Consider the following 144,179-nt stretch of genomic DNA (forward strand, 5'->3'; position numbering starts at 1 on the left):
AGAAGAATCGCTGAGACCTCGGCTGCTTATCAGCAGAGTGGCGCAGCCGGGAGGTCACAAGGAATATCTGCCGGTGCCTGGAAGACTGGCACATCCCTCTGACCGGGCAGAATTCTAACATTGGCAACCATCATCACATCTTGCAACAGCAAATCTCCTAGTTTAACTATGTGCTGGGTGAACAAGTCCTTCTTCATTTTCAGCTTCATTTGACAATGTCAGGTTCTAATAAGGGCTGTGCACTGCTCTTCCTATGAGCTGGAACACACAAACACCCAATCCAGCCCTGAATCGATATGAGGGTCAATTAAATTAAACATATTGGATGTGTAAAAATATGGCCCCAAGGGGATGGGGGAAGGTGCTTGGGACGTGGTGCCCTGCAGGAATCCTCCGCTTGCTAGCTGGGGAAGGCAACTGCAAAGTAGATTCTCGTGTGCACTCCGTGCCCCAAAGCATTAATTTGACGCTTTGGGGCACGGAGTGCACATGAGAATCTACTTTGCAGTTGCCTTCCCGTGTGCACTCCGTGCCCCAAAGCATTAATTTGACGGGGACTTCTCCAATGTGCTGGAAAGGCTAGAATGAAATGAGCCTCCTGGAGCTGTCCGTGGTGCTGCAATACATCTGTGCCAAGCTTTCAGCCACAATGGCTTTTATTACATTGTTTTGGTAAAGCAGGGAACAAGCTCTTGAGTTCACAGAGGTACATCATATGCCCATTGAGTGACTTACCTGGGTTAAAGTTCACCCTGCTTCAGCCTTCAGAACTGGTTTACAGTAAGTGTTCTGTTTTTAAGTGTTCTCACCATCCATCCTACTCTTAAAAAAGCTCAAACGTGGAGAAAACCTTCTTGGGATCTAAAATGAGGAAAATGCAAGAGACGGGATAGTGAATTAAAAATAACTGATGTGCACAGTTCATGCATTATTTGAAACATTTATATCCCGCCTTTCCATCCTGCAGGGATCTGCAAAGCAGCTAATGAAAGCATATGGCGAGTAATCAAAACAGAATAAAACAACAGCAAAACATTCATTAAGACAATAAGCAATAAACAATAAAAGCCACAAATAACATAACAAAACCACAAGAGGCAGCAAAACAGGCGGCAGAAGCATCCAAATTGGGATTAGAGGATTCCACCCCTTCCAATCATTTCTTCCTCTCATTCCCTCTGCATCTGTGTTCACTCCTCCTGATTTCAGGTTTAAGTAGAATAATTTCTAACATTCATTGCAGAATTGGAGCATACACAACCAGAGCTCAGAGTCAAGCTGTGGAGTTTGCTGTGGCATTCAGTTCTGTCAATACAGTTGAATTTCCCACAAATCCTGACATTATTTATGAAGCACTGTGAAAAAAGCAATGCTAATAGAATGCTACATGTGATTGATTTTACACAATTGATTTTAATATGTGAACCGCCCTGAGGACACAGCCGATTGGGTGGTATAAAAATGTTTAAATAAATAAATGCATACATATATAAATAAATAACTGCTCTTGATTGTATTGGGATTCTTTTTTATGGAATGTTTTAACTGCACAAAACCCTAACCACAACTTTGCGCACAAGTGTGGCCATATATCAGCAAGACATTTGAAGATTCCTTTTCTGCAGTGTTTTATCAATCAGCATATCTGCATAGCTAGTGTGTTCATGCTGCATGTGGAGGGTGGTGGTGACACAAATGAACGGAAGGAGTCACAATGTGTACATTGATCCATATGAAATATGTTCTATATAAAAGTAATGGAACAACTGAGGAATTCGAATGTTTCTGTTCCACATTGAAAGTGCTACTGAGTTATTTGGAACTCCAAATTTCAGTGAGAAGTTCAGATGAATAAAATTTTGGAAACAATATTTAGAGAAACTTCCTAATGGTAAAAACTGTTTGGATGTGGAACAGTCTGCCTCAAGACATAACATATGCTCCTTTACTGGAAGTGTTTAAGCAGAGGCTAGATAGCTATATGTCATTCTGAACTGCATATCTAGCACTTAAGAAGGAGGCTGGGCTAGGTGACCTCTTTTGTGCAAAAACTATTTGAGTTATGTCTCACTTCCTGGAAACATGGGGTTACTTTCTGAAACAAAAAGAGCTTACATGTATAATGCACCATTGTTCCATCATGGAACCCAAGGCAATGATCATCCAGTTCCCAGAAGTCACCTATCCAACCAATGATCAGACCCAGATCTTCTTAGCTTCAACAAGTTGATTACACACTCATGATATCAATCTTGCAAAATCGTGGGCAGAATGCTTCTGAATACTAGTTGATGAGGAACAACAGTGGGAGAATACTGTTGTGCTCATGTTCTGTTTGTGGTCTTCTAAGAGGCATCTTGCTAGTCACTGTAGGAAACAGAATGGTGAGTAGGCCTTTGGTTCAATCCAGCAGGGCCTGTTTTATATTCTTAATCACAACTCCTACATGGCCCTTTCAGGGGTCGTTTATATAAATAAACCCCACCACACCTCCACCCTACCCTTCCCTGGCATTTTGTCTGCTTCCAGAAATGGAACATCCTGATTCCAGAAGGAGCAGAAGGAGGACGTATTCTGGGTAATGACATTGCTTCATGTTCATTTGTCTAGTTGTAATGAACAAATCTCTAAGGCAAGTCAGTATTATTAGCCCTCCATATTGCAGATGGGAAAACTGAGATTGAAAAAGAGTGGTTGGCTTAAAGCCACCTAGTGAGCCTGTGGCAGAAATCCTACTAATGAACTTAAATTGTAACTAGGTAGATTTGGTTGTGTTTCTGTTACTTTGATACCTTTTACTGCTGTACTATAATTACTTGTGCTTGTCTTGTCTAGTTTTATGTTTTCCAACCCCCACTTTTGTTTCAACCAGATAACCCTATTTATAGGGTTACTTGGCAGTAAAATAAATAAATGCTTTTTGGTGGTTAAGGCATTTCAACACGGGAACCAAGCACCTAGAGAAATTGTGGGCTCACTGTCACTGGAGCTAGGCAGCCACTTGTATCGTGAGGCTCTTGCCCTGGGTTTCCCTCATTGTGCAGAAGGTTGATAGCCTTACAGGGCCAGCTCCAGCTCAATTATTTTTATTCTCAATCAGTCACTCACATTTCCTTTTCTGCCATTGTATATGCCTTTAACTAACCTCCCCCATCATAGCTGGGGAAGATCATGCAGAAAACATAACACTTCACATCGCCCTTCCTGAGTCAAACAGAGCCTCAGTGAGGAAAGTGTCATCCCTGAAGGAACAAAGGAACACAGAAAGCTGACTTATACCTAGTTGTCTAATTGAACCACCCAGCCGACAATGACTGCCAGCAGCTTTCAATGGCTACTAAACCTGATGGCTATGAAACCACAGGAGGAAAGAGTGCTGTTGTGCTCAGCTTCTGCTCATGGGCTTCTCATGGTCATTTGGTTGGTCATGATGAGAACAGGGTGCTGGACTAGATGGGCCATTGGCTCAATCCTGCGGGCTTTTCTTATGTTCTCTCTGGGGGTTTCAGGCACAGTCTTTCCCAGCCCTAACTGCAGATGCCAGGGAGTGAACTTGGGACCTTCTGCATGCAAAGCAGATGCCACCCCACTGAGATATGGCCCTTCTCCTTAAAGAAGGCTGCAACAAGGGAGGTAAAAGAATCCTCACAGAGGCTGATAGGAAGAGAACCCAGTGGATGGTCAGGCTGCTTGGAGATAGCTAGGACGCGCGCGCGCGCGCGTGTGTGTGTGTGTGTGTGAGAGAGAGAGAGAGAGAGAGAGAGAGAGAGAGAGAGAGAGATCTGGATGGATGGCTTGTTGGAGGAAATTTATGAGCAGAGAACAGGGTGGTTGGACTTTAGGGGAGGGAGACAAAGACTGTACACAAAGGGAGGGAGAAAGAGGAACTAGTAAGACAAAGATAGGGAATGGAACGGGGGCAAGAGGCAGACAAGCTGAGAGGAGCGAGAGAGAGGGAATAGAACAGAAAGCCAAACTGCATAGAAATGGGAAATATAGAAACACAATGGAAAACGAAGAGAGAGAAACAGATGACGCCCCCCCCAACTCAATTTCCTGTGGTGCTTACTATATCCAGCAGGTTTCTCTAATTAGTCGCTTCGCCTTCGCCCGCCCAAATCTAATCCAACGATTCGTGTCCACGGACACACCAGCGACTCTTGGAGCCCACTCCTCAATAGGCTCTAAACCTCCCCTTCCTCCTCAAAAGCGCACACCTCTCTCCTCCCCCCCCCCACCCCATGCCACATCTCAAGGGGTGGGTCCCCCTAAATCTCACAGGCCAGCACCCCTGTCTTCTTTTTATGCCCTCCCCGACATCCCTGTTTCAAAACGCAGCCCCCGCTCCCACGTCCCAATGATAGAGGGAGTGAGAGACTTCTTAGGACCAGCCCCCTTCCAGGCTCTCGGCCCCGCCCTCCTCCCTCCCTCTACCCATTCATTTTCTTCAGCCGGGCCGAGAGCTCCGCCCCTGACGGCACCGAGGCCCCGCCTTTTCCTCCAGCCTTTGCTCATTTCGGTCGCCTCCCTCCCTCTCTCCCTCCCTCCCACCTTCTCTCTCTGTGCTGCTTTTTGCGCCTTCGTTTCGCCCCCGGTGGCTGCAAACTGATCCATCAGAGGAAGGCAGGGAGGGGATTAAGGATAATAATAATCATACAGAAAGAACACAAGGAAAGAGGACTGGAGAAGGATAGGTAAAAGAAGGTGGGGGAGAGAGGGAAGGAATAACATCCGGATTTTCTTTTTCATCTATTCCCCACACCTCTTCCTTTTTGCATCTCTGCCTTTTAATGCCTGGGATCCGGGGCGAGGAGAGGGATTCTCTGTCTGAGCATGAAAAGGACTGCTAAAGCCCCAGTCTTCCTACGCCTGCAGCATCAGCGGAGAATCGCCCACTATGCGCTCTGGATCCAGAAGGGCTCGCACCACAAGTTCCTGCCGAGCCGAATGAGAAACCAGATCTCCGCTAGAGAGGGGCACTAACATCCGGTAAGGGGAAAAGGCATTTTACTATTATTATTTTGACTCTGCTCAGCCAGACAGCCACACAGACAGCCGCAACATCGGCCAGCTCGTTCTCGTGGGGCCGCCCTCTAGAACTCCCGTAGGCATTCCTCGTTATCTAGCCTCTCTATCTTGGTAGTCACTGTGGGAAACCGGACTAAAATGGTCTGATCCAGCAGCAGCGCTGTTCTTCTATGGCTGGCAGACTTCTCTTCCGAATTCTCTCTCACACTCCTTAACAGCGCTGCCTTTCCCCCCCACCCCGCCAAAAATTAATAATCCTTCCATCGCTCCAATCTTTCTCCGGATTTCATCCTTCCTCATTCACTCAGCCAAAATCTGAGGGATTCAGTTCCCATACACGTCGCTTTGCAGTTTCGTATCCCCCTACTTAGTAAGCAAAGGGTTAAATGGTGGATGTACAAAATCGCGCAGAAACTCTGGGCTTGCGTGTGCCGGACCGCAACACAACACAACGCAGACAAGACCTGTACGTGTGTGTTCAGGTGCCTGATCGCTCACAGGCTGTATGTAGTTCAATTCCCAGACGAGATCTGTCGTGTGTCCGTGTGTATAAGTGTAAAACTCTTTCAGCCTCTACACACACCCTTGTAGAATTATTTCTGCTGGACTGTCATGATTTGTCATGATCTCGGGTCATAATTTTTGAAGGAAACTTCCCGGCAAGGAGGGAAAGGCTAGTGTGCGTGTTTGGTGGACGTGTGTGTGTGTGTGTACACGTACAGCTGTTTCATGCAGTGCAATCACACGTTATGCTCAGGCTGAAGTAGCATCTCACCAAACTGCATGGAAAGAGAGGGCTTGCAAAATCTCGGCGCCCCCACCGCAGCCCAGCCGCCATCCCCCGTGATGTCTATGCCAAGATATATTGATCAGGACAGAGTCTAATAGAGTCCTGGAGGGGGGGGGGAGTCCCCAAGGAGACAATGTCCTCTTTGCTTAATAGACTGCTGTGTTTGGTTTGCAGAGTGACAATCCAAGCTTTGAATTCCAGGCTTGGGGGGGGGGTTACTTCCTCACCCTGCCCCACTGGTATGTGGGGAGACTAGGTAGGAATTGTGTTAAAATTAGATGTAGGGAGAATGGTCTGTCTGTCTAGCTGTTCACGGCGGGAAGCAGGATGGTGGACTAGCTGGATGTTGGGGTCTGATTCAGTGGGTCTCTTCTTACCTATTTATCTATCCATTGGAACAGCAGGGTGCCATGCATGCATGGGAAAGGAGTCTCTAAGGGGAGTGCTCCAGGATGGGAGGGGGCACCTTAGGAAGTGGAAGCAAGCTGAAAGCTAAACTTCAGCTTTGCCAGCCTTTTAAATAATTTATGCAGCATGGATGGAGACTGTGCCATTCCTCCATTCTCTGGAGGGTCATAGAATATATATTCAGGGGTTTAATGGGAAGGTGGTCCGTCGTGGTAGTGGTGGTGCGGTGAAGTATGTACACACACACACACACACACACACACCTCTCTCTCTCTCTCTCTCTCTCTCTCTCTCTCTCTCTCTCTCGGGAGAGAGGCTCAGTGCTACTTCTGATGCATAAGCCATAGTATAATGAGAAGGCTATTGACAAACCACTCCAGTATAAAGATTCGCTACCCCCAAATCACAGCTGTAGGGGAAAGGATGGGGGATGGAGCGTGTCCCACCCAAAGGAGAGAAATCTTTTCTTAATAGGAGTTAAGCTGGTCTGAGAAGAGTTACAGAGAGGTAGGCTGATGGTGCAAAGGAAGAAGAGATTAGCAAGAACTCTGGAGGGAGTGAGAGCTATTTCTGGGTAGATTCAAGCATCTTTCCCACTGTTGATGGTCCTATACATCAATTTACCATGCCTGCTTCCCTCTCTCTCACAGGACTATCTTTTATACACATGAACACATGCATGGACATGAGAGTGTGTGTGTGTGTGTGTGTGTGCGCACACACACACACACGAGGCAGTACATTTATTCACAGAGGTCGTCTTCTTTTGGTCTCACACAACGCATGAATTGGTGCTTGTCTCCCTTTCATAACGCATAGCTGGTGTCTCTCTCTGAGTTGCACAGGCACACACCACTGGTGGCCTACTCTGGCATGCATGGGCACACACACACACACACACACACGTTTGTATTACGTACACACACTTTGCCATCAACACCTTTTCTTTTATATGCACACAAATACACATACCACTTGGTCACGTAGATTTTGCCTGCTATTCACAAGCATGCTAGGGTATTGCAGACAGCTTCTCTCTGTATTTCAAATGTGCATGTGTGCACACACACACATACACAGAGAGACAGCTACACAGAGTTTATTACTTTGCATTATGGTTGCTTGCACACAAAGTTTCACCATGTCCCCCTTCCATTTCCATAAACTGTCCAAAGAAAGCTCTCTTCTTCTCTCCTCTCTCATAAAATACATTTTTTTTTAATTGATGCGCATGTATCCAGTGCTTCTTTCCTGTGGGGATGCAGGGGTACACATACCCCTAAACATTTTTTGAATCTTTGTACTTTTGTCCATTTACTGTATTTATTTTCACCAATTTGAACTATAAAATGGTGATTTTCTTGAGTGAAAATGAGAGTATCCCTAAACGTGTGTTTTTTTTAAAGAAAAAAAAAGCAAGGCATGTATCCCCACCCAGTTTCCTTCCTTGCACAGACAGCCCCAGTTGCACACAACTTGCATGCACACTTAGGCTTCATTCTGCACTCAGTCGCACGCAGGTTCCTCTTCTCATCTCTTGCACACCCAAAACTTCCACACTGTGTGGTTGCACATACAAACAGCAATGGCCAAACAAGAGAGATCTGTCTTCGCTTCCCCCCACACCACGCATGCAAACAAGAACACATGCAGCAGACACATACACCCAATTCTTTGGGAGGGTGTGACATTCTCCCTCTCCTGATTGGGTATCCCTTACTCTCAGCCCTGAACTGATATGCACAGTCATTCATCCACATACACAGACATCATTGCCAGGGACTTTGTGGCAAGCTCTGCCCCTCTTGTCTGTACAGATCAAATCTTAAGAAGTGAATAGATATGCTTTCACCTCTCGCATCCCTCACTACTAGCAGGACGCACTGTCCGTGTTTTCCTCCAGCCATTGATGGGGGTGGGGTGGGGGGTTATCCTTCACTAGAGCTCCTTAATCACTCAGCAGAAAATGCTTTGCACACATTTTCCCTCATCTTCCTTTTACTGCACTTTTCATGTCCTCAGGACTCTGCAGTTCCTTCATTTTGAAAAAAAAGGCAAGCAAACAGGATCCTGCAAAAGAGGGAAGTGTGCTTATCTCTCGGGTAAGCTGGGATACACAGGATTGGGATATGTAACCTTGGAAAATCACTGAGGGAGTGTTGTAAGGGTGGTGGACGAGAAAGGATCTTGTGTATGGTCCTGTGAGCCTAGCAAGTGAGTGTTGGAGTGTGTGAGGAAGCCTGTGAGACAGCGGTGTTTGCACTTTTGAAAATGTGTGCAACAGAGCATGGCTGTCTGCCAGTGTGCTCCATGCTCACGAGACACATGGGATTGTACCTTCATTTTAACTGGTTCCAGAAATAGGGTAGGATGCATGTCCAGAGGTATTGAGGCATCTGCATGAAGTGGGGGGGGGGTTGAAGGAGGGCTATTGCTGTGAGAACATGTGTGTGAGTAAGAGGCTGCAATGTGAGTGCATCTGTGAGGTTGTGCGAGAAGATCAGTTCTAATGCATTCATGTTCATGTGTTTGGGGTATGAAAAAAAGGCAATGCTTTTTTCCCCCTAGGGCAGCATCTGGGAGTAAAGGCAACAATGGTGGGTGAACATTGAGCATGTGCATTTGTGGGTGTTGATACCACTGCTTATAGAAGGGAACCAGTGGGGGATATAAGGGTATGGTGCGTACGAGTGGAACCATGGATGGGTTTGCAATATGGATGATGCACATTCATCGGAAAATGCCCAAGTCTCCCTAGTGAGATCAGAACCAACACTTCCTTGCTTGCATAGCTCAACTCTCACTGGCAGCAAGACAATTGTACTAAATTAAAATGCTCCCAAGTTTATCCCACTTCTCTTTCCAGGGCCTAGTTAAGAGACTGTAAAATCCCCTTAAGGCAGCATTTAATAGGGCCAGACAACTGCCCTGATGAAATGTCTTATTTTGTAGTGATTGCTGCAGGGAGAAAAAGCTGGTCCCCCAAGAGAGGACTGCTGAGAATGGCCTTTGCTTTGACTCCCCTGCCCCTGGGGTCCCACTGTATACCCTACCCCCTTTCTTCCCCAACAATTCCATATTTAAGAACTTGGAAATATTTGTGGCATCAGCTATACAAAGTCAGGTTCTCTCTCTTTTTTTGATAAGCAAATTTGCAGGTGTTTAGGATTAACATTAGGGGGTGAGCTGGGAAGGTGGGAAAACTGTCATAATAATTAAGCTGAATTAGGGAACCATCTCTGCCTGTGAAATAGTGTGTTATGTGTGTGTGTGAGAGTGTGTGTGTGTGTGTGTGTGTGTGGGAGACTCACGTCTGAATGTCGCTTTTTAACATGTATCTCAAAATCTGTTCTGCTGTCAGACTCAGTGTGGGTTGGTTAGGTATGTCACGATGCAAAGCAAGAGGGGTTGTTTGTGTAGTGGGAGGGAAATATCAGGGGATGACAGAATAATCTTAAAATGTCTTGGTAAAGCGGGGACAAGGATGGAGAAAGGGGGTAAATTGGAAGAAGAGAGAGGATGCAGAAACAACAAATAAAAGAACATTTGAATCTTGATATGTTAAGGTTGTCAGGGGAAGGGCATGAACATGTTTCAAACATGTGGTTTTATACATGGGAACCTTTGATGAAATGCAGGTATATTTAAGCACCTTTCAGGCAACACAACCAAATCACCCTTGTCTGTTCTCCTTGTCTCTAGAAAAACTCATCCCATGAAGACACTGTGTCTCCCAGAAGGGGGAGCTCTGACACCATTTCTGGGGCCCGCCTATAGATTTGCGGATGCCAGCTGTATACCAGAGCAATTTAAATTCCTATTTGGTTTAGATCTGCGAACACACAGAGAGAGGGAGGGAGGGAGGGATGGAGGGAGACAGACAGACAGAGAGAGAGAGAGACTGGTAATAGCTAAAGCACCCTTGCATAAACTAGGGTTGCCATATATTTTATTTAGGATTCCCAAAGAAAAGCCCAACAATTTTGTCCCCTCTCCCCCCAAAAGCTCAATAACTTTTATGCCCAAATTTTCACTTTGGCAACCTTACCTAACCACTTTTACTAACCATAACCCTGTTGCATCGAATTGATGGTCCAACTAGTCCAGCACCAGCCAATTAGATGTCTTCAGGAAGAATTAAAAACTAACAGGCAGGGCATGTGGGGGAAACCACTTCTTCCAACTGTTTTTCCTGCAGTAGCAAATGTTTTGAGGTAAACTGCCTCTGAAGCTGAAGGTTCCACTTAGCCTTCAGGGGGATAGCCTTCAGCAGACCTTATCCTCCATGGATTTGCCCAAGACTCCCCCTTTTAATGAAGTCTAAGTTTGCAGCTGAAAGCATATCTTGTAGCCATGAATTCCATAAGCAAACTAGACATTGTGTGAACAAGGACTTAAAAAAAAAAAGAACAGAAGAGGAAGCTTCATTTGTGTGGTAGTATAGACTTAGTGATGGTCTGTGTGAAACTTGTTCCTCCCCAAAGCTGCCTAACTGAGGTGCCAGGCTTTGGGAAGGTATGGAGGTTCCCAGAGCCCTCTTGCCTTCTTCCCATATGCTGGGCTCTCCTTCCCAAAGGCTTTGGGAAGGCAGTGAGAGAGCTCTTGTGCCTTGTTCACAATGCCTGTCACATTTACCTGGCCCTTGTGCCCACCCTCCACCATAAATACAGTGCTGTCTATAGTGTTCCACAGCCAAGATGGCCCTGAAAGTGTCCTAAAGCTCTCTCAATTACTCCCCAAAGCCTAGCACCTCAGGCATCAAGTTATGGGAAGGCAGTAATAGAGCTCTGGCAACATTCCAGAATCCTCCCGCCTCCTTCCCCAAACCCTCCCCCTTCCTTCCCAAAGTGTGGCATGTCCTAGAGCCCTTGTGTCTCCTTCCCAAAGGACAGTGCCTCAGTTACTAGGCTTTAGGAAGCCAGTGAGATGGCTCCAGCAGCAGATACAGACTTTGTCAATATGGTACCCTGAGCGAGGACAAAAATAATCTCCTAAAGATTAGGCTTTTGGCAATGATGTCCAGCACCTCAAAGCTGCTGCGTCTCATTTCTGAAGCCTAGCACCTCAGTTATCCAGCTCTTGTGCCTCCCTCCCAGTATTTCTTATTTTCACAATAATTCCTTGCTCTGCCCTAAAGACACTGTCAGCTGCAAAGCCTGGGACTCCTAAGCCTCACCGCCTCCTTCCCAAAACTCAGAGCCTCATTTCCATCCCAGAACCCCAGAACCTCCTTCCCAAAGCCGCGTGTCTCTATTACCCTGTTCTGGGAAGAGAGTGAAATGGCTCTGGCAGTGTCCCAGAGCCCTCTTGGCTCCTCCCCCAAGCCTGGTGCCCCAGAGCCCTCCTTCCCGAAGCAGGGTTCTGAGCCCTTGCAGCTCCTGCCGGAAGCCCAGCACCTCAAGATAATATCTGGTGCCCTCCCTAAATGTTTCTTATTTTCACAATAATTCCTTGCATCATCCCAAAGTCCACAGCGCGCCTGGCACCTCAAAGCTCACACACCTCCTTGCCAAAATGTGGTGCCTCATTTACCCAGCCCTTGCACCTCTTTCACGAAGCCTGGCACCTACTTCAAAATCCCAGCACCTCAGTTACTGGGCTGAGGAAGGCAATGAGATGGCTCTGGCAGCAGGGGTGAACTTCGGTAATACACCACCCTAATCAAGGACAAAAAAATTCACCCTATAGACTGCACTGTGCAATGAAACCTGGCACCTCAAAACCCTGGAGCCTCCTTCCCAAAGCCCACTGCCTCAGCCTGGCACCTCCTTACCCCCCAAATATTTCTTATTTTCACAATCATTCCTTGCACCACCCTAAAGATGGCACTGCTGGCAGCGAAGCACTCCTCCTTCCCAAAGCCCACTGTCTCAGAGCCCTGTGCCTTCTTCCCAAAGCCTGGCACTTCAGTTGCATCCCAGAGCTCTTACACATCCTTCTCCAAGCCTATCACCTCAATTATCCAGCTTTGGGAAGGCACTGATATGGCTCTGGCCAAGAGCCCTTGTGCTTCCTTCTCAAAGCCTGGCAGCTTGCTTACTGGGCTTTGGGAAGATGGCTCCTGAAAGTGGTGTGAAGGTTTTGGGGTACTATCAGAGCCCTTCCATTCCCTCCCCAAAGCCTGGTAAGTGAGGCAAACCCTCTGGGTGCACAAGTGGAGGAAAGTCTGTTTATTTATTTATTTCCCCTCTCAAATAAGGTCACAATTGCCTGCCTCTAATCTCTCTCTCTCTTTTTAATTGAAAAAAGCAAATCCTCTTTGTCACTATTAAATACAATGTTCAAATCAGGATGAGGAAGAGTTAGGGTTGAGGGTGCTTATGAAACCCCCACACACCTGTTATTTCCACTAAATTGAGTTAAATTATCTCTTCCCTGTACTCTTCTAAAAATAGCAGCTGGGGGGCCCATGCTAAAAGAGGGGTGAGAAAATTCTGGTCCTGGAAGGGGATGCAATATGGCCCTCCAGGCCTGCCTTTCTGGCCCTCAGAACTCTCCCAGGCCACACCCATCACTGGACCTTGTTGAAATGTGGCTTTGAACTCTGATAATATCTTTTACATGTTTGGATGGAGGTTATGAGCATATTCTCACTTGGTTTCCATAATGCAATGTGCTCAGCATGCATCATGTATCTTAGGTGGGTATACCAGACTGGAGAGAAGTGTCCTATTTTACCTCACCTTTGGCATACCATAAGTGGTGACATAGAGGAGCACTCTGTGATCACAGTGACAAGCAGGATGTTCATGGGAAGCCCACAAACACGACTTGAGCACAACAGCAGTTTCTTCACCTGCAATTCCTAGCAACTAATGTTGCTGCAGACAGTGAAAGTGTAGCATAGCTGCCATGGGCAGTAGTCATCAATACCCTTGTTCTTCTGGAATGTTTCTAACCATCTTTTAAAATCATGTGAGCTGGTGGCTACTCCACATTAGGCAGAATGAAGCAATGCCTCAAGCAGCTGAATTCAGGCATTGCCTGAAAACAGGAATTGCGCCAGACATTTTGTTGCCTGAGGAAAAAGACAAGATGGTGCCACTCTCACAATCCTATGTACAGAAGCTGGGCAATTGAATCTTCCTTCAACACTGGTGATGGGGCAGTGTCCTGAGGGTGGAAGGCACAGTGTGCACCACTAAACATCTGTATTCATTTGCTTTTACATCTTTGTTTTTATATTCCACCTTTGCTCCCAGGTGCTCAAGGGAGCATACATGGCTCTCTCCCTCTCCATGCCATGAAGTAATTCAGGGTGAGAGATGGTGTCTAGGCCCCCAAGGTCACCAAGAGAGCTTCATGGCTGACTTGAGATTTGAACCCCTGTTCCCCAGGCCCCAATGACATAACCACTTCTCCATGCTGGCAGTCATCTTACTCTAACAATAGGGCCAGCCCTGTGTGCAACAACAGCAAACTGTCAGTTGTTTAATTGATTATTGTTGTGGTTTACTCCCAGGGAAGGCACTTGTCTCAGATACTGTGCGCTAGGGATGGGAAATTCGATTCAGTTTGTGTTTCAAGCAACCCCCTGGAATCTGCACTTTCCAAAGCAATATGCAGACTGAAATGCAGCACTTTCCCAAATTGTGCTCCAGCCAATTAATGTGTAATGTAAAGGTACCCCTGCCTGTACGGGCCAGTCGTGTCCGACTCTGAGGTTGCGTGCTCATCTCGCTCTAGAGGCCGTGAGCCGGTGCCGTCTGAAGACACTTCTGGGTCACGTGGCCAGCATGACGGAAGCTGCAGCTGGCGAGCCAGCACCAGCGCAGCACACAGAAACACCGTTTACCTTCCCGCTATAAAGCGGTCCCTATTTATCTACTTGCACTTAAGAGTGCTTTCAAACTGCTAGGTGGGCAGGAGCTGGGACCGAACGACGGGAGCTCATCTCGTCACAGGGATTCGAACCGCTGACCATACGATCGGCAAGTCCTAGGCACTGAGGTTTTACCCACAGCGCCACCCGCGTCTCCCAATTAATGTGTACAAGGATGCATATATGAGGGTAAAAGTGTGAATGCAAAAAGATGCCTATATTTGTGAAAATAATATGCAAAAATGCATCATATTAGGAAAAGCTGCTTCGTTGAGCAGTGTACTATTAGGAGAAATTCACTAAAATGCTCATCAGCTTTTATGAGGCTTTTTATTATTATTCATTTACTGCAAACCAATGTGGGAAAGGGGGCAACAGAATTTAAGATTGGAAAAATGAGAGATTTAAAGTTTTGCCCATCCCTACCATGAACCTTTGGGTGGGGACTGTGAAGATTGAGTGGGGAGGGAAATATAATTTCCTGTTTCGTCTCAGGCAGCGAAATATCTTAGACCAGCCCTCAGCACCCTCCCCCACAAATGTCGGTTTGGCACAGCTTCATGTGCCTTTTCAGTGCCAGCTTAAAACTGTTTTAATGGATGTTTTCCTGCCCCTGTTGTGCATTTAATGGATGTTTTCTTGCTCCTGTTGGTTGCCTGTCGCTGCCTGTCTTAATTGTGAGAGTCAGCTTTTGTATTGCCTTTTCAGAAAATTGTTTTGGATTTCTGCATTCATGTTGTATTCCATATTGCAAGCCGTGCAAATTGAACTACAAAATGTGGCTGGCTGGGGAAACCATTTACTTGCCTGCTAAGAGGATAGTATTTCATGGCAAGCTATTCATGGCTTCCCATGCACTTGATCTGGAAGCTGCAATTTGTGCAGAATGCTGCAGCGTGAATGCTGATGGGAGTGAGGTCTTGTCTGCACCTGTGCTCTGAGGTCTGCAGTGTTTGCCAATTTGCTACCAGGCCAAGTTCAAGGTGTTAGTACTAGAATATGTTTTTACTTGTTGAGCACAAGAGTAGAGGAGATGGCTGAAGCACCTGGCACCCCATTTCCCCCCTAAAAGCTTAGCTCCTTTCCTTTGATCACCATACGGCTTGGACCATTGAATTGTATTTATTTTTGCCATTATGCCTTCTGAAGACATCTGAAGGCAGCCTTGTATAGGGAAGCTTTTTAATGTTTAATGTTATGTTTTTATATGTGTTGGAAGCTGCCCGGAGTGGCTGGGGCAACCCAGTGGGATGGGTGGGGTATAAATAATAAAATAATAATTGTTGCTGTTTGAGGGTATGGGGTGTGTCCTCTTTTTTGCTCTTCAAAATATGGCAACCCTACTTTTAAGCACCATGGTACTTGACTGCCCCCCACAAAGAGTGTGGCCTCAGCACTATCTTGCTGCATTTGCGAGGGAAACACAAGCTAACCTCCTCTTAGCAGGCTAGGAAGTCAAAGGATCAAGAAGTCCAATGTAATCCAGTGCAGCCATGGAGGAAGCAAAGTAGCCAACATGAAAGTGAAATAGGCTGTGAGGGAAGGGGGTGAACAATCTATCCTTCTTCCAAACCTCACCTGCCTGTATTGAATTCCTTCCCACCCGTGGCCAACTGGCAAGCTGTTAAATGCAATGATGGGGGCAGAAAGTCGAAATAATTTTAATCTGTTTTAGTATTTTAATTTTTGTATGTTTTAAAGTAGGATTGTAAATTCTTATTGATTTTACTGTTTTATTTTTTTCTAAACTGCTTTGAGGTTTGTTTGTTTGTTTTTAAACTATCCAGTGATACAATGTAGTGCAATAATTAATATAATATAATAATATTATATCCCACTATTTCTGTAATGAACTCAACTACCTTTATAATAAATAATAAATAAAATCTTTATTGCAATCCCAAGACCCATCCAACAATTTCAGAACAAAATACAGTTAAGACAGCTAACCACAGAAGAGGGAGGAACCAAGGGGGTTGTTTTTTCTTGTCTCAAGCGTGATGATCCTTGTTTCTTTTAACTTCCGAGAGAAACTTTGCCACGGCCAGTGTAATATCATTAGACCTGTCATCCAAAAGATATTTAATATGGGAGGCTTCAAATTTTCCCGGCAGATTTGCCAGTAAGGATTTGATCAGTTGGTCCCTTGTTTGCTCGTACTGCCCACAATGCAGTAAAATATGCTTCATGCAATCGACGTCCTGAGAACATAAACAAACCCTATTCTGATAAGGGACGCCTCTCAGTCTACCATTTAGCACTTCCGATGGAAATACACGTGGTCTGGCCTTGGTAAATAAACGCCGATAGGTTGGTACAGACAGGTTCCTAAGATATGAGGGTATCTGAAAATCGTACCCATATTGGATTTCTGCTGCTACCGGGCCACAATTTACATGGGATTGAGATCGCAGGTCGCTATGTGAAATGTCCCAAAGCCTTTGCCTCAGGGAACTTACTTTATAAGGTTCACGGACTACCATTTCTTTCTGGGCTGTTTTTGACTTTTAAAGCCTTATACATATAGGGACTATTTCCTCCAGGAACCCTGCATGAACCCTGAAACCCTTCCCCACGTACTACCACACTAGTGGAGGTCTGGAGGGGGATGAGGAGAGAATGGGTCTTCTCTATATCATTTCTCCATTTATCAAATCAGGGCAAAGTTTGGTAATCCTTCATAGCATGGCTCCCTGAGTGAGCCCAAAATTTGGTTCCCTCCAAATGAACCTTCTCAGTTTTGTACTTCCTCGTCTTGGTGCCTTGTGTGAGAGAGAGGTCCATTTGGCAGCAACCTTGCCATCATTTTGGCACCAGGCTAAGAGTTTCTTTTTACTCCCCCAGGTATTTAAGTAGCACCAATTATCTTTTGGGACATGGGTGGTGCTGTGGGTTAAACCACAGAGCCTAGGACTTGCCAATCAGAAGGTCGGCAGTTTGAATCCCCGCAACGGGGTGAGCTCCCGTTGCTCAGTCCCAAATCCTGCCAACCTAGCAGTTCAAAAGCACGTCAAAGTGCAAGTAGATAAATAGGTACCACTCCAGCGGGAAGGTAAACGGCATTTCCGTGCGCTGCTCTGGTTTGCCAGAAGCGGCTTAGTCATGCTGGCCACATGACCCGGAAGCTGTATGCCGGCTCCCTCGGCCAATAAAGCGAGATGGGTGCCGCAACCCCAGAGTCGGTCACGACTGGACCTAATGGTCAGGGGTCCCTTTACTTTAATTATCTTTTAGAGGGCTGTTAAATTTATTTTGAATTATGCCATTTTATCGTATTTTTCTTTACTTTTTATGTTGCCCTGGAACTTTTATTCTTTCTTTTGTCAAATAATATTTATTCGTTTTGCAAATTTTTAACAAATCAATACCAAATCACATTATATTTTATACAGTTTTTCCAAAAATTGACTTCCTGCTCTTCGTTCTAGATGCTTCCCAACTTTCCCCCATAGCTGCTTGATTTTACATATTTATTTCTAATTCACATTTTATTCCTTATATTTGATTTACAATTTTTACAATTTTTATTTTTTTCCTTCCCCATTATCAATTTATCAATTCCTGCTTGTATATTTACATAACAATAACATATTCCCTTAAAGAACAAAAGAGATTATACATCCCGTTGCCTATCCACTTTAAATCATTACTTATAATTTTATATTAATTTTTCTTTCTTTTCTTCATGGGTGTGCTGCCTTCTCCTCTATCCTTCACCTTTCAGTAGTTACCCATCTTCCCTTTTCCAATCTACACTCCTCACAGCCAGTGTCCAATTCCTATCCAGTTCCATATTTTGCAATTCATGTTGTCTCCACAGTGTTTGCACTCTATTATCTGTTGTAAGATTATTTCTCAAGGACAGCCATCTGGTATTAACTCTAAGCAAGAAGGGCTCTCGTTATACAGCCCTACACACATCATCGTAGAAACTGGCCCACAAAGACCATTGGGGAGGAAGATAATTATTCCTTGAAAACTTTAAAATACTAGCAAGATCCCCTCCCCTCCACCATTGCTTTGACAGTTTAGCAATCAGCTATATTTCCAAACATAGTTCAAATCTCTCTTCTTTTTGAAAAAGCAATCATCTCCAGCAACTCAAACTTGTGGTCTTTATTTCCAATTTCTCATTTTCCTTTTTTTCTCCTCAGTCTGGGTGAGGGTGGGTAATATCTCTTTTTAGTGTGTGCCCACCCTCCCACCAGCACAACACAACACAACACAACACATAAACACACACACAGTGTCCTTTTCACATACCCCTTTCCAACACAATTCCAAATTTATTGCAGTCAGTTCCAATATTCCAAACTAAATTATATCTTCCTTCTGGAGGGGTGTGTGTAATCATCCCTTGACACAAAGAAGAAAAAAATATAAATCTCTTCCCCTCCTCCTTCACTTCACAAGCTCTGCACATGCAATTTCCTCATAACTCATTCTGTATTTATTCTCTTTTACTTAAATACAGCCAGGTATATCAAGCTAAAGTTAGTTTAAACTCTAGGGTCCTCTTTTGTAAGCATTTATTCCATTAAGGGTAACCACAAAAACAAGGAACCTTAAAACCATAGAGCTACCCTTCTCCTCTTCCAATTCTCTACGGCAGGAATCAACTTCATCACCAACCTTGGTTCCAGCAGCCAAATTTGTCAGCAGCTTGTTCCCCACATATTCTCCACATCTTTAACTTAGTTCCAGTTAGCCAAATTGAGAAGGGAATCTGCACCTGCCATGGCAGATATGGAAGCTGGCTCACTGGCAGAGAGCTTGAAGACCCAGCGTCATTCTCTTCCAGCCCGTTTCGGAGCCTTCTTGCTTCAGCAGCGGCAGGATTGGGATCCACAGTAACCAAGGGGGTTTCAAGTCTCCCTGAATTGTCTCAGGGAGTTTCAGGGGACATCTGAGCCACAGCTGCACCCCTCCCATCAAAACCTTTTTCGATTATGGGAAAGCAACCTCCATGGCTGAAAACAGAAACAAAATTCAGACTTTTCTTCTTCTTTAAGAGGGAACGGCTTATTTCCATCCCACAAATAAGTCAATCAATCTCCAAATGGCACATAGAAGTCTTAACATTAGAACAAAGAAGCAATTCAGTTGGAAATGATGGGATCTTTTCTTTGTTTTGTAGTTTTCATCTTCCAGCCAATTAAGTTCTCTGGGTGGCTTTTAACAATAAGCCGGGGCAGGGAACTTTTTCTCTTTTTTCAGCTCAAGGGCTGTGTTTATGGGGGTGGGGGGGGGGAAGGCTTTTGGGTGACACATACCAGCGGAAATCAGGATCAAGTGTGAAAGCAGTTGGAATAATGGGACCGGCTTTTATTTTCGTAACATACTGTATACGGCTGTTGTAAAGGCAACATGGATCAAGTTTATGGGAAGTAACTTGAACAATCAGGAATAATTTCAATTGTTTATAATGATTTTTTAAGGCAAGTTATATCTTTTCTCCATTCCTTATTAAATTTTTGGTCCTCCTGGTTTCTAATTCTTCCGGTCATTTTTGCCATCTCAGGATAATTCATCAGTTTAATCTGCTGTTCTTCTCTGGCAGGTATTATATCTTCTTTCCATCGCTGGGCAATAATAATAATAATAATAATAATAATAATAATAATAATAATAATAATAATTTATTATTTATACCCCGCCCATCTGGCTGGGCCTCGCCAGCCACTTTGGGCGGCTTCCATAAAAACCAAAAATACAAGTAACATCCGGGCAGCAGCTGTCCCATACATAAATAGTCTCATCTGGTCCATTGGTATTTCGGCACCTAAAATCCCTAAAAGGAAAGCTTCAGGGTTTTTTTTTAAAAAAGAAAAGGTTATTTTAAACATTTTCCCCAGTTCATTATATATCATTTCCCAGAATTCTTTTATTACTTTACAAGTCCACCACATGTGATAAAAGGTGCCTTCCTTTTCCTTACATTTCCAGCATGTATTTGACTTTGTTTTGTACATTTTAGCTAATTTACTAGGAGCTAAATACCACTAATACATCATTTTCATATAGTTTTCTTTCAAAGTATAACATGCTGTGAACTTTAAATCCCAGTTCCATAGCCTCTCCCATGCTGCAAGTTGTATATTATACCCAAAGTCCCTGGTCCAGTGTATCGTAACTGATTTGACATCTTCATCTCTTGTATGCCATTCTAATATTAATTTATACATTTTAGAAAGCAATTAAGTCTTATTTTCTAATAACACTTTTTCAAAATTAGAGGTTTAATTAGAAAAGCCTTTCCTTTTGTCCATCTTAAATATGTCATTAAGCTGATGATATTGTAACCAATCAGTTAATAGTCCTCTTATATCTTCATACCTCTTTAATTTTAACTTGTGTTCTACTTCCATTAATAATTATTTATAAGTTGCCCAATCATTTCTCATGTTTATTTTTTTTAAAGATACCTGGGAAAGCCATCATGGTGTTTTTTGTTCTAATATTTTTTTATATTTTTCCCATACTTCATAAAACACTTTCCTTACTACATGGTTTAGGAAAGGTCTATGTACTTTAACTTTATCGTACCACAAATATGCATGCCAGCCATTATTATCATGGCCTTCAGGATCTAAAACATCAGTATTTTTTAAAATGATATTCATTCCTTTAGCCAGCATAGGCAGGACACCTCATAATATATACTTAAATCCGGCAGGGAGAACTCACCTCTTTCTTTAGAGTATCAACAATTTATATTTTATTCTTGGTTTCTTCCCCTGCCAGACAAATCTGGTACAGTGGTACCTCAGATTACAGACGCTTCAGGTTACATACGCTTCAGGTTACAAACTCCGCTAACCCAGAAATAGTACCTTGGGTTAAGAACTTTGCTTCAGGATGAGAACAGAAATCATGCTCTGGCGGCGCGGTGGCAGCTGGAGGCCCCATTAGCTAACCTGGTACCTCAGGTTAAGAACAGTTTCAGGTTAAGAACGGACCTCCGGAACGAATTAAGTACTTAACCCAAGGTACCACTGTAATGTCTTTTTGCCATTCTCCGAAGTGTCCTACCTTGCTGACCAAAGGTATTGCTTGAAATAAAAATAACATTATTGGCAGCACATTCATTTTAATTACCGACATCCTTCCCAATAACGATAAGTTCATCCTTCCCCACACCTCCAGATTTTTCTTTATTTCTCTTCAAGCCGTCATATAGTTATCTTTTAAAATATTTATATTCTTAGATGTTATCCACACTCCTAAATATTTATTTTTTTCTCTCTCAATCATTAATCCTGTTAATAATTGTAATTATTTTTTATATTGGTCAGTCACATTATTCACCAGCACTTTTGTTTTGCTTTTGTTTATTTTAAAGCCTTCAACGTATCCAAATTTAGAAATCAGTTCCAGGACCATAGGGTCTTCCACAGTTACCACAAATGCCTGCAAATGCCTTACGTGTATATGCTTTGTACCCTAATGTTATTCCCTTTATTTCTTCATCAGATTTTAAACTTCTAGCCAGGGTCTCTCATACTAAAATAAACAATAATGGTCACAGGGGACATCCCTGTCAAAATGACTAACCTTTTTCTCCTTTTCTCACAGGTGCAAATTTGCTGGCAAACCAGTATAAAACCATTAAACTCTGCCTTCTCTTCCAACAGGTTACACACCATGCATTTTGTGGCCTGAGGTCATACTCACACCATAAGTTTAAAGCACTCATACTATTTTAACAACATGCCCCCCACAATCTTGATAAATGCTTGTTAAGGATGCTGGGACTGTGGCTCCCAGGATTCTTAGTGGGAATGAATGAATGTTAAAGTGGTATAAATGTGCTTTTAGCATATAGTTTGGAAGGTGACCTGCTTCTCATAAGAACTGAATCCTACTTGTGAGGTTCTTTAAACAAAAATCCCAGAGAAAAATAGTAACTTTAGGGAAAGAAGCATTGAATAATTTCTATGGTGTATTATTATCTCATTGTTATAACATGGAAGACGAATGTACAAATGTACAAATCAATAGGTCAAAATCTTAACATATCTCTACCTCCAACCCCCCCCCCCGGCTTTTCTTTGCAAATGTCTCTCTCTTCCTTCTCATTCAGAATAGCAGACAACCTTACAAGATTAATGCAAACATCATTAAGCACTTCTACAGGGAGGGATCTTATTCTGGAGACAGGTGTGGCTTCAATATTATTCATGAATGAATGTTGGGGCAAAAGATGGGGAATGATGTCTACCTCTAAATATCCAGAGTTAATATTACTTTTGCCTGTTTTGTTCCTTTTCAAGTGATCCCAGACAATCAGGGATCACATACAGGATGGGATGCTATGACAGGGCTATGTAGCCAATCAGGTTTTATTCTTGTTTTTGATGTTGGCAAATGAAGTCCATTTAGAATGCTGATAGCGCTTCCTGTATTGGTCACATGGTTGGTCCTGCCCAGTCCAGGATCACTAGGGAGGGAGTACACCTCAGTGGCAAGGTATTTTCTTTGCATGCAAATCTCTGGCATCTGCTGCCAAAATTATCTGGTAACAGGTGCTGCTGGATAAAGTGAGCTAGATGGTCAAATAGTCTGACATCATGCAAGACAGCTTCCTATGTAGAGAGTAAGCAAATCTTTACCTGTGATATTTTCTTTAGACAAGGAGAGAGAGAAATGTCAAGGTAAAATGGCACCACTTAACATATCTCTACCTCCAACCCCCCCCCCCCGGCTTTTCTTTGCAAATGTCTCTCTCTTCCTTCTCATTCAGAATAGCAGACAACCTTACAAGATTAATGCAAACATCATTAAGCACTTCTACAGGGAGGGATCTTATTCTGGAGACAGGTGTGGCTTCAATATTATTCATGAATGAATGTTGGGGCAAAAGATGGGGAATGATGTCTACCTCTAAATATCCAGAGTTAATATTACTTTTGCCTGTTTTGTTCCTTTTCAAGTGATCCCAGACAATCAGGGATCACATACAGGATGGGATGCTATGACAGGGCTATGTAGCCAATCAGGTTTTATTCTTGTTTTTGATGTTGGCAAATGAAGTCCATTTAGAATGCTGATAGCGCTTCCTGTATTGGTCACATGGTTGGTCCTGCCCAGTCCAGGATCACTAGGGAGGGAGTACACCTCAGTGGCAAGGTATTTTCTTTGCATGCAAATCTCTGGCATCTGCTGCCAAAATTATCTGGTAACAGGTGCTGCTGGATAAAGTGAGCTAGATGGTCAAATAGTCTGACATCATGCAAGACAGCTTCCTATGTAGAGAGTAAGCAAATCTTTACCTGTGATATTTTCTTTAGACAAGGAGAGAGAGAAATGTCAAGGTAAAATGGCACCACTATCTTCCACACAATAATTGCATCTCCATGTCATGTGATAAACTTTCCACTTTCTTCTTCAGCCCCCTTGAGATGATCCCTTTGATTGTTCTTTCCCCACTTGCCTTGATTGGTTTCTTACTTGTCTTGATTGCCTTGCTGGGCATTCCATGATCTCAACAATTCTCTTCCTACATTTCTGTGTTTTGTTCATTCAGTCTCTGTGTGTGCGTGTAGCTTGTTTAGCCATTTATAAAAGCCCATTCAAAGTTCAAGAGAAGAAAGTTTAGAAGCCAGCTTGGTTGTGGCTTCCGTATCATTTCCCAGTTCACATGTTATGCTAATCCCATCCAATGTTTGTCCTCTGGTTTACAGCTCATGTGTGGTTTACAGCAAGGTAGAATCCCACCCAAATTGGCTTGCAAGTAGTAAGAGAAATGACCATCTTGGATCCAGTTCCCTACCCTGAAAGAGATGGCTATGTTTGGCAAAGGAAGACCCTTGGCCAGCCTGTCCCTCCTCTAATACTGTCACTGTTTAGGATGACTGAGCAGCAAGAAATGTGGCACTTATTGGTTACTGAAAGCATTAAAAAGAAAAAAGAATAGAGAGAGAAGTTGTAATTACATTATACTAATATACCATTGAGTCGCTCTACAAACACAAATTAAATAAGTAAAAAAAAAAAAAAGATAGGAGGAAAAATATGTGTTGTTTAGCCTGGAGGGAGGAATATAGATAGGGGTGGGGGATTGCGATGAGAGAGGCAGAATTCTTTGAGGGCAGGATGGAAGGGAGCCAAGCACTTTGCAAATGAGAACACAAAAAAGCCTTTTCAAAAAGAAGCCACTAGGAAGGAGCTGTCCCGCAGGATTCTGAGCTGTGGGAGGTCATAAAAGCACCACGAAAGTAAAGACCATAAAGGCTTCAGTGATTCCATGTCAGTTAATTCCACTTTGCATTCTCTAATTAAGGGGAATGGTTCCTATGTGTTGCACTGCAGAATGTAAGAGGATCCCCTTCTGTGAGCTCCTGGGACCCAGTGGCTGATGGAAGTCCCCCCCCCTCTCTCTCCTAATGTACTGAATAGCATCTTAGACATGGGTTGGCAAACTAAGGCCCATGGGTTGGATCAGGCCCAATTGCCTTCTAAATCCAGCCCAGGGATCATCCGAGAATCCAGGCAGCAGGCATAGCGCATGAGAGTGATGGTTTTTGCGACAGACAGGCTTGGGGGTCAAAAGTGAGGCAGGCAGCTGCTCGAGACAAGCCCCTTCTCCGTCCATTGCGCGTGCAGCAATATTTTCTTCCGGTGTGGGGAAGAGTGAAAAGGAGCAACAGTTCGAATTTCCACCATGGAGCTGCTGGCGACTGACCTCAGGAAGGGCAGTTGCGGCGGCAGGAACTCGGAGACGCCTCAGGAGTGACACCTGCCGGTGTCTGTGGCAGCAATGCCCCCCGCCAGAGGAAGTGGGGAGCACCTGGGCGGCTGCAATGTGAAGCAGTTCTGCACCCTGCTGGGGAAGCTGCTTGTTAGCTACATGGTGCGAGCCACCGCCTTGCCTTCCCTCATGCGGGGAAAATAATGTTTTTGCTTGAGCGGCGCCAGCATGACTTAGCGTGGCCAGCATAACTAAACTGCTTCTGGTGCAATGGGACACTGTGACAAGTGCCGGAGCACATGGAAAGGCTGTTTACCTTCCCACAGCAGCGGTACCTATTTATATACTTGCACTAGTGTGCTTTCAAACTGGCAGAAGCTGGGACAGAGCAACAGGAGCTCACTATTGTCAAGCAGATTCAAACTACCGACCTTCCGATCGGCAAGCCCAAGGGGTTCAGTGGTTTAGCCCACAGCGCCACCTGTGTCCCATGCCACCCATGCCAGCCCAGCATGACCACACCCCACTACCACATCAGAGGGAAGTAGGGTGCTAGCTCTGCCCTCTGTAGATTATTTGGACAATGGCACAATTTAGCCCAACTCCCAACTTGCCTCCCCATGTTCAATTTTGCCCAACCCAGCTCACTTCCAGGATATTGGAAATGTGGTCAAATTCAGCCCAACTACAGACAGTCATTGTCCTTGCACAATCCTTTGTTGTTCCAGATTGTTTTCTTCACATTCCTTTGAAGCTCCTCTGAATGTGAAGAAAGGTATTTTATCTGGCTGGCACATTCTTTTTACATTTCCGACCACCATCTGCACTATATTCTTACCATTGTTCTCAAATCAAGTTCTTATTGCTGTGGCTCCAGCAAGTAATGCACAGCAAGAAAGGACATTCTCCTTTCAAGTATCAATGCATCTGCCTTTCACAAGGTTATCAAGTATGGGCTTTTTCTCAATACCTAGACACATGCTTGAGTCTTTTTAGAATCATAGTACTGTAGAGGTGGGAGGCAGCCCAGAGGTCATCTTATCCAACCCCCCACAGAGCAGAAATCACAGATAAAAATCTAATCCAACCTCTGTTTAAAAACCTATAATGTCTATCACTTGTTCAGTGTTCTTCCACAGAATTTCATTCGCATCTCTTAAACCAAGCAGTGTGGGGTTTTGGAGTTTCTTTTGCTATTTCTTTGTACATAGGAAGCTGCCTTCTCCTGAGAGATTCCAACACCTCAAAATAAATATATTAGCTAATGTCTCATATTTGCTATGGATGACTTTTTGGTGGCTGCTGCTGTTCTTCCCTCTACTGCACGTACAGTACTCTATATACAGACATCTTACCTGCATTGTGTATCTGCTTGGTCTCAGTTCACTTGTATATCTTCTCTGGAGCTATTCATGCTGAAGGCACTCCAGCTACCCACATGCAGGAACAGTGAAGTAAAGATTGCATGGGCTGATGGATGCTGATGAATGAATTGTCTTAATTTACATCAAAACTGCAGTGCCTTTGGTGCCTTCCAACTCTAGGAATCTGTTGGAAAACCCTGATGCTAAAAGTACAATCAGAAGGGTCTCCCAAAAGTATAATACAGTGTGGGGAAACCTGGTAGTAGCACTAAAGTGTGGGTGGAACACAGAATTGCTCTGGACAAGGCAAAGTGACTAACAATTTTAATAAATAAATAAAAACAATGAAAGATCATCTAGTTCAGTATTGTCTACATACTGATTGTCAGTGGCTCTCCTGGGTTTCAGGCAGGGGATACTTCTAGCCTTACCTGGAGATGCTGAGATTCTTTGTGTGAGGCAGGTGCATTGACCCCTGAGCTATGACCCTTCCCCTTACTGTAGCCTTTCAGTAAACGAGATCAGGTTGTTTCGGGGCATTTTCTGGGATTTCCCATCACTGGCTCTTCATTAGTTAACCATTGCAAGACCTCTGCTTCACAGGGTTTGTTTGTTTGTATAAAGCTGTTATTTTTTATATATAAAAAACCTGCCCTTCTAGTGCTTATCAACACTTGGAAGAATTGATGCCAACTGTAGCACTAGGCGTACCAGCATACAAAGCCTAAAATGACTTGGAACCTATGTACATAAAAGAACACTTTCTATAGTATCAACCATCTCAGGCCTAAAAATTGACAAGTTTCATCGGGTCTCTAAATGTCAGGTTTATAAAAAGCAGATTTCCGGTGGGAAACTACCAATCATATCAGGCCCTATGATCAGCGGGTTTCTAAACTAGTTGAGCATCAGGTTTCTAAACTAGTTAGGTTCTCTGTTGGTGATGTTGCCACTGGGTGCTACCTGGTTTGCACTGGCCTTCTTGGTGGTGGCATCCTGTTTATGGAATCCTCTCCTTGGTGAGGTGTGTCTGACCCTCTCTTTATTAACTTGCTGGATTAATTTTAAAACATTCCTGGTTCCCCCAGGCACTTGATAGCTAATTTTTTCTGTTCCCGGCAACTTTGGAATTATTTGCTGTGAGGATAAGTGACTTTTCAAATATTATTGGGTGATTTAGTTCAGTACAGTCTATGCTGAATGACAGCAGCTCTCCGGGTTTTGAGGCAGAGGGCAGCCCTTGCCCTGTGACCTTTTGCATTCAAAGTAGATCATTGCCACAAAAGGCTCATCCACACTTCTGCTTGTCTCAGGCCTAGAAAGCACTAGCCCAACCAGTTTTCCCCTTGCCCTGTTTCCCCGCCCCCAGGGAAAAACCTGCTCTTTAGCTCTAAGTTAGGGCAAATGTCAATCTGGGGAAAACCTGAATTGCTGTTTGATCAGACTGACTTCCAAGAACAGTTTCCCCGGGGGGGGGGGGGGAAGCAGTAGGAGAAGAGGAACTGTGGATAAGCCCTAAGTTACACCCCTTCTGAACCATAAAGTACAGTTACAGATAGGTAGCCGTGTTGGTCTGCCATAGTCAAAACAAAAAAAATTCCTTCCAGTAGCACCTTAAAGACCAACTAAGTTAGTTTTTGGTATGAGCTTTCATGTGCATGCACACGAAAGCTCATACCAAGAACTAACTTAGTTGGTCTTTAAGGTGCTACTGGAAGGAATAAAGTACAGTAACACCCCAAATATATATAATATAATAAAAAACAGAGATAGGCATAGCAGATAAAGTAGGAGCATCAAATGAAACAAAAAAATCTGCCTAAACAAAAAGGTTTTCCGTCTGTTCTTCATCAGTAACTTGTATTCAGAATCAGAAAGGTCCATTTCATCTCCGTGAGTAGCATCAGCAGATAGATCCTATCCCATCCCTCATAACCTTGACATAAACTAAAGCCATCTTACTCAGTGGCCAACACAACATCTTCTGACAATGCATTCCATATTCTGCTTGCCTATGGTGTGCAGAAATGAGATGGGAGGGCAACTTGGCATCATGGGCAAATGGCTCCAGTGTGGCCACAGAGACACCCTACCCCCACCCCCGTTCTAACTCTCAAATGCAAATTGTAAGTGTAGTGTCTCTAATTGCAAAGGTCTTCCCAAAGATTGCCCACAAGCAGGCAATAACCTTCCCTTCCTTCTGTGCTTTACCAGTAGCATGCATTCAGGGGTACACTGTCCCTGAATATGGAGACTCCATTTAGACATGAATTTGTATTTGAAAGCCACCTTACTTAGTGCCCATTGCCATGGGCAGTGCATTCCACAAGTCAGGGTTCACCAATCTTTTTAAGGGCTCACATTTGGATTTTTCGGCTGAGCCCACCCCATCTGGCCACCTCTCTGCCTCCACCACCAGAGTCATGGAAGGAGAAGGTGTGCACTCACATGCTTCACTCTTCCAAGCCATCTGAATAAAGCTCAGATCCAGCAGAGTTAATACAAGCCTTGAAAAACACGTAGAGATGAAGAGGGAAAGTGTCATTCTTCCAACTTTCTCCTCCAGCCCTGTGTACTACTCAAGGGAGGGGGAAAATGTAACAGTCCTCACCGCTTTATGACCCGGGAGGGCAGTGAGTGGAGGTGTCTCAGAGGACGGGCAGGCATTGCGGAAAAGAACTGAAGTGCCCTGTAGGCGCCACTTTGCAACCACTTCTGTACATTAGTTCTGAGTTGTTTGAAGAAGTCCTCTCTTTTCTTTTCTCTTGCTCTGTCCTGAATCTGCTGCCAACTCCCTCAGTTTTACCTGCCTTTCCCTCCAGATGGCAAAACACCAGTAAGATTCCCCCCCACTTTCTAATGAAGCCAAAGGATTAACAAAAACAAGGCGGCACCACTGAGGTTTGCGGGAGGGGTCGGAAGAGAGGGGAGTGCAAATGAGTTCCTAGTCATTTTGCATCATTTTGGCACAGCCATGCTTTTAGATCCAAATAAAGACAGTGTCTGCAATGGTTAGCAAAAAACAAAACAAAACCCAACAAACAAAAACCAGTCAAACAGATAGTTAAGGGTAGAGAACTATAAAGGCTAAGCGAACATGGAGTTTCAGCTCTGAACAGATGGAAGAGGATAAAAGGGGAAACAGCTGTAGAGAAGGTGGGAGCTTCAGAGATGGAATAATCAGACACTTAGAGAAGCAAGAAAGGGGAGGGAAGGAAGAGAGGATGTGTCCCTGGGTCTGGGGTGGGGGAAGAGGCACTGTCAAGTATGAACACCACCTCCGTTGACAAGACAGACATAAATACAGAGATAAGAATGAGTGACACCAATGCTTATAGGGTATGGGACCAGGGATGGAAATGTGGTAGGCATGTGGGAATCTGCGATAAGGGGCAGTACATGTGTGAATTGCTAGAATTATACAGAGGAGGGCCGTGCTGGAGGGCAAGTGTGAAAGAAGGATCCTTTTCCACATCTCTCATTCATTTGTAGAGAGAAACAGATAAGGAAAGGACACACACACACAGAGAGAGAGAGAGAGAGAGAGAGAGAGAGAGAGAGAGAGAGAGAGCGAGAGAGCGCATTATGCAGTGTACCCTTTGGTGTGATTTTCTTCTGATGGTGGAGAGAAGAGGAAGGGAAACTGAGGAGCAGTCACATAGTTTACTTTGGTTTCACACACCAGTTTACATCTTACTAAGAGCTGGTTCAGGGGCCCTTAGTATAACTCTTATTTTGGCCACTGAAAGTGGGGAAGAGCAATCAACAGTCTGATGTATGTCCACCTCAGTGTAATATTTCACAAACGGAAGTAGAGTGTGTTTGGAACATCCCAATTCTACTACCAAGGGTCACTACTATAGTAAACCCACACCTACAATTTCCCACAGAACACAACAACCTGCCCTCCACTGATTAAAAAACCAAGATGGTAACTATCTTTTTTCTTAGATATATGTGTGACGTGGGGGGGGGCGGTTTATTGGGGATGGAGAGAGAGAACTATCCTGCAAGACCAACCAATCAAGCCCTGTATATTGCTGAATTATTCCTCTCCCCCATGTTCATTGCAACATGGGAAACACATGAGCTTTAAGTTGTTGGTGGGAGTTTGAAAAGGAATATACTTCCCATGGCACTGTGGGAGTTGTCCCAGAGCTTTGAGGGAATTGCACCTCATTTTCAGTTAAATGTAAGACAAAAGAATGGGTATTTCTTGACAGCCCCTTGTCAGATGTCTCGAATGTGGACATGCCCGATTCTCCAGAGAGTTTAATTCATCTGGATGGGTCTTCTGTGTTAGGGCATCTCCAGCAAAATCAGAGGCAACTGTGCATATTCAATGAGACGGGTTGCAGATGCCCACGGCAGAGCAGGCCTTGCATGCTGGCAGGGAATACTCTGCCATCTGGCTTGTTGTGCAGTGCTTGCTGATGAATTAACACCTAGGTCCAAGATGCGGCTGGAGTTACCTGCTCACTTTCGACAGGAAAAATTGTTGCTTGGGCAGAGAATTGATAAGCAGGAAAAAGATGCAGGAAAAGATAAATGAGGAGTGAGGAGGGTACATTCAGCTCCCCCTCGGGCATTTCTGTCTGTCCCTTGTGACCCTCCCCTAAGGTCATGCCCCCTACCCAAGCCACACCCACTCTGGCCCTGCTCCACACCTTCCTTGAGTACTTCAGCCAGGTAGGATGTATTACTGAACTGCGATAATGTCTTTTATTTGCCTGGATGGAAGCTTGCGTGTGTGTAAAGCTATGATTTTCTGTAATGTAGCTTGTTGTGTGAAGGGGAGAACCCTACCCGCTTTCTACCTTCTGCCACATCCACCATATGCCACCCCCTGAAGTTTGCCAATGAGGAAATGTGTCCCCTTGGGCTGAGGAAGGTTTCCCATCCCTAAGATAATGGGGTTGTAATGAAGACCTCGGAGTCTCATCTTGATGCTACGCCCTTCCTTCCACTTTTGATGGTGATGAATGATCTTCCTTATCAAGAATGGATGGTGCTGAAATATGCATTCTTTGATTTCATGCCAGCATTATGAATCACCTGTATAAAAGCAATGTTTCTCCCAGGTGTATTCCCAAGCTGGATAACTTTATGGCTGTTCAGCGTTGCCTCAATCCAACATTTAGACAAAGACCTGTGTTCACTAGGAGTTCCTAGGAGTGAACTTCAGGGCGAATGTTTTCTGCAAGAAAGTAGGAAGGGGTGTGTGATCAAACTCTCTCCAGTGCAACCTTTAACACCAGTGCACTGGTGTTTTCAGCCATTATCAGCTACATGGAAGGGCCATAGCTCAGTGGTATAGCATTTGCTTAGTATGCAGAAGATCTCATGTTCAATCCCTAGCATCTCCAGGTAGGGGTGAGAATATGTCCTCTGAAACCCTAGATTTTAACATACATTCTGTCACGACCTTACAAGGAGCCTCTCGGGACTTCGTGGAAAGCATGGCCTCCATGGGGCTGTCCCTGAATAAGTTTGGCCCAACACATAGCCACAGACATGCCTTCGATCTGGTGTTCACCTTTATGGATGTGGGTGATCTGACACTAAGTAAAAATGAAACAAAAGAAGTGCCATGGTCGGATCACTTCCTGGTGCAACTGGACTTTTCTGTGACCCTTCCCCTCCACTGGGAGGTGGGACCAATTTGGTTGGTCCGCCCTGCTACAATGGATCCAAATGGTTTCCAGAGAGTGGTAGGAGATGTTTTATCCCATGTTGATGGCCTTTCAGCTAATTCCCTGGTGGCCCACTGGAATGCAGAGTTAACCAGGGCTATTGACTATCTGACTTCGAAGTGCCCTCTCCAGTTGCATGGAGCCCAGACAGCCCCATGGTTTTCCTGGGAGCTGAGAGTGATGAAACAATTGCTGAGATGGCTAGAGCATCAGTGGAGGAAAACTCATTCTGAATCAGATTGGACACAGGTTAGAGCTCAACGTTGAGCCTACCAAGTGGTGATAGGGATGACGAAGAGGACCTTCTTTGCTGCCTAATTGCATCTGCAGAAAACAGCAACAGGAGACTCTTTCAGTGGTTTGCAATCTAACGGAAGCAGCTTCGTCAACCGGGCCTGATGAGCACCCCAAGATCTCCTGCAATGAATTCTTGCAGATAGTCACTCAGATTTGGAAAGAGGTAGATTTCACCATGGTAGTGAGGCCGGGCTGGGAGAGTGCTGGAGTCCTGTCCGGTCAAGTTGCATGGAATCAATTCCAATCTGTTAACTCCAAGGATGTGGACAAGCTGCTTGGACGAATGAAACTAGTCACCTGTCTCCTTGAAGGGCTGGGCAATGGGCTCCGTGGGGTGGTGAATGCCTTCCTCTGTGAGGGAGGTTCCCAGACCTATTTAAAGAAGTGGTTATTAAACTGTTTCTTAAAATACCATCTTTGGACCCAGCCAATATGGCAACAATCGCCCAGTTTCAAATCTTCCATTCTTGGGCAAAATGATTGAGCAGGTGGTCGCTGAACAACTCCAGGCATGCCTGGAGGATGCGGACCACTTGGATCCATTCCAGTCAGGATTCAGGCCTCATCATGGGACTGAAACTGCCTTGGTCGCACTGGTTGATGATCTCTGGCAGGCTAGGGACAAAGGTGAGATCTGTTTCCTAGTTCTGCTGGATCTCTCAGCAGCTTTTCATACCATCAACCGTAACATCCTTCTGGACCATCTAGAGGAGCAGGGAGCTGGGGGCAGTGTTATACAGTAGTTCGCTCCTTCCTCCTGGACCGTGTTCAGAAATTGGTGGTGGGGGATGAGTGTTCAGACCCCTGGGCTCTCACTTGTGGGGTGCCTCAGGGTTCTGTCCTCTCCCCCATGCTTTTCAACATCTACATGAAGCTGCTGGAAGAGATCATCAGGGGGTTGGGCTGGATGTTCACCAGTATGCAGATGATACCTAGCTCTACCTCTCCTTCAAATCAGAACCAGTGAAGGCAGTGAAGGTCCTGTGTGAGTGTCTGGAGGCAGTTGGAGGATGGATCACTTGGGCTACTGCAGTGGCTTTGAAGGTGACCCAGAAACTACAACTAATCCAGAATGCAGCAGCTTGACTGGTGACTGGGAGTGGCTGCCGAGACCATATAACACCAGTCCTAAAAAAATCTTAATTTGTTCCCAGTGTGTTTACGAGCACAATTCAAAGTGTTGGTTTTGATCTTGAAAGCCCTAAACAGCCTCAGTCCTGTATACCTGAAGGAGCATCTCCACCCCCATCATTCAACCCAGACACTGAGTTCCAGTGCCGATGGCCTTCTGGTGGTTCCCTCACTGGAGGCAAAGTTACAAGGAACCAGGCAGAGGGTCTTCTCGGTAATGGCGTCATCCCTTCTTCAGATGTCAAGGGGATAAAGAACTACACAACTTTTAGAAGACATCTGAAGGCAGCCCTGTATTGGGAGGTTTTTAATGTTTGATGTTTTAGTATGTTTCAATATATGCTGTGAGCTGCCCGGAGTGGCTGGGCAAACCCAGCCAGATGGATGGGGTATAAATAAAATAACTATAACTATAACAATGTTATTATTGCTATTATTCCAGACCTATGGAGCAAAGTATTAAGAGCCCCCTGCTTCACACCATGGTTTCAATCCATCTCCCCCCTCCCCCCGCATACCCTATTTATTTGTTACGCAAAAACCAGCAATATAACAAAACTACATAATAAAAGTCATGTTTACTATGGGTGTTCAAAGCAATCATTTTTGGTCACCAGTTGCCTTTGAAAAATTGGACTCATTCCCTCCTGCTGACACAATGCCACTATTATTTAGCCCCCTGTGCTTCATTAACTCCTGTGTGCACACACACACATGCACGCATTAAATGGCACACTTTAATTTAAAGTGGCAATGGCTCTCCTGTCTTCTGTTATTTTCAAACTTGCTTGCAGACTCCAGCATTTGGGGGACATTGATTGCAGCTGAATTGCCCCTAACACCTTCAGTGTTTCACAGAAGTACAATACACCTGTCCTGGCTCTTGGAGGGCATATTTCTCTGCATGCGCCAAGAATCAATACAAACTCCATCTTTTCCACTTCTGCCTTGCACCTTGCCCCTCCTCAACCCTTTATCCTGTTACACATTTTGCAAAGGCAACTGGTAGAGATTGCAATTTCTTCTTGTCACAGAGAGAGAAAGAACATTCTGATATCTGGATTAACACAGAAAAAAAAAACAACAGAAAGCAAGCTTGATTGATGAGAGAAACTCCAAAACACATTCCACACTTAATATTTGTGTCTGATATATGTCAGAGCAGAATTCAAGGTTAGGATACCCCTCTGACGTTTGAAAGTACCTGAGAAGGAACACATCTGTTCTCCAGGCCAGATAGCTTTCCCTCATGTTAAAAGTGATTTTTGATGTAATAGGTTCTTGCTGGTTGAATAATTTACACTGCTTGTAGCACACAAAGAGCTTTGGTGGTGGTAGTGTGTGTGTGTGTGTATGTATATGTATATGTAACCAGCTGATGCAATTGTTTGGAAGTGTTAAAATTTGTTGAGGAAGTGCAGGCTCAAATCTCTGTTTGGCTGCGAAGCTTTCTGTTAAGCCATAAAGCTCATTGGGTGAATTCAGCCAATCCCTATCCTTCAGCTTCTGTTGGGGAAGCTGTGGCCCTCTGGATGCTGTGGCAGTTCTATTCCCATAATCTTTGACCATTGACTATGTTGGCTAGGGCCGATGCGACTTGGAATCTAGCAACATCTGGAGTGCCACAGGTTCTCCATACCCACCCTGAAACGTGGTCAATGGCACCTTTGTGTTTAAACAAGCCAGCTTCACAGCCAGCTTCGAAGTTTGCTTGTTTCGAATAAAACTATATTTACATTAACCACAGTTTGCTGAGTTCAGATGGTTGAAGAAACTGTGATTATTCAAAAATGGGAGCAAAAAATTCCAATTTCCTCCTCACAATTATATTGGAGGGGGGAAATGTGCGACCCTGATGCTTGCTGTGGTTCATTCTCATCATTTTTAACAATGGTTTAGCATGTTGGTCAATGTGGTGCTCTTTAGATATTGTCAAACTCCAATTCCGATCATTGCTGACCATTGGCCATGCTAAGTGAGGCTGAAGGGAGTTGGAGTTCAACAGCCTCTGGCAGGCACCACACTGGTTTAAGCATAACATCCAGGCTGGGTCAGCCCATAGGACGTGATGAACTGGATGTAAGTCTCAGAGTGAGAGGTTCAGCTGATGTTAGAGCCTCCTTTCAGACCACCTTATATTCTTCCCTCAGTGCCAGCTCTTCAGCTGACTCATTGTTCAATTCTTTACCTTTCAGAATGTTATGTAGCCCTGAAGGCAGGTAGTAGAGCTGCAGCAAAGTGGTCTACCAAGAGCAATTCGTTAGCTGTTTTTCTCCAGTGAAAGCCACAGGAAGCTGTGACCTTCTTCTTCTTTTGTGCATTGCGGGGGTGGGGGTGTCTTATGAAATGTGGGACATGAAAATAAGAACAACCGTACATAGACTAATTGTGTGTGAACGTGAAGTGAGAGGCAGCTTGTTTCATTATCGAGTTTTATAATCTCTGATTCCCCCAAATCTAGCAAGAACAGGTTATGTGAGGCTGGGAAAGTGAGAGAACATCTTGTTTGAAGGGGAACAGACATCTAAGTCTGATGTTAGAAGCCAAGGGCAAGCCTGGAATATGAAGCTTTGTAATGACCCTCTAAAAGGGGGCATTTTATGTGGAGGACCACTGACCTGGTGTTTTAAAACTTAATGCAAAGGTGGGAATCTCAGGCCTGGATCAGTAATTCAATAGTTATTTCAGTAACCCACTATGGAAGGGCTTGGATATAATGCTAAACCATAGTTTAGTATTACATGCACAAGTCTCGAGCTTGTGCACCCCCTCCCTCAAGGCTTCTCTTCTGGTATAGTTGCAAGGAAATCAGAAGCATTCACTTCCATTTGAAATGAAACACACTGCATTGCTCATCTGAACAGGGTTAATTTAAACTTTGGTTCACCCGAAGAACTGAAGATCAATCCATGGTTTCTGATCCTACCTTGTTTGGATAAACCAACAGGTGGGGTGGGGGAAGGCCATGGGAAGAGAGTGGCATGGCCTATGGAGAGTTCCAATGCCCTTATATACATTTGTCCCCCAGGCCTGAGTTCCCATGAGTTCTCTTTACTATCAACTTATCTCCCTCTTTGATTGTAGAACATGAGTGGACTACACTGACTGACAGTCATTCACCTACTCAGGGCTAAACCAGATGCAATGACAACAATTTGATTACAGTGGTATCTCAGGTTACATACACTTCAGGTTACATACACTTCAGGTTACAGACTCCGCTAACCCAGAAATACTACCTTGGGTTAAGAACTTTGCTTCAGGATAAGAACAGAAATCGTGCTCTGGCGGGGCAGTGGCAGCGGGAGGCCCCATTAGCTAAAGTGGTGCTTCAGGTTAAGAACAGACCTCCAGAATGAATTAAGTTCTTAACCCGAGGTACCACTGTATGCCTCTCCAGCACATGAAGTTTAGCCCGTAATGAGGCCGGTCTTCTGAGGAGTAAGCTGCCCCCGTCAGTATGTAGATAGGTAGAAAGCCATGTGATGGCATTTTGTGTCCTTGTGTATGCAGATGACCTCAAGCCATGATCAGGAGTCCAGCAATACTGACTTGACTTGCAAACCAGCCATTAATTGTGGTCATCTTCACACACCCCCAAGTCCTCCATTCTTTGGCATGCATGCACGGAGAGCTGGGGGCAGGGTGCTCACTCGTTTGCACAAGGGAATAGAGAAGATAAGAAACAACAGCTTGGAAATAACAGCTGCTGTTTCTTACCTGTTTTCAAAAACTGCAATAGAATTGAGACCTCTGAGATAGGGACCTTTTTGGTTCTGGGTATCCTGCGAAGCTAAAGCATCTATGACAGCCAGCCGTCCAACCTCTGCTTAAACATCTCCAAAGAAGAAGAGTCCACAACCTCCTGGTGGAGACCGTTCCACTGCCAAACAGCTCTTACTGTCAGAAAGGTTTTCCGTACGTTTAATCAGAATCTCCTTTCTTGTAACTTGAAGCCACTGGTTCAAGTCCTACCCTCCAGAGCAGGATAAAACAAGCAAGTTCCCTCTTCCACGTGACAGCCCTTCAGGTATTTGAAGATGGCTATCATATCTCATCTCAGTCTCCTCTTTTCCAGGCTACACACCCAACTCCTTCAAGCACTTCATATAAGTCTTGGTTTCAAAACCCTTGATCATCTTGGTTGCCCTCCTCCTGCACATATTCCAGCTTGTCAACATGCTTCTTAGATTGTGGTGCCCAGAATTGGACACAGTATTCCAGCTGTGGTCTGTTCAAGGCAGAATAGAGTGGTACTATTACTTCCCTTGATCTAGACACTATACTTCTGATGATACAGCCTAGGATAGCATTAGCTTTTTTTGCTGCTAGATCACACTGTTGACTAATGTTAATGACTAATGTTAATGTTAATGTTGACTAATGCTAATGTTAAGCCTGTGGTCCACCAAGACCCCTAGATCTTTTTCACATGTCCTACTAGTAAGCCAGGTGTCCCCTATCTTCTATTTGTGCATCTGGTTCTTCCTACCTAAGTGCAGACCTTAAATTTCTCCCTACTGAAATTAATAATGTTAGCTTGGGCCCAGTTCTCCAATCTGTTAAGGTCATTTTGAATTCTGATTCTGTCTTCTGTAGCATTAGCTATCCCTCCCAGTTTGGTGTCATCTGCAAATTTGATGAGCATCCCCTAGATTCTTTCATCCAAGTCATTTCTAAAGGTGTTGAACAACAGGCTCTGGACAGAACCCTGCAGAACCCCACATGTCACTTTTTTCCAGGATGACGAGGAACTGTTAATGAGTACTCTTTGGGTTCAGTCAGTCAACCAGCTACAATCCACCTAACAGTTACCTCGTCCAACCCACATTTTACCAGCTTCCTTACAAGAATATCATGGGGGACTTTGTCAAAAGACTTACTGATCAAGATACACAGCATTCCTCTGATCCACCAAGCTTGAAACTTCATCAAAAAAAGAAATGAGATTCTTCTGGCATGACTTATTTTTGAGAAACCCATTCTGGCTCTTAGTAATCACAGAATCCTTTTCTAAATTCTCATAGACCAACTGTTGAATTATCTGTTCTAGGTATTATCTGTTTCCTGGTAACGATTTCAAGCTTACCAGTTGGTAGTTACCTGGGTCTTCTCTCCCCCCCCTTTTTGGAAGATGAGGAGTAACCTCATCTTCATCTTCTCCCTCCCTCCAAGTCCCATTCTCTATTATAGTCATTTTATGACAAAAATCCATTTGTGCAGGTGAAATAGCCCACAAATCACAAGCTTAATTACTCAACTTATTTACTTAATTACTTCTGACGATGCTTAATTGCATTTTGTTTCTTAATTGCTCAGTGCAGGGCTAGCTTACAGTTAGCATGCCCACTCCCTTCAGAATGATTCTGAGTTCTATGCTCATTCCAATCATAAAACCTTGGACATTTCATTAGATTCATGTGCCTCTGACAGTTTCTATATACTTTCTGATAGCATTTCTTGTCAACTTTGGAAGTCACCACTTTGATTCTTCACGTAGTGGTCTCTTAAAGTGATCACATAAAATTCATAACAGAATCCTATAAAGAGCACATATGGTCCCACGGAGATCCCCCATGACACATGCGCAGATGCAATTCTCGGCACCGCAGAAGCAAGTCCCTGCATTGCGCTGTGCCGGTTTAGTGCAGCGTGAGAGCAGGTGGCTTGGTTCAGGGGTGACGTGGGCTGGTCAAACGACCTCTGTGGGCCGCTTCTAGCCCATGGGCCTTAGGTTGGTGACTCCTAGATTAGATGATCCTCAGTGTCCCTTCCAACTCTACAATTCTATGATTAAAACATTAAAATGCAAACCACCAGTGTTGAAATGAGCAACAAAACGATCCCATTAAAGCTGCTGTGCAATTAAAACAAAATTCTTGTGTTAAGAGGTCAAGAAACTGCTTGTGTGTAAACAGGGCAAGACGAATGGCAGTGAGGATGGGGGCCTCTCACATTTCAGCAAGGAGCACATTCTGCAACACCCGCATTACCAGTGAAGAAGCTGATAAGCATCATGCCTCTGTAAGGCTAACTAGGGCCTATTTGTTGATCTTAGTGCCCTTACTGGACAACAGAGAGAACACCTGGCATTTAGGTAGCCTGGCCACTGCATATTTTGTTGTACCACCACTCCCATCATCCCTGACCATTGGCTAAGCTGCCTGGGGTGATGGGACGTGCAGTCCAACTACATCCTGGGACCCAGAGTTTGTTTATTTATTTCATAAAAATGATATACTGCTTGATTATAAAAAAGAAAAGAAAAAAAGTAAAACAAAAAAATTCACAACCCTACTTTAAAACATACGGAAGTTAAATTACTGAAAAGGATTAAAATCACCTCAACTTTCTAAGCATCTGGGTAGGCTTGTTTAAAGAAGAATGCTTTTAGCAGGCACCAAAAAGTGAACACTGAAGGTAGCTTCTTGATCTCAATAGGCAAGGAGTTCCAAAGTTGTAGTCACTGCCACACTAAACAATCAGGTTCTTACCAATGTGGAACTGGCATTATGTGGCACCTGTAGTAGTAGCAATTTCACTGGTTGATCCAGTCATGTGGGGTAAGGCAGTCTTGTAGAGAACACTTTGGAGAACACTTTGCTGGGGAGTAACTCCTTGAATGGGATGCAGGTGGCGCTGTGGGTTAAACCACAGAGCCTAGGACTTGCCGATCAGAAGGTTGGCAGTTCGAATCCCCGCAACGGGGTGAGCTCCCATTGCTTGGTCCCTGCTCCTGCCCACCTAGCAGTTCGAAAGCATGTCAAAGTGCAAGTAGATAAATAGGCACCGTTCCGGTGGGAAGGTAAACAGCGTTTCTGTGCGCTGCTCTGGTTCGCCAGAAGTGGCTTAGTTATGCTGGCTACATGACCCGGAAGCTGTACGCCGGCTCCCTCAGCCAGTAAAGTGAGATGAGCGCCGCAACCCCAGAGTCGGTCACGACTGGACCTAACAGTCAGGGGTCCCTTTACCTTTTAACCCCTTGAACATACTGAGTTATTATGCACAAGAATGCAGTCTCCAAGGAAGAGACAGAGACATTGTGCCTTGAAGATCAGATGTACATCAGTGCACATGCATGAACATCAAGGCCTCATGTCACACACAGTCTGCCATTCCATTTGCTGTAGCTTTTGAGGTTCGTTCCCCCACTACTGATGTGCTGTTATAAGGACAATTATGCATTTTTATGAAACTCTCAATCTGTCTACGAAACACCTTTAGCTGAAAGCACAAACTTTCTCTTTGTTTTCCAATGAGCACAGTCAGGCTAGCATATACAGAAGGCAAAATGAAATGGAATCAGCAATGGAAAGTGTTTGGGTGTGAGTTCCTGAATACTTTTGGATGAACACAAGTGGAAACTGTAGGCAAATATCCTATTGGTAATTTAAAAACAAGTACTGAAACTGCTCTTCTTTGCCCCTGTTTTTCTCTTTCCTTTCTTCCCTACCCACCTTTCCTCTACTCCCTCTTTCCCCTCCCTACACAGGACTCCACAGAATGGAGCAAGAATGAGAGGAAAAAGGCAGACAGAAAAGCATGAACTGGAGGCTTGCTGAGTTCCTCTACTTCCTCTTTATATGGGACCATATAACAGTACAGCCCTCCCACCAGCAACCCGCTGTGACCAACCAACATGTCTCCAAGGAATTTGATTGGCTTATTTCAGACAGAGGGCCCTTCCACCACTCACGGAGCTACTTATCCTTTGTGGAAAGACATCGTCAGGGATTTACAACCCGGTATAAAATATACAGGTAAGGAGGAATTTTTTGTTTGGGGGTGCTTTCCATTAAACCAACAGCTTCCCTTTGATGTCTTTTGAGTGTTACATGGATGATAGGCAGCTGCAAACTAGAGGACGGGTGATGCCTGGCTTGTGAATTGCAAGATATGACTGGCAGCATGGCCGCTGCAAAAATGGCTAATGCAGTCTTTAGCTGCATTGATAGGACTGTAGCTTCCCAGTTGTGAGAAGTGAGAGTTCCATCCCCCGCCACGCTCACTATTCTTGAAGGACTGTCACATGAGGCTTGTTTGTGTGTTGCACTGAACACAGGAACAAGCTGTCTCTACACCATAGCTGTCAATTTTTCCCTTTTCTTGCGAGGAATCCTATTTGGAATAAGGGAAAGGGGAAACGTTTACAGCTATTCTCTACACTTGTTGATTTGCACAGCTCAGCTATTGTGTACAGATTCATAAACTGTATATTCATTGAAGGATACATGTGGATTAGAAGCGTGTATCTCGGCTATCTGTGTACATGGATACATGGACTGTACACTTGTAGCATCTGAACACCTCTATGGAAGAGGGCAAAGACATCTGCACCGCTGCGGGTTGGAATAGATGAACCATGGGGTTCATTCTAACCCCACAATTCTGTGGTTCTATGTGCTCTGCTGCCCTAAAGGAGAGAATTAGATCAAATTCAGGATGGCAGATTTCTCTTGGATCAGCTGCTTGGCCATAGAAGTGGTTGGCAAGGACAGGAGAGAGGTCTTTTGTGCAAAGATAGACCCCCCCAAAAAAAATCTTGCTTTAATAAAGGCTCCCAGGGTGGGTGGGTGTGAGTTAAACCAGAGCCTCTGGTGATGTGGTTTTTGTCTGCTATTGCTGTTTTGGTTTTTTATTAAACTCTTTTATGATTTTGCTTTATGATACTCTTCTCACCCCATTTACTGCTGATTGTTTACTTTTATTGTTAGGGTTGGCTTTAATTTTGTTGAGATATAAATTGGAAGCCACCTCAAACTTTGCTAGGTGTAAGTGGTCAAATAAGTAAATAAGTAAGCTATCAAAGCAAGTAAATAAATAAATAGCCAAGCAACCCGAGGTCAAAATATATCAATGGACAAGGCAAATAAGGCTATAGAATCACTTTCTATTCATTGGTTTATAATGTGATATTTTATGGAGAACTTGGGGTCTTGAACCTTGTGTCAGACACGGAGAATGGAAGAGGATTGCTTTCAGAAGGCATGTTACATTCACGGGAGTTGGTGTTAATTCCATGCTGTTTTGGGTGGTATGAAATATTTTTTATCCCCCTCCCTTCAATTCTTTCTCTGTGTATTGGATTCCTTCATAATGGAAAGAATTTGAAGCTTTTTAGTTTAGAGAAAAGGCAGGTAAGAGGGGCATGAAAGAAGTGTTTAAAATTATTCATTGTGTGGAGACAGTGTATGGGAAAAAGTCCCCCCCCCTCATAATACAAGAGATTCTTACAATGCAAATACCTATTTCAGCAGTTTTTAAAATCACCATCTGTGCATAGCTTACCTTTAGAAGCTTTTAGAGACAAGGTTGTATAACCTCGAACAACTATGATATTCAAAGATGCTTAGGTAGACGTGGATCATCTCCCTTCTCTCTTTCCCTTTTAACCAAGAAATCACTTGTAAACAAGAAAAAAGTAAAGTTTACTCACATACAAGTCCTGCCAGGATTAAGGAGCTACACTGATGCGAATCAGTGAGGCAATAGTTCTTAAAGTTACAAAAGACCATTGTCCAGTTCAAAATGGTGTGTAACTCTGTGGAGAAGACCCTACAGGCAACCTAACCCATTAAAGGTAAGGAGCATGCTCTGTGATGAGAGCTGGATGATTTGGGGTTTGCAACATCGTGATTTATCACCAACCAAACATTGCAGTTTTGCGATAAACCACGATGTTGAAAGAAACTGCATCAGCCCCTGCCAGCAAGGCACTGGGGTGAAAGCACTGGGGTGAGGCACTTTCACCCAGCGCCTTGTGGGCTGGGGTTTGTCTGTGTGTGTGTGTAAAAGCTCCTGTCCCCAGCTGAGTGAGCCCTGGTGTCCTTGCCACTCGCACACGAGTGCCAAAAACAAACCCCTGTGTTGCAATGAGAACCAATCACAGAAATATAGACACAACACATAGGCTAATAACTGTTAAAGCATATGTAATAAAATAATGATATCATTCAAAAGGTAGAAATAAATCTATTAGAATTCATAAATACAATGTAACAGACTAGTGGCACAGAACGTTAAGCCATGTGTTCAAGATAGGCGTCAAAGGTCAGTAGCACAATGGTTATGCAAAGGTTTCAACAGAAAGTCTCAAAAGTAAAGTTTTCTCAATAGTTTTACATGAGTGGCAGGGGATGCAGGTGGCGCTGTGGGTTAAAGCCTCAGTGCCTAGGACTTGCCGATCGAAAGGTCGGCAGTTCAAATCCCTGCGGCGGGGTGCGCTCCCGCTGCTCGGTCCCAGCGCCTGCCAACCTAGCAGTTCGAAAGCACCTCCGGGTGCAAGTAGATAAATAGGGACCGCTTACCAGCGGGAAGGTAAATGGCGTTTCCATGTGCGGCTCTGGCTCACCAGAGCAGCGATGTCACACTGGCCACGTGACCCGGAAGTGTCTCCGGACAGCGCTGGCCCCTGGCCTCTTGAGTGAGATGGGCGCACAACCCCAGAGTCTGGCAAGACTGGCCCGTACGGGCAGGGGTACCTTTACCTTTGACATGAGTAGCAGGGATGGCGGGGCTCCTTCCTGAGGCTCCCTCTGCTTTTGCTGGCTCGGGGGTGGTGGTGTGAGCAACCTCGCTCGCTCACCCCACCCCACTCCCTGAAGACAGACCAAGCATTTCCTTTGTCCATGCAGGTGCGCTGGCTCTTTCCTCCTGGGATGGTCATTCACCCTGGGTAGAAAGACGCAGCCCATCCTCCCAGGGTGAAGTCCACAAGGCAGGGTGGCCTGACACTGTTGGTGCACCGCCTGGCTAAGCCCGACCCCCCTGGCAAGGCTGAAGCAAGGCTCAAGGGAGAAGTGTGACAGAGCCCACACCTCCCCAGCTGAGCAGCCAGGGCTCTCTCAACCGGGGAGGAGGAGCACCTCAACGGAGCCCCCACCCCAGCGCTGGTTCGTGCGAGCTGGTGGCAGGTTGAGGGCTCTGTAAAACTGCTTGGCTGAGGTGAGGGCAATGGTGCGCTCCTCAGCCAAGCAGTCTAAAGAGGCAGAGGGAGGAACAAACTATATTAGCACCTCACTGATGTAGCTTGTTTCTCCTTCTGCCAATATGTGGACAGATGATGGTGGCTTCACTCAGCGGTATATTGCTGGTGGAACCGCTGCCTTCTGAGTCCCCTTGCCTCCAGCACCCAGCTACATCTTGTTGGTAGAAGAGGGACTCAGAGGAAGTTTCACCCATGATATACCACTGAGTGAAACTGTCATCACAGTGTGCCCCTCGTACTGGTCCTGGGTGATATGTTGATATATTGCCCAGGCCTAGCTGTGACAGGAAGATGATTAAGTTTTCTATTTTTCCTCCTTCTGCTATAAAGGTTTAGAGGATATAACATCAGACAGTCCCCTGTCTGTAATTCTTTAGCAACCGTGCATTTGTGATTTTGGCTTCAGATTCTCCCACAATTTTGACAAAGCATATAAGTGAATTGTAGAATTTGCTCCCAGAATGTAGTAACAACCCTCAAATTGAAGGGATTTAAAAGAGGATTCAACAAATTCATAGAATATAAAGTTATCAGTATTGCTGGAGGCAGAATGGTGCTGCTTGTTTATTTTATTTATTTCATAAAATTTATACACTGCTTGATCATTTTTTTAAAAAAAGGTTTACAAAAGATAAAACGGTAAAATAAAGGGAAAAATTGCAAATGTACTTTCAAACATGCGAAAGTTAAGAATAGTAAAACTGATCAAAATCACCTCAGTTTCTTAGCGTCTGGGTAAAAGGTGAAGGTAAAGGGTAAAGGGACCCCTGACCATTAGGTCCAGTTGTGGATGACTCTCGGGTTGCGGCGCTTATCTCGCTTTATTGGCTGAGGGAGCCGGCGTACAGCTTCTGGGTCATGTGGCCAGCATGACTAAGCTGCTTCTGGCGAACCAGAGCAGCACACAGAAACGCCGTTTACCTTCCCATTGGAGCGGTACCTATTTATCTACTTGCACTGTGACGTGCTTTCGAACTGCTAGGTTGGCAGGAGCAGGGACCGAGCAACGGGAGCTCACCCTGTCGCGAGGATTTGAACCGCCGACCTTTTGATCGGCAAGCCCAAGAGGCTCAGTGGTTTAACCCACAGCACCACCTGCATCTGAGTAGGCTTGTCTAAACAAGAAGGTTTTTAGCAAGTGCCAAAAAGAGTACATTGAAGGCACCTGCTTGATCTCAGTAGGCAGGGAGTTGTTGGGAATTGCTGGTGAGGAGAGTGCTGTTGCACTCAGGTCCTGCTTGTGAACTTCCCATAGGCATCTAGTTGGCCACTGAGAACCAAGTCCTGGACAAGATGGGCCTTTGACCTGATCTAGCAAGCACTTATTAGGCTCTTCTACATGGGGATAACCCTGCCCTCCAGAAAATCACACTGAAATGGCAGGATTGCTATGTCTCCTCTTAATCTTTCCTCTTGTTTTAACACATCCAGTTTTTTTAAGCCAAACCTCCTAGGACTTGGTTTCTAGGCTCTCCTCGTCCTGGCTGTCCACCTCCGAACATGCCCTAGTTTGTCCATGTATTTTTCTTAAAAGGAGGCACCCAGAACTGGACCCAACATTCTAGAAGGTGGAAGTTGTGGAATCTTAGTGATAGCAAGCTCTGCAGTTGACTGCATTGTGGAAGTGAACGTGAATATTCCCCTTGCCGGTCACGTACAAAGATGGTAATGGACATCTTCATTTCGAGAGGAAATTGCAGAGTAGGGATTTTTATTATAAATAAATGAAAAAAAATAAAAATCAACAACATGCACAGAGGCTACATAACTCTAAATATAGGTGAAGCAAACATTTGTGGGCTCCATCTGGAAAGATTATTTCCTCTTATAATTGGCTGACTAAATAACTGTTAGGGTTGGTTTAGTTATAATTATTTCTTTAAAGGTTCCCCCCTCCATGGTTAAAAATTGCCTATTTCACAGTAAAAATGTGCCATTTCATGGTACATTGATCAAAAAAGGGGGGGGGGGAAGGGAAAACAAGAAAGACATTTTTGTGGTTAAATGGAATACATTTATTAATATCAGAAAACAGTTATGTCATACTTTCCCATATTTATGACGGATGTTCATGCACTAAATTGACATGTTTTGCGAGTTACAAATATGACTGGAAAGAGGTGTAAATGATTTTTATGGGTGGAAAATGAATGCTTGCCACACGACGTTAGAAACAGCCCAGCTGGATCAGAACAAAGGCATATTATTACCACCACAACATTTGCTGGATGCTGCATAAGATAGGTTCTCTGGGCATTTTGCCAAATCAGTCACAGTGTACCTGCCACTTATGTGAGGTCCACATGCAAAGGCAAAACCTTGCAAAGTCAGGAGCCCCTGAGACCACCACTTCTGGTTGCAAGGGGGACCCTGAGACCCTGGGGCCTTCCCAGACCTTCCCAGACCCTGGTAAGCAAGAAGGTGCCTTCCTTACTGGCCTCTAGGAGGATTCTAGTGCTGTCACGCCTCCTTCCAAAAGTCTGTTAAAGAAGGTGCTGCCATGCTTACCTGGCCTTGGGAAGCTGACACAATGGCTCTGGGACACTGTCAGAACTCTGGCTCTCTTCCCAAAGTCTGGTAAGTGAGGAAAACCTGTGCAGGTGGGGTATAAAGTAATAAATGGAGAGCAGGGAGTGGTGGGTTTCCTGGCTTTCCATCAGAAATTCAGCAGGCACTTCACTTTAAATAATTTTATTAATTGTTATTCTATGTTATATATATTGAATACAGGAAAAAGCATACATTCAATTAAAGTTCCCCCCTGTCCGCACTGTAACAACCCCAACTACATCCAGTTGTATTAGTATTAAATAAAATATAACCTTACTTCAATAGCTGATGACTTTAAAAAGTGTTGTTTCACAGGTTTCCTTGTGTTTTGTGTAGTTTGTAGATGAAGTGAAAGTAGAACACGTCTTTGCAGATGATTGTGTTGTCTTCTTTTCTTGTACTTTTCTGTCAACTTTTCCATCAAAATTAAATCCCAAACATAAGCGTATCAGACTTCATATATGTTCAGTGTCCTCCAGCACCTAGCAAGAGCAAAACGTGCTGCAGTTACAAGATGCAGAATTAAGTCTCTGTTCCTAAGTTCTTGTGCTTCATCTGCAAATATTGAAAGTACAGTGGTACCTCGGGTTAAGTACTTAATTTGTTCTGGAGGTCCGTCCGTACTTAACCCGAAACTGTTCTTAACCTGGAGCACCACTTTAGCTAATGGGGCCTCCTGCTGCTGCCGCGCCGCCGGAGCACGATTTCTGTTCTCATCCTGAAGCAAAGTTCTTAACCTGAAGCACTATTTCTGGGTTAGCGGAGTCTGTAACCTGAAGTGTATGTAACCTGAGGTACCACTGTAGTGCCATTTTGGGATTTTTTTTTAAAATTGTTTTACAGGTGATTTTTTAAATGTGTTTTTTGTGTGTGTGTTTGTGTGTGTCTTGTACACCAATGTGATATGTGTTTTAATATTGTAACATGCCCGGGGTTCTTAGGATGAAGGGCAGATTATTAATACAGCAATGATAGTATTGTGGCTACCCAGCCATGTAGCATTAGCTACCCAGCCCTGCTGCCGTCGTGACCCTACTCCATCCCGCTTCCTCTGAGGCTGGGAGAGGAACACCAGGCCAAGCACTGTGGGAGCCCCTGCCAGGGTGCCTGCTTCACGTCCCCTCAAAAATCCATGCCCGGGCTCACGGTCCCGCTAGCAGAACCCATGCTATCCCCCTGGGTCTCCCCATAGGCTTCTGGTTGGCCACTGTGAGAACGTGAGAACATGGAAACTGTTTTCATGGACACCCCACTTCCATCTTGATTCCCTAGAGCCTAGACCAAACCACAAAGCTCTGTCAGTTGCTCCATGACACTGCTTAGACATTGATTTGATCCCTGCATTGCAGGGTGTTGGGCTAGATTACCTTTCAGGTCCTGTGCTATGACTCCATGCCCATTTTAAATTATTGTGTCAACTGTATGGCTTCTGACAGCCCTTGCAAGGCTGCCTCAGAACTTGTACAAGGTCCTAAAATCTCCTTGCGTTTTATCCCCTCTTTTCCGTAATCCAGGGCCTGCTATTTTCATCCTGCTTGGGCCTTCACCTTTCTTTGGCGGTGGACATCACCATGACTCTAAACAGAAGCCTCTAGTTAACCGCAGTTTCCAAACAGGGAAACTATAGCTACCATATTTGGAACAAGGCAGGATCTTCAAACATCTTCAAGCCATGGTTCTGCCTTGCTTCAGCCATCACCAAGTCATAGTGCCTTATTCTGAAGTTGCTGGCTATAGTTTCCTTTTTCTGAAAAATGGGGAACAAAGATGAATCAGAGGTTTGTGGTCTGCATGTTCATGCTGCAAAAGAGAGAAGAAAGGGGGCTGTATGCATGGACAAAAAAAGCTATTGTCCTATCTCAGCTTGAGAAGCCAGCATATAATTGCCCAAATGCATTTATTGTCTCACACATATGATGCATTTTCTCATAAATCACACCTAATTTCTAATCAGTTTAAGCTTATTGGTTGTGTTTCTTTTTTAAAAAATTTACTTTCCATTTTGTGAGTCACTCTTTCCTTTAAGCTGTTCTCAGTAGGTTTGAAATGAAGAAGCTGTTTCACCCCCTCCCAACTGCCACATCCAGTCACTAATTGCCACAGTGTACCTTGTTTAGTTGTGATTTCCCTGGAGTGCCTTGTTGTGAGGGAACATGGACACAGTGTGTTAAAATCATGTCATTTACACTGGAAGCCCTCAGAGATAAAATGGTGTTGTTGGCATTACGTGACGTACATAAAGTACAAGCCACCAGCTTTGCAAGAGTGAGAAGGCTCAAAGCAAGAGGGGGGGAAATGCATTCTAATTGGCATTTCTGCCCAAACTGGATTTGCAGGTAAGTTTATCAGACCAGGGATACTTCTGAATCCCTTCACACTTGGATTACTTGTTCTAAAGGTGTAACTGATCCATGGGGATAGATGGCTCAGTCTTGATGTACTTTATGCCCCTTTGCCTATGCCTGCATGTCCGTTGATTCCCATTTCCACGTGGACTACCTGTCTTGAAAAAACCCCACACCATTTAACCTCCCCACCCCAAGATATGGATAAAGCATGTACCTCATTAAAACTCACTGCTTATCATTCAGAACCTTTCGATTTCGAATCCAAAGAATGTGGTCATAGTCATGAGCACTGTCTTGGATGACTTTAAAACAGGATATAACCATCTTTAAATACATGGCTTTAAGAAGTGGGTCTAGTGCTCTGCCCCATTTGTCTCACATGTGGGCTGAATGACAAGTTGATGGGGTGATTCAGAGTCTCCCACAATCCTGCACTGAAGCACAGTGTCAATACCCACCCATCGCAAATTGGATCGAGGCCCCACAAAGTTTTGTGTCAGCTCTTACTGTTTTCCAATACAGTAAACCCATAATTTATGTGGGGATTATGTTTCTGGGATCAGGCCTAAAGCCAGTATCACATATGGTCAAAACACATTGGGTTCAATAGTGGGTGGGATTGCCAAAGTCTTTTTTTCCAGATGCCCGCCCCCTTCCATCCCCCAATTTAAATGCACATAAGTTGTGGGCTTACCATTTATCTCTATTTCTCTCTATGAGCTTTGCAAGGAGTGAAGCTGTGCAAAAAGTTGCTTGCAGAGCACTGAAGAGCTCTATAATAATAAAAAACCCAAACATGCCATGTTGGTTTGCCAAAACAAAGCCAATAAAACTATTCAGAATTCTGCAGGCAGCATTCTAGACGGCCTCATACTACAAAGCTATCAGAGGCCTATATATATATATAAATAAAAATATGCAAGTAATAATAAACTTCATTCAACCATTTAATTATTTTAAGGTAATAAAGACACACCTATTCTCTCCTTTATTATGGAAGAAAGTATATCCCTTTTATTTTTACCACAAAAAGCCCCTGAAGCTATTTGTCTGCAATTTGGCAGGGCTCAATTCACTCTGCAAGGGCTCATATACCCATAGATTTCATCCTCTTTGGTGAAAAAGGCAGGAAAGTCATAGCCATTTTTATATTCTCCATTACAGTAACTGGGAAAACTCAGGTATTCACTGTACAAAGAGCTCAGAAGCTGAAACACAGCACAGAGAGACCCAAACAGATAAAATTGTGTGTGTTTTCAACCCCACACAGATATGAGTCAAGTCATGGGGGCTGTGAACACCCCTACTATCTAATGAGAGGCAGAATATATCTAAATCCCAGGCACTATGGAATCCCAGAGGGCTATTGCACTCATGTCCTGCTTATGGGCTTCCGATAAGCTTATGGTTGAATATTATGGGGGAAAGGATTCTACACTAGGTTGGCATTTGATGGGATCCAACAGGGCTCTTCATATGACCTTATGAATATGCATGCATTTTGCAGGACATCCATTTGAGAACCTGCATGCTCTGGTGCCATTTCTGTGACCCTTGGAAGAACTTTATCAGCTTTACAAAGTAGTGAGGGCCATGCAGCCTACCAGCACTTTAGATTGCACCCCTGCAGGGGAATTAATCCAGGGCCCCAGAAGCATCAATGCTGCAAAGCTATTTTGGAACACATGCTACTTTCGTTCACTTATACAGGCTATTTTGAACCAGAGTAAAGGAGGACAGGTCAGGAGACCAGTAGCTATTGCTTTTTGTATCTTGCCCCTTTGAGCTACCACTGCTGTAGTTTCTTTGGATCTTTTGTCAGCCTTGTCATGACCCCACTCAGCTAGCCAGACACGGACTACAGGGAGGAGAAGAGGCACTGAGCCTGCTCTCTGGTACAGAGTGGTGAGACCCGGGATGAGCTAATCAATGCAGATTCATAAACAGCTTGCCCATTTGAACCTGCAGCCTTATCCCAATATGAATTGTCTAGATCAGCGGTAGCCAATATGATCTCATACCACCTGTCCTGGCCACCACAGACAATGGCAAAATTTAAGATTGCAAAGAGAAAAATAACTAATTGGCCACTTGCTAATTGTAGCTACGTTGACCTTCACGTGTTTTTGGAAATGCATGAATAAAGCCATGTGGAAATTTGCCACGAGAAAGTCTTAGTTTCTGGCCATGTCAGAAAAGCTAAATCAAAAACTGTTTAACACAGGAGGATATCAATAAAAGAACCTTTTATGCAGTCTGGTTTGACTTTATTAAATAAACAAACGAGGGAACAGCATCTGCAAAGACACAAACAAGGTATGCGAGTTTATGGAGCTCTTAATAGCTAAAAGACTTGACATCAGAGCTCAGTCACCAATATCTTGCGAACTCTGCTACACACTGTGGACTTTGTGAAAAGAGAAAGAACAGAATCATAGACTTGTAGAATTGGAAAGTGTCTAGACCACCTAGTTCAACCCCCTGAAACCATATTGGACCCTGCTTAGCTTTGTAAATGTGTTTGCAGTTTCATTGCTGCACCAATAATCAGACTGATCAGTGGCTTTTCTTTTATGTTTTTACTTACCTCTGAAATCCGGGGGGGGGGGGGTATCTCACGTGTTTGTTATATTTTATTTGTAGTCTTGTCTTCTACAAAATTATATATTTATAAATTATGCACATCATCGCACCCGCCTGCCCGCACACACATATATATTAAATTAAAGGGACAGTAATCAGGGATAATGGGAGTTATAGTTCAGCTACATCTGGAATGTGCCACATGGGCTGCCCACCTAGGTTAGCATGAAAGAGGTTTCACCAGACAGAAACCTCAGAACTACCAATCTGCCGTAGCAGGTACTGGAGGCCTCTGAAGGACTGCCCCACCTAGTCCAAATTGTTAGAGTCACAGAGTCCAGTTGCTAGTGATGTCAGAGGGCCTTTCAAGATGTATTTCAAGATGTATTCAGCAACATGGGTTTTATAGTACTTAGGCTGCAGAAACAATTATTGCAGATTGCACACCTAAAATACAGAAAAGTCTGGAGAACCATCTGGTGAGAACCAACATTCAATTTTAGGAGCTGTTTGGCCACAGTGCCACTACCCTTGATGTTGACTGACTTTTTTTCTTTTCATGACTGGTGGAAACTAACAACTTTTCAGTGCATTGTTTCATTTACACCAGACATAGGCAAACTCAGCCCTCCAGATGTTCTGGGACTACAATTCCCATCATCCCTGACCACTGGTCCTTTTAGCTGGGGATCATGGGAGTTGTAGTCCCAAAACATCTGGAGAGCCGAGTTTGCCTATGCCTGATTTACACGTTCAATGGATCAACACAAGGTGTGACTCTCTCTCTCTCTCTCTCTCTCTCTCTCTCTCTCTCTCTCTCTGTGTGTGTGTTTGCGCACACACTTTCAAAAAGATGAGTTTTTGCTAACATTGATCGGGCAGATGAAAGAGTGGAAGATGAAAGGAGGTGCTTATTGGCAAAATGATGGCAAATCAGCTCAGCAGGGCATGGAAATAACAACATTTCCATAGTCTGTATTATACATGCCAACCAAGCGTGTACAGTGGTACCTCGGTTTACAAACTTAATCCGTTCTGGATGTCCGTTCTTAAACCAAAGCTGCTCTTAAACTGAGGCGAGCTTTCCTTAATGAGGCCTCCCTCTCCCGGTGCCCTTCCACCATTTGGCTCCCATTTGTAGAATGAGGTAAAGTTTGCAAACCGGGACACTACAGTCATACCCTGGGTTACACACACTTCAGGTTACGTTTTTTCAGGTTACGGACCTCCAAAACCTGGAAGTACAGGAACGGGTTACTTCCAGGTTTCGGTGGTTGCGCATGCGCAGAAGTGCCGAATCGCAACCTGTGTGTGTGCACGGATCATGTTCACAACCCCAGCGTCCACTGTACTTCCAGTTTTGTGGAGTTCATAAACTGAATAGTTCATAAACAGGGCTGTTCCTAAACCGAGGTACCACTGTACTGGGAGGCAGCCTGAGTGTAGGATTCTGAAATCAATTTATGTACAGTATGTAAGGAAGGAGACCTTGCAGAAGCTTGCTGCATGGATTCCTTAAAGTCTATTGTTCACAGACTTTTATGAAACATTTTAAGAGATTGTTCCCTTACTCTTTTTTGCCTTGTGCTTTTCGCCTTGTACTTTGGCAGAGAACTCACATCCTAGTACTGAATGCAAGCCAGTGAGTTGCATCATGTAGCTGCAACTGCTATTCCTTCTGATGTTGAGGGAACATCCTTGCTGGATGCCTTGCATAATACATCAGTGGGCATAGGGGATGTCCTTTCATGTATCTGCATCTTGAGAACAAAGGGGGGGCAACAGGTGGGAAAGGATGATCCGAGTAAGACTCTTTAAAGTGGAGACTGGGGGTGTGGGCTGCCTACCAGAATTAAAGGGATCAATGGAAGCTTTCTGATGCTGACCATTGATTGACCCAGTATTGTCCACCCTGACTGGCAGTGGCTCTCCAGGGTTTCAGGCAAGGGACATTCCCAGCCCAGACTAGAAATGCTGGAGATTGAAACTGGAAACTTCTTCATGCAAAGCATATGCTCTGTGAATTCTTCTTCTTCTTCAAAACACAGAGAAATGCCTCTTACAAGTCAGCATAGTTCAAGCCATTACTGGTAATAGATAAAGGTCAACGCCAAAATTTAAAAAGGTTCAAAACGATATAGCAAATCACATTTGCAAACACACATAATGAAATGCATGCTGGAGATCAAAGAATTAAATAAGAAATAAGAACAGGAAGCAATGAAAGAAACAAAGAAAGTATATCTGAATTTATTATTAAATCAGGGCATCAGCACAACAATTTATAGCTGTCAACAAAAGCACTTTTCTACACAACCTCACAGCAGTCACTTCAAAAAGACATCCCATAAGTCACTCAAATATGTTAGTGTGTTTCAAGAGATTACAGTCATACCTCAAGATAAATACGCTTCAGGTTGAGCGCTTTCGGGTTGCACTCCATGGTGACCCAGAAGTAACGGAGTGTGTTACTTCTGGGTTTTGCCGTTTGTGCATGCGCAGATGGTCAAAATGATGTCACGCGCATGCGCAGAAGCAGCGAAACACGACCCGTGCACATGCAGACACACTGTCACATCTTACATTCTGTTCAGGATGCGAACAGGGCTCCGGAACAGATCCCGTTCGCATCCCAAGGTACCACTGTACACATATTTTCTATTGTGGTTTTTGAGAGAGGGAGAGAGAGAATCTGAAAACGCTAGAACTTGTGGACACCCAATGAATTTGAATGTACAAAGTGTCAGGACAGACAAAATGAAGTACTTCTTCATACTTCATTTCATAGTTACACTATTGAAATCACAAACCCCAAAACTTGGATGCCTTTAAAAGAGGGTTAGGGAAATTCAGAGGGGCCAAGGTGAGCAAGGGTTATTTGCCTTGGTGCCTGTTTCCTGTATCCACTATGAGAAGCAATATGCTCCTGAATACCAGTTGTTGTGAATCACGACTGGTTCGAGCGTTGCTGTGCTCTGGCCATGATTTGTGGGCTTCCCACCAGGGCAGCTGGTTGGTGACTCTGAGAACAGGATGATGGACTTGATGAGCCATTGCCAGATTTGGGAGGTTCTCCTTACATTGTTGGTCTCACCCCTACCCTAAGAAAATAGAAGTCCACTTGGAGATGACTGCCGTTTTCCACCTAACAGTGTTATGGTAGGTCGGAGGCATTGAGAAAGATGCAAAATGGTGGTAACATTGCAAAAAACAAAACAAAACAAAAAACAAAAACAAAAAACCACTTCACAGAAAGAAATTGCACACTCATGCGCGCGCACACACACAGCCAAGCAGGCTCCCAGAGTGGCTTACATAAAATCAAGACAAGACACTCCCTCCCCACAACTTTACAGTCTGAAATCAACCTCAACACACAAGGGGCAAGGAGGGAAGGGGGAAATCAAAATCAAATCTCAGACAACTATTTCTGGACCTGAGTCTGTATTTAAGAGCTGTCTCAGTGAGCATAAAAGGCATACATTCTGCAAGTTTTCATATACAGGAACTAATTATGTTGATACATGAGTACTAATGGTTCCATATATCTGCATGTTATCAGACCAAGCTAGGGCAATGGCGTGAATGCAACCCTCCAGGGCTTCTGAACTCTTCCCCAGCCACGTTCCTTCTCCTCAAGCCACACTCCTCACTGGCCCTGTTACACACACACAGAATGCTTCTGTCTGTCTGGGGCATGTCCATGAAATCCAATCAATGCTTCTTGTATGTCAGGATGGAGGATAGAGAAGGGTGTGTGAGTGTGTGTAGAAACCAGCTTCCTGTACAAAAGTAACATTTGCATTTGCTACCCCACACGTTTTGCCTGTGGTCCTGCCTTCCTCTGGCATGTGGCCTTGGAAGGTCGCCCAGAAGAGAACGTGGCCCTTTGCTTTTGCCATGGCTGAAGAAGGTTCCCCAATCCTGCCCTTCAGGAAATCTTAGTCTTGTTTGGTACTGTAAGCACGGTTTGGGCATGCAGGGGAATCCCAGATTACGCAGGGGTTCCATTCCCTGCAGCCACACGCATACATGGGACACACAAATCTGTTCTGCCCTGTTCTGCTCCTACCCTGCCCCCTTTCTATGCCAAAAATGGCACTCATTTCAGTGGTCGTACACATGCTGATCATGCGCTTGTTGGGTGGGTAATTCCAAACTTCTAAGAACAGAAACTTTTTGTATCACTGCAGGGAAATTCTACCTACTGCGTTCTCCCTCAATACAGCAGTTACTGGAAGGGGGAAAGGCAGAAATTGTACATGTCTTGTTTCCATTCTGATATTTTCTAATCTTTTTCACCCTGTCAGGCCTCTCCAGGGTGTCTCAGGTGGGTCTCTTCAGTGCTCGATGCTGGAACAGCTTTGTCCCTGGGAAACATTTTTTAAAGATCTCCATGTTGTAAATCTGCTAGCTCACTCCTGGAAGCCGGGAGGCTCCATAGGGCATAATTTAAGGTTCTAACAAGCCAAGCAGAAGCCATTACTCAATTTTAATTTTAATTCGGCTTTTTCTTTCTCCAAATGGGCGGCTTGCAGCCTCCTGCTGAAGCAGTTATGTAAAGAATAGGAGTCATTGTGTTTGAAGCTAGGAATTAACTTTTTTTCTCAAGCACAAGGAGTTCTGGCTCTACCTATTAAAGTGTTTGCTATTTCTGGAAGCTCTGTTATCCTCCCCTTCTTCACTCACTGTTTCTGAAGACAGGAAGCCACCCACGTGCCTCTATAGAGAACCACCCACATGCCTCTCTAAGAAGAGCTCACCCTCAAGAGACTGGCATGGGTCAGACCTTGATGTGACGTGAGAACGATGCTATAAGAACCATGTTGCCACACATTTAGGGATGGAGGAGAATCTTGCCCTGTCCACATTTTAAAGAAAGCTTCCCTAATTCACAGTTAGGGTAAGGGGCCATCGCTCAGTGGTAGAGCAACTGTCTTGCATGCAGAAGGTCCTGGGGTTTCTGTAATTGTTACAAGCTGCCCAGGGACCTTACAGAGACCATAAGAAATCAAATGAATAAACAAATCCCTGGCAGCTCCAGGAAGAGCTGGGAGTGAACCTTTTCTGAGCCACTACCAGTCAATGTAGTCTGTGCTATGCCGGATGGACACATTGGTCTGAATTGGTATAATACAGCTTCCTAGGTTGCCAGCCATGTAAATGGATTGAAGTGTAGTTAACAACTGGATTTCAGGTAGCATAGACTTTGAACGAGGGATCAGGTAACCAGTAAATCATTTGCTTCCCTTCTGTAATTGCTCTTACGTTGCCCCAGCCACTCTGGGCGACTTCCAGGAAAATAGAAAAACACAATAAAAGATCAAACATAAAAGAAATTCCTATACAGATGTCTTCTAAAAGTCATATAGTTGTTTATCTATTTGACGTCTGATGGGAGGGCATTCCACAGGGTGAGTACCACTACCAAGCCTCTCCCCAGTTCTCTGTAACTTCACTTCTTCCAGCGAGGGAACCACCAGAAGGCCATCAGAGCTGGACCTCAGTGTCTGGGCTTGATGATGGAGGTAGAGACGCTCCTTCAGGTATACAGGGCAAGGGCTGTTTAGGGCTTTAGGGCAACTCCCATCACCACTGACCACTCTCCATGCTGGCTGTGGCTGATAGGAGCTGGTCCAAAAACATACGATTCTCCACATCTGTTATGTGGTAAACATTTGTGTGGATCTTTATACAACTAACATTTTCAGTGGATCTCCTTCCTTCCTTCCTTCCTTCCTTCCTTCCTTCCTTCCTTCCTTCCTTCCTTCCTTCCTTCCTTCCTTCCCTCCCTCCCTCCCTCCCTCCCTCCTGGTGGAAGGGCTTTGTGTCTGGGATCTACCACTGCAATGCCTTGCAAAACCTAATAGTTGCTCTGGTGTTGGGAATCTATTTGCACCTTCAGAATGGTGATTTCAATGGTCCATCTTGCAAATGACTTGGAGTGATCTTGCCAGTAACGCATCCATGAATTCTTGATGGTGTCTCTTGCTTGGATGGAGGATAGAGAGGAAATAGAGAAAGAAAGAGAGAGTAGAAACCTCTGACTTTTGCACAGCTGGAGTACCTAGTGTACAAAGGTAACAGTCACATCCATTCTGCCTACTTTTGTTCTTGGTCCACTCACATTTTGCCTCTGCCCCCTGAATGTTTGCCTGTGATGGATGCAGGCTTTAGACCAAAAAATCTGTTTTTATTTGAGTTTGGTGCATGCTAGCTGTAACTAGGTCCTTTATCTCCTAGTTTGGTGCATGCTAGCTGTAACTAGGTCCTTTATCTTAATCCTATTGATGGACATTTTGAGCATCTTTGTGTTCAAGAGGTGGGAGAGTTGCTAATTATTTTAAATATAACACTAATGTTTCCACAACTTCCACAGCAGGCAGTATTTGGTGCTCCTTTTTAGTTTACTCAGAAGCATGTTTCGACTTCTAAGCCATGAGTCAGTTTCTGTGGTGCTCGGAGACTATTTCACATACATCTCGCTTCACAGAACTTTGCGCTGACATAGTCATTTGCAATAAAATATTGACAGAAAGCTGCAGCAAGGCCAACTCCACAAAGGAGTCATTCTTGCTGCTTGGATAAATCCCTTCAGGATCAGAAATGGAGTAGTGGGGAGAGTCTCTGAAAACCAAGAAATCAAAACATATTTACATTACTGGAGTCTGCCCTGTTATTGTATGCTTCTTATAGTGGTGGGGTTGCCTCCGATACCAACTGAATACACTGGTGTGAAGGCATGGTATATCCACAAACATTTCAGCTGCTCGGGGAAAGAAGCAGATGAGATGCTTGGAGTTCCGAGTATGTGAGGGAAGGGAACCTTGTCAGTTGTCAGGGATTAAAACCTCTCTCACGCAGAGAGTAAGGGCAGGGGTGACTTTGTGGGGCAGACTGAGAAGACCAGGGAGAGAAAGGAAACTAAAAACATTGGGAAGAGAGAAGGCAGGTGAAGGTGAAGACAATGCTCCGAGAAAAGCTAACTTCAGTGATGAGAGAGAAGGCAGTTTGCAAAAATAGACACTGAAAACAAGCACTAAACTAGAAATGTGCAAAGAGGGAGTATATATTGTGGATGAGAGTGGAGTGGCTAAGGGACAGGGTGGATGAAGGAAGTGTCACAGGACAGGTAATTGACTGAAGAGCACCAAACTGGTCACACATAAAACAATAGGAGTAAACAAGATTTGTTTCTACATCTACCACCTCCTCCTTTTCCTTTGGCTTTAGGACTTCATATGCCTTAGATGTTTCTCAAGAGACAGAGAAGTATGGAGGGATAAAGGATTACACAGCACGTCTGTCATTCCACTACTGCTGGCCCCCCAGGTGCCCACGTGGATATTCTTCTCTGTGCATGACATCTTTTATTTGATTTTAAAAGAGCTCTACATTTTTCAGCTAGGAAGGAATGTTGGAGCCACTTCTGAGCTGCAATCCGTCAGTCTGCATTTGCCATTTTAAAAAAGGAAAGAAAGAAAAGGGTGATTTATTTTTTAAATGCGTGCGCTCACAGACATACACACATGGAGAGGGAGAGGGAGAGAGAGAGAATATCTCTGGCTTTCATGAACTGTTTTCTTCGTCAAATATTTGCAGATGCGTGTTCATTTATGAATGGGACAGAGATATATTTAAAACATAATAGTAGGCTTGCATCAAGTTATATCTAATGCTAGGCCTACTGAGGCCCAGTGAAGTTAATGAACGTGCCTAACACAGCATTATTAATCCTATTGGATCTACTCTCAGTAAAACTTGGTTGAATACAACCCCGTTATCTGTGATGTGAACATTATGCTGTTCATCAGAATACAGCAATATCTACATACCTACCTACCAGGTAGTTGGGGCCCATTGGGACTTGTAGGACAGAAAGCAGGGAGGTCATGGATGGGCAGAACCAGAGACAAAGGCAGCACCAACTCATTCCAGTTTTGCCCTATCCTCCTCTCTGCAGAGTTCTACAAAGGGAACACTGAGGCTAAGGAGAAGGAAGCTGGCTGCCAGGAACAGCTCCTGAACTGGTTGTGCTAAGTATGCAGGCATTGTAGGCCAAAGCCAGGTTGTAAGTTAAGAAGGCAGGCAAGTGAGGGCAGCTACAATCTGTGGGCACTTCCCTGTTGTCTCTACTGGTCCACCCTCCATTTCTCACCAGCATCTGTCCTCAGCTATAATCTGAAACCATAATCTGCTTGGGATGCGGGTGGCGCTGTGGGTTAAACCACAGAGCCTAGGACTTGCCGATCAGAAGGTCGGTGGTTCAAATCCCCGCGACGGGGTGAGCTCCCGTTGCTCAGTCCCAGCTCCTGCCCACCTAGCAGTTCAAAAGCACATAAAAGTGCAAGTAGATAAATAGGTACCGCTAAGGCGGGAAGGTAAACAGCGTTTCCGTGCGCTGCTCTGCTTCACCAGAAGCGGCTTAGTCATGCTGGCCACATGACCTGGAAGCTGTACGCTGGCTCCCTTGGCCAATAAAGCGAGATGAGCGCCGCAATCCCAGAGTTGGCCACGACTGGACCTAATGGTCAGGAATCCTTTATCATCTGCCTATGAACATGTTGGCTTCTTCTAGTTCTTTATTGGTGTCAAACATCATCTCATCCCCCACCCCAAAGTTTTTTATTATTATTAGAAGATGCACTGCCAAATTACTCGGCTTCTTCCCCACTCAATAAAAGATGTTTATGACCCTGTAAATTCCAGCATATCAGAAGCTTATTATGTAGAGAGGAAAAGGTCATTGGGGGGGGGGGGTGGAGCGGCAAAGGGGAGGGAGGGAGGAGGTGTAATTCTGTTGGAAGTTTCTGGCTCTGATACTTACAGGTCAAGTTGGCTCAAGGGGGAATATCTTTTGGAAGTATCTTGATAAAGGCTCGTAATGGGAAAATGTGCCAGCAATACTGAGTTTGTTTCATCAGATAAATATTTAATATAGATGACTGGAGATGAATGAAACGAGCACAGAAAAAGAGGTGTGTCCCATGGGTGATATATACAGTAGAACATCTACTTACAACTGCCTCCACTCGCGGACGTTCCAAGTTGTGACCATGGCAAACCTAGAAGTAACCAGTGGGTTTGCCACCATTCACTCATGCGCAGGAGTGGCGATTGTCGTTTGCGCAAGCGCAGGAGCGGGCAATCACTGTCCGCACCTGCGCAAAACGGCGCCTCTCCCAGCGACCTTGTTTGCCATAAGGACGGGCCTCCGGAACGGATTGTGGTCGCGAGTAGAGGTTTCACTCTAATAACTTATAGAGTCACAGACCCTTCTAGTCCAGCATCCTGTCATCACAGTGGCCAACCAGATGCCCAAATGAGAAGCCTACAAGCAGAAGCTGAGCACGAAAGCACTCCTGCAATTCCCACAACTGCTATTCAGAGCCATGCTGCCTCTGCAGTGTCATTGTGCCATGCCAATAGTGTGTGTATAGACAATCTACAGCTATCACTCTGAGCTTTATTCCGGAGGCTTAAATGAGAGAAAGGGAAGCAGGTCACTCCAAGTAGAAGGGATTTCTGAGTTTGTGCCCCTGCATTTATTTATTTATAAAAGTATTTCTATATGGCCATATCATTAAAAAATCAGGGTGGTATACAACGTTAAAACATAAAAAATCATTAAAATAACATGCAGACAATCATAATTGTGAGTGATTAATTTAAAAAGTTAAACAACTGCAAAGGCTTGTCAGCATAAAAGAGCCTTCAAGAGACTCTGGAACGCAAAAGCAAAGGTGTCTGCTGAATCTCTCTCCTAGGAGAGTTTTCCCAAAGCATGCAACTGGTGACTCAAAATGCTCAACTACTAGCTGAGGCCAGCCAGGCTTCTGTAACATGGGAGACAACTAACAGCACTCTTCTGGATGATCTCTGACATTGTGCTGGGATGAAGGGCTCAGGTGCTCTTCAATGTACCTGGTTCAGGGCTTTGTTTTTCAACACAAAAACCCTGAGCCTGGCTGATGGCATATGGGTAACCAGTTGAAGGCTCTGAGATTACATCCGTAAGCTCCTTTAGAACCATTGGATGTAACCCCATTCAGAGTAGACCACACCCCATCCATCTGGCCTCAGCCTTGTCTGGATCAAGCAGCAGTTTATTGGCTCTTGTCCAGTACAAATGTGCCAACGATCCCCAAAATGTTGACAACCCTGATCCAGGGGATACTTGGTGCTGCTTCTTTTAATCTTACAGCAGGTAGAAAGTGAAAAGAGGGGTTCTAATAAGTTCAAGGTGCAGGTGGGGATGAAACACTAAATGGCATAAGAAGATAAGTTAGTCAGAGGGCTTTGGCATAGTAGATGAGTGAGCAACTGCACATGTCTCGTTGTTCAGCAAACCCGTAGGCTTTAAATACAGGAAGCAGCTGCCCTTCCATGGTGGGAGGAGAATGATGGCACTGAGACATGAAACCAGTGTAGAACAAAACAGCAGAATCCTGTGATCTGCTGTGTGGGTTTATGAGGCCTTGGATCTGGTGAAAGCATTATGGCACCACTGCAGTATCACCACTTCAAGGAGGGTCATGCGAAACCCACAGGAGGAATCATTCTTTCTATTTTGCACTCTTCAGGCTGTGAGTGATGTTATTTATGTAACCAAAATGTCACCACCAATGTCATCAGTGGTGGTGGTATCTGCAAGTTAAACAAGGATCCACTCTTGAAGTCCACATGATTGACGTTCCTTAACACGCACACAGCCTTGCACACAGAAACCTAGCATATTGGGGAGGAGGGTGTTAGCTTTCCATGTGACCGAGTAGGCGTGTCTGTAGTTTTGTGAAGGAGCATGTTGTTCAGGGCATCATTCTTCATATCATCAATGAGCTGGAGGGGCAGGCAGCCTCAGATGAGGTGAGGAGGTTGTGTGATTGGGCACTGAGCAATGAAGTAAGAGGTTCCCAGGCTCTTCAATGGCAAGGCTTTATGTTCTAAATTACTGTTTTAAAGTACCAGCCATGGAGGGTAGTAGATTATAAAAACGGTGTTTGCCAGTACAGTCAGTTAAAATATATAGCTGATTGAAAGTCTTTTGTTTATAATAAACTGGGTTCCTCGTTATAGCTTTGCAGGGTTAGGCTAACGAGGGGACCTTATTTAGATTTCCTGTATTTTATTTTTATTTTACGTTTTAATTCTCTGCTGTGGCTTCTCCCTGTCTTCCTCCAAAGGGAAATATGCACAAGCAAATAAGCAAAGCAAAACATTATGTCAATTCAGAACTCTCAGTTGGCCACCCTGGAGGTCGTTGACAACTCTGGATGATGAGGATTAAAATTCTTATTTACACTGTCATACTTCTTTGTTCAAAATCAGATGTCCCCACTAAAGTATCAAGGATTGGATCCCAACTTAAGGCTGCATTCCAACAGTGCATTATTCTGTTTTCCTGACATTTCCACGTTTTATGTGATCTTTCACACAACGTAAAAGCCACTGTCTAGTGGAAGTGCTCTTTTCCATGTTGTTTCCAGAGGGGAAAAAATGCATTTGCAACGCAGAAAATAATGGGAGTTTTGTATTGTAACTTCATGTGATGAAATATGGACTGGTATCCTGGCATACAGTTCTTTCCCACCATTCAAAATTTAGTGTGGCATGGTAGTATATTGATTTAAAAAGCCAGTTTCATAATGCAACAGGTACTGCAGCATTAAAAGCAACAACATTAGAAACTGGGGCAGAAGTGTTAGCTTTATTAGTAAAACTAATAACCAGGGGAATGAAGATATTCCTGAGCTTGGCTTAGTGTTGCATGCAAATGAGGCAAGTGGGAGCCAGAGAGCATTGAAGCATTTCCACTACCTCCCTTGCAAGGAACAAATCCTACATTCTGAAACAGTCAGGTGGGGTAGGTCACTTGACATAGCACAATCCTTCATAACAGCCATGAGATTGTGAAACTCACTGCTATGGAGATGTGACCTAGACTCCCACATAATTAGAATTTGGGTGAGGAAGTAAATAAAAAGGTAAAGGTACCCCTGACCGTTAGGTCCGATCGTGGATGACTCTGGGGTTGTGGCACTCGTTTCACTTTACTGGCCGAGGGAGCTGGCGTTTGTCCTCAGACAGTTTTTTCTGGGTCATGTGGCTAGCATGACTAAGCTGCTCCTGGCAAAACCAGAGCAGCGCATGGAAACACCGTTTACCTTCCTGCTGGAGTGCTACCTATTTATCTACTTGCACTTTGACGTGCTTTCAATCTGCTAGGTGGGCAGGAGCTGGGACCAAACAACGGGAGCTCACACCGTCATGGGGATTTGAACCGCAACCTTCTGATTGGCAAGCCCTAGACTCTGTGGTTTAGACCACAGTGCCACCCACGTCCCTTGAGGAAGTAAATACCAGTACACAAATGATGAAGGGAAAGGACCCACAAAATCCACCCATTGACCCCTATTTTAGCCAAATCATGATCTTCATAGTCGGGGTGGGGGGTGGGGGGGAGAATGTGTGGTAAGAATGTACTTCTGACTTGGACATTGTCGCCAGCTTTGATCTGAGTGAACAGGGTTGTTCTTTATCAAATACAAGGCAGTCAGAGCAACTGCTGACATCAGCTGCAGTGCTAGAAATCGTAACTTTAAGAACTTGTGCTGAGCTTGCTTTTCCCTCTTCTGTCCTCCTCTTTCTTCCTTGTGTGTCATGTCTTTTTTGATTGTGAGCCTGAAGGCAGAGATCATCTCCAGCACTAGATTTTGTAAGCTGCATTGAGACCCTTTTTACTAAAGAGAGGGGTGTAAATATGGTAAAATAATAATAAATGAAACTGTAGCTAAATGCAGCCAGTATTGCTCTGCTCCCTTTTAATTAGGGCAAATATGCTGCTATGTCAAAGCACCCTCTGATTACCATGGAATTAAGCCCCACTGAGTTCAGTGAGACTTACTCCCCAGTAAATGTGCCTAGGCTTTCAGCCTTAGTGATTTATTTCTGTTTTAGAGGTCTCTGCTGCTGTTTCTGTTGCTGCCACTGCGGCAGTTTTCTCATTATTTGTGGCCTTATTGGTTTCTGTTTATTTATTTTTTATACGAGTTGTCATATTGCCAATTGATTGTGCTTTAAAATTGTTTTATATCAATGATAGCCACCTTGTAGACCCCTTGTGGGTACTGGCACGGGGGGGGGGGGATATAAATGATTTAAAAGAATAAGTAAGTTGAATGCAGAGACCACACATAAGCTTTGCTTTAAGGCACAAAACCAAGTGCAGTGTCAGAATGTATCTGGCGTATTAGGGATCACCAACATGGTTCCCACAAGCACCAGTACACCTACTAGTACCTGCTACGGTACTCCTGAAAGGACTCACTTTGTCATACCTATCTCAGATTCACTTAAGAATGTTGTGGAAAAATTTTACATCTGATGCCAAAAATGCAGCAGGAGGAGGTGGAGGTGATGGTTGTTATTTTGTGGAGAGAAGGAGGAGAGAACAAGGGGATGAGATGAAAGTTTTGGAAATGCTGATCAGGTAGTAAATGGCTTCTAAGAGGAGATAGGTTTGGCGTGACCTTCAGCCAGCTCTTAGTAAGTGGATTATTCCAGCTCTGTATTAAAAAAAGGAAAGAAAGAAATGGGGGGGGGGAGGAGGAGGACGAAAAAACAACCAAACAAGCGTGACATTGACTCTAGTGTTGTCTGCTCAGACAGCCTGGCCTCCTTTTATGAGTCAGACCTAATTATTTGCTGCTGAGATGATTTTATTGTGCAAGTAAAGTAAGGCAAGAGAAATCACCTGTCAGGAAGATGGCCCAGAGCCAGAATGGGATCAGACCACTAGAAGTTAGGAGCTGCTCCATCTTCTTCCCTGCTCCAGCTGCTGCTCAGTGATGCTGTTAGGGCAGGACTCTGTGGCAGAAGACCAGGGCCCCACTCAGCAGCATGAGCAGAAGATGCCCCAAGCAGAGAAGGCTTGCTACATTTTGCAGGGCAGGACTGTCCCCTTGATGTTCATAGGCATGCCAGAAGCATCTGGATTGGCAATGCGGGAGGCAGAGTGCTGGGCTAGATTAACATTTGGGTCTTATTCAGGAGAGGTCTTTTTATGTCCCTGAGTGATAAGCCTGCCTGGAATGGGATGCCGTGTAGCAAATTTCCTACAGGATTTCCTGCATAAGCAGAAGGTTAGGCTAGGTGGCCTTTGAGTTAATTTCCAACTCAGTGATTCTACTGATAGCTAAATTGTTTAAATTCAAGCCACACTTCATGTCTAACAGACACACATCCAGGAAACCTGGCCAGCAAGTCCCTGACCTTTCTAAGTCTTTGGTCCCATTTAGATTTTTGAATAAGTCTCTTAGGTCACTTCTCCATTTGAGTTCCCATTCTCTACGCCAGATCAGCAGCACAAACAGAAAGAGAGAAAGCGCACACCCACACACCCACCACCCTTCACCTCATTTTCCCATGGGATCTGGGTAAACGTTGGATCCAGCCAAATTAATCTGAGCCTTGAAAAGCACATAAGGCTGAAAGAGGAAGTAGGGAAGGGTGTTGCTCTTCCATCTTCCTCCTCCAGCTCTATGTACTTCTTAAGGGAGAAAAAGGAAACAATGACAAGTGGGGCAGTGAGTGAGTTGAGTGCATTGTGTTCGTAGGCAGGCTCAGATACTTCATATATGCTTGGAGAAGTTCTCAAGGACACCGTTCTGTCCAAAGGCACCACACTGGCATTCCTTTGTATGGGCTACATGCCCAATTTTCACAATGTTCTACATGGAAGTGGCTTTTCAAGTAGGGCATTTTGTTCTGTGCAAAGGACTCCCTCCAACCCTTCAGGCTTCCTCATTGTCAGCCTGATTTCTCCTGGTTGCTTCAGAAGCTGGAAGAAAGAAATCCAGCCACTGCAGTGTTAAATGCAGTAAATCACGCAAGTAGGAGGCTGACCCAGCAGCAAAGGAGGCAATGCTAGGAATAGAAAAACATTGACGTGAGCATGTGTCGAAAAAGCCACCGGCTGACAGATCAGGCTGTGGGTGGCACAGAGCAGATGGTACCTCTTGGGTGATGCTGGGGAAGCTGAATAATAAGCAGGGAGGGGTAGCAATGGGGGCCACGATGCCATTCTTCTTAACCCACCTAACTCAACTCAGTAGCAAAAGACAGCCCCCCAGCCCCCCCCCCCGAAGAGCTTGTAGTCAAAGATTTGGCTTCAGCCTAGTTTTCCTGGGGTTTGCATACTCCAGTTCTGAATTTTTCTTTCAACACACTTCAGATTTTTCTTCAATTGTTGTGTTTAATTCCTTTATTTTTTGTGGTATCAAGCAGCAACCCCCAAGGTTTCATGCTGATCTAATTTCTTTCCCCCTTCATGCCCTCTGGCCTGTGCGGTGGTTGGAAGATTGAGTATTTAATTTTCTCTGACGGCCTCTCCTTCGTGGACTCGTCACTTATGTTAGATGCTCCCGTGCCCTTGGAGTCTCCTGTTCCCCAGAGGGCAAACTCCATGCCCCCCAGGCTTTGAACTTTATCCTTCCTCTGCAGCATTTCCCTCCAGTTCTCTGTCCCCTTGAGGGAGCATATTGCTAATGAGCATCCCAACGGTCCCTGGTGGCACCCACCATTCCCCCCTGTTCTTCTTAAAAACCTGTGCAGGCTTTATTGTGTGCTCATTAGTGTGGCAGTGCCTTGGGGCAAAGTATACATTGCCTTTTGCTGTGACAAGAAACAAGGTCAAATTCTTGCAACTTCTCTTCTCCTCAGGCAGGCAAGCAGTCCCAGGTGGCTCCAGAAACCAATGTGTAGATGCTTCCCCCACCCCAGATATTAAAGCTGAGAGGCCCATAACTCTACTCCCTCCAATCCAACACTGATAAGGATTGTCAGTGCAGAGGAGCCATAGCTTAGTGCTTAGAAAATATGTTTTGCATGAAGAAGACCCCAGTTAAATTCCTGACATTTCTAGCTAGGGCTGCCATAGAATTGTTGAGTTGAAAGGAACCCCAAGAGTCATCTAGCCAAACCTCTCTCAGTCTTCTGTTCTCTAGGCTAGGTAAGGTAAAGGTAAAGGTACCCCTGCCCGTACGGGCCAGTCATGACTGACTCTGGGGTTGTGCGCCCATCTCACTTAAGAGGCCGGGGGCCAGCGCTGTCCGGAGACACTTCCGGGTCATGTGGCCAGCGTGACAAAGCTGCTCTGGTGAGCCAGCACCAGTGCAGCACCAGGAAACGCTGTTTACCTTCCCGCTATAAAGCAGTACCTATTTATCTACTTGCACTTAAGGGTGCTTTCAAACTGCTAGGTGGGCAGGAGCTGGGCTCCTCTCCAGGCTAAGCACACCCAACTCCCTCAACTGTTCCCCATAAGGCTTGGCTGCCAGACTCTTAATCATTTTGTCAATACCCTTCTTAAACCATGGTGCCCTGAACTGAACACAGTATCCCTGGTGGGGTTTGACTAAGGCAGAATAGAGTGGCAGTATTACTTAACAGAGGAGTAGTATTACCCTGATTATTCATATTGCCCAGTACTCCAGTAATGGGAAGCCTGTGGCCCGCCAGAAATTATTCAGCTCCAACTCCCATCATCCATGCACATTTGGGGCTGATGGGAGTTGGAGTTGAGCAACGTTTGGAGGGTTGCAGGTTTCATGCCTCTGATTCAAAGGGTGAGCATGAACAACAAGGACCTGTCTATTAGCATGGTTGGGACCAATGGCCAATTTAACCCTCCACTCCCAGAACCATCTTCCTAGATACTACTGAGTATCTACTGAGTAGAATCATGCCTAACTAAGCCTGTTGCTGGCACTGCTGTCTGGGAAAGTCCTTTCACTTAAGGGTTACCAGGATGTACCTCGTGAGTGCAGCAGGGTGGGCCTGAGCAGCATGGCAGTTATCAAATTCTTAGCTTTTCTGGATGTTGTCGGTGAAACCCCTTCTTGGACCACCCCTTGTCTATCTTTTGTAACCTGTCTGGATTACCATTTTCTTGACTCAGCAACCTTTCCCTAGAGCAAGGAAGGGAAATCTCATACCTGATGGAGTGGAACAGATCCACCCTCTGGGACTCACTGTCCGGCCCCTGGGGCTTCCTCCATGCGACGCGCCTCACCAACCCTGCTTCATACGGACAGATATGGATGTGTGAGTGTAGAAGGTAGCTTACTGTGAAAAAGGTAAAAGTTGCATTATTTGGCTTCCCATTCTTTTGCCTCTGCCTCTGCCCCCACCCATCCCTGGCATGTCTCCGCTGGAAGCTTGCCAAGTAGGGAATGTGGCCCTCAGGCTGGAAAATCTTCCCTACCCTGAACCTAGAACTAAATCCAAACCACACAGTTCCAGTATCAGTGGAAATGGGCAACCCAGCCATGATGCATTATAAACATTCATAGAACTACAGCACTGTAGAGTTGGAAGGCGCCAGAGGGTCATCTAGTCCAGCACCCTGCAATGCGGCAATATGCAGCTGTCCCATATGGGGATCAAACCTGTGACCTTGGTTTTATCAGCACCTTACTCATCTAACTGAGCTGTAGTGGGGAGGACGTAGTGGGGAGATCATACATGACAGATGGCCATCCAACCTCTGCTTAAAAACCTCCAAGGAAGGAGAGTCCATCAACTCTCATGGGAGACCCGTTACACTTTCAAAGAGCTATTACCATCAGAATGTTCTTCCTGAAGTTTGTTCAGAATCTGCTATCTTGTAACTTGAATTCTTTGGTTTGAGTCCCACCCTTCAAAGCAAGAGAAAACGAGCTTGCTCCATATTCCATGGGAGAGCCCTTAAGATATTTGAAGATGACTATCATATCTCCTCTCAGTCTCCTCTTTTCCAGGTTAAATATACACAATTCCCTCAACCATTCCTCATAAGGCTTTGTTTCCATTCATTACCCTTTCCCACCTCCCATGTAATAATATAAGGAATCAGCAGCTATCCAGTTTTAACTTGGATCCTTGTGGCTGTTTTGTTCCTTTTTTGAGTTCCAGGTGTTCCTGACCATCTTGCTGGAGTACGAATCAATGCTAAGGTGGGATAGTTTCTGGAAACTCCCCATGAAACCTAATTGCTTCCCCAAACTCCTGCTTCCTTGTTGTTGCACTTATTTCTGGGCATGCTGACAAAGCAAAACAGTGAAATATTTGCCATGTCACAATCAATTTGCATTTACTTGCTGTGGCAGCATATTTTTTATTTGTAGTCAGGTTTCCCTTGCCATCCACAGCAAATGCCCAACCTTAGGGAAAGGGTTGTAGCTCATGTGTTGGGCAACCTGCTTTGCATGCAGAAGGTCCCAGGTTCAGCATCACTGAGCAAGATTCAACCAGTGTGCCGTGGCACCATGGGGTACCTTGAAAGATGGTCATGGGTGCTGTGGGAAACACTGGCCTGTCCCTCTTTCCTTCCCTCCTTCTTCTGATGCCCTCTCATGTCTCTGCCTCCAAAAGGCTCGCACAGCTGTTTTTTGCAGCAGCCCTGGCTACAAGCTCCACAGGCAAACGGTACCTCTGCAGCTGGCCAGGGGGTGCTGGTTGCCAGGAGCTGAGGCGGCCTCAGAGTAAGCAAGCAAGCAAGCGGGTGAGGGAGCCCAGCCTGCCAATCCCCTAGCCCTTGCTGCTGGGAATGGACAGACAAGTCCAGGGGTAGCAGCAGCAGCTACCCGGAGGACTCCCAAGGAGAGGAAGCTGAGTGGGTGTTCAAAAAAGGGTGAGGGGCTGCCAGCTCTGCAGGCAAGGGATGACATAACTGGGCTCCTGAGCCCCACAGGGGAGCTGCAGAAAAAATGTAGTTGGTCAAGGGAGCTGTGGACTCAAAAAGGTCTAAAGCTTCTGCTCTAGATGGACAGAAGGTATGGCTCGGTAAAATGTATTTCCCTATGTTTATATGTAACAGAAAGAAAAAGTGTCCTATTTTATGCCTCTAGGGTGAATTGAAGTGGCTACTTTTTCCCCAGCACCCAAAGGAAGAACCACATGAATTTAGGCGGGTTATTTTTTTCCTTTTTGAGGGAGTGGAGGGGGAACAGAGGAGGAGGGGTGGTACTGGGAAATGAAAACAACTGGGGAAGGGCAGAGAAGGGCCAGTGTGCATTTTTGGGAAGTGGGAAGCTTTATCTCAGATGCTGAAGTTTTGAAAGAGAAAATTAAAATATTTTCTGTGAAGTCAAACAGATTGACTTTCATGGAATCATCATTCAAATTAACATGCATAGTCAGAAATGTGCAGCCTTGTTTAGATTTCCTGTGTTCGTTTTGTTTAAAAAAATTATGTGGAATTGACTTTACTTCACTGGAGTGGTCTAATCAGAGGAAAGAGGGACTCAACTGGCTTTTGGGGTGCTGGGTAGGGGCTCGCTCACTTCCTTTTAGGAAAATATATAAGTTTGTGTTCATTGTTAGTGCTTCTGAAAGTGGACCCAATGAAATTAATAGAAGTAAATTGATCATGTATATTGATTTCAAAGGGTGTTTTCCTAGTAGGACTAACAAATACAATCCACAGCACTTAACACACCTGTCTGCGGCACATGTATGAATGGATGCTATTATTCCTTTGTTAGGGCAGAACACACACATATATAAAATGTAGCCTTGTATCTTTTTGAATTATTATTGACACCAAAGCACATAGCTGAAGTACTGGGAGCAGGGAGATGGCAGTGAACTGTGATTTGAATAGGCATTTCAAGCGACACTGATTATTTTTATATACAGTTTGTAATGGTTGATTCAGCATTAATCTTCCCAAATATTTTAACTTCTCTATAAATAAATCTGTCAGTTTAGATAATAGGCAGAGAGGATAGAATATGGAACTCAGTCTAGATGGGCAACAAGCCATTGTGTCACTGAAGGGCTTTGGGCAAATGGCTACTCTAAAAATGAGGATAACTAAGACCTACTTGACAGGGTTGTCATTAGGAGAAAGACAAATGAAAAAGTGATGTTGCCCACTCTGTGCCTTGGGATACCATCTATAGATTAGTTCACTTGTCTGACTTCATTCAGAGGACTCAGGAAGGTGTGACCTTCTTGCAAAACTTGGGATTCGCTGCTGCAGAATGAGGGCACTGGGATTCATATCACTATCATGGACTTTATGTGAATTCCCTTGTGACACCTGCCTATTTCCAGTGGTTAAGTTATCAAAATCTGTATGGGTCTGGTTCAGGATACAATTTGCCCAGCTTGCAAATGTTTTGGGGTATCACAAATCTAATGTTGTTTCCTTGGAAAGTTTTTGTCCAACCTATAGTCTGGAATGAGATTTTGTTCATCTGTGACCAGTCAGTTCACCCATGAAACACTAATCAATGCTCAGACAGAGCTATACAAACAAACTTGAAAGCTGTTTCTCAAAGATTGTGAAATGGTATAGTCCATGGATAGGGAACCTGTGGTCCTCCAGATATATATATATACATATATGTATTATTCTACTCCAAGTAGACCCATTGAAACTATAGGGCCTAAGTTAATCATGTCCATAATTTTCAGTGTGTCCCGACTCCAACCCCCATCATCCATAACCATTGGCTATGCTGGCTAGTGGCTGCTGGGTGTTGGAGTCCAACAACGTTTGGAGAACTGCAGGTTCAAGTGTAGTCCCTGAAATACAGGCACAGAGCACTGCTCAGAAAACTCACATTCCTTGGTTGAAAAATCCTAGATTCATCCTCTCACCCCTTGAGCAATGTTCAGTTTCATTCTGTCAAGTGAATGGTTTCCTCCACATCTAGGGAATGTCTGGTTCTTACTATGGGATGAATCAATACATATCAAAATAATATCTTTCCTTCTCCTCTCCTCCTCTCCTTCTTTTGCCTCCCCTTTCTCCAGCCCTCAAACCTTTTAGCTCTAGCCCTGGAAATGTGCCTGTGTATCTCTCCAGTGGCGTAAGATGCGGTGAAGTTGCACAATATTTCCCCTTTGTGTTCCTCCACAAGCCATTTCCCCAGTGGTCTGCCTTTCCTGCCTGGACTTGGAACCTCACCTTTGTTGTGTTCCTGTGTTGTCGCTTAGGGAATTTGCCCGTTGGAAGGTGAGGAACACAGCCATCGAGCGGAGAGACCTGCTCCGCAATCCCGTCCCCCTGATGCCTGAGTTCCAGAGGAGCATCCGCCTGCTGGGCAGGAGGCCCACGACACAGCAGTTCATTGATACCATCATCAAAAAGTACGGCACACACATACTCATCTCTGCTACTTTGGGAGGTAAGTGGCAGTGAGGTTTGTACCTTTCCCACAAGGGTTTGGGGTAGGAGGTTGGTGAGTAAGGATGGGGGAGGATATTGGTTGTGTTTGCATTCCAAAGTGAAGTTAGCTGATTTTGCATTTCCTCAACATATGCACAATACAAAACACAGGTATCCTATGAAATTCACACTGCTCCAGGCTTTGCAGCTCAGTTTTCCAACCAAATGATGTGTCTATTAAAGGAAAGTATGTATTATTAGTGAAAATAACAAACAGAAAGGAATGTTACTAGAAAAAAAATGTACCGGTATGTAGTAGTTAAAACTTTAAACACAAATGTGTCTATAAGCAGGGAAAACTCCACTCATGATTAATTTTTATGAGAATACTGTTGTTTGTTTGTTTGTTTTTAAAAAAACACATATTCAAGGGTGGGGGACCCACTGAGTTGGTCTGCCCTAGAAGACTGGTGGAATCCTGAATGCTCTTGGGGATTTTTCAGCTGACATGGCTGACACTCTTGTTGAGTCTCTTGTCTCACTGTGGAATGGTGAAATGTGTGGAGTCATTGACACAATTGCTCCTGAGTGCACTCATCATTGCTGTGGAGCACATAGGTCTCCTTGATATTCCTGTGACCTGCATGCCATGAAGCAGGAGGGTTGGTAGTAGAGTGCAGGTGGTATAGGACCCTGTCTAAACCTGACAAACATGAGTGAGGCTGCTTCACCGTGTCTACCACGTGGCAGTGTTGGCAGCAAAGCAAGCCTACTTCTCTGTCACCATTGCATCCCCAATTAGCTGTCTTTGTCACCCTTGTAAGTGGCATTTATTGAGAGAGAGAGAGAGAGAGAGAGAGAGAGAGAGAGAGAGAGAATAACTCTGCTCGTTCTCAATTTCTCAATGGCTTTTGATGTTGTTGACCACAGTATCCTTCTGGAGCATCTCAGGGAGGTGGTGTTGGGGTTAATGTACTTCTTCTTCTACTCCCAGGGCTACTGCTTCTTCTTCTACTGGAGGCTACTGCTCAGCACCATGGGAATTCTGCAGTGTCCTACAAGGCTTTTCATTTAAAGAAAATGTGGGTTAGAAGTGACATGCTAGAAGTTTTTTAAAATTATGCATGGCATGAAGAAAGTAGGCAGAGAAAAGTTTTTCAGCTTCTCTTATAACACTGGATTCTGAAAGATTCAGGACAAGCAGAAAGAAAGTACTTCATCACTCAGAGCATAGTTAAACTATGGAACTCACTCCTGCAGGAGATAGTGGTAGCCACCAACTCAAATGGCTTTAAAAGAGATTAGATGGATTCATGGAAGAGAAGGCTATTGATTGATGTGCCGCTTTGCTGAGAGATATTGATACTTCTGAATACCAGTTGCTGCAAACCACAGAAGAGGAAAGGGCCCTTGTGCCCAAGTCTTGCTTGTTGATTTCACACAGGCATCTGTGTGGTCATTGTGGGAACAATATGCTTCACTAGGTGACCTGATCAAGCAGGTTGTTCTTATGTTCTTAAGTGGTTTGTCTCGCTCCAGCCTGTGCATATCTACGCAGAAGTAAACTCTGTTGAGTTCAATGGGACTTACTTCCAGGTAAACATGCATAACAAGGCTGGGGAACCTTGCTTAGACTGAGGGCCATATTCACATATGTGCAGCCTTTTGAGGAGCCCTCATGCTGCTGTTGGCAAGGGCCAGATGCAGAAACAAGCAGAACAATGAATCTGACTCTTAACTTTGAACATTAAGTTATATTCCAGCCATGCAAAACCCAGAGGTTTCTTCTCACACAGAAACACCCCTCTCCATTCATGCAAGAAGAGGCACTATTGCAGCACAAGGGCACATTCCAGCCATGCAAAAGCACTCAAGGGTGTGGCCTTTGGGAATCAGGTTTGGCCTGTGGAGAGTCCTGAGGGGTAAACAGAGAAGCCTGAGGTTCCCTATCCCTGTTGTTTAGATTGCTGCTTCAAGCTTCAATTCAGTTCACACTTGCCTGAGATTAAACTGCATTGAACACAGTGGCACTTTTCTGAACAAACAAGCAGATGATCTGACTGCGTGCCTTGAATTTACATGAGGGAGGGACTAGGGTTTGCTTCTTCATTTCACCTCCTACAACCAGCCAATTTTCTTTCCTTTTCCTTTTTTTTCTTTATTTTTATCTCCCTGGAAATTCCAAATAACACAGACCTTTTGACGGTGAAATATATTTTTAATTTTGTTCAGGCGCGATGGTGAATTATTCACCTTGGCTTGTTCGTGCTCCTGATTTTATGACACAACACTTTAAAATATGCACAGGCTTGTAACGAGAGCTGGCGATGGACAGCGGAGCTAAGCGTTCCATCAGCCCCCAGCACAGAGCGCATGGGGAGGGAGAGCCGCCAGGGAAAGGCGCAAGAGGAATGAAAGATTCGTCTTGATGGCAGTAAAGAGGAGGATGAGGCAAAGGGACCCTCTGGGGAGCATGCATTGTTTATGAGCAGAAGTATTTTCCTATTTGGAGACTTCAGGTTCACACACACACACACACAAACTTCCCCAATTCAGCCAGAATATTCATACAACCTATCATCGCTTGACATTTGATAGTTCCTCTTTCTCATTGGGATAATGCAGACAACGTACTTACCCCCAAAGAGCTTGAAAACCACAACACTAGAAGGCATTTCAGTGCCAGCTTCTTAGTGCTGATGGGTACTAATGAAGCCCTAAGTGTGCACATTATTCTTTCTTTCTCAAGTCATGTCTTGTGCCATCCTTTGTTAGGGTGTAACACGGGGAGTTGGGTGGTTGAGTGCTCCTCTGTGTCTCATTGCCCTCATTGGTGTACGGACCATTGTGCTATGCTGGTGCTGTGCTCAGACCAGGGAGATCCAGGTTCAAGTCCCTGCTTGGCTGGGGAGCTCACTGGTTGACCTTGAACCACTCAGCCTAACCTACTTCATAGGGTCGTTCTGAGGATAAAATGGGGGTTGAGCCATGTATGCCATCTTGGATGAAAGGTTGGATATAATGTGATGAATAAAGAAACTCTTGGAAATTGAAAACCATTTACCCATGATAAAGGCTCACACCTAGCATGTTCCCTGACCTATTGGCTTTCTATGTACAGAGTGGGGGGGGGGTTGGTGGCGGGGGAGGGTGTTGTTTGGGATGTTGGAATATACTCAGTGAGTAATTATTTTTTGTAAACACTATATAGGCCCAGTGTATTATTACTGTTCATCATGTCAAAGAGAAGTGCAGACTTTGAACACTTTTACCCAACATGAAACTTTTCTGTGTGGATTCTTTGTGTGTGTGTGTGGAGGGGTGAGGGGGTGGATCTGGAAGAGCATAGCATCATAGAAATCCTCACCTGCATGCAACCACATGTTGCATGATGCAACCACACTTGGAAAACCGAATACACTTTTGTTCACCACTGGAGTACAATAGTACAACTGATCAACTCTCTTATGAATAAACGTTATGACATTTGGGGCATTTTAGCTCAGAAGAAAGGCGATTAAGGTGGGGAGACGTGTATAAAGATGAAGGGAGGGGAACTGGTGTATAAAGTTTGCATGGGGTGGAGAAAGTGGATAGGCGTAGAGGATTTTCTCCCTTTCACATAATGCTAGAAACAAAGTCATCCAATGAAGTGGAATAGTAAGAGAACAAGACAGGTAAAAGGAAGTACTTATTCACACACCTTAAAGCAAATCCCATAGTACAGTTTTAAAAGGGGATTAAGCAAATTCACAAATTCAGTGGCTACTAGCAATGATGACTATACAGTGTCTCCATGTTTCTGAGTACTGGCTGCTGAGAATTATAAGAGAGAGGCAACCATTGTGCTTGTGTCCTGCTTGGGGGACTTCCCAAAGGCTGTCCGCTGTGGGAACAGAGTGCTGGGCTAGATAGGATGTGGTGGGGAACAGGAGCCAAATACAGTCCTCTAAGCCTTTCTGTCTGTCCTTTGGGACTTCCCCAGTCCACAACCCCTTTTTCTAGGCCACACAGGCCACCAGCCCTACTTTGTAGCCTTCTTGAACATTTCCCCCTGCCTGGGATGTGTTCTTGCTTGTCAGGGTGGGGTGGGGGGCGGAGAGAGAGAACTAGCCAAATGTAGGTGCATTATTTGTTCCACCTACTTTTTGTCTGTGGTCCCACCTACCACTGTCAGTAAGCTTGCCCTGGAGGAAATGTGGGCCTTGGGCTGAAAAAGGCCACCACACCTGAGGCAGTCCTTAGGTCTGATCCAACAGAGATCTTCTAGTGTTCTTAAGTGCTACCGAAAAGACAGTCCCCTCAGAGATAAGAACTAAGCCTCTAAGCTCTACAGTGAGTAATCTCTCAATGTTTTGCTGCCTTTGCATCAAAATGGTGTCCACAGCTGCAACCAAAACAGTAACATTCAGGTGGAAGAGGGTGGTATCTTCCAACTAGTGGAAATACCAAGATTTGCAAAAGTACAAAAGTAGGAACATAAGAAGCGGCCTTATGAGTCATACCATTGGTCCATCTAGCTATTGTCTACACTGACTGACAGAGGGTCTCTAAGATTTCAGGCCAGTCCTTCCTAGAGATGCTGAGGCTCTACCACTGAGCTCAACCTGGGGGTGAGTTCTAGCTCTGATCTAATTTTTCACACTGAGGATCACTGAGGACCTGCAGATCAACACACCATTACCTATGAATGACATCTCATCTCTCTGAAACTCATCAGTGAAATAGCTTGCCCTAAACTGGTTTCTGAAGCAGGGAGTCATCTGTCTATCTTGATAACCAGATAAAATTGGGGTGGGAAGGCAGAATGCAAAAGTGATACACTTTCAAGAGCACTTTTGCCCATTCTAATATGCTTCAGATATTGTTGGACTCTAACTCTAAGCAGCCACAGGAAGCATGGTCAACTGTCAGGGATCATAGAATCTTAGAGTTGGAAGGGACCCCAAGGGACATCTAGTCCAACCCCCTGCAATGCAGGAATTTCAGCTAAAGAGTCCATGGCAGATGACCATCCATCCTCTCTTTAAAAACCTCCAAGGAAAGAGAATCCACCACCTGTCATAGGAGTCTGCGCCACTGCTGAACAGCTCTTATTGTCAGAAAGTTTTCCCGAATGTTTAGACGGAATCCCATTTCTTGAAACTTGAAGCCATTGGTTCGATTCCTACCCTCCAGAGAAAACAAGCTCCCTCCTCCATGTGACAGCCCTTAATATAGTTGAAGGTGGCTATCATATCTCCTCTCAGTCTCCTCTTTTCCAGGTAACATACTCAGCTCCTTCAAGCACTCCTCATAAGGCTTAGTGTCCAAAACCTTGATCATCTTGGTTGCCCTCATCTGCACCCATTCCAACTTGTCAACATCCTTCTTAAATTGTGGTGCCCAGAATTGGACAAAGTATTCCAGGTGTGGTCTGACTAAGGCAGAATAGGATGACAGGAGTTGTAGTTAATGAATAACACAGCTTCCCCTTCTCACATTCTCCATATCAGGACTCCAGCACCTCATTCTGTTACATGAGTAGACCAGATGCCTATGCAAGTCTAACAGCTCTAGGTTAGATTACTGCAACATGTTGCATGTAGGACTGTCCAGAAACTTGAGATGATGCAGAATTCAGCAACCTGGTTGCTCACCAGGACAATAAAGAGCATATAAAATCCAGTCCTGGCCTGACAGCACTGTCTGCTAATTAGGTTCCAGGCCCAATTCAAAGTGCTGGTTTTGACCTATAAAACCTTAAACAGCTCAGAACCACAATACCTCAAGGACTCTCCTTCTCCCCAACTTGGACCCTCCAATCATCATCAGAGGCCCTTCTTAGTGTGCTTCCTCTGCATGAGGTCTGGAGAGCACACAACAGGCCTTTTATGCGGTGGCTTCCTGTTTGTGGAATGTTCTCCCCAGAGAGGTGCACCTGGCACCTAAAGTTATGTAATATTCTTCTTCCCCCAGACCTTTGGCTAACTAAATAATTTAGGACCTTTAAACTATGGGCAGAGGCAGGGGGGTGTATTGTTATTGTTCGTTACTATGGTATGGTATTTTCAGGGGGGGGATATGAGCTGAGATAACCCTCCAGTGTTTGATTTGTGACAGCATCTTTGTGCATGTATGTCATAACTTGATGGTAAGCCTTCTGGTGGGGCTCAAACCTAATCAGAAAATCAAGGAATGTAGAAATGTGCACAGCCATAGTCTTAGCCTCTGTTGCCACCTGCTTAACACCTGAGTTCTGGAAACACCCAGTCCAGTCCCTGATGTAGACCAATGGACTAAATTAGAGCTTGTGTTAATTGTGTGGATGCAATTAATGTGCTTTTTTCTTTCCTTGTGCAGATAGTGGCTGAGGGGAAGCCTGAGCAACCACGGGACCATGGATGTGTGTGTGTAGAGGGTCATTTTCCAGCCAAAATAAGACTCCCTTAGTAGCTTAGAAGAATCAGTAATAATATGGTCACAGCATTTAGGCTCATGCTCTAAAAGACATGACAGAAAAGGAAGGGGAGATTGGGAGGGAGAAGGAAAAACAACCACACTTGTGTCTCTTCCAGCCTGTTGCTATTTTCAAGTGGGATTTAATCACAAAATGGGATTTAATCACAAATCCAAGTTGCACAATTATAGGTGATTGAGAGGTCTTGTGCAACAACCATACTTTCCCGAAAGATTAGACTTCTGGGGATAAGGAGAGCAGCCGGAAAATGCACTGAGAAGTGTGGGACAACACTTGCTTTGATGCTACATCATCCAGCCTCATTGTATACAGATAGGAAAGAAAAGTAATTAAATAGCCAACACCATCTAATCTCCTTGAGTGGATGAAAGTTCAATAAACAGGACACCTGGAAGCATCTTAAAACACTAGCTCTTAATTGCAGAAGTCTTCAAATTGTTCTTTAAGTTCCATGGTCATGGCAAATATCACCTCTCTGAGGCTGCTACTTGCATATCAAGGAAACCTCTTCATTGGCAGCAAAAAAGGCTTCCCAGAAGCGGAAAGTGTGCAACAAGATTAGGGAGGTCTCATTTGTTGCAGCATGTCTGGCCCTCCCAGCCTAATTCTGATCTGTCCCAGTGCCAATCCCTTTGTCCCAGTGCCAGTAAAAGGCCCTGTCCTCTTTTTGTTTCTGTACAAAAGAAGAAGTAGAAGTAAAGAGAGAATGTGCTAGGCAGTTCCTTGGACTGCATCTGCTTGAGGATGGAGTGGGCAGAGCTGAAAGCTAATTTTCAGGGAATGCCCTGAAGGGAAGATGACTTTGAACACTGCGTCTGCTTAATAAATGAGAAATTAGGACTTAATAATGCAGAAAAAAATCTATTAACCCTTCTTGATTACTGTTGCTGGCTCTTTCCAGGGAGGTGATGTGTTGCTCTTTTCCTCCCTTCCTCGAACATATCCACCCATGCTTTTTGCAGGTGAAAATGGGCATGCTCACAATTGTGACACCACTTCTTTCATCCCAGTGACTGCTACTCCATAGTAGCTCTGTGTATGTCGCCCCCCCATTTGATTTAGGACCTGATTTGGTGCTTCAGAGCAGCCCTGATCTGACCTGGGATGGTTTGGGGTACACTTGGCATCAGAACTATATGAGGAAATAGGAGTGCATATGTATAACTTAAGTTTGGAAAAAATCTCTCTCTGTGCGTGTTTGTGTGTGTGCGCGTATTGCCGAGACAACACTCCTAGCCCTAATTGTGCTATTGTTCTGCAGACACTGTGTCAATGTTGTCAAGCACATATAAGTACTAGAAGCCTTTACTTTTTAAATAGAAGCACAGATCCTCCATGTGTCCTTTGTCAGGTTTCACAAAATCCCATGCACTTTCCACATCACCCTAGATTCTTCCTAGTGTTCGAAATGATGAGTTTGTTGCTTATGGTTTAAAACAACATCAATGAAGAGAATGTAAAATGGCAGGCTTGCACTGAGATGTGAAGCTTTCCTGATGGTTCTTTTTCATACTTTGGGTGTCAGTGATGTAGCAACACTTTTACACCTACTCCTTATCATCACCGTGATTCTTCTCCTTCTCACCAATCTCTTCCTTCTCCTTCCTCCTCCTTTCTTATTCCTCCTCCTCCTCCTCCCCCTCTTCTTCCTCTTCCTCGCATTCATGCTTTCTTCTTTTCCCTGCTAGGAGAGGAGGCTTTGACCATGTACATGGATAAAAGCCGACTCGATCGAAAGTCAGGCAATGCCTCCCAAAGTGTCGAGTCCCTTCACCAGCTCGCCTCCTCCTATTTCTTGGACCGGGATGGAACTATGAGGCGCCTTCATGAGATCCAGATCTCTACCGGAGCAATCAAGGTATGGCTTTGGTTGCATGTGTTCACTGACCCTGAGGAAACTGGATTTAAAGAGAGTGAGGGTACTGATGTTGTGATGGAAAGGAAGAACATCACAGCATTTAGGAGGCATTTTGTTGCAGGTAAGGATTGGGGAGAATTTTGATTCAGTTTGCCTTTAAAAGCTGAAACTACTTGATTTTCTCTTCCTCAAACGATAAATGATTTTAAACACATACATCCTTTGAAATTCTTTCTTCTCTTAAATTTGTGGTGCACTTCCCTAACTAAATAGTGTGTGCAAAAAATGTATTAACTATTAGAAAGTGTGCATATACATTATAATTTGAATACAAGGAGAAATGTGCATGATTTTTATTAATTAAATTTATATACCACCCTTTATCCAAAGATCACAGGGCAGTTCACTGTACAGAAACACAAAATATATAAAACAACCACTGCAGCAGCAACAAAACAACCCCCCCTTTTTTTAAAGCCATAGATTATTTAATTAGCCAAATGCTAACTTTAGATGCCAAGTGAGCCCCCCTAGGGACAGCATTCCACAAAGAGGAAGCCACCACAGAAAAGGCTTGTTCTCATGTTGTCACCCTCTCGTGGAGGAGGCATTAAGAAGGGCTTTAGATAAGGGTCAGGGTCCAGGTCAGTACATGTTATGTTGCTGATGAAATGTCATGAGGACTTTTCATATATAAAGAATTGGGAACTGGTGCAGAAATGTAAATAGCTGAACTTGAGATCGGAAAAATGAGAAATTGAGGGAAAGGGTTTATTGTGCATAATAAACAAAAAGGCAGTGTTGACCAATGAAAGTGTTAGGATGAGGAGGGTGGAAGATGCCTACTCCTTTGGACAATAAGGTCTTGCTGCTGCTGGTGGTGATGATGATGTGTTTGTTCCAAATGCTGTTCTTCCAAAGTGTTGCTGTGCCGCATCAGTCCAAAACATTTGGAAGGAATAGGTAGCAGTCTCGAGAAGCTCCACCACCACCACCACAGGCAAGGCAAAAATAAGAATAAGAATAAAAGGAACTGTTGCCACTATCACCACCAATTAGAACACAACACCCATTTTCTTTTCTTTCTGCTTCTAAAGCACTTTGCTTCCTCCCCAAAATCAGCCCCTGCAGACACAGGTGCCCAAACCCACAAAAGTTAAGCCAACAGTTTCCTTCTCAGAAGGAAACAAAGCCTTATGAAGAATGGTTGAGGAGTTGGGTATGTATAGCCTGGAGGAGAGGAGATTGAGAGGGGGATATGATAGTCATCTTCAAATATCTGAAGGGCTGTCACACTGAAGATGGAGTAGGCTTGTTTTCTCTTGCTCCAGAAGGCACGACTCAGACCAATGGATTCAAATGATAAGAAAGGAAATTCTAACTATACATTAGGAAGAACTTGCCGACGGTTAGAGCTGCTCGGCAGTGGAATGGAAAATGATGGGCTCTTATTTATTGGACGTTTTAAAACAGGTTGGATGGCCATATGCCAGGAATTCAGCTGTGATTACTGCATTTCAGAGGGTTGTACTAGATATCACTTGGGGATCCCTGCCACACTTTTAGCCTTAAAAAAAAATGTGCTGGTAATGCATACCCTTGAGTACCCCCAGAAAAAAACCCCACTGGCTGCTGCCCATAGGGTATGGAAGAGCTGAAGACAGGAAGGCCAACAGTTGGTGGAACCAGAGTCACTGATAGACAGTCAAACTAATTCAACTTTTGTTCCCATCCTATTTCTTGCTGAGTTCCACAAGGGATTTAGGAAGACAAGGAGGTGCCACCCTACCCCCCTGGTTTGGTTGTAAGCAGGCAGGCAGGCGTGGACTAGTTGGCAGTGCCCTATCTGCCCTAATGAACCAGCCCCTGCAGCTTCTGTGTATGTCAAGTTCAGCTCTAGTCAACACCTCACAAAACCCAACCAGGGAGGTGGAGAGGAGCGTCTTTGCACACACACAGAGAGAAAGGAGCTCACACAATGGTAACTGTTGTTTCTGTCCAGTCTTTTATGCTGCACAATTTAGCTTGGAAGTCTTTTCACAGGCTCTCAGGTGTATCAGCAACAAGAGCTGACAATAGGACTGGACAATACTTTTCCAGATACAGGTGGTCAGGGATGCAGAACAAGGCACGGGAGAGTAGCAGCGGAGGGGCACTGACAAAAGAAGCAGAAATGGGCATTCAGACAAAGACCTTTTCAATCTGTGAAAGCAATCTACTGATACTGGATGAATGGAGCAGGGGGGCGGGGAGAAAAGAAGTCACATTCCCCAAGCAAAGGTCTAATTAAGCTATTACAGGCTGCAATCCCCTCCCCCCCCCAAAAAAAACCCCACCACTGGAAGTTGCTTTGCAATTTTTTTGCATTTATATCCTACCTTTTCTCCGAGAAGTTCAAGGTGGTGCACATGGTTCTCTGCCTTCTCATTCATTCCCCACAACAACCCTGTGAGCATCCCAACCCACACCTGGACCAACAAGGACAAATGACTGGGTTTTAATTCTTTGTTGGCAAGGCACTCAGTTACATTGGCTCCCAACATGCAAGTGCTATACAACACTCTCCGCTAGCTAGCTGCCTAGGCAAACTTTGAGGGTTCCTCCTCAACAGCTGTTCTGACTACTCTTGTCACTTTAAGCTCCTCCTCAAGTGTGGAAGCAATGGGGAAGAGGAATTCTCCAGGGGATTCTGGAAACATGACCCCCTCATAGAGGAATTGATGGTGTGTAGAAAGTGAACAGAATTCCCCCCTCCCTCCCATATAACACAAGCTGAATGAATTTTGTGAAATTTAGAAAGGACTATTAAATGAAAGAACTTTACAGAGGGCAGAGTTAAATTGTGGTTCTCTCTCCTACACATGGCAGTGATGGCCACCAACTTGGAAGGCTTTAAAAGAAGATAAGGCAAATTCTTTGAGTAAAAAATAAATATTGATGGGTACAAGCCACCATGGCAAGGCTCTCCCTTCACAACTGGAGGCACTAAATGCCTCTGAATACCAGTTTCTTGGAATCACAAATGCAGAGACAACTCTTACCCTCAAGTAATGCATGAGGACTTCCATTAGATATGCTATCGGCCATCATGAAAACAGAGTGGTAGACCATATGGGCCTTTTGTTCTGATCCAACAGGCTCTACTTACATACCATTCCCTAGTCTTTACATACTGTTGGCAAAGGAAATGATTTTGCTTGCTTTCTTTTTAAAATCTCTGCTGCATTAGGTAACCGAAACACGGACAGGCCCATTGGGCTGTAACAGTTACGACAATCTGGACTCTGTGAGTTCTGTCCTTCTGCAAAGCGCTGAGAGCAAACTCCACTTACAAGGTAAGGGGAGAAAGGAGTTGGACTTACTGGCATCAGTTCCTCTGATCTCCATTCCATTCCCTCTCTAGGATGTTCCATGACTTTCCCTGAAGTTTTGTAGCATTGAATGAAAATTCCCCACCCTGAATTCACTGCCCTGTTCACATGTGTGTATTTCAAATGTATGGTGCTTATGCAACCTTTGTTTTGCTTCTGCCCCTCCCCCCCCGACACTGGCCCTCAGAACAATACTACTTCATCATACACCCTACTCATACATTCTGTAAACCCAAATAATCTGAACTAGGAACCTTTAAGACCAGCCATATTCTGTTTTTCCTTCTCTTTCGTTGCTGATGCATGTTTCTCGTCCTTTTACTTGTGATAATATAAGGAAAGCTGTGGATGGAATCACTCTTCTCAGCGGTCAAGGAATGCAAATGCAGTGGGGCAACTGACACCTAACATGATCTTACTTCGTTTGGTTTAGGGTGCAGTCAAAACTATCTTTGTGCTGGCCTTGGGTGGTGGTGGTGGATTGAGCCAAGGTGCCCTTCCATCCAGTTCTGCTGGCCTCTGTCTTTGAAATGATGCCACCAGCACTTCACTAATGTGGAGCTCCTCCTTCCACCTGCCTAACATGTAGGCTGATGGAAGTGCCACTGGCTGGTTCCCCAGCAGCAAGAGTCCATGGAAACTCTTGAAACAGAACATTTTGGCAAGGGTTGACATAAGATGGTGGCATAGGACCTTGATGTGCAATGATCTGCCTGCCCTGCTTTGCCCTGGAGTCCCAGCCAGTATTGCCAATGGTCAGGGATGATGGGATTTTGCATCCAACAACCTGGAGGGTACAGGTTCTCTGTCCTGAACTATAATAATGATAACATTCCCAGCCAAAAGTTCTAGCCAGAAGCATTCCAAAGCCAGAAGCATCCAGTGTGGGGTTTTATATCTGAGGGTACTCTCTGCAAAATAATTTAACTGAGCCTGGTTGACTCAGTCAATGAGATTAAGGGGAGGGTGTGTGAAAAAGCAACACTGAAGCATACAATATGGATGGTGGTGATTTAAAGTCATGAGTGGGGCTCCTGTGGCCTTCCAGCTGTTCTTGGGTTCCATCTCCTTTCAACCCCAGCAAGCATAGCTAATAGCTCAGGATTATGGGAACTGTAGCCCAACTCTGATGCCATCTTCCAATTGTGACCACAGATACGCTGAAGCACAGATTGGCTAAACCCTTAATGAATCTACCATAAAAGATCCCTTGCCAATGGTTGCCATCCCTGCCACATATGTTAGAGCTGAGAAGGAATTCTATTTGAGATCCTGGGAGAATATTGCTCCTCAGAGTAGCAGGAGAAAGGGATGAAGCTCAGTGGTTTACATACAGAATGTTTCAGGTGAAAGAACAGGTAGGGCTTGAAGAGATCCCTGCCTGCAGTCCTGAAGAGCTACTGTCAGTCAGTCTAAACAAGACTGACTCCCCGTAGTACTACTGCATGGCAACTTCCATCATCTCTGGCCATTAAACTCCCAGTATACCTGAAGGAGCGTCTCCACCCCCATCATTCTCCCCAGACACTGAGGACCAGCGCCAAGGGCCTTCTGGTGGTTTCCTCACTGCAAGAAGCAAAGCTACAGGGAACAAGGCAGAGGGCCTTCTCAGTAGTGGCGCCTGCCCTGTGGAACACCCTCCCATCAGATGTCAAAGAGATAAACAACTACCTGACATTTAGAATACATCTGAAGGCAGCCCTGTTTAGGGAAGTTTCTAATGTGTGACATTTTAATGTATTTTTAATCTCTGTTGGAAGCCTCCCAGAGTGGCTGGGGAGACCCAGCCAGATGGGTGAGATACAAATAATAAATTATTGTTATTATTGTTATTATGTTGACTGGGGATGATGGGAGCTGGAGCCCAACAAGATATAGAGGATACTATGTGGGCTACCCTAAGTGTGGACTGGTCTAGATAGATCCTACCCTTGCTAGCAGCTTCCTATGTCCCTACAGCTGTGCTAGATTGACCAACGTGATGTCATTCTGGTTGTGATGGTCCTTCCTCCTCCTTTCCTCTTCCTTACAGACTCTAGCAACTCAGGACAGTAAGTGGTATCTTGGAGATGTTGCTCTTTCCCCTAAACTGTCCTTCAAGCCACAACAGATTACTGATTCGTGACAGTGGTTTGTGCTTGGCTGCTAATCAGATCAGAGGAGACACATTACCTGTGGCCCTGTAAATAATGCTTAATGAGCTCTTGCAAAGCAGCTGGAGAAGAAAGTCAAAGATCTTAGCTAATTATTCTGAGAGCCACCTTCTCAATTATAGTGGGGGGGAGAGAGAGAGAGAAGAGGAGGGTAAGGCTAAAGCGTAGTTTTAAAGGTCACAGATATATTGTAAGGCACCCATCCTATTCTCCCTGTTATGTAACCACTTCTAGTCTTGCTCATACAAAGCTATCTGATAACTGAGTTACACCACTGGCCCATCTTGACTAGTGCTGCTAACAATGACATTCTGAAACCTTTTTCAGTCCTGATGCCTTAACCAGGAGTTTGACATGGGATCTTTGTCATGTTAAGCACACTCTTCCCCCCTCACTCCCAACAGCCTGCTATTGTCTTTGCACAGCACTGAATTAAACTATGCAATTCACTTCTTCAGGATGTAGTGCTGGCTACCAAAGTTGTTGTTGATGATGATGATGATTTCAACAATTTGTATACTGCTTAATCATAGTCATCTCCAATAGGATTCAACAAATTCATGGAGGATAAGGCTATCAGTTGCTGCTAGCCATTGTGGTTTATGTTCTCCCTCCACTTTTGAAGGCAGCATGAGAAACACAAATGAGGGAGGGGGGTTGTTGCACTTGGCTTCTGGGAAGAATCTGTTTGGCCGTTATCATAAAAGAATGTTGGAGTAGATGGGCCTTTGTTCTGACCCAGTAGAGGTCTTCTTATGCTCCCTTTCTGTTCTGTGTTGCAGTGGCTCCTTGGTGATCTCTGGCAATGGCCTTTCCCAACCCATCTCTGCTCCTGAGATCCTTAGCTGGAGATGCTAGCCCTCCCACTTTTGAATGTAGAGAGGGAGATTAGACTCTTGGACAATTCTCTTAACTCAAAAACTTCCCATCTTGCTCATCAAGGGAAAGGATTGTAGCTTAGTCATCTTTGTGATATCTTAGTTTTCTATGTGCCAGGTAGGTTATAAACTGAGGGGGAAATTAAATGAAGACGAAAAAGCTAAAAAGAGTCTTGTGGAATCAGACCAAAGGCTAATTTCAAGTAGGAAGAAACTGTGTATCCCCAGATGTTGTTAGACTACACTTTCACTCATCCCAGCCATTAGCTTGGTCTGGCTGGAGCTGCTGTCCACTAGCATCTGAAATCATAACTGTAGTGGTTGCAATCATGGCAGTTAGCCATAGCAAGCATGTTAAGAATAAAGAGACGATGAATGATAGTATGAATGACTACAGCAGCAAACCACTCAGCCCTTGTTTGGATTACACTGTGAATCAAGACTGCCAGTTTGGATTCCTTTTGTTATTACTAAAGAGCAATGTGGTCGTATGATACCATCAATTGGGTTGTCAGGTTTCAGGGTTAGATCTGAAGGCTTGACCTTCTCTGGGTCTCAGTGGGGAGCAGTTACCCTATTTTTTGCTCTATAAGACGCACCAGACCACAAGACGCACCTAGTTTTTGGAGGAGGAAAACAAGAAAAAAAAAATCTGAATCTCAGAAGCCAGAACAGCAAGAGGGATCGCTGCGCAGTGAAAACATCAATTCCTCTTGCTGTTCTGGCTTCTGTGATAGCTGCGCAGCCTGCATTCACTCCAAAAGACGCATACACATTTCCCCTTACTTTTTAGGAGGGAAAAAGTGAGTCTTATAGAGCAAAAAATACGGTAGATTTCATGGTGATGTGTTTGAGTCAAATGGGGCAGTTTTTGTTGGGCTTTGGAGTATTTGCCATTCTTCACACCCTCCAGTCCATCCAGAGACACCAAATTCACAGCTTAAATTCTAGCAAAATTGGGTTGAAGCAATGGCACTTGCTAGAAGGGCAATCTTCTGTCCCGAGGAGCAGAGTCACCTCTTTTAGGGTAAAGTCAAGATAGATTAGGCAGGATCACAAAAGGCCCGAAACCCTGGCCTTTCAGGACCCTGAAAAAATCACTGGCACATGCTGGCTAGGAACTCGCCGAAGGACAGTTATCTCAGCGCCACTCTTAGGCCTTATAAAGGTTAGTTGGTCTGGACCTGATGTTAACCCTGCCCTTGTTGTTTCTCAAAGGGTCATTGCCTGATTCTGTAGCAGCTGGCTCTGATATTGTTAAAATGGATTGTTAAAATGCTTTCTGGATTGTGGGATTTTGACAAAGCTTTGCCCTCTAGCCTGGAAGCTCCTGGAGTGCGGGGGGTGGGGCAGACAATGGCTCCCCACATGATTCGTCCTTTCCTTCTGAGTCTTCTTTGAGCCTGGGGGGGTTTGAAACCAGAGTGCATGGTCGGCCAGAACGTGTTAAAGAAGGATAGAACATTTTTTATGTACGCTACAACGGCGGCAAGGATACTTATTGCTAAGAGCTGGAAAACCCAAGATCTACCCACACTGGAAGAATGGCAGATGCAGCTGATGGACTATATGCAACTGGCTGAGATGACTGGCAGAATCCGCGACCTGGGAGAGGAGAGGGTTGAAGAAGACTGGAAGAAATTTAAGATTTATTTACAAAAGTACTGTAATTTGGTTGAATCCTAACAAGGAAGCCAGAGCAGAAATAACTGTCTACCATTAAATTATAATTTTTTATTTGAGTTTAATCTAAATATTGCACTTAAGAGCATAAATAAGATGATAATTTGCTTGGAAAAATTCGTTTTTAATGATGAAAGTGGAAGCGGGAGACGTGAGGGAGTCCACAATAGAATGAAAGGATGTTATGAAACCTATTCTGTTTGTTAAATATGTATCTGTAAAAGATCTTAATAAAAATTTTTATAAAAAAAAAATGAAACCAGAGTGCATGGCACCCAGGTGCCACTATTGTTGTTGCTGATTCATTTAATCGTGTCTGACTCTTCATTACCCCATGGACCAGAGCACGTCAGGCACTCCTGTCTTCCACTGCCTCCCGCAGCTTGTCAAACTCATGTTCATAGCTTCGAGAACACTGTCCAACCATCTCGTCCTCTGTCGTCCCCTTCTCTTTCCCAACATCAGGGTCTTTTCCAGGGAGTCTTCTCTTCTCATGAGGTGGCCAAAGTATTGGAGCCTCAGCTTCAGGATCTGTCCTTCCAGTGAGCCCTCAAGGCTGATTTCCTTCAGAATGGATCGGTTTGATCTTCTTGCAGTCCATGGGACTCCCAAGAGTCTCTTCCCACACCATAATTCAAAAGCATCAATCCTTCGGTGATCAGCCTTCTTTATGGTCCAGCTCTCACTTCCATACATCACTACTGGGAAAACCATAGCTTTAACTATACGGACCTTTGTCAGCAAGGTGATGTCTCTGCTTTTTAAGACGCTGTCTAGGTTTGTCATTGCTTTTCTCCCAAGAAGCAGGTGTCTTTTAATTTTGTGACTGCTGTCACCATCTGCAGTGATCATGGAGCCCAAGAAAGTAAAATCTCTTACTGCCTCCATTTCTTTCCCTTCTGTTTGCCAAGAGGTGATGGGACCAGTGACCATGATCTTAGGGGTTTTTTTGATGTTGAGCTTCAGACCATATTTTTCGCTCTCCTCTTTCACCCTCATTAAAAGGTTCTTTAATTCCCCCTAGTACGCGCTGCTGAAATCCTTCCTGACACAACCAAGATCCTAATGTACTCTAATCTACTAGGTCCCAGACCTTGCCCCCATGACTCAAAGTCTCAGCTGAATCTGTGGGGAATATTTGGAATAATAGAAACTCTTTGGGCATTCTATAGTATATTACAGGTTTCATTAACCAACCTGAGGACTGCCTCTTCCTTTATGCTCCTGTTGCATAATGCCAAATGCTACAAAGAAGATTTTGTCCATGTTTTAAAGGCAATGGTATTGTTCTTGTACTATAAGCATTAGTATTATTACATTTATATCCCACCATTCCTCCAAGGAAATCAGGGTTGTACACATGGTTCTCCCACTCCCTATTTTATTCTTTGTGACAATCCTGTGAGGCAGGTTAGGCTGAGAGGTGGTGACTGGTTTGAGGTTACCCAGGGAGCTTCATGGCTAAGTGCAGATTTGAACCCTGCTCTTCCAGGTCTTAGTCCAGCACTCTAACCATTGTACCTCAGTGTCTTCCATCAGCCCTAACTCCCATCAGCCCCACCCAGCATGGCAAATGGCCAGTGATGATGTGAGTTAGAGTCCAGTGACATTGGGTGGATAGCATGCTGGCTCACCCTGTTAGGCTGCTTCCTTGAGGTGCCTTTCTAAGCTAACTTGCCTAGTGCTGTTTTGCTGATGCTGAATCTATAGGTTCTCAAAATGTGGAGGGGGGGTAGGGAAGGAGGGAGATGGGGAGAGAGAGAAGAGATGGAAGCTACTTAAGGATTATAACTCCCAGCTCAATTCAGTAGGATCTGCAGGTGCTAGACATGTCCTTTTCTTATGAGGAAAAAAGGGAAAAGATCGTGACCTGAATCTGCTGCCACAGCCCACCCCTTCCCTGCTGTGTCCCATATATCATTCCTATTGACTGCAGTGCTATGTTTATCCTCTCTGACAGCTGCCACTGCTCCCCTCTTGCTTGAAAATTGGGTCAGACAAAACTGGGTGATTCACTGCCATTGGGCAAGGAGTTCTAATCTGGACAGGCAGCCCAGAAGAGAGTGGCCTGTTTTCTATGAATCATTATGACCAATATGAACAAGCGGGTCCTGCAACAAAATGTTGCAGCATTTTCTCACCTCCTTATCAGAGAGCTTCTGTTCAGGGTTCCAGCCAGCTAGCCACAGATTCTCCAGTCTGAAGAGCTTGTTGTTTTCTATAACTTCTTCAAACACTACAGTTAAACCAACTGTGCTGATGCCTCCCTCCTGTTCTTTGGTGCCCACATTCCTGGTGGCACTCATCACCAGAACTTGCTATTGGAGAGATCATAATTATCTGCATCTGGCTCTCCATCTGAAGAGCTCATAGAGCCATCCCATTTTTATCCTCATAACAACCCTGTAAGGTAGGTATGTGTGAGAAAGTATCACCCCTGGTGCAGTGGTGGCTGGTGTTGGTTGGAAATGCTAGGGTTAGAATTCCTACCTGCTGAATTCGGGGGGGGGGGGGCAACACTGAGACTAAGGAAGAGGAGGCTGTCAGTTAGAGCGACCCTCCTACACAGGTTGTTAGGTAGGAAGGCAGGCAGGCGAGAGGGAAGTGCTGGCTGAGGGCAGACTGCGATTGATAGGGCAGTGACCCATTTGCCATATGGCCCAGTCTCTACTGCCTTGCAGTCAGGATTTGAACCTCAGCCTTTCTTACCCTCACTACATAGCATCTCTGTTCTATTCTACCTACCTCTGCCTCATGCACTGCTGAGCATCTGTCAGATTCTGTAGCAGCTACTATATAAGTACTATATATGAGCACTATATAAGGCATTTTATTTACGTATTTATTTTAAAATTGCGCTCCTTTCATTCTTTTTAACCCCCTTCTTCACTGGCTATTTGTGTCCTGGCTGCACTTACAGTAGCCATGGTCCCTATTCTTGTTGGGTACCCTTTCTGCTCAGTTTTTACCTACTTTTGTCTTCTTCTTTTCATCTCTCCCACCCAAGATGCTAGATTGAGGGGGCGAACTATTGCCCTCACTCTGATTTGGCTTCAGGCAGCATGGAGGCCAAGTTATTGCTGGCATGCAGAGGAGCGAGTTGCGCCACTTCGTCCTCGCAGCAACTCTGCAAGACTGAGAAATAATGACTAGCAGCTACACAGAATCATAATGGAGCCAAATCAGACTGAAGGCAAACAAGCCTGCTCTTCTTCTGGGTAAGATAATGGGGTACCCAGCAAGAGCTGGACATTTATTTACTAAGTTAAAATCCCACCTTTCCTCTAGAAAACTCAAGCTACCCGGTTCTCCCTCTCTCTAGTTTATCATTCCAATGACCCTGTGAAAGCAGGTGAGATGGTGAGATGGTGACAGGCCCAAGGCCACTCAGTTCGTTTTCTGGCCAAGTGGGGATTTGATACTGGTTTCCCAGTCCAGCACATTAATCAGTAAGTGGGATGAACACATAAGTCCCATTCACAGCCTGCCTGCCCTCATGAAAATGAAAAAAATGAAAAAAATGGGACGTGGACTGTTCACAGACAGCAAACATGGTTGTGAATTTTGCCTGGCCCGGGGTGGGGTGGATTTCGGCTGAGCCTTTTCCGGTTAAGGTTTTTGCATCCTCTCTAGGTCACTAAAGTAACCCCTCCCAGGGACAGGACTCAAACTCTAGGATGCACCCACAACTGTCCTCTCCTTTTTGCCCAGCTCCACCTTGTGAATCCTCACTTCTTTCCCCCTCTCCTCTGGTGGGCTGGCAGCTTTAGAAAAGTGCCATGCAGAACCACAATGGCACAAACAGGATGGGTGCCTGACCAGCCCACCTTCTGTATGCCTGTAGTTCACTGGGGCTTGTTGGTGTCTCAGACTCCTTTTAAATCTGCCAGCCTGAAAAGCCCAGACTTTGACGATGAGGCCAGACAAATCTGGGCAAGGAAATTATCATAAAGGATTCACTTTCTGTACTGCTTCCCATGCTGCCAGAAACTGACGTGAGTCTGACAAGCAGAACTGATCAGGTGTGAGGAAACAGCTGGGAATCCTCCTGGGAGCCTCTGGCTCACAAATAGAAAGCTGCAGAATTTGATCTAAAGAAAGCTAATGGAAATATATGTATTGTGTGTGTCGGCCTGTACAAGCCTTGGGCCAGACAGGGGGATTTAGGCTCCACACAGAGACCTTGGAAGCACCACCTTGTATTCTTATTCCTTGACCCACATGTCCCGTGGAAGATGGAGAATGCCTGTTTTTTCCTGCCCTGGAGGGTAGTATTTTAACCCATGGATTTAAGTTACAAGAAAGGAGATGCCGGCGAAACATCAGGAAGAACAGCAAGAGCTGTTAGGGAGTGGAACAGACACCCACAAGAGGTGGCGAACTCTCCTTCCTTCAAAGTTTTAAAGCAGAGGTTGGATGGCCATTTGTCATGGATGCTTTGGTTGAGGTTCCTGCATTTCAGGAGGTTGGACTAGATGACTCTTGGGGTCCCTTCCAATTCTACAAATATATCCAGTGGCATTGCAGCATTTCCCGGCACCCGAGGTGTGTGCTGGGCAGGGCACGAAGGGCAAACGGAACCCACCATGCCAATCCAACCCTTAATGCTGACACTACCAAGCAGGTGTGCACTGGGTGGAGTGTGTAGGGTTCACAGAGCCTGCCACGCCAGCCTAGTTCTCACCACTGGAGCTAAGCAGAGCCATGGTGCACCACCTGCCTGCCCATGTAGGAGGGAGCCCAGCCAGCCAACGTTGGGGCTAGGGACATGCCGGCCAGGTGGGGAGGAAGAGGGATCCCTGTGTGGGAGCGCCTTGTTTGCGTCCTTTCAATGTGCACCTGGGGCTAGTCCCCTCCTAGCCCCAGCCCCATGCCCATGATTCTGTGAGTCTATGAAAACAATGCTGACAAAACCAGGGCATTTTCTTTCACTTCTCCATTCATTCATATGCCAGTGAATATTGAAAGCAAAGTCTATGAATACAGGTGGCATTTCCCCTTCATAGTCGCAGGCTAGTATTTCATCGTCTGCATCAGCAGTGGGGAACCATTTTCAGCCTGAGGGCCACATTCCCTTTTGTGGAGCATGCTAGGGGGCCACATCCCAGGGCATCAGAGGGAAAAGTGGCTGGAGCAAGAAATGTAAGTGTTGCCTTTGTACAGTAAGCTAGTTCCTACACACACTCACACTCTATGTCCTCCATCCAGACTCTATGTCCTCCATCCAGACAAGCAAGAGGCATGTTCTGAGCTGGTCTGAGGGCATATTCCAGCCAGGAAAACAAAATACTTGAGGAAGTGTGAAGAAGGGCCGGTGAGGGTTGTGGCCTAGGGAGAAAATATGTGGCCTGGGGAGACTCCTGAGGGCCAGAGGGAGAGGGCAGGCATACCACATTCACCCCCCAAGCAAGAGGTGTTTCTACCCCTGCTTAACATTTTTCATCCTGCCCCTCTGCCAAGGAACTCAAGGCATTTTTGCAAAGGTTCTGTTCTAGGGCTCCACACACACAAGGAAAGTTGCAGAAAGTCAGGAGCCCCTGAAACAGGCATGTGCCTGCAAGGCAGAGGGCTGCTTACTGGGGTCTGGGGAGGTCGTGTGGGGGCTCTTGGATGCTGTGTGACCCCTTTTCTCTCTTCCCAAAGCCTGGTAAGGGAGGAAAACCTGCTGGGTGTACAGGTGAGAAATAAATGAAGATCATTTACTTTTTTTTACCCCAACCACATAAGGCCGCAAACGCGTAAGTAAAGCAAGTGCCAATTGGGGGCTTACTGTAGTCTGATCCATTCAGAAGTGAACCTTCTAATTCACACTTTCCAAAACAATATGTGGTGAATGTATAGCAGCCTTAGGAAATGCCTTGATTTTTGACCTTGAGCCTGAGTAGATGCCTTGCAGCCTGACGCCTTCTGTTGCTAGCATTACTATACAGAGTGGACAGCAAGGCGTTTGAACTGGACACTCTTTTTTTATATCAATTTGTGTTTGATGTTCTAAATGGTGCCTTCCAGAGCTTCATACGTCACAGCATAACCTTATAGTAGCTGGCTGATGTGATAAGATTTTCAACTCAAGCAGAATCCAAGCTGAACTTACACTCAGTTTTCCATGCCCTCAATCCCTTGCTTATACTGTAATTTCACAGCAAGGATTTGCTGCCACTAGCCACAATCCCTGAACTGCTAATAAATTAAAATAAATAAATAGAAATAGAAATAGAACCTATACGCCATTCCTTCTAATAGCAAACTCAGGTGACTTGAGTGCCTATCATTTTGGAAGCAGAATGTGGGAGCACCTAAAAATTAGGTAGCAGTTTCTACATATGCAGGAGTCTCTATAGGTACAATGAAGTGTGCATGTTTGCAATTAAAAAGGAAACAAATGAATAAAACAAGACAAAGACCTGTCAGCTTCCAGGATATTCAGAATGTTGACTTGGACCTTGAATTTTTACTGTCTCTTTTCTTACGCTCAATTATTTTCAATAGGCCTCCAGCTAATCTTTCCTCAGTATTTACAAGAGAAATTTGTGCAGTCAGCATTGAGCTACATAATGTGCAACGGAGAGGGAGAATATATATGCCGAGACAGCCAGTGTGGATGTCAGTGTGCAGAGGAATTCCCACAGTGCAACTGTCCCATCACCGACATTCAGATCATGGAATACACCTTGGCCAACATGGCAAAATCTTGGACAGAAGCCTACAAAGACCTGGAGAATTCAGGTAATGAAGAGGAAAGGAGAAGGTGGTTTTCAAAGGAATTACATACTAAAACTACCCTATACCAGGCCCAGATATTTGCCCAGCTGGCTGTGTATCATCTGCTCCAACTGACAGCAGTTTATATAGGGCAGATATAGTCAACAAGACCATGAATACCCAACGTGGTGCCCTCCAAATGCTGTTGAACTACAACTCCTATCTTCCCTGACCTGCAATGCTGTAAGGGGTTGATAGGAGTTGAAATCAAACAACTTCTGGATAGCCACAGTGTCCCCAATCCTGGTCTAGAAAATGTATTCTGCGCATACTAAAGGAAAGATGAGGAACCTATGGCCTTCCAGATACTGTTAGATGACAAATCCCATCAGCCATGGCCATTGGCAATGCTGGATGTAGGTAATGGGACTTGTAGTCCAATGGCATCTGGAGGGTGTCATGTTGGCTTCCCATTCTCTATGGTTTCAGGCAGAGATATCTTCCCTCACCTGGTTCCTGGTCATTTTAACTCATGGATCGGGGACCTTGTTTTCAACTTGAGGGCCACATTCTGTTCTGGGCAAACCTACTACTAGTGATAAGTAGCACCACTGGCAAAACCAGGCTTGGGGGAAAATGTGAGATTTACCTTCGTATACCACACACACACACACACACACACACACACACACACACACACATCATCCATCCATCTATCCAGACAAGCAAGAAGCATTATCAGAGTTCTTGGGCAGTTAGCAGGTCAAAATACTAAAGGAGGATACGAGGTGAGGATAGTAGGGGATGTAGCCTGGGGAAAGTCCCAAGCGGTAGATTTCCCAACCCTGTTTTAACTGGAAATGCCAGGAACTGAGCCTGGGACCTCATGCATGCAATATATGGGCTCTACCAATAATTTCATATTCTCCCCAAAGTTTGCCAAACTATAAAAAAATAGAAAATTAAAGAGGGCATAATGCTACCACCCCAAAAAAACAAGAACAACAACTCCACCTTTTCTCTGTTCTTGGCTTTATATGTGTCTTTGTGTATTTCACAGACGAATTTAAATCTTTCATGAAGAGGCTACCTAACAACCATTTCCTGACCATTGGAAGTATACACCAGCATTGGGGGAATGACTGGGACCTTCAGAACCAGTACAAGCTCCTGCAGAGTTCCATGGAGACCCAACGCCAGAAGATACAGCGCACTGCCCGCAAGCTTTTCGGCCTCAGTATCCGTTGCCGGCACAACCCTAACCACCAGCTGCCGCGAGAAAGGTACTGGTCATCCTTATTTATGTAAGGGGTGATATAATGTATTTAGAGAGTGCTAAGAGTTCAACATGCTTATTGTATATCACTTTCTGTGTAAGAAGGCTGCACATTTTTTTTTTTATTTGCTCAGAGAATTCAGTAAACAAAAGTAGCAGGAGAGACAACTGCTCTTTCTTTCCTCATCTGAGCACTGGTGCAAATTAGGCAAGACTCCAGCTCTCTCTATAGCACTATATGCTTACTTGAGCATAAGGGAAACAAATTCAATTCACTTCCCATTTAAGCATGAACCTACGTAATACTCACTTTGCAAAAGAGTACATGAACTGAAACAATGCCATGCTTTTAAATTCACAGTTCTCAAAATTTTGCAGTGTTGTTCTCCAGCCAAATAATGAACAGGTAACTCTCATTTTCACTTACTTTACTTACATTATCACAGCTTTGTGCAGGTGTGTGGAGGGAGGGAGGGTGGGAAAGTAAGTAAGTAAGAAGTAAGCAAGCAAGTAAGTAAATGGGTGGGTGGGTGGGTAGGTGGAGAACTGTGGAAACCCACTCTCCATTTATATTCCCCATACACCTGCACAAAGCTGGGACTCTGGCAGCACCTCAGAGCCCTCTTGCCACATTCCCAAAACTTGATAAGCAACGCCCACTGCTTTGGAAATGAGGCTCAAGTGTTCTGTCAGGGTCCTAGAGCTCTCCTGTCCCCTTCCCCAAGTTGGGCAAGTGCTTACTGGGGTTTGGGATGATGGTGGAAGGGCCCTGAGAAACTGCCAGAGCTCTTGATCTGCCTTCCCTGACTTCCTGGCTTTATGTGTTTTTTCCTTGTATGTTTGGACTCCCCAGAACAAAATGCTTGAGTAAGATGAGAGTTACCTGTACACAGAAATGCATACACTGGGTTCAAGTGTGCATCTATTAGTGAAACTAACCAAAGAAAGAAAGTAAGAAAGAAGGTTTATGTAAGGAAAATGCTTTGCAAAAATGCATAGATTATGCAAAATTGTATAAAAATGTATGTATTAGGAGAAATTCACACCAAAATTATACATTTTCATGAGGACTTTTTAAAAAAACAACCCTCAGAAAGTGATGCAGATTTGTGGTAAAATGAACTTAAAAATGAGAAATGGAGAGAAACTGAAATTGTAAGATTTGCCTAATCTTCCTTTGAAGAGAAAATTGTGGTTTGCCTAGTAACCCAAAATGATATTTGTGAATCCTTGTTCACTGGGCAAGAAATCAGTCTGTACAAAACTGCACAGATTAGAGATAATTGCACACAGTATGTATACATTACTGGAAATAATACTGCAAAAATGCATTATGTTAGGGGGAATTGTTTGCAACAATGTGTGGAATAGTAGCAATGTGTATGCAAGTGCCTATGAATTTTCATGCATTTTTAAAGAAAAATTGCAATATGATTCATAAATGGGGCAAATGGTACAAAAGATTTGAAAAATTAAAAATGGATAGGGGATAAATGACAGGTTTGTCCATCCTCTACTTGTGTACATGAATACAGGAGACTCCTGGATATTTGGTCAGTATTATAGACGAGTGGCTTCTCCTTGTCCCATTTTGTTGGTAGGAGGACTGTAGTGCAAAATTGGAGATGTGCAAATTTTGACACATGCGAAGGTCATCAATCCTGGATTGCCCTTGGTGCCCATGTGGCTTCTAGCTCCTTTCTCTTTCTCTCTGGAGAAGTAAATAAAGTTGGGAAAGGAAGACAGAAAAGTGCCCCCTTTCCCACTTCCTCTTTTAGCTCTGTATGCTCAGTAGTATTCTACTTGCTCTCAATTTTATCCACACCATTTGATAAAGCAAAGTGTGTGGTGCATGTGCGTGTCCTTTATCTTTCTGTGCCAGGGGTAGGGAGGCATCTGGTCCAGGAAGCAGAAACATAAGAAGAGCCTGCTGGATCAGGCCAATGAACCATCCAGTCCAGTGTTCTAGTCTCACAGTGGCCTGTAAGCTGGGCATGAACCCACCAGAAATCCCCAGTAACTGGTATTTAAAAAAACTGAATGGCATAGTTGAAGAATCTCTGTTCTCCAGAAATAGCTGTATTCAAAGCCCACAATATCTGGGGCACTTACAACAGCAATCATCTCCACTTGATGTGCTAAGAACCTAAGAAGGAGCCCTGCTGGATCAGACCAAAGATCCATTTAGCCCAGCATTTCCATGTTTCACAGTGCCCAACCAGAGGCCTCTGGGAATCTCACTGTCCTGGTTCCCACCTGGCTGTTGCTCGTAAAATTGTAGAATCATAGAATTGTACCCAAAGGGTCATCTAGTCCAACTCCCTGCAATAAAGGAAACACAGCTAAATAGTGTGATTATCAAACTCTCAGTGCTTCCTCGCTGTTTCTAATAGGATTTTCATTATTATTCATTTTGGGAGTTGTTCAAAGTTAACTAAGTTGAAAGTGAGTGGAAGTGCCATGACCCTCTTTCTCTCTCTCTGTTTTCCTTCAAGTGACCAGAGTATGGTGGTTCCATTGCACTCAGTCAAAAATCCAAATATGCCCACAAGCCTAGAAAGTTGACAACACTTGACACATTGATTTCAGGGAGTGATGATTAGTTTGGTTCACATTAAAATGTGAACCAATTTTCTCCCCTATCTTTAGGAAGCAGGCAAGCTGAGTCCAGTTAGAACAGGAGGCAGTTTTTCAAGTGGCGTAGGTTTCAGATTATGACAGCAACTTAGGGGAGAAAGTTGGTGTGTTTTCTTCAACAGATATCCAAACTCAGCTTCACAGTCCACTGTTCAGCCTCTGTCTTTGCCACACGTCTGACATGAGTTTACTAGAATATACCTTGCACAAAATTAGACCCAATATGGCCCCATACTGGGGCAATTTTGACTGTGTGAATGCCCCGACCGAGACAGCAGCATTTAATATGTGCCGCTGACTTTGAAAAGATGGAGTGGTTATATTAACAGCGTGACACTCTCTGTCCCATTCACAAAGGTCTAATAGAAATAGCATGTTCTATATTCAATTATAGCCTAAAGGAACGTGCTGACACTCAACTGCCCTTCCGGAAATGAAGCAGAATAGAGCTGAATGCTGAAAGGGAAAGTTGTGTTCAGCCAATTTTAATGGTGCAGGAAGGTGTGAATCCAGATTTTTTAAAATCTATACTCCCTCCCAGTTTCACTTTTTGTTTTTTTATCTATAGATTTTGTTTGCCAAACAAGCAGAGCAAATGAAGTTAATTAAAAAAATAAAATTAAAAGTGACTCAAATGGAAATTGAATCAAATGCTGGATTCATTTTCTTCTCTCTTTTTTTTCTTTTTTGCTGACCTGTTTGTGTGATTTCTGAATGGGCAGGCTGATGCATAGTTTGCCTCAGGGAAGGCTGCTAACTTTGCAGGGTGAAGGGGAGTAATAGATTTAAGAGCTCTGAGCTTGACTGAAGATTTATGGGCCTGTTGTGCTTTGGGTTTTGTTTTGCTTTGCTTTTTTCGTTTTGTGAGAATGCAAGAGTAGCTGATGCAGGCAGATGAAATACGGCAAACAGCAATATGATGATGAAGAGGAGCTTCTGCAAAGTCAGATCAGATGTTCAAAACGATATATTGAAATATTTGTGGGATTCAGCTAGGATCACGTGTAGAATGGCCGTTTACCATCTTGCTAGTTGCGGCTCAGTGCGATGCCTCCTCTCTCGCATGACACACAGTGCGATTTTTGAATGTTTCCCCATCCCCTCTGGCCACCACAGAGGCTCATGGGTTCCCGTCAAACCCATCCTTCAAATGAGCCAATACATGGCAGGTTGGGGATGTGGCATGGCCATTTACTTAGCCCGGTCGACCAATCAGCACAGCATTCAGTTGGCCGGGAGAGTCACCCACCTTTCCCCTCCCTTCATTAATAGTTGATTACTGCTCTAACTATTTCTTTTCGGCTAGCCAGGCTTTGCTGTGGTCTTTTGATGGGTGCTGTATTCAGAGCCAGGAAGGAATTTTCCCTGCTCTTCAGGTTTTGCCTTCCCCATAGTATTAGTCACACCTTTGGCGATTTAGGTCTTGGGCAGAATCCTATAGTCTTTCATCCAATTGGGGTGTGGTGAAGTGGTGACTCACCCACCCCCTGTTAATGGTGACGTTAACAGGGTACCCCATTAGAAGGGTCTGGAGGGAAGTCTCTGTCCAAAAAGCCAGTTGTTAGGGCTAGCGGGCCATAGAGCTTACCTGAGCGTTTGGGGCCCATCCACATAAACTTGCATTTCGTGATGGATCCACCCCCACATAGACCCTGTTGTGTGTCAGTCCTCCAGCAGGGGAGGGGCTGAGGGGAATACACACCCAATGCATATGCCAAGGCTTTGTATATCTGAAATCAGTAAAGTTGTGGCCATTTCAAATACCAGACAGTTGTGTCCATTCATTTTACCCCTCAGCAGCTAGGCGCTGGGCAGGGGGACTCTGCGTCTGGGCACCCCACCAAAGCACCACTTTCCTACATCTTTTTCTTCCTCTACCACCTACTAAGTGAAGCCTACTAAGTGAGGAAAAGTGCTGGGTGCATGGGTGAGGAAAAAATAAATAAATTGAGAGAAGTGGGTGGTGGGTTTCCCCAGATCTCCATTTTTTATTTTATCCCCCCCCCCCAAAAAAAATGAAAGGTTGTAACTGCATAAGTAAAGTGAGTGCAATATGGAAGCTCACTGCATGCAAAAATGTGTAAATCCATCAAAATTTACATACAGAAAAATTTGCACTACAGGAGAAATTTGCACTAAAATTCTGATGAATTTTCATTTTTTTAAAAAAAGCAAAGTGCTGTGAAAATGTGGCTTAGATGCATCCTTGTGGCTTAGAACCAGGCAACACCTTCACAGATGGGAGCGGACCTTCTGCTCCAGCGGAGTGTGCACTTGCAATCTCAGCATTCCTTCAAGCACAAGAGTCTTGCAAGTGTGCAATCATTGAAAGCTTGATGAGTACAGAAGGGAATATGGTGGGGGTACCTTTGGCATTTCCATCTGTTTCTGAACTTCTTGCATTGCTCCTGAATCATGACTCATGGGTGCTGTGTCTGCTGCCAAGTCTGTACTGTTACTTGGCTGAATAAATACAAGTAAGAGCTTCTGTCTGCACATTTTGGGTGGGAGCCAGGGCAGTGAGATTCCCAGAGGCATCTGGTTTGCCACTGTGAGAAGCAAAGATGCTGGTCTAGATGGACCTTTGGTCAGATCCAGCAGGACTCTTCTTAGTTTTTTTTTTCAAACCAAGTGGAGAAGATCACTATTGTAAGTGTTCCAGATATTGGAACACTTGGAATTTTAACACAGCTATTTCTGGAGAATGCTGCCTGTAGCACAGGGGTGGTGAATCAGTGGCCTGAGGTCCAGATCTAGCCCCAGGGGTACAAAAATTGTTTTATTGGCCGAGTACACTGTATGTGCATTGAGCCCTCCAACCCACTTGCAAAGTATGAAAGTCCATGTGCTACTTTTTGGGGGGCGGGGTGTTCTTTAACATCCACCCATACTTATGCAGTAGTATTTGCAGAAAATAATTTCTAGGGAGTACCTGATCTCAGGGAAACCCACTACAGGAAGGATGTGTCCTGGTTGCTAGATGGGAAAAAGAACACAATTTCCAAGGAGTAGAAAATGAGACAGAAGCACCTAAAAGGGGAGGGGGAAACAGCAGCTGTTTAGGACCCCAGGGATTCCCTTTGCCCAGTGTCAAAACAACTCATTCATCAATCACAGTTCTGGCTTCACTTAATGGCTAAAAACGCTAAAAGACTGGAACAGCCAGGCTGGCTCATCTCACAGAAATTGCTTAGCTGAGTACATTTTGCTTCATAACCTTGAGAGAAGTAGGTCCCTGCTGGTTCTGAACCTGGTTCATCAATACCCACTGTATCGGCCTCTTGGGTTATCTATCCAGCCCATGAAACCCCTTCTAGTGACCTGCCAACCCTCTGTTAACTCACACATTTATTACATTGGAAAAGTACTTCTCACCCTGGCACACAACCATTTGTAGAAAACCATAGAGGCTCAGAAAACAAAGCACAGGGCTTTCTTTCACTCCAACACTGTGGTGGCCTATGCTGTGATGTAGGGAGGGGAGGGGAGGACTGAAGGGAGCATCCTCTCCTCCTAGCCCATTGCTGTGATGGGGAAGACTTCCCTCCCCCCTCCCTTGCACCAAACGCACACACCTCTGGTGATTTGTAGGTGATAAATGGGATGCCTGAATATGTGTACATCTGTTTGTATCTGTCTGAATGTGTGTGTGCCTGTGTATTTTCACTCTGTGTGTGGTGAGTGTGTGTGTATCTTCTAACACACATGAGTGAGTGTGTGTTGGACACCTTGGCCCAACCCATTGCTAGTCATTAGAGAGCTGTTCACCCTTACATTTGGCCCTCATGCTGAAAATGGTTAGTCACGTTTGCAGTGAAAGAGCCTCATGTTCTTTTAAATACAATCTAAATCTGTCCCATTCTCTATTGAAGTTTTGATCCTCCTGATTTCTAGTTTTCCCAGTCAATCCAGCCATCTTTGCATAGTCCAGTAGTTTTATCTGCCAGTCTGCCTGCGTAGAATATATTCAGAAAGCACCTCTATGAATGTGCACCTAACTGGCAAAAGAAAGAGTTTAAGAGAGTTTTTGTTTTGAGGGGGACAGCTGTGAGTCTCCCTCCCCTTTTTGTCAGTGTTGCTACATAACTCTCAATTATATTTGCTTTGGCCGCTCCAGTGGTATATGGCCTTTCTTCTTCAGATTGGGGTGTAGTTATGCTGATTTTGACATGGAAATGTAAAGCAATCAAAATCTCTGAGAGAATCGCCTCCTCCTCCATGAAGTATCCTCAGAGGGTAATTCTGTTGGTCTATTGCAATGGTTTTCAACCAGTGTGTCGTGGGATACCTTGAATGATGGTCATGGGTGCTGTGGGCAGCACTGGCATCTGTTCCTCTTTCCTTCCCTCTTTCCTTCCCTCTTTCCTTCCTCTGATGTCTTCACGCATCTCTGCCTCACAAAGGCTTCTACAGCTGAATGGTGCCTCTGTGGCTGGCCAGGGGGTGCTGGTTGCCAGGAGCTGAGGCAGCCTCAGAGTAAGCAAGCAAGTAAGTGGGCGAGGGAGCCCAGCCAGCCAGTCCACCAGCTCTTGCTGTTGGGAATGGACAGACAAGTCCCAGGCCCTTGTGGGGCAGTGTGAGGGGGCACCTCTCTTTGGGGCAGGGCGGGGGAGGGCAGCTCAGATACCAGCTCAGAGAGGGAAGAGGAGAGGAGGCTGAGGGAGCACTCCACAAGGGAGGGTGCTTAAAAAAGAGTGAGGGGCTGCCAGCTCTGCAGGCAAGGGTGACATAACTGGGCCCCTGAGCCCCACAGGGGTGCTGCAGAAAGATTACAGTTGGTCAAGGGAGCCGTGGGCTCAAAAAGGTTGAAAGCCTTTGATCTACTATATCCAATACAGAGAGGTGGAGTATTGCAGCGCCTTAAAGGCTAACAGATTGTGTAGCCCCTGTGCTTTGCCTGTCATTTGCTGAGCTTCTCTGATTCCATAGAGGGGCTCTGTATAAATTGGATCCCATTCCCTATCTTCCATCTTTGGAGGTGCATTCTCAGAATGCATTATGTCAGGTTAGCTTTTTAAATGCCAAAAGATTCTGTGTTTTCTGAAATGCATCCTTGCCTTCAGCAAAAATGTGGAACTGTCCTTGGCAGAGGCTAAGAAGGTGAGTTCTGCAGTGTTAGCCATTGTTGATGTGGCTTGTTCTGTGAGAACAATATTTATAGATTTCAGTGCCTCTCTCCGCACCCCCCCCCAATCCAGTGCATTGGCTTCCTTCTACCTCGCAGGAGAGGGAGAGGGGGTGATAGACTCTAGCAGCTTCAACACAAGCGAGACATGTGATAAAAGTCCTTTCACACTTCCAAAACCCTCTGGAAGCACATAACTGCTGATTCATTTTCTCCTTACTCCCCACTCTCTTTCTCTCCATTTTCTCCTTCCTTCTGGTCTTCCTTTTCAGGCAGCTTTGGGCTGTATCACTGGCAGGAGGGGCAGTGGACGGAAGTGCCTCATGTTCCCCATGCACCTCCATGTTGCTGAATATGTATTATATCTGCACAGGATGAAATGTGCAAATTGGTTCTGCCTGGAAGAGCAAATGCCGATGGGTAGCCCCACTGTGCAGGAAGCTATGGGAAAAAGAAAATTAGGTCCAGGCTAGTGGGTGCAGAACTGACTCATTTGTCAGCTGCGGAGGCAACAACAGCCTGACTGTTGAGACAGTGAGTGACTGTGTCTCTCTCTATCACACCTAGGAGGGGAGAAACATCAGGCTACAGCCACTAGACTTTGCAATACTCCCCCTATCTAGGAGCAGAGGGTGTAGATCTGGCTTGTGACCTAATTTCTCGTGGCCTATACTATACTCTCGGCCACCACTGCCACCAGGACAAGTGCCAGCTCATCCTCCTCCCTGAGTTCAGTGGTGACAGCACTGGTGGGGAAAAGAGGGACTTAATGGAATCAGATTAGAAGCTGGGATGGCTTGTGTAGTTCTGGGACTGTGCCTGGAAAATAGGGACAGTTGTAGGGTATGGAATTATTAATTATTATAATGTGGCAAACAGGGGAAAAACTGGGGCGATGGCTGTCAGAGAGAGATGAAGGTAGGAAGGGAGAAAGAAAGAAAGGATTGTAGAGAAAAGAGGATGATGGGTGGGGGGATTCCTTCTGGGATAGCTCAGTTGGTCAAGCATGAGATTCTTAATCTCTGGGTTGTATGTCCAATTCCCACCATTGCCAGGGGTTGGATTAGATGACCTTCATGGTCCATTTCAACTCTACATTTATTTGATTTTGTGAAACCTTCTCTGGCCCTATCCACATTTAGCTGAAGCCCTGACCACTTTTGACTCTAGCCCTACCAACTATTGAGTATGTTGCTCCTGCCCTAAGTAATGGATGGGTCCTCCCAGAAGATCCAAGTTGGCCCATGAAGCAAATTCCCTAGCCCATACACTGTGAAGAACTTGCTGGTGAGTTCAGCCATCAGGAACGAACCCCCTGCTCATTTCCAAGTTAGTTAAGAGATCAAGCTTGCTGGGTGCTACTTCACCAGTACTTTCCCCATAGGGCCCTGCTCACCCATCAAAGTTGGCCAAAGGTGGGGAAAGAAGATAAAAATCTGACCCACTGGGCCAGAAAACGTACCCATTCTTCCCTTATGCAATGCAGCCCCCAGTAGAAAAGAAGGATTCCTCACCTCATGAGCGAAAGCTTTCCTTGCAAATAGGACAGGTGTTGGAGGAAGCAGGGCAGGGGAAGAGCTTGTAAGATGTATATGAAGATGAAAGGAGAATATGAAGATGAAGAGAGAAGTCAGGCAACAGTAGCAACATATCCAGAGCAAGCTTGAGAGCCAATGTGGTGCAGTGGTTAGAGTGTCAGACTAGAACCTGGAAGACCAGGGTTCAAATTCCCCACTCAGCCATTCCCCACTTGGTGCCCTTGGGCCTGTCACTGCCTCTCTGCCTAACCTCTACCTCACAGGGCTGTTGTGGGGATTAAATGGGGAGGGGAAAAAACACTGCATGCCACCTTGAGCTCCTTGAAGAAAAAGGTGGGATAGAAATGCAATATATAATTTAGTAAACTGGGAGGTGAGGAGGAGATTGTGTTGGGATACTTTTACTTTCCTTGGTATATAATAGATAGATGTGATAGATGATAGATAGATGATAGATAAATAAATAGATAGATAGATAGATAGATAGATAGATAGATAGATAGATGATAGATGAGTGATAGATAGATAGATGATAGATATAGATAGATGGATGATAGATGATAGATAGATAGATGATAGATAGATAGATCGATAGATAGATAGATAGATAGATAGATAGATAGATAGATAGATAGATAGAGATAGATGATAGATAGATAGATGATAGATAGATAGATAGATAGATAGATAGATAGATAGATAGATAGATAGATAGATATAGATAGATATAGACAGATAGACAGATAGACAGACAGATAGATGATAGATAGATAGATGATAGATAGATAGATAGATAGATAGATTAGATAGATAGATGATAGATAGATAGATAGATAGATATAGATAGATAGATAGATGAAAGATAGATAGATATAGATGATAGATAGATAGATGATAGATAGATAGATAGATAGATAGATAGATAGATAGATAGATAGATGATAGATAGATGATAGATAGATAGATAGATAGATAGATAGATAGATAGATAGATAGATATAGATAGATAGATGATAGATAGAGTATAATGGTTGTTAGCTGCCTTGAACACCTTGTGGTGGAAAGGTGGCATATAAATTTCAGCAAATGAATAAATAAATATCTTCCTTCTCCACTGGGTCAGCCAGAAGAAGGGTCCCATGTGGGGGGTTCAAGACACCCCACCCTTCACACCCACATCCAAGTCTTGTTATGTTTCAGATGATATGAGAGGCAGAGGAGGGAGAGAGGAAACATTTCAGGGGGTTGGACTACATTACCCATTGGACCCCTTCAAACTATACAATTCTCTGATTCCTGCATTGGAGGTTGGGCTGAATGATCTTTTAATTACATATCTAGTCTTATCATTCCAAGCCCTCATTCTCCCTCATCATCTTGAGGGGTTCCGGTGTCTCTGCGTTTCTCTGCCTTTTGTTTCCAGTCTTCTTTAAATTATACATGCCCATCCATTTCCCATCCTCCCACGCCAACTCCATGTCTCACCACCCCGATTCCTCCCCCTTCCCATCTCCCTCCCTCAATTTGCCTTGCTCTTCTGCACTATTGTGTCATTTTTAAATCTGCCTTTGATACAGCACACAACCTAATGATTATTCTGGGGTCAAGCTAGGCAGGTGCCGTGAATCCTACTAATCCGACTCTCAGAACCTCCGTCTGTAATCACTCCTCCCAATCTGCAGGGATGACATCCTAATTTCTCATTAGTAAGTGTCTTGTCGCTGCTGAGCTGCTGAGAACTCTCAGCCTTTGGGGAAACAATGAGGCATTCATTAGCACAGCCAGGGAAGAGGGGGGAGTTGGAAAGAGTTCTTTGGACAGGAGGAAATGATGGTAGAATTAAGAAGTCCTGGAAAACTGTGACTGCTCTGTTAAGGGTGGTCCACTTGTTAGTCCTATCAAAAGAGGGCTAGCTGGCTGTAATCTGGTTAGGATTCAACGGCGGGAGGTTGAAGTTCTGAAGCAGGGGTGGCAAACTTGACATGGCCCTTCAGATGTAGGCCGATGAGTATTATGTCCAAATGATGTTCTCCTTCATTGGAGGTTTTTAAACAGAGGTTGAATGGCCATCTGTCAGGGGTTCTTCAGTTGTTATTCCTGCATCGCAGGGGGCTGGACTAGATGACCCTAGAGCTCCCTGCCAGCTCTACAGTTCTGTGATTCTGTGAATGAGGGTCTCCCCAATGGTCATGCTGAACACTACACCACACTGGCTGGCAGTCAGACAGGCAGAATAAAGATATACTTATCTGTGAGGTGGGTGGTAGACTAAATGCATACATTAATGTATGATTGTTCTTGAAAGATTTTATTGGCACACAGGTTGGTTGCACTCAGTGTCTTGCTTCTAACTGTAGCAAGGGAAACAATGGGTAGTGGTGGTAGTTGCAGAATCTTTCCCCAATAATACATTTTCATGGGTTATCTGGTTTAAAGGGGAATGGTGTGTGTGTGTGTGTGTGTGTGTGTGTGTGAGAGAGAGAGAGAGAGAGAGAGAGAGAGAGAGAGAGAGAGAGAGAGAGAGAGAGAGAGAGAGAGAATATTTGTGAAATTATGCAGGGCACAGAGAATGTGAATGGGTTGGTTGCCAGTGTTATACCTATTTAGGGTGTAGCCATTGAAATTGATGGCATGACTTACTCTGATGGGTCTACTCTGAGTAGAGCTTTGATGGATTAAACACAACCCAGTGCAGAACAGTCACATAATACTCAGCGCTGTTTAGGGATTTATTTATTTATTTATTTTTAAAAGATTGATGTTTTAATGTGTTTTTAATCTCATGTTGGAAGCTGCTCAGAGTGGCTTGGGAAACCCAGCCAGATGGGTGGGGTATAAGTAATAAATTGTTGTTGTTGTTGTTGTTGTTACTCTGCACTTGTAAGAAATCAGTATTTTAATGTGGCAGGATCTACACTTTGGAACTCCTTGCCTATTGACAACTTCCACTTAGCTACTTCATTTCTCTCACCTCTACTTTGTGGCATTGAGTTAAAATGATACCCTAGACAGCTGCCTTTAGAAATTTGGAGTTCATTCCCCTGTCTTTCTCCCTTATAGGACAATACAGCAATGGCTGTCCCGGGTTCAGTCCCTGCTCTACTGCAATGAGAACGGGTTCTGGGGAACCTTCCTGGAAAGTCAGAGGAGCTGTGTCTGCCATGGAAGCACCAGCCTGTGCCAGCGACCAATCCCGTGCATCATTGGAGGCAACAACAGCTGTGCCATGTGCAGCCTGGCCAACATATCCCTCTGTGGCTCATGCAACAAGGGCTACCGTCTCTCACGGGGTCGATGTGAGCCTCAGAATGTGGACTCAGAGCGCAGTGAGCAGTTCATCAGCTTTGAGACGGACTTGGACTTCCAGGACCTGGAGCTGAAGTACCTCCTGCAGAAGATGGACTCTCGCCTGTATGTGCACACCACCTTCATCAGCAATGAGATCCGCCTGGACACCTTCTTTGACCCGAGGTGGCGCAAGCGCATGTCCCTCACCTTGAAGAGCAACAAGAACAGGATGGACTTCATTCACATGGTGATTGGGATCTCCATGCGCATCTGCCAAATGCGCAACAGCAGCCTGGATCCCATGTTCTTTGTCTACGTTAACCCGTTTAGTGGAAGTCATTCCGAAGGCTGGAACATGCCCTTTGGAGAATTTGGTTACCCACGCTGGGAGAAAATCCGCTTGCAAAACAGCCAGTGCTATAACTGGACCCTGCTGCTTGGGAACAGGTGGAAAACCTTTTTTGAGACTGTCCACATCTACCTACGCAGCCGGACTCGGCTGCCCTCCCTGATGCGCAATGAGACTGGCCAAGGGCCTGTGGACCTCTCTGATCCCAACAAGCGTCAGTTCTACATCAAGATCTCAGACATTCAGGTGTTTGGATACAGCTTGCGCTTCAATGCTGACCTCTTGCGCAGTGCAGTGCAACAGGTCAACCAGTCTTACACACAAGGCGGGCAGTTCTACTCCTCCTCCTCCGTCATGCTCTTGCTTTTGGATATACGGGACCGAATCAACAGACTGGCACCTCCTGTAGCACCAGGGAAGCCCCAGCTGGATCTGTTTTCCTGTATGCTCAAGCACCGTCTGAAACTGACCAACAGTGAGATCATCCGTGTGAATCACGCACTGGATCTGTACAACACCGAAATCCTCAAGCAATCTGACCAGATGACTGCCAAGCTCTGCTAACCAAGACTTTATGTACTTAGGTACTACCAGACTCACCTTTTTGCTGTAAAAAACAAACACAAAACCCCCAACCCAACATTAAAAAAGAAGTTAAAAGAAAGAGATTTAAACAAATAAAAAAAAAATGTAAAATGTAATTAATATACGAGAGAGAGAGAGAGAGAGAGAGAGTGATGGAAAGGTCTTTGTTTATTGGAATACTGAAAGAAAACCATTCAAGCAAATATGTAAAACTGCCGGGCATGTTTAGTTATTCCTGTAATCATTAAAAAGGGTCAGAACGTGAAAATCTGCTGAGGTCTTGCTCGGTGGGATTGGGAGTAAAGAATATGGGATGGGGGAGGGAATTACAGAACATGCAGAAACGGCTTTTTTGAGATTCCCTGTACTTAATTGTAAAGATTTCAGCTATGCAGGTGCCAAAAGAAAGAAAACCAGAGTGAGAAAGAGAGAATTCTGTGTAAATGTACCAAGATTTGCCATTTCTCCTAATGGGAGCTAATGGCCAAAGATAAAAGAAATTTCTTTTGTGAAGTGTTACGGAAGCTTTATTCTCAGTCATTTCCCCCACTACTCTAGGATGAGTTTGACGACGACCATGACTACTACTCTGATTTGCATTGCCAAAGGGTATAATTTTATGGTTTGGAATTAAGGGTTTACCCAGCCAGTAATGCCTGGATGTGCTACAAACCACAGTGATAATATCTTTCAGAAGTTATTTTTCATCAGGGATGAGGAGACCTCTGGCCTTCCAGATGTTGTCAGACTCCAACTATTGTCAGTCCCGGCCAGTATGGCCAATGATCAGGGATGGCAGGAGTTGTAGTCCAGAGGTGAAGAATCCTTTTCACCCCAAGAGTCACATTCCCATTTGGGCAGTGGCAGTGGGTGCGGTCCGCCCTGGGTTTCATCCCTGAGGGGGGGGTGACATCGCCATGCCACATCGCTCATCACTTGCCGTGGGTGGCACCGCCCCGGGACACTCGCTGCTCACTGCGGGCGGCACCCCCCCAGGACGCTAGCCCCGTCCCTGGGTGCACATCATGTGGGTGGCTCCAGGTGCCAGAGCAGCTAGCTCTGCCTCTGCCTTTGGGTCAACCTTCTGAGAGCCACATGATAGTGGTGGATGAGCACAGAGACTAAAGCAGGCAAAGCAATGAGAATGAAGTTTTTGCCTTCATACAGCAAGCTAGTATGTGTACAGTACATACACACTCCCTCTCCCTCCCTCTTTTTTTCTCTCTCTCTCTCTCCTCAAGAAAGCCAGGCATCAACAGAGCATCCCAGTAAGACAAAAACACCCAAATAGGGTGCAAAGCAGAGATCATAAGGGATGAATCTAGAGAGGGTGTGTGGTCTGGGGTGGGTCCCAAGGGCCAGATAGAGGGGCTTGGGGGGCTGTCTTCACCGTCGCCGGGCCAGAGTTTCCTCATCGAGAAGGCCACACATTTCCTGCCACTGTTCTACAGCCTGGAATTCAACGTGAATGCATTTTTCTTCAACATCTGAGTCCTCTGAATATTTACTCTAAGGTGAATCTCCCTATCTTCAGGGGGTGGGTGGGGGGACTTTATCCGAAGTAAATAGGCAGAGGGAGGCAGTTCCAGAAAAGAAGAAATCCTATGGATGTTTCATGGTGCTTGGCACATTTATTTCCATGTAAGTACATGGAGGATGGCAACCATGTAGTGCAGTTATATGCACATCTACTTAGAATTAAGGCTATTTAGAGGGATTTGTTTGAAGTCAGTGGGATGGTGTAAGCAAGCAGTAATGACGGGTTGACGACATGGCACCAGCAGCTGCACGTGTGCCCTCAAAGACCTTCTGTAGAGCCCACATGGCCTCTGCCACCACCTCTCCCTCACTGAAAGCAGGCTTGAAAGAAGCATAATGTTCTGACCAATAAAATAGGTTATGGGGTGTGTGACAGTTTTTCATGTTTGCATATGTGCTCAAGTGCCCAAAAGGTGGTGATCCTGCCCTAAATCCTTCCTTCCTTCCTTCCTTCCTAGATGACCCCAGGGACCTCTTCCAATTCTGCAATTCTATGATTCTTTCTCTTCCACCTTTTTTCCTTCTGTCTAGGTGTGGAAACTAATTTAAAACTGTTGGGAGAGGGGAGGAAATGAAGTTTTTGTCTTTCTCTTCTTTTTCACGTTTCCCCAGTGACTGCTTGTAATTGCTGGCTCTTTTCCGAACCATGCCGTTGGTGGTGGAGGTGAGGGGACTGGTTCATCACTAGGATTAATCTGTAGAGAATCCCTTCATGTGAACTTTCTCCCCTCTTCATCATTTGCCGGAGGAAGATCAGTTTGGTCCAGCTTACGCAAAAGATACTGTTGTAATGTGTTTATGTGTGGTGGCGATGGGCACTTACTAGGTTTGAGGTTGGAAGAATTTTGGTTAGCAGGAACAGTAGTGACTGGAGTGGTGTTCATATAAAGTCACTTAACATTTATGGGGGGGTGGTCAGGATCTCACCTGCTAGTCAACACACATACTAGCTGTGTACTGAGGAGTGCATGTTTACCACTTTAATGGAAAAGAATCCTATATACAAATCATTATATACATGCCCATAATGTGTGTGTGTGTGTGTGTGTGAGAGAGAGAGAGAGAGAGAGAGAGAGAGAGAGAGAGAGAGAGAGAGAGAGAGAGAGAGAGAGACACGGAGGGATTGTGCATCATGGGTCAGTGTTTATGCTCATGAGAACCACATGGCTCAATAGTGGAACATATATATACCCTGCATAACATCCCAGGTTCAATCCCGGAAATCTCCAGGAGGATCTAGAAGAAAACAGTCTCTGAAACACTCAAGAGCCACTGCCAGTCAGGGAAGTAATTACTGAGTTAGATGGACCAATGGTCTGTGGCTATACAAGGAAGTCTCCTATGTTCTCAAAGAGCTGTATCATATTCAGCTGTATGTGCACATAGCCCTTTCTCGTGAAAAGTGAATTCATGGACACCCACACAGATTTTCTCATTAACACTGAATGTGTGGCTGCTGGGGAGTGTGGGAGCATGCAAAACTTTGGTACCCTGGTCAAGTAAGGGAGATAATATTATTCTGCTAGGGGGTCAGTGGTGCCATCTTAGCACAGTCCCTGTGCAGCAGAATGACCACACTTTGAAGTACAGAAACAGAAGAGCAACACAAGGCTTTGTAGGTCCTTGATAAGACTTTGGGGTGGGGTGTTGGCATTGTGCTTCAACTCGGAAAGGAGAAAGGTCCTTAAGTCATTCCATCTGCATCTTTATTCAGCCTCCCCACATACATAATTCACACCAATAACTCTTGAGATGGGACCAGTCTAAGAAATGGTGGCAGACCCAAATAATCAGGCCACATTTGGGGGGCTAGGATGTAGGATAGCACCAACATCAGGCACATCATGTGACAACAGTGAGAGTGACTAGGAGAAGCAAGAGTAACAGATCTCCTGCCTAAGGATCATAAGAGATCCCACACAACTGGCAGCTGAAGGACAGGTGAAAATTGCAGAAGCAGCCTCTGCAAATTCCCACTTCCTACTTCAGTGGCAGGAAACCTTAGACCTGGGTCCCAAAGGCACCCCCCAATCCCCTGTCCAAGCCATGCCCTTCAATGTCCCTGCTCTGCACCCTATAGCAATCCTACCTGGCTGGAATGTATCCTTGAACTGTGTTAATACCTTTTGCTTGCCTGAATGGAGAGTGGTGTGCATTTGGTTTCTGGCCCTTGAACTGAGGAAGGTTCCCCATCTCTGGCCTATCTAATGTCCACCAATGTGGATTCTTGGCCCAGATGCCTTGCAGTTGCAAGCTGCCATCTTATATTCTTCACTATCTCAGCTTTCACCAACATGGTGACCTCCATGTTTTTGGGACAAAAACTCATTTCAGTCCCATCCATTATAGTCCTGGGAGTTGCAGTCCAAAACATCTGAAGTACACAAGGAGGGTGGAGACTACCCTAGAGCAATGCTACAATGAGTGTTCCAGGGCATTTAATTCTAAATGACTGCTCACAGCTGCCCACTGATATAGAAAGGGGAGCATGGGAGGCCAAAGGTCTTGTCAAATTTGTAGCTGGCAAAGCTGTCTAAGGGATTGTTGTTGTTGTTGTTGTTGTGTATTTATACCTTGCCTTTTTCCCTGACAGGACTCAATGCGACTTACAGATAAAGCATAGAAAAAACTATCATTAAAACAGCAATAGGATTAAAACGAGAGAGAGAAAGAGAGAGAGAGAGAGAGAGAGAGAGAGAGAGAGAGAGAGAGCGCTTAAAAGATAGAAATAATTACAATAAAAACAGCACAGCACCAGCCCTTTCATTCAGTCAGTTCTTCAAAGCTTGTTGCAACAAGAAAGTCTTCACCTCCTGGTAGAAGGACAGCAAGGAGGGACCAGTCTGGTTTCTTTAGGGAGGGAGTGACAAAGTCTAGGAGCAATCACCAAGAAGGCTCTCTCCCACGTCCCCACCAAGTGTGCCTGTGAGGGTGGAAGGATTGAGAAAAGGGCCTTCCCTGAAGATCTCAAAACCCAGGCAGGTTCATATGAGGGAATACAGTCTTTCAGATAGTGAACGTGTGCTGCATTCCTGGTGCTACTGGGTTGAGGGGGTCTCTGGGTTGCCAAGAGGTGACTAACACAATAGAGGGAGGTGAAAGGGTTCTGAACAGATATGCAGCGGTACCTCGGGTTACAGACACTTCAGGTTACAGACTCCGCTAACTCAGAAATAGTACATCAGGTTAAGAACTTTGCTTCAGGATGAGAACAGAAATTGCACGGCGGCAGGGGGAGGCCCCATTAGCTAAAGTGGTACCTCAAGTTAAGAACAGTTTCATGTTAAGAACGGACCTCCAGAATGAATTAAGTTCTTAACCAGAGGTACCACTGTAGCTGGTTGTTGTTTTTAAAGAAGTTGGCCCAATCATATTTTGTCTGGTCAGCACACCTTAGAGCAAGGATGGGGCACCTCAAGCCTGAGCATCAAAAGCAACATTTGGAACTCTTCCCTCGGCCACATACCCTCTGTGGCCACATCCCTTACCGGCCGTGCTTTATACAAGCCTTGGGTGTTTTTGTCTGACTGGAATGTGCCCTTGAACTCTCATAATGCTTCTTGCTTGCCTGAGGAACATGTGTACAAACTAACCTAACACAAAGGTAACATTTACATTTGTTGCCCCAACTAGTTTTGCCTCTGCCCCCAACCACCACTGACCCCTAGAAGGTTGCTCAGAAGGGAATGTGGCCCTCAGTCTGAAAACGTTGTTCTGCAGTCCCAGAGAACTTATCAGTATTTCTTTTAAGGCCATCATTGATATCCTGGGCAAGACCACTCCTTACATTGCTCTCTGGGTGCTGTCTTTTCTTGTTTAACGAATTATTACCATAAATATCCCTAGTGGGATAAAATCAGAGGAAAATAAACATCTTCAGAGGAACAGAAGATGAAATGTCCTGCTTCTTTCCTGCTTCAGGCAGTGGGAAGGAGGAGACGGGGAGGGGAATGCAAGGCTCATATTAAGCCGAGAGGAAACAGGACATGCTTCAAGCCTGCTTAAACCTCCTCTCCACCCTCCACTCAATATTTTCTTAATTCAATTACTATCTTTGCCAGTCTGATGTGGGAGCAAGCAAGTTTCATCAGCTTGCTTTATTAAGAAATACATGGATGCTAGGGTAGTAGAAGCAATTGAATTGCCACTTGGAGGAAGCCTGAGAGCAAAGCATGAGGTTGCTGTGGAAACGAGAGGCCATTAATTAGCCCTCATGCAATATCATTGGGAAGAGACTCTCTTGGCATCACTGCCCCATGCAGGGGCAAAGGGGACTATAGCAACTATAGCGTTGCCAAATAACAAGGCCAAAAATATGAAGACCTGAACCCACAAATGTATTCATTTCATTTTCTCTGAGCTGCTTCCCATGAAAGCCCCTGAATGATTAACAATAAAGGAAGAGAAGGGCTGAGCATCTGCCTTACAAGCAGAAGGTCTCAGTTCAATCCCCAATGGCATCTCCAGGCTATGAGGGACCTGCATCAGAAATCCTGGAGAGCCACTGTCCATCAGTGCAGACAATACTGAGCTGGATGGTCTATCTTGGTATAAGGCAGCTTCCTAGGTTCCTACTAAAAACATCAACAATTAAAACTTATATCAAAAATTTCAAAACCAATGCAGATGCAGACTAGGATAATGATTTTCTCTTAAAAGACCTGTTGGTAAAGGAATGTCTTTAGTGTTGTTGTTGTTTAGTCGTATCCGACGCTTCGTGACCCCATGGACCAGAGCATGCCAGGCACTCCTGTCTTCATGTCTTTAGTAGGTGCCAGTTAACATAGGAAAACAGGCAGTTGCCTTATACCGAGCTACTGGCCTATGTAGCTCAATATTATCAACACTGGCTAGCAGCAGCTCTCCAGGGTTTCAGGCAGGTAATCTTTTCCATCCTAATCTGGAGAGCCCAAGTGTTGAGCTTCAGGCCTTCTGCATGCAAAGCAGGTGCTCTTTCACTGCACTGTGGCTCTTCACTTAGCTTGGGTTTCAGGCAAGGGAAATTCTTCAACCTACCTGGAGATGCCAGGTACTGAACTCAGAATGTTCTACATGCAAAACAACTACTCTAGCATGATATATGGCTCATTAGAGCAATAGTAACAAAGGAAGCTATTTTATACCACATCGGGCCTTTGGTCCATCTAAAGTCCATCAGTATTGTTTACACTGACTGGAAGGGCTCTCCAGGGTTTCAGGCAAAGGACATTGCCAACCCTACCTGAAGATGCTGGCTGTGCCACTGAACTATGGCCTTTCCCCATGTACTTGCTCCACTTGATTTCAGTGGGACCCAATTTCAGCTAACCTCGCTCACATCTAACTCTTTCTACATAATGATTTTGCTGAAGATTGCCATACACCAACAGTATTTTTACTTTATTCAAAAATTCACTCTGAAGTTGGTTTTCCAGGGAGACCACTGATTACTGACCCAGGGTGAGTGTTATCAGCATAAATAGGAACCATTCCCAATGCAGGGACTAGGTAGGAAATGATTTTGTGTGTGTTTTTTAGGTTTAGTATATTGGGACCTGTTTTTTAAGAGTTGGGGAGGGAGTGCAACTTATTTTCAACAGGATGTAAAGTGAGCACACATTGACTGATTTCCCTGATGTCTTCCATACTAGCTTAATTTCTAGTAATTCCCACATTCCCCAAACAATACTGTTTGCCAGTATTTTTGCAGCAGAAATTGCCACTCCAGACCATAAGTTCTTTCAAGGGTCACACTCCCCTAGTGCTTTTGCTGCTCTTCCTCCTTACAAGGGAAAAAAGGAAAGAAATATGTACCCACTGAGTGTCTGACTGGGATTCTTCGATTGCTTTCATGGCCTGCTTATGGGCTTCTCAAAAACATATGAGTGGCTATTGTAAGGTGCAGGAGGCACAACTAGGCAGACCTTTGGTCTGATGCAGAAGGACTCTTCTTGTTTTCTTTTCTTTACTGCCTTCTTTTTGGGCTCCCTGGAATTATGTTGCTGGTCACTCTTGAAATCAAGATGCTGAAAAGGACATGCCTTTGGTCTAAGCCAGAGGCTGTCATTAGGCACTTCTATAAGAATGTAAGAAGAGCCTTGTTCGGTGAAACCAAAGGCCTATCTAGTTCAGTGTCCTGCTCTCACAGTGGACTACCAGATGCCTGTGAGAAGCCTGACAGCAGGACCTGGGCACGAGAGCACTCCCTTCACTGTAGTGCATTTTTACAAGGCATAATGTGATTGACATCATGTTCCAGGATATACTTTGAAAGAAGAGGCTGAACTCTGACAGTTAAGATGTTTTCTTTGGTGTTACCCACCTCTTTTCTTGAATTTATGCTTCTCTTTTCCACTTGGAACACCTTTACTTATTTTTATTTTAAGTACATAGAGTAAATGTGACCTCGTGAGTCAGGGAGGCATTTATTATGCTTTCCCCCCCTGAAAAAAATACGTTCTCCCTTCCAACCTTAAACAATGTAGAAAGAGCAAAATGGGGGGGGGGGACTAAGCATGAGTCAGCAATGTTATGTGGTGCCACAGAAAATAACAGTGTTTTTCTTTAAGAAAGGTCAAATTACTACGAACATCATTCCCAAATCTCAGGATGAAAATAGCATGAATATATCTGTTGCAGGTAAAACTAGATTTTTGAAACTTGCAAGTTAGATTCTGGAAGGATCACTTAAAGGATTATGTTCTCAAACTGAAAATGTTCTGGGCATTCTTTGTAATGATGACAACCATGAGTGGAAGGCAGTATTAGTCCTAACCAAAGGAGACCCATTGAAAATAATGGACATACCTAACTTTGGCCCATTAATTTGAGCAGGTCTACTCTGATTAGAAATTAGTTGGCTACTATTCAACATTTCCATTTAATTTTTTACAAGAAAACATGAACTTCTCTAAAAAGTTCCAGAATGGCTCACAAACAAAGTTTGTTTGTTTTCAATTTTTGCTTTTATTTTTAATGCACTTCATTAATTGATACACCACTTTTCACAATCGTTCATAAAAACAACTAAAGCAGTTTTTTAAGTGCTACCTGCCTCCCAAAAAACCCAGCTAAATACAGTTTTTAAAAAACAATACAGAGTAAACACTGAAGGCAAATGCCTTTTCATCCAGCTGGAAAAGCTTGTTGAAACAAACATGTCTTCAATTGTTTGCAAAAACTTCAAATATTGGATGCCTGTCGTATCTCAGCAGGTATGATGTTCCACATAACAGGGATAGTCACACTGCAAAAACCTGCTCTGAGTTACTTTGTAGAAGGCTTTTGATATTTTGATGCAAGGCTGGAAAACAAACCAAAACCACATCATTTTGTGTATTGCATTTAGAGCCTACCTGTTCTCCAAGTGGCTAAAGATGCATAGAAATAACAGAGTACTCTGTGTGTAAGAGGGAAAGAGGAGAGTGGAGGAAAAGAAAAATAATTTGTCACACAGTCTGCATAGAAAATTGGGAGGCTGTTCTTTCTGAATTCCCTTTTTTTCCTTCTCCCCTACTATTGAGACAGCCCTATATTCTTCCCACTACATTTAAAGCCGTAGCATTACACTTTGAACAGTCCTAACTTACCTAAAAAAACAAAAACAAACGACAACCATTGGAACTGTAGTTCGTCAAAGATGCTGAGAGCTGTTAGATCCCTGGGAAGAGATATTGAATATAAAACTACTTTGGGAACTGTGGTTCTCTGATGATGGTGACTGTTTAAAGTCTGTTGAAATGTGCTGTTTAAATGGTGGTTCAGATGGGACCTGACACTCATTAGAGGGAAATCACCTTGTCAGCCCCAGGGGGAGTGGGGACAATGAGGTTGATGATCCAGCAAATACTCAGCAGCCCTGGGACACATTCATCTAATTATGACCACAACCACCCCTGGGGAATGTTGAAGGCATGCAAAAAATAAAAATAAGAGTGAGTACCACAAGAATCAGTACTGGAACCAGTACTGGCTTACCCAGTGTTTTTTTTTCTGGGGGTACGCATACCCCTAAACATTTTGTGAATCTAAGTTTGGCCTCATTGAGGGGCAGTATTTCAATATGAGTAGGAAAATAAGAGTACCCCTAAACATTTTTTTTTAGGGGGGAAAGCACTGGGCACAATATCCCACAAGGCAGGAGTAGTTTAGGATCAGAGTTTTCCTTCTAGATTGGCTACCTTCCAAGCTGATGAGCCCAATCTGCCCCTTATTTCCCTCTGCAGCAAGTCCATGGAAAATCAGAAACTAGGACGGCTTCTGTAAATCCGGGACTGTCCATGGAAAACAGGGACACTTGGAGTATCTGCAATAACTTCTAGAGGGTCACAGGTTCCTCCTCTCTGATTTAGTAGTTTAGATCTCTGAGTGGAAGACTGGTGAATGTACATTCTAGAGCACATAGAGTAGGCATAGGCAATCTTGGCCCTCCAAATGTTTTGGGACTACTGTACAACTGCCATCATCCCTGGCTAACAGGAGCAGTGGTCAGGTATGATGGGAGTTGTAGTCCCAAAACATCTGGAGGGCAAGTTTGCCCATGCCTGACATAGAATTATAGAGTTAGAAGAGACTACAAGAATATCTACTCTAATTTCCTGCAATGCAGGAATTATTATTATTTTTTATTGGTTGGTATTGAACCCATGAACCTGAGATTAAGACTCATACTTTACCAACTGAGCTATCCATCATAGGTAATGCATGCCCATATATTTGTTGGGAGTAGGGAACCCATGATCCTCCAGAACCAGTTGAGTTACAACTACAGTGGTACCTCAGGTTACATACGCTTCAGGTTACAGACTCTGCTAACCCAGAAATAGTACCTCAGGTTAAGAACTTTGATTCAGGATAAGAACAGAAATTGTGTGGCGACAGCGACGCAGTAGCAGCGGGAGGCCCCATTAGCTAAAGTGGTGCTTCAGGTTAAGAACAGTTTCAGGTTAAGAACAGACCTCCGGAATGAATTAAGTACGTAACCAGAGGTACCACTGTATCACCATCCCTTATGACTGGCCAGAGCCAGCTAGAACTGATGGGAATTGTAGTCCAACAATATCTAGAGATCCACAGGTTCCTCATCCCTGACATAAATGGACAAAAAAAGGTCAGCAACAGACCTTCCTTTCCACAGTCTCCCCCATAACCACCTATAAATATAGTAAATATCTCTAAATATATTTGAAGTTTTATCTCTTCTTTAACCAGATACATATTAATATCAAATATTCTATTAAAACAATTCAGTGGTTTTTTTTAAAAGAAGAAGAAGTTGCATCTAGTTCACAGTAGGTAGAGACTTCATCTGTGTCTAATGGGTGGTAGCCAGTCAGTGACCCTTGCTGTAAGAATATGAAAGTTGTGAATCTAAGTTTGGCCTCAGTGAGGGGCAGTATTTCAATATGAGTAGGAAAATGAGAGCACCCCTAAACATTTTTTTAAGGAAAAACAGCACTGGGCTTACCCTTGAGGCAAGGTGATTGCCTCAGTATGCTGGGCTTGGGACTATTGGAAAGCATAGCAGATGAAGCTCCATGAGGAGGACACCTGCCTCCACCATCACCGACTTCCCCTCCTGACCAGTGCCTCTTCTTCTGTCCCTGCTTGATGCCCACCAGCTCATCCACTGATGCCGACTCCTCTTACCTCACCATCACCCCGTTGGCCTACTTTTGGCCTTCTTTTCCTCCCTTTTTCCTCACCATCAGAGGTGGTAGGGGGAATTGTTACTGGGATACTGTAGCAGCAACAGGAGGTGGAAGAGGAGTAGGAGTTGGCATTGGGGTGTCTGTGTGAGAAGGCGACAGCTTCCATTTTTGGCCAACCTTGACTGCGAGATGCATCATGGCAGGGATCAGCAACCTTTTTCAGCCTTGGCCCGGTCCACTGTCCCTTAGACCAGTGTTTCCCAACCTTGGGTCTCCAGCTGTATTTGGACTACAATTCCCATCATCCCTAACAATTGCCCTTGCTAGTGAGGGATGATGGGAGTTGTAGTCCAAAATCAGCTGGAGACCCAGGGTTGGGAAAGACTGCCTTAGACCATGTGGTGGGCCCGACTATATTTTGAAAAATAAAATGAACTAATTCCTATACCTCACAAATAACCTAGAGATGCATTTTAAATAAAAGGACACATTCTACTCATGTAATAACACATGAGTGTTATTCCCAGACCGTCTGTGGGAGGATTTAGAAGGTGATAGGGCCACATCCGGCCTACAGGCCTTAGGTTGCCTACCACTGTATTAGGGCATGGGTAGGCAAACTAAGGCCCAGAGGCCAGATCTGGCCCAATCGCCTTCTCAGTCTGGCCCACGGACGGTCCGGGAATCAGCATGTTTTTACATGAGTAGGATGTGTCCTTTTATTTAAAATGCATCTCTGCGTTATTTGTGGGGCCTGCCTGGTGTTTTTATATGAGTAGAATGTGTGCTTTTATTTAAAAGGCACCTCTGGGTTATTTGTGGGGCATAGGAATTCGTTCATTCCCCCCCAAAAAAAATATAGTCCAGCCCCCCACAAGGTCTGAGGGACAGTGGAACAGCCCCCTGTTGAAAAGGTTTGCTGACCCCTGTATTAAGGGCTTTTTGGGGTGCTAGGGGAGAGGTATTACCTCTGGTGGGGGACATGTAATGCTTTTTCTGGGGCAATTTGTCTACCTTTGTTCCCCACCCTGCCCTCATCTTTCACCTGTGGCTCTTGGGAGCTGTCAGCATGCAACAGTGTCCACCCCCCAGAAAACAGTTTCAACTGACCAGCCAAACCATGTGAGGGTAGCTGATGGGTCTGAGATTGTTGGTGGGTTAGGGGCTTTCCCATGCGTGGCACAACAGACTCTGGCAGATGAGAACAATTGTGGGTCCAATGGTCAAGATGGTGGCTTCTTCTCATGCTGCAGAGGGATATAAGCAGCAGATTGGGCTCATCAGCTTGGAAGGTAGCCAATCTAGGAGAAGGAAAACTCTGACCCGAAACTTCCACTACCTTGTGGGACATTTTCAGAAGAAGAATAGGCTAAGGAGTAAGCCATACAAAAATCAAGAGTGGAGTCCATTAGGCGGTTGGATGGCAACATGTACACCTGCTTCTGGCAACTCCTGCAGCCCAGCTGGTGCCAAACCTACCCAGTGTTAGTCATACACAGAGCAGACATGATGAATTCAATGGACACATGTGACTTGAATACCCTCCAACAGTCCTCAGATGAAAATATGGACATTCCTCACTCCCCCGCAACTGACTCTTCTCTCTTCCTCCATTTTTTGTCCTCCCCAACCACAGAGCATTTCCACCACCACTACAGCAATGGGATGCAGCACACACTCTCCATTGCCCTAAGAAAACCCCTTAATCTCAATTTTACTTTATTCTTTGGTATATTTACAAAAAGCAAAGCACACACCAATAAATAAATTTTAGAAAGGGGCAAGATTAGACATGGATGCACAAAGCATTAAAAACAAAAAACCTAGACTCCTTTCATTCTCTCTGCTCTCCTTTTCTTCTACCCCAGGGCCTGCATGTCAGGGCCGGCGCCCCCCACAAGCCTGGGCCTCAGTGGCAGCAGCCTCTCTTCCTCCTCACCTGCTCTCCAACAGGCACGACAAGCTGCCCAAGCAAAGAGGCCCACAGTGGTGGCCATGGAGAGGCAACAGGATGCTCCTTCTCAGCCACCACTGCCACCAGGACAAGTGCTAGCTCATCCTCCTCCCTGAGCTTGGTGGTCACAGCACTGGTGGGGAAAAGAGGGACAATCTGCGACTGTCCCTGGAAAATAAGGACAGTTGGAGGGTATGGACTTGATTACACTCAGGGCTTATCCACACATACCATTTGCCCCACTTTTTTCCAGGCACAGGTCTGCACTTTAAAGTTCCATGTTTGAGCATGGGTTGTTTGTTTGTTTGTTTGTTTGTTTGTTTGTTTGTTTTGGTGTTTGCTTTCCCCCAAGCTTTCCTTGTGAAAACCCACTCTTTAGTGTTCAATCAGAACAAATATCAGTTCACGCTTTCCATGGATTGCTGTTTGCTCCAGTTCAGTAAGAGCGGACAGGGCCTGGAAAGAGAGGAGGAATGGTAGGTGTGGATAAGCCTTCATTAATTTCATTGAGTCTACTCTGAGTACGAGTTAGTTGGATATCACCCATTCCAATTCCAGTTTACAGTATCTTTTCACAGCTAAATGCAATACAGATACAGTGGTATCTCGGGTTACATACGCTTCAGGTTACATACGCTTCAGGTTACAGACTCTGCTAACCCAGAAATAGTACCTCGGGTTAAGAACTTTGCTTCAGGATGAGAACAGAAATCGTGCTCCGGCGGTGCGGCGGCAGCAGGAGGCCCCATTAGCTAAAGTGGTGCTTCAGGTTAAGAACAGTTTCATGTTAAAAACGGACCTCCGGAACAAATTAAGTCTTAAGCTGAGGTACCACTGTACAGATCCCAGTGTAATAGCCAAACAGAAATGCCTTCAAAATAAAAATTAACATTAGGATTTAGTAACAAATTTGCTACATAAAGTATGTGTGTTTAGAGGGATATACCCATAAAATGTGATTCCTTTTCTTTTCTTTGTGCACTGAATATTAGCTAAATGTGCAAAAGTAAGCAATTTTTGCATCTTTATTCATATATATCTACACACATACATGCTGGTTTCAGAGAAATTGGAATATAATTTAACGAATCATTCATAAACAAGAGAAAAAATCAATTTTCCTCTTGATGCTGTATAAAATCTGCAAAGAGAGCGGAGAGAATTATCAATATACTATATTGAGTAAAAAGCGGCTTAGTCATGCTGGCCACATGACCCGGAAAAACTGTCTGCGGACAAACGTCGTCCCTTGGCCAGTAAACCAAGATGAGCGCCAAAACCCCAGAGGCGTTTACTATCATCTATATCTATCTATCTATCTATCTATCTATCTATCTATCTATCTATCTATCTATCATCTATCTATCTATCTATCTATCTATCATCTATCTATCTTAGTATGAGCAAAAACATTTACATGTGTCGATAATATTTTGTTACCTTCTCAAAGAATGTTTTTATGATGGAAGGCTGCAATGAGCATGCTTCTGTTCTATCTTCCCAAACCTGCCCCTCAGTGCAGATACTTACACCCCTGGAATGAGCTGGTGGTGTCGTTTCCTGTTTCGTCCCAGTGTTGTGCTGTCAGCCTCTGGCTCTGAGCCCTTCCATTGTAACTGGAGTCAATAGTGGAGAATCTCCACCCCCATTCCCTCCTTTTCTAATTGAGCTTGCCAATCCATGCTTGAACCTGATAGAGCTAAAGGGTTCATGATACTGGGGCTGACCTCTGGCTTACATCACTACCATAAATTCTGACTAAAAGCATCCAGGAGTGTATGGGGTGTTAGGAGAAGGGTAGTATCTGAGAAGGAAGACTCTGATCCTAAACCTCCAGCCATGCTGGGTGGCTTCCGACATATATAAAAACAAAAGAAAACATTAAACTAGGGCTGCTTTCGGATGTCTTCTAAATGTTACTTATCTCCTTGATATCTGATGGGAGGACATTCCAGAGTGGGTGCCACTGCCAAGAAGGCCCTCTGCCTGGTTCCCTGTAACTTCACTTCTCATAGTAAGGGAACCGTCAAAAGGCCCTTGGAGCTGGACCTCAATGCCCAAGCTGAATAATGGGGGTGAAGACGCATCTTCAGGTATACAGGACCTTCAGGTATACTTCTTTAATAGTTCCCCTCAAGAGCAAATACATACATCAGCAGCGTGTGTATGGATAAACAGTAAGAGGAAAGAATGAGAGGCCTCCAGCTGGCCAAATTTTACAAGGAACTGTCTCTAAATTTGGGTGTACATTCCTTGCAAAGTTCTGCCGCTCTTTTGCATTTTCAGTCTTTCTAATTCAGCGGCAAGGGACCTATGGCCCTCTAGTTGTGACCAGACTTCAACTTCTTTCATACCAAATCATTGGCCAGTAGCATACCGTCCAACATTTCTCCAATGAAAAAAATGGACATCCTATTCCATACCCTCCAACATTTATTGGATAAAAATAGGGACATCCTAAGGAAAAGTGGGGTATTCCGAGATCAAATCAGAAACTAGGACGGCTTCTGTAAATCCGGGACTGTCCATAGAAAACAGGGACACTGGAGTATCTGCAATAACTTCTAGAGAGTCACAGGTTCCTCCTCTCTGATTTAGTAGTTTAAATCTCTGAGTGGAAGACTAGTGGATGTACATTCTAGAGCACATAGAACAGGCATAGGCAAACTTGGGCCTCCAGAAGTTTTGGGACTACAACTCCCATCATCCCTAGATAACAGGACCAGTGGTCAGGGATGATGGCAGTTGTAGTTCCAAAACATCTGGAGGGCCACGTTTGCCTATCCTGACAAAGAATCATAGAATTATAGTTAGAAGAGACTACAAGAACCATCTAATCCAATTTCCTGCAATGCAGGAATTTTTTTTTTTTTATCGGTTGGTCTTGAACCCATGAATCTGAGATTAAGTCTCATACTTTACCAACTGAGCTATCCATCATAGGTAATGCATGCCCATATATATATTGGGAATAGGGAACCCATGATCCTCCAGAAACTGTTGGATTGCAACTATCATCATCCCTTATGACTGACCAGAGCCAGCTAGAACTAATGGGAATTGTAGTCCAACAATATCTAGAGATCCACAGGTTCCTCATCCCTGACATGCATGGGCAAAAAAAGGTCAGCAACAGACCTTCCTTTCCACAGTCTCCCCCATAACCACCTATAAATATAGTAAATATCTCTAAATACAGTTGAAGTTTTATCTCTTCTTTAACCAGATACATATTAATATCAAAAGTTCTATTAAAACATTCTGTACTTTTTTTTAAAAAAAGGAGGAAGTTGCGTCTAGTTCACAGTAGGCAGAGACTTCATCTGTGTCTAATGGGTGGTAGCAAGTCAGTGACCCTTGCTGTAAGAATATGAAAGTTGCGTGTAAATGAAATTTTGGTGGTTAATAATTGCAGCTGTCCAAAACAGACACTGCCTAAGAAATAAGGCCTGATTTATGCCATTTCTTTTCCTTTTAACTGGGAGATGCCAGTGACCAAGATATTTCCTTCATACTTTGAGATGTGCTGATTGGTTTTCTCCTCTCTCTAGGAGAAAGTAGATATTCCATTATTCCCTGAAAATGGTTCATAGCCTTGTAAGAATATGAGCTCCAGAACATCAGTGAAGAAGATGGTTCTTGTATATAACGGAGAAGCTGAACGAAAGAAATAATCTGAAATGTATTTCCTTTTGATTATTTCCTTTCCCTCATTTTCCAGGTCAATGCAGCTGTGGTATGAGGATATATTCATGTTGTTGACCATTTTCAGAGACAATGGAGCATGATCCCCTGGGATCATGTCAAACCACTGGAGAATCACAGCCCCTGCTGTGTCTGTAGAGACCAGTAATTCATAACTGTTGTTTCCTGCTTTGTCTTTGCTGCATTGGGAGTGCCAGAGTAACCTTTCGGGGAGAGTGGGGGCAAATCTGGACATGAAGGTCTTGGGCTGCCCAGATGACAAAACCTCCTTTTTGGCCTCACTGATGCCATCCAATCATCTTAGGGACTCCACCCTGGATTTGTGTAGGGTTTTCCTTCTCCTGAAGGTGTCCCACAAGGCAGAAGATACGCATTTTCCCTCAGGGTTTACTTCCAAAGCCTTTCTCATGAAGGAGTATGGCTGCAAGGCAGAAGAGCTTTCCTTCTCCAATATGTATGACCTTAATAAGATTACATGAAGAATTCATTTTAATTTTCCATCAGTGGATTGAGTAAAAAGAAAAACCCGAACACAATGAGCAGAAAGCCAACAGCCAGCAGAACATTCCAAGAATCAAAGGTAGAGAACATTTTTCATGTTTAGGGCCACATTACTTAGTGAAAAAGCTTCCAAGAACCACCTGCTATTAGCAGTGGGGACCAGAGGCAAAGTGTGGATAGAGCAACTGATGAGACTCTCACTTTTGTAGAGTTGGCTACTTTCTAGCTATTCAAAAAACAGTTGTTTCTATGCACACACTCTCCATTCTCTGTTCAGGCAAGCAAGAGATAGCATCACAGTTTATTGACATATTCCATCCAGGCAAAAAAGGAGGGATCAGAGAAGACCTGGTGGGAGGTGCAGCCTAGGGAAAGTGATGTGGCCTAGGGAGAGTCCTAAGGGCAACATTTGGGGCCCCCTCTCCACCACAAATGCCTTAGTGTGGAAGCTTGTACGAGTGACCACATCACTCAATACTCTAATAGGGAGGAACTGATACCTGTTTTCTTGTTTTTGCAAGAAGTGGTAGAATATTTGGCAAGACATCTTTCCTTTCAGGTGTATCATGCAAAGGTGAGGTTTGAAACAACCCTTGCACTGCCAAAGACCACATAAGATCCAACCTTTGGTATTTCTGATTAAAAAGCAACAACACCCACTCCACTATGCTTGTGTGAAGGCATCACTGGCCTACTGGAACATCACCAGAAGAGCACAGTGCATTGAAGGTCAAATAAGGGAAGGCTAGGAATTTAATTTAATTCTTGCAATTATGTGGTAATTACTATTTTATGTCCCCAGATGGGAAGAAGGGGGAAGCTAAAGGGGATGGTGAAGGTTGCATAAGAAAACAATCAGTGCAAGAGTTTAGCAAAGTGAGGTTTAAATGCAGAACCTAAAATTAATTCATCTTATTTCTTGGAGGAGAGTGGTGGTGGTTATGGAGAGACTTGCATATTTCACTTACTTGATTGGCATTTTGAGTTTTATACACATACAGATTAAAAAATATCTGCCAGTTTTCTCCTACAGTCAACGTGTTGTCCAATAAAGAGATCAAGAAAATACAAGAATAAATGCATCATTAGATGACAGGAGGTTATATGGTGGGGCGGGGAGAGAGAGGGAGATAAGTTGTAGTTATGAATTACATGCTCTGGTTTATGATGGGGAACCAATGCATTAGGATTCCTGTTCTGAAGTCTGGACAGAGACTGTTGGTGGTTTTTTCATTTTCCTCTTCTCTATATTAATAGTGTGCCCACCCACCTGAATAAACACTGCGTGCATACATTCACACACACACACACACACAACACACACACATGCATGCATGCATACTAACTATGATTGCTACCCTCGAATGATGTGTTCAATTGCATCAATATTCTATGTGGTGTTTTCCCCATGTAGAGATTATTATGAAAGCAATGACACCAGACTGGACCTGTTGCACAGCTCAGGAGAACAGAGCTTTGATTTTGCCTCAGCAGCAATCAAACTGAGATCAAGCAGCAAGCAGCTGCATCCCAGTTGCTCACCCCACCCACAACAGGGAGGTGCCTTTTCAGTGAAAGTAGCTCAGTCTACTGAATAAGTCTTCCACTCAGATAGAGAGGAAACTCCTCTGGTCTCACTGGAGCCTCTGTGATAGGTGAGTCAGGACATATTGACATTTTGGAAATGTCTTCAATATCCTGAGAGTATCAGTTGCATCTTAGTAATGATGGTGCAGAAGTTTTTGAGGCACACAGCCGAAGGGTGATGTCTGTATGCCATTCCACTTCTGGTTTGAATTCCTTGACTTCATTTTCCTGAAGATTGGGAATCTGATTCCACAGACATGGCACACACCCCAATATAACATCATGGAAAAAAAAGTGTGCAATGGCATCAAGGTTGCTATTTTTTGCAGTGTTTTATGAAAGTGTGTGAACTCAATGATGATAAAGAAATGGTAAATAGATGCAAATAGAGTGAAGGGACCTAACAGGTCTTGACATAATGGCAAACTGTACATACATCTATACATATTTATTTTGCCTAATTGAACCAGAAATTGGAAAGAGTGAAACACAGGGCACAGACAACTGATAGAACCATCTGGGAATTTGACAAAGGAAATGTACCCAACCCTGGCAAATGTGCCACATGCAACCTGCTGAAACAGCCTGGGGTTTCCCTGGATGTGGTAAATGTTCTTAGTCATGAAGAAGAAAACTTGGTCTCTTCATCTGATTTCTTGCATCATATTCTACTTCTCAGTTTCCCTTTGGTTTGATTTCTTTTTTGACCCTGACTCCTCCTGGTCCAATGTGCCACTGGTTTAAATGAATGCGGGACTTCATGGGGAGAGACAGTAAAGAGACACAAAGGTTGTATTCAATGTTAGTCATTCTCAGAGTAGACCCATGGAAATTAATACACGTGACCAGCTTAGGTCCATTAATTCCAATGGAACTCTTCTGAATATAACTTAGCTGGCTAGAAACCCCAATTCACTAATGTTCTAAACAAGAATGACAAAATTATAATGCCATCGTGATCTTTCCATCACTCTATTCCATTCATGCATAAAAATATGACCATATTTTTATGGTCATATTTTAAGTTGGCCAGTTTGGGTCAACCGAAGATTTTACAGGATTGAGTTGAGATAACCATGGATTGCCCCAGGTGCCCATACAGAGCAATCAAGGGCTGCCAAAAAGCAGGGCAGATGGGTGTTGGGTGGGGGAAGAGGGGAGGCAGGCAGCCTCAGCAGGGTTTGCTTGGCAAGCATGTTGCCTGCAGGGGACATACTCTGAAAATCATAGAATTATAGAGTTGTAGAGTTTAAACGCACACCAAGGGTTCTAGTTCAACCACCTGCAATTCAGGAATCTTCAATTTCTTATACATGACAGTCTAAAATCTCTGCTCTTCTGTAAGCTTATGCAGCCACACCAGTTTCCCTAGATGCCCCCCCCCTTTTCTTTCTTGTTGGAAATGTCTGCATTTGGGCCTTCCATATTTCTCATTTTAAAAACTCCCATTCTTCTTGGACTCCCTTCTTTTTAAGTATTTCTGACCATAGGATCTTACCTAGTAGCTCCTTAAGCTTTTTGAAACTGGTCTTCTTAAAATCCAGAGTGCCTGTCTGACTACTCTCAGCTTTCCCTTCCCTGTGTATCATGAAACCCAGGAGGACACAATCACTTCCTCCCAAGTTTCTGAGTACTTCCCCTTTGTCCATCAGTTCCTCTCTGATGGTGAGGACCAGGTCCAAGATCAAAGATCCTCTTGTTGCTTCTTCTACCTTCTGGGAAATGAAGTGATTGGTGACACAGTGGGGGAATTTGTTGGACTTTTAGGTTCTGATGGGCTTATGTACAGTTTAGGGTATTTTGTCTGCTTCAAGTTGTTCAGTACAAAAAAACTTCCTTACCTTGCTTCAGCTGTGCGCCTCAGCAACTTCTGTATCATCATTACTAAGCTGCAACAGATACTCTTAGGATATTGAAGACAATTCCAAAATGTCAATATGTCCCTAGTCCCTCAAAAGCACCTGAACATGGGATCAGTATATTGCTATGCTTTCTCCTCATAAGAGTATTTTAGGTAACTACTAGATCTCTGGAACACACCATTCAGTCTAGTAAGAGGAGAGTTTTCATATGAAATGTCTTGTTCTGGTCTGATGCCAGCTCAGCTACTTCAAGACCACAGAGTGAACAGCTTGCTAGAACAAAGACTGAGAAATACTTTTTTATGCCTTTGCCCCTAGACTACCACTGCTGGGCTCCACCCCCTTTTTGATACTGTCAGATTCTTAAACGGCTAAACCTCAGGCTTGAAGATGGGCCTGCTTTCTCTTCTCCATAGACTCCCACTTGACATGTCCCTTGCACTACTGGACCAGTGAGATCCCATGGGAGACATTGGGTTCCTAGAGGGAAGGCGCCTGTGAGATTCCTGGCTCTGCTCCTATAGGCCCTGATGATACAGGAGGTTCTTCTGGCAGCTAATATATGTCAGAACCCCAAACCTACGCTGGGACATGTCCAGATCCTAAGCCACAGATTCTGGAGACTCTGGCTCAGAGTCTTGATCACTGCTGGTCTCTGAAGTTATAGCATGACACATGACATTGAGTTCCCATTATCTGGCATACCCTAGACTGCTGTCCATGGCTCAGTCTTGAAAAAGGCTGATCAAAGTATTCAAGTGGAAATACGTCAGTGATGTACATTTGTAAAAAGGCACTGATGGAACCTTAAGGACCAGAAAGCATAACATGTGCTTTCCTGGGTCAGAGCCTGTTTTGCCCCCCAGATGCATAAGATGTTATCTTCAATTGCCATGTGTGTGTGTGTGTGCGCACACACACACACATAAAAACACACACACAGAGAGAGATGTACAAAGAGGAGGAACTGTCATTATCCAGAAAATCCGGAGGAACCAGCAATGTAAGAGAGAGGTGTGTCGTGAGTCCTGTGTGGAAGTGAAATGAAAGAAAGCTCAAGTCAAAAGGAGAAAAGAGTCAATCATACTGGGTGTCACCCACTCCCAGCTAGTAAAGAACTGAAAAAGCAAGATGAATAGTGAACATAAACACCTAAAGAGGGACAATTGTGTTGTGTAGATAAGAACATTTAGTACATAAGACTTCAGTAATGAAATAATTCAGTAAAGCTACCAATGGCTAATAGCCACAATGATACTTTTCTCCCTTGACAGCCAGAGACAGTATGCCCCTGACTGCCAGTTGCTGAGTATCAGAAGTGGAAATAGTGATGTTTCATTCAAGTCCCAGTTGTGGGCTTCCCATAGGATTCTGGCTGGCCACCGTGAAAATAAAATGTTGAACTGCATGAGCCTTTGGCCATGATCTGGCAGGACTCTTATATTCTTAATATTAGAGACCTAATTCTCATTGGTGATTTGAAGGAGCCTTTGGGCAACTTGCCCTTGGAGGGAGGGGAGCTCAATTCTTGAGGAAGACAGTCACCTTTTCATTGCTCATTCTTTCCCTGTCATTCTGGATTGAATCCATACCACCACCCAAAGGAAGAATACAAGGTGAATGACAGTACATTCATCACACTCCTTAGAATAATAGAATCATAGAATTGTAGAGTTGGAAAGAATGCCAAGGGTCATCTAGTCCAACCCCCTGCAATGCAAAAATCTCAACTAAAGTATCCATGACAAATGACCATCCAACCTCTGCTTAAAAACCTCCAAAGAAGGAGAGTCTACAACCTCCTAAAGGAGTCTGTCCCACTGTAGAACAGCTCTTGCCATCAGAAAGTTATTTTGACATAAATACAGTAAGAATCAGACCAGTCTATAGAGCAAGGATATTAAAAACCAAGAGAAAAAAGAGAAGAGAAAGAGACAGAAAATACCTGTAAGACCCTTTACCATATTTACCATATTTACCATATGTATCCTGTGTTTTATCCACATGTAGACATTCCCATCTCCCACCTGGGAGCCTGTGTCTTCTCCCAGTTTCTCACACTGGAAGACCCTTTCTACTCTGCCTTTCATGCAGGGACCCCTCTCTTCCAACTGTCCCCTTCCTGTGTGTGTCCTCAGTCCAAAATAAAGGACTTCTCTCTCCTCATGCCCCCAAAGCTTTTTCAAAATGTTTCCAATACAGATTAATAAAAATACAAAGAGAAAACAAGCAAAATAGAAAAGAAAAAGAGAGAACCAACAGAACCAATTTATCTTTACATTTTATACATTTTAGAAATCAATTTTTCATTATTCTCAAGCAGCCCCATTTCAAAATCAGATCATTGTTCCATAAAACCATTTAAATAGTTCTTAAATAGTTCGTTTACTTGATGATACTGAAACCAACCTGACTACAATCTTGTTTTTTTCTAATTTTTAAATTTTATATCCACTTTCAGTATAACTTAATATATCTCTGTAAGTCTCCCAGTACTCCTTCATATTTATTTCTTTTTGAGCACAAGCTTCTATGGGGGAAAACCACAATGGCATTTTTCTTTCAAGTACATTTTTATACCTGGCCCATACTCTGAACAAACTTCTCATTACACAATGATTTGAAAAACATTTATGGACCTTTAGTTTTTTCATGCCACAGGTAAGCATTCCCGGTGCTCTTTTTCTAAAAAAAGAAGAGGTGGAACTCACCATGAACACCTCCCTTTATCTCTTATTATGGCAATGGTGCCCACCTGAGAAGTGCCAGAACTGAGTTACTGTTAGTTCCAACAAAAAAAGCCCTGCATGCCATCCATATCTTCTGCCATAAACTTCCAGATCCAACAATGTGGCATTTTTTAATATCATCCATTCCTTTATCCATGTCAAGCAGGCTGCTTAATAATATAATTTTAGTTTTGGAAGTGAGAATCCTCCTCTTTCTTTAGCATCTGTTAATATTTTAAATTTAATCCTTGGTTTCTTCCCTTGCCAAATAAACTTTGACAATTCTTTTTGCCATCATGTGAAATACCCAGGATTACATACTATCAGCATAGTTTGGAACAAAAACATCTTAGGCAGTATGTCCCCCCCCCCCTTACCAACATTTTAGTTTTATCATTAAATAAAAACCTGCTAAAGTGCCAAACTATCACAGTAGTGATGTATGGAAGTGAAAGCTGGATCATAAAGAAGGCTGATCGCCAAAGAATTGATGCTTTTGAATTATGGTGCTGGAGGAGACTCTTGAGAGTCCCATGGACTGCAAGAACATCAAACCTATCCATTCTGAAGGAAATCAGTCCTGAGTGCTCACTGGAAGGACAGATCCTGAAGCTGAGGCTCCAATACCTTGGCCACCTCATGAGAAGACTCCCTGGAAAAGACCCTGATGTTGGGAAAGATGGAGGGCACAAGGAGAAGGGGACGACAGAAGACGAGACGGTTGGACAGTGTTCTCGAAGCTACCAGCATGAGTTTGACCAAACTGCGGGAAGCAGTGGAAGGCAGAAGTGCCTGGCGTGCTCTGGTCCATGAGGTCACGAAGAGTCGGACACGACTAAATGACTAAACAACAACAACAAAAGTGCCAAACTGCTTTATTGTCTCAAATACATTCACCACATTTTCCAATGGGTTTTCAACAAATAAAACAACATCATCTGCAAATGTCCTTAATTTATAAGTTTGTTGGCCTACTTTGATACTTTGTATCTCATTACTTTCCTTGAATATGTAGAGATGTAACACTTCTAACACTAAGATGAACAAATAATGGTGACAGCGGACAACCTTGTCTTGTTCCTTTTGATATAATACATTTTTCTGACAAAATTCCATTTACTATGATATTGGCATATTGCTTTGTGTATATCACATTCATCCCTCTTGAAAACACATTCCAAAATCCCATTATATCCATAAGCTTCCTCATAAAGCTCCAAGAAACATTATCAAATGCTTTTTCAACATCTAGAAAAACCAGGGCTGTTTGTCACTACATTTTTCAAAATATTCAATAACATTCAGCACTGTTCTTACATCATCTCTCGGTTGGTTTAAGTGTAAAATCCCTGTTTGATCTTTATGTATTAAATTTCTCAGCACTGCTTTAAGTCTCCTTGCCATTATTGCTGCAAAGTTTTTATAATCACTGTTAAGTCAAGAAATAGGCCTCTCTTAATGTCACAAGGTAAAAATTAATATTAATTGCTACATTCACTTTGCCTTTGCCTTCACCCTTAGCTGTCATGTGGCCATGAAGAAACATGGACCACAGTTTGCAAACATTTATCCAACATAATTGTTGATAGAGTGAGACTAGGAATGGGGGCACCAGGGCTTAAGTCACCACTCAGGCATAATGTTGACTGGGTGACAGTCATCCAAGCATTAGCTCTCAGCCCAACCACCTTGCATTGTTGCTATTATGTTGAAATCCAGTGGATGGCTTGTATACTACCACGTGTTCCTGGGAGGAAGATTGGGATAAAACTTTAAGTAGCAACACCTTTTTTTGGCCAGCAACTGTTCTCTTGTAGCAAAAATCTCAAACAGAAAATAATTTATCAGGTTTGGAATAAAAGCAAACAAGTGAACCCAGGTTCGCAACAAAATGGACCCTCTTTGTGACATTGAAGTGCATTTCCTGCTACTTTCCATATGCATTCCCACACTTTCAGTAGTATACATGAATGCAGAATTTGAGATGGAAATATTTATTTTGAGTGTGTTAGGAGGGAGATTCAATACCAAGCAGTTAGTTTGATGGTTGAATAGATGGTTAGGGGTACAAGCTTCAGCGCTCAAAGGGGAAGGAACTGTCGAGGGTTATGATTTTTATAGCGTTTTACACTTGTTTGGTTTCCTCATTTTATAATGCCTCATGTTAGTTAAGAATTAGATAATGGATCTCTTTCTCTTTCTCTCTCTCTCTCTCTCTCTCTCTCTCTCTCTCTCTCTCTCTCTCTCTCTCTCTCTCACACACACACACACACACACACACACATACACACATTTGCTATTCCAGGCAGAACTGTTTTATTCACCCATTAAAAGAAATCTGAAGACGGCAATGGAGGTACAAGCTTTCATTGCCTCCTGCAAGTTATTCTGGGGAGGCAAGGTTCCAATTTTCAGGCATATGACACAGTGAGATAAGCTGCGACAATAGAAAAGCAAACAATGCAACTCCAGCCTCTGGGTGTCTGGAAGTCATGATTCCAATGTATTCACACTTTGCTGCCAAATTCGGCGAGTGAAACTGAGTTTTGTTTTCCCAGAAGCCAAAACGTATGATGCTCGGAGTTACAAAACTCCCTGCTCTCACCTTCCCAGGAGCCCAGCTTCCATCCCAAAAGGAATTGCCTAGCAAAAGGTGCTTCGTGATCTCTGACAGACTATTTACAAGCTTTCTGCTGCCCTCAGGCCCTGGCATTTGCCCCCACCTAACAGCACACCAAGACTGGGCATGTTTTTTTCATACTTTATTTTTGTGACCTACATATTTGTTTTGAAATGGAAAGAAAGGAATTTGATGGTACTTTGAGATTGACTTGTTTTAAAAAAATTCCCCCTTTTATAAAATGGTATAAGCTTCAATTAATTATTTTTCTACCCCACTTTTCTTTCAAGGAGTTCAAGTGGCATACAGAGTTCTCCCCCTCCATATTTTATCCTCACATGAAGCATGTGAAGTAGGTTCTGGGATTACCTACCTCTGCTTCAGATCAGGGGTAAGGAACTTGGGACCCACCAGATATTGCTAAACTCCAGGTCCCATTAGCCTCAGGCACCTGTTCAGTGGTCAGGGATGATGGGAGCTGTAGTTCATAAACATTTCGCACTTTTAACATCCCTGCTTTAGATGAATAGATTAAAGAAATGAATTCTGTGAAGAGCGTATGATGACTAGCATAAATAATACATTTTACATCCTCACTAATAGCAGTTCTATTTGAAATCCCCATTGCTAAGTAATGGTTTAAAAGACATTAGCATGTAAACAGGGAAAAGAAAATGGTGGGATCACCACCACTCTTGTTCTTTAATTTTCACGGAATGGGTTAGAACCAGGAGGTGGAGGGGGTGACATTCGAAAAAAAGCCTTGGAAATAGGTTTTACTTCTGATATTACCTCAGTGTTCTATTAGCAAATATGAGAATCCCAGAAATGATTTTTTCTGTGCATGCCCTTAAACTGTGTAATTAAGATAACACATGATAAAAATCAGCTGCACATTTGGGAAAGGAAGAAAAAGAGAGAGAACTCCGTGACTTGTACTTTTCTGAATATGCCTCATTGAGATTGTGCCTTTGAGGTCAGAACATGGCTGCAGAGGGGGATGAAGGAAACTGCTATGCTGATAACACTCTATAATGAGGTGAACCACAGGTTGCACCAAGTACTCCGAGAATAAAATAGAAGGTGGAGAGAGAGAAAAAACCAATCAGAATATTGCAAAGCCTCATGGAGAATTCCTAAAGAACTATATACTTCCATAGATTTTAAGTAAGCCATGACCAACCAGGATGTATAATTATTCTTTTTTTTTCAGATTTGACCAGATTTGAACATTAAAGGGAGCATTGCTATTGGGATTTATTTTATTCCAAAGTTATTGTTCCCCCAACTCAGGTTCCTCACCTATCAGATGCCTTTCTTGCTTTTGATCTCTGCTTTCACTACCCAATTGAAGGCAAAAAAAGGAAAGGAAAGGAAAGCCGCCTATGTGGTGTGAATCTGAACATCCAGTAAAAAACCAACCACCAAATGATGTGTGGACCTAAACACTGTCCAATGCCCTGTCTCATTATGACTTTATGGGATACCATGTAAATACCACACAAAATGTCCAGTATGTCTCCAGTGATGCCTAATCCAATCCACCCCCTCCTTGGGTAAGTGGCAGGAAAACTGTTTCAGCTTGAGGTTCATATTCCCCCATGGCCAGATTGCCAGTGATGGCAGGGGACATAGACCAAAGTGATCAATTGATGTGGATCTTATTTTTGTACTGCATAAATTGAAGGTTTACACACACACACACACACACACACACACACAGAGAGAGAGAGAGAGAGACACATCTCCATCAATGATGAGCAAGAGGCATCAGATCAAGGACACATTCCATTCAAGCAAAAACATTCAAGGAGGAAAAGAGATGGGTTGGTGAGAATGAGATTGCTGCAACACATTATTCATGGTGCTGCTTCTGAAGACAGTTTGGAATCCAGCTGGGGCAGAATTCAGCATCCAGGTGGCTCACCAGAGCAAGACAGTTTGAGCATATAATGCCAATACTTACTAGACTGCACTGGCTGCCATTTCAAAGGGCTGGTTTTGACCCATAAAACTTAAACAGCTCAGGACTGCAATAACTCAATGACTGCCTCTCCCCACATGATTGAACATGAACCCTGCAAATCACCCTCTGAAGCTGTTCTTCATGTGCCTCCTCTATGAAAGGTCCAGAAGTTGGCAATATGAAAACAGGCCTTGTCTGTGGTGGCTCCCCATTTGCGGAATGCTTTCCATAGGGAAGCTTACCTGGCACCTTCATTGAATATCTTTATGCACCAGGTGAAGAATATTCTTCTCTCAGGCCTTTGCCTAATTAAATAATCTATGGCCTTTTAAACTGGGGAAGGGGATCATTGGTGTTTTTTTTATAACATTACATATTTTTATGTTTTTGTATTGTAAACCACTCTGTGGTCCTTACATGGAGGGTGGTAATTGGTGAGAGGCATGGTTAGGAAGAGTCTTGAGGAACAGATAGCAGGGCATAGATGGCTGCATTTGGCCCTAGGTCTGAGGTCTGGAAGGGAGAATGAAATTCCTGTGTTTAACTTCTACTTCATTTTCCTTAAAACAAAACTACCAAGTATTTTTACTGCAGTAATAGTTCCACTGAATACACAATGATCCAATATTTTAAAGTGAAAGAGCAGAGCATAATGGTAATTATAGTTTCCTTATGAAACTCTGGGTTCTCTTTCTGGGTGTGTGTGTGTGTGTGCAAAGGTCCATTGTTTCATGGCAAGCAACAAGTAAGACAAAATATCACTCAGAGGTTTCGCAATAAAACATTTCAGGAAAGAGAAGCATGCATCATGATGCTCTGACCCAGTTGTGGGCACCCAGGAGTATGCTGGCTAACCTCAATAGGAGTCAAAGACAATCAGAACCATGGATAGATCGTGTGTGGAATTAGTTACAAGTTCAGGCTGGGCATGAACCAAATAAAGGAAAAGGGATATTGGATTACTGCTCCAGTAATTAGTTGGAAGCCAACTGTGAGCTTAGCATGGAACCTGTGTTGGACACTGATTACCACTATCCCCAGCTAGCACGATCTATGGGTTGATGGGATTTGTAGTCCAACAACATCTAGAAGGCAACAGGCTGCTCACTCCTGATTTAGAGACTCTTGAAGTAAGGTAGATAACTCGAGCTCCACTGCTTGGACAGCTTGGACATGAAGGGGGCTGCCCCTAAACATGTCAAAACAGTGGGAGCCTGTTATTTCCATGCTGCCTGTGGCTCTGAGGGGCTTTCTCTCTGAGTCACAAAAGGTGGGCAGAACAATTCCTCAGGTACAGAGGATGGAGACATCAGTAGTCAGTGGGGCCCCTCTTTTGTGGGAGTCTTTGGGGCTTTCTCCTGGGAAGGTTTCCAAACCAGCATCCATGAAATTGTCCTCTTTGCCATCTTCCATGAAACTGGATGCTTTATCTGCTAGCAGGAGATCTGAATCCTGAGGCATGACACATGATGAAGGTTGCAGTGTACAGCTAGGGTTGAAGAAGCAGCAGAAACTGGGAAGAGAGAAAAGAAAAATGGTTCTAAACCAGCTACTCCCAACTGGTGGGGGCGGGGGGATGGCAGGGGTAGCAACCATGCTGACAAAAGCACATTTTCCTTCAAAGACCAATAGTTAATTTTTCATCCTAGCATTTTTTAAATTGCTATCCTACTCTGAAACATTACTAATTAATCCCTGAACCTTTAATCAAGGCCAAATGTAATCCCATTCATCTGACTTTTACTCTTAAATGTGTTTCATTTTCTGCAAAGGGGTAGCAATGACAATGAAATAATCTATGAAGACTGGAATGGAGACAACATCTACGAGGACGTTTATTTGCTTTTCATTTACAAGGAGCCCCTGACCTCAATTTCATTTCTTATTTTTATTGGTTCCTTTCATTGTTTCAAAGTACATCTTCAGAGTCCCTTAATGGAAGGAGATTTCCTTCACTTTTGATTAGCGTTTCATCATAGTTATTGTTATTATGTACTGCTATTCCATTCAATGCATTTTAAAAGTGAACGGTACATTGTAACAATGTTACAGGAGGTGGATCCTTTTCCAGCTCAAGAGCCAAATTTCCTCATGGGTAACCTTTTAGGGGCCATGTGCCAGTGATGAGAAGGGCCACAGGAAAAAAGTGAGTGGAACACTGGATGTGACTCTTTCCTATGTACAAGAGGCTATATTCCAACTACACATTTCTCCAACACATTTCAGCCAGGCAAAATTACTTGAGGAGAACACACAGCAGGTCAGTTGGGTATATCCTGGGGAAGAGGCAGGGCTAACATGTTAGCCTTCTATGATCAGGGAGTTGCTGGTACTGAAGAGCATTTCTGTTTGAATCAGTGTTAAATTCCTTGAAGGTTAGGGTTGCTAAGGTATCAAAGGGCCTAGTGCCTTGTGTGTGTCTGTGTGTAGAACCAAGATTTCTGTGATTCTGGTATGTACGATGCAGGAAACTCAAATCATTGGTGAAATGCAGGCATTTATCCATGACCACCTCTTTAATGCATTTCTGGAATGCTTATCAGTTCCCAGGCTGACCTGTCAACGTGTACAGGACACTTAGTGGAGGAAGATTGGCATGGGAAGCAATATGCATTTAATGGACTATCAACCTAACCAATATTGTATTCTCCTATTTTTTTTAAGGCACAGGAGACTCAGAAAGTCCATAAGTGGAATTTGTTTTGAGAGACAGACAATCTCTGCATGTATCTATAGGTTGCATCCAATTAAGTTCTACTCAGAGTAGACCTATAGAAATTAACATAACTAATCTAGTTCACCAATTTCAATGAAATTGAAAGTACAATTTACATTGAATACAGCCTTTTAAAGTGTACACCTAGCCTTTCTTCCTTCATGGAACTCAAGATAGTGCAAATGGGGGTTCCCAAGTGGACTCTCTTCCAGGTTCTGACTAGACCCAGCCCTGCTTAGCTTCAACAAGGTGCACGAGAGCCATACATGGCTTTATTTTTTGTGATGGGGGTCTCATGCTGAAACCCCACACAAACTTACTCAGGAGTGTGCCCAACTGAACTCAGTAGGACTTACAAGTCCTGAACAGGTGTGCACTGTTTGTCGAGTTATTTTTCAAGGTCAGTTGACACCTGGGACTTCTTGACTTTGAAGAATGAGTGATACCCCCAAATTGCCCAGGTCTTATCAGTCTCCCACAGCAGAGCTTCTCAGCTGTGTCACCCATCCATCTAGGGAAATGACTGAAATCCTGTTGGTGCTCGCTTGGCCCAGGAAGATGGTCAAGGACACATACATTTCTGTCTTCACACATCCCAAGATTCTAACTGATACTTTGGGTCCAGCAGCAGTGAAACATATCTTATCTGATAGTGGCAGACTTGTTTTTGAGAAACCTTTGCTGGCTCGTAGTAATCACAGCACCCTTTTCTAAGTGCTCACAGACCGACTGTTTAATTATCTATTCTAGGATCTTTCCTGGTATCAACTTCAAACTCACCAGTTGGTAATTACCTAGTCTCCCCTCCCCTTTTGAAGATGGGGACAACATTTATCTGCAGTGACTTTACCTCTTCTCTAAGAATTCCCAAAGACTATAGACAGAGACTCTGAAATTACATTCACAAGCTCCTTTAGTACCCTTGGTGCAACTCAAAAGGCCCCAGAGATTTGAAATAATTTAAAGTAGCTAAGTGTTCCCTTACCTCCTCTCTTCCTATCTTGGGCTGCAATTCCCTCTTTGCATCATTTATTCTGTTATCAACAGGTTGGGCACTGTTTTCCTCATCCAAGGATGTTACTCCAAAATGAGTGCTGCGGAATCAATGTGTTCATTTCTTGAACTTGGTGATTAACATCTTTTTAAATGGGGACCAAACACCCCCAAATCTGATACTGCTTGAGTATTTCTCCTCTGGCCTATTTACACTGGGGAGTTAGTTAATTGCAGAAAGCAATGATGGCTCTCACATCATGTGACACTTGGGATGGACTACAGCTCAGGGGCAGAGTATGTGCTTTATATGCAGAAAGTTCCAGGTTCAATCTCTGGATCTCCAAGCAGGGCTGGGAGAGACCCCTGCCTGAAATCCTGTGGAACTACTGCCAGTCAGTGTAGGCAATTTCTAGTCTGATGGAGAAACGGCATGACTCAGTATATGATAACTTCCTATGTTCCTAACACTTAATGTGTTCCTCTCCCTTAAAATGCGGCTTACAAAAGTTAAACCAGATAAAGCACACACCACCCTTTGATTCCTCTTCACCTAGAATTCATTATCTCCTCTTTTCTACTTGTCACAACAAAGTGTCTTCCCAGCAATTTATCATGTTTGTGCTCATTTGGTTCCCCTCAGAATGTCTTTGAGCCACAAGACTCCATGACCTCTGGCAATGAAAAGGGACAATACATACTTCTAGCCTGGTATTATGCACCACCAGAGACAAATTGGTTTACACATGTGTGTGGGGGGGTGATGGGTAGAGAGCAGAAAAGAAGTGATGTCAGCTGAAATATTTGCTGCCCAAGTTTGATTATCTTTGAAACTAGAAGAGATGATAAGACTAAAGCGAGCCTGTAGGTTGCACTCTTTAATAGATGCAGGGCCTGGGTTGGGGGCACTATGCACAGTCTCAGAGACTCCATCATTACTTTACGATTAAGGAGCATGACTATTGGTTAGTAGTTCTCAAGTCTGGGAACTTTACTCTCTGACGGAGCAAAGGCATAATTTGCAGGGTGCTCCTGCATCCAGCTCTGTTGCTAGATGTGCAGGTATCCTTGGTGGCTAGGAGTGCCTTTTACCAGCTTCTGTTGGTATTTGAACAAGATATTTTGCTTGATTAGGTAAATGCTAGCATATGAATCTTAAACTGTCAGACAAATTAAGATAAGCAGCTCCACCTCCTTTGGGCCATATTTATCCTCCCCTCTTCTGCTAATCAGCATGGAGGATCATTCCCCACTATGTTGAGGATCAGAAGCAAAGCAGTGGTGTGAGGAAGAAATACTAGTAGATAAGGTCCTCCCCCACCCACCCTGTTCCTTGGCACCCTGCACAAAAGTAGCCCTCCAGGCCATTCAAATTTTGCTCTTGTGTACTAGACCATGTCCTGGATTGATCTGGTAATGTTGGCCATTCTCTCCAGAGACAGGAACCCTATAGCTTCCCTTGCATAGTTATGGGGTGCAGATCCTCTGAAACACAGAACTATCCTACTTTCCCCACATGACCTTGTAGCACATCCTCAGATGATGCTGTGAGATCTTTTCAAATCATTCAATTGCCTGGTTACCAGATTAGCACTGATGACAAACTTTTGATGACAGGCCAGCTGCT

At 44.3% G+C, this 144,179-nt stretch overlaps 1 protein-coding gene across 2 annotated transcripts; it reads left to right on the top strand.

Annotated features, from left to right (window-relative positions):
• The first annotated feature begins 4,523 nt into the window (after window positions 1-4,523).
• On the top strand, window positions 4,524-111,270 carry BRINP1 (BMP/retinoic acid inducible neural specific 1). Of its 2 annotated transcripts, none has more exons than XM_081896412.1 (8): window positions 4,524-4,989; window positions 40,716-40,983; window positions 72,677-72,867; window positions 80,997-81,166; window positions 84,396-84,501; window positions 95,741-95,977; window positions 97,014-97,236; window positions 109,590-111,270. In XM_081896412.1, exons 2-8 carry the CDS (start codon window positions 40,766-40,768, stop codon window positions 110,728-110,730), a joined length of 2,286 nt encoding a protein of 761 aa, XP_081752538.1. In that variant the 5' UTR covers window positions 4,524-4,989; window positions 40,716-40,765; the 3' UTR covers window positions 110,731-111,270. The 2 variants fall into 2 exon arrangements, with proteins under 2 accessions (XP_081752538.1, XP_081752539.1); XM_081896413.1 differs by lacking the exon at window positions 4,524-4,989 and adding an exon at window positions 8,246-8,328.
• The last annotated feature ends 32,909 nt before the right edge of the window (window positions 111,271-144,179 follow it).

This window comes from Podarcis melisellensis (assembly GCF_964234715.1).
Source record: "Podarcis melisellensis genome assembly, chromosome: Z".
Taxonomy (NCBI): Eukaryota; Metazoa; Chordata; class Lepidosauria; order Squamata; family Lacertidae; genus Podarcis; species Podarcis melisellensis.

What these genes read in the sequence shown, in the direction of transcription:
- BRINP1 (XM_081896412.1), top strand. Translation starts at nt 40,766, where the DNA reads ATGAACTGGAGGCTTGCTGAGTTCCTCTACTTCCTCTTTATATGGGAC. An exon ending in CATCTCTGCTACTTTGGGAG is followed by an intron (nt 72,868 to 80,996) that starts GTAAGTGGCAGT and finishes TTTCCCTGCTAG; the next exon opens with GAGAGGAGGCTTTGACCATG. An exon ending in CAAAGACCTGGAGAATTCAG is followed by an intron (nt 95,978 to 97,013) that starts GTAATGAAGAGG and finishes TGTATTTCACAG; the next exon opens with ACGAATTTAAATCTTTCATG.